The following is a 144,179-nucleotide window of genomic DNA, read 5'->3' on the forward strand; positions in this document are numbered from 1 at the left end:
CACACAGCTTGGAGAAGACGAAGGAAGCTCAAGGCACACAATAGAGAGTGTATAACTTAGTGTGCAATGGAAAGATAGATAGCCCTAGTGTGATGGGCGTATATACAATGCACGGGGGAAAAAACCTCCTAAAGAGGGAAAAAATGCCCCGACGGTCCTAATGTGTTCACACACATCACTACGACATGTATATAGTAACAGATTATGCTCCTTGGAGGTTTCCGGTTTGTGATGTGCTTATGCCGAGGGTGGACGAGCTTGTCAACGAGGATAAGTCCCGTGTCGAAGTGAACCAGGGTGAAAAAGTGGTAGCAAATGTTGAGGTTCCAGAGTGAATTAAAGAGGCAAAACTTGCTCTTGTGAAAATCTTGTATGAAAAGGTAGCAGAGTGCAATCACGTTGCAGATATCGAGGGTTCAAAGCGGATGAAGATGCAGATACAGAGTCAGTATATGGTGCCGGGGTTGAAGAAGATACAAGCTCGAGTTGCTAGGAGACAAGCAAGGAGGATAGAGCGGATGAGTCCACATCATATCGCAAGGGAACAGAGTCTAATGAACTCGAGCTGGTAAAGGTAAAGTTGCCTTATTATGTGCTTGATGATATGGTGATAGCGAATGTTCAAGAAGAGTAAGGAGCAAATCATGCCATTGTTCTTAATGAAGACCAAGTGGAGGAGTCTATTCCCACCAATGGAGGTATGCAAATAGAGAAGAGGCAGATTCTTTCCACAAGGAATGAGGTGGCCCTGTCTATGGATGATGACCAAGAGGATGCAGTGTGGGGATAATTTCTCTCTACCTTGGCAAAGCATGATGCAGCGATAGAAGAGGAGATTGAGGTGTGAGCAATTGAAGATGATGACCATGTGGAGCAGATTGACTTTGAAGAGTAGTTGGTTGCAACAGAAGGGCTTGATGATGTTGGAATTGAGTGTATTTCCACTGAAGAGAGGAGGTCATGTTGCCAAAGATGGGGGAAAATTCAGTGTAGCGGGCATGTCCAGTGGTGGATAAAGGAGAATACCAAGCAATGGCTTTACTTCCATTGAAGGTATGTGAGCTCTGGTTGATGAGTATGGTGGTAGATACTGTTGTGTGGTGGATGGTTCAACAGGTGAATGGGTCTAAAATAAGGCAACCACCTTACATGGATGGGAGGGAGGGTCAAATATGTTGTCAAGTACATTTTTTTGTGATGGTGGGTTTGATGCTGCTTGGTATGGAGTGGATGCTTGTTTTCCAATGGATGCATGGAGTACTGAAGGTAGGCCGTGGACAGTCTACAGAGATGATGGGATATTTGTTGGGGTACAACACTATGGTAAGCAGCTACAGATGGGTGGAAAGCACCAATGGTATGTTTTTAATCTAGACGGAGGCTATGTGATGCAGGGGGTGGGCAACTACTTGAGGTTTGGCAGTAGGAAGAATTGTATAAATGGTTTTGGTTTGCAGATAATGTGTGCTAGGTTTTGCAATTAGTAGTGGAATAAATCTCTTTTTTGGTTGAACATAAATGTTCAACTAGGGGGTGGGCAATGATGGTGCAACCAAAGTTGTTCGACCATAGAGGATGGCATGGGTAGGTATGTGTAGGCTAGAAGAAGCATGGCAAAGAGCAAGAGCAGCTACAAAGATCCTGGGCAGACAAGTAGGAGCGGATGTGTATGGATGATGCGGTTTATAGGCCAAGAAGGGCTCCAGAAAGGTCCAATTTGGATGGCAGACAAAGATGATTTGAAGTGCATGTTTTTTGCTTAGATATGAAGAGCTTGAGGTTCTGAATGAACTGGTCTAGACGACTCATCAAACAGAGCTCCATAGCACAAGATATTTGAGTTTGAAGGTGCAGTGCATTACAGATTTGAGACGGACACGGCATGTGGTGCTAGGTAGTCCGAGTTGGTTTCAATAGATGGATGCATAGAGCTTGATTTATGGAGCCTACTGCTCTTTTTAGATTGGCAATATGAGTCGTGGGTATTAAGATGCGGAGGCTTTGAAGTTGTGTCGGGGGCCAGGTATGTGTCAGTTTGCTCACTTTGGCAAGTGTGCCAACAGAGGTTTTTTTGGATCTGGGTGGAGTTTGCAAGGGTAATGGACAACATGTGAAGCTAGGAGCAAGTGACTGCGCATTAATAGGAGTTTAGAGCATGAAGTTCTGGCCGGTCAAAGTCAGCAATTGGCAATGAGAGCAGGGTGTCATATGATTTTTTGGCTTTTTTGCAGGCATTGTTCGAAGGCATGCCAAGGAAGAGATGCAACGGGATTCATATGGTTCATAGCTAGCAAGGAGGTATCTTGGAAGGCATTTGTGGCTCAACAACTGGAGCCTCGGATGGTAAATGGTGGAGGTTCAAAACAGGAGAAAAAAAAGGATTTTAATGCAGTTTCTTAAGTGGTTTTGGAGGCCTTTGGAGCCAAGGCCTCATGCGGTGCCACGTGGCCATTCATAAACCCCACATGGGGAGTTATAGTTGAAGAGTGGAGGGAATAAGGGCCAGATCGTGAGGCCCATTTGGAAGAGAATATGGGAGAGGGGAGCTCTCCCTTGGTGTGGATATGGTGGGTGCCACCGTCGTGCCTGTGTAGGCATTACGCTAGCGGCGGTTTTTGAGCGTGGTTGGGACGATTGGTGGTGCTCATTGGCGAAGCCTGTTGTTGACATGGAATCCCGCAAGGGTTTGGTCCTGCTCCCACCATGGGCCAAGTTTTTGAAGTATAAAGGGGATCCCCCACTAGCGACCTCTCTAGTTTTGGGGGTCGTCCTGTGATGGTGAAGCAGAGGAGTGGAAAGAGAGAGACCAAGACCCGGCCAAGAGGCGGTTCATGAGGAAATGTGGTCATGTGTCAAGCTCATGCAAAGTTTGATAAAAGTGGTAAGGCCAAGTGTATGCAACGCAAAAATTGGCTATAGTGAGCTCTTGTTGGCCAGCACGAGCTAAATACCCCATTTTTTTCTTTTTTAAGCTTTGTGAATTCCCTAGAAAAGGGAGTTCTCATGCATTTACAAGGGTTTTTTTGACCGATTGGGGGATTTTGCCGACGCGGCTAGTGGAGCGGGGATATGTTGCCGAGGATTGTATCGGCTAGGGATATGTTGTAAATGATTGTGTTGGAATGAAGGGAGGCCATCACTGCTCTAATTTTGCATCGATTCTCCCTTCCCCCTTCTCTTCTCTGCTTGTGTGCGTGTGTTTTCGAGCATGTGTCGTGCCCCCCCCCCCCCCCCCCCCCCCCGAGGTTTTGTTGTGCAAAGGGATATAGAGAGAGGTTGTGTGTATGTGGAAGGTTGCGAGTTGGGCAGAGCAAAATGATCAGGTCTGTTAAGTGCGTTGCAAAGTGTGTGCATGTATGGTCGTGTTCAAGCGAAGGTTTTCTTGAAAGAAGTGTTGAGTTTTGAAGGTGAACTCTAGTGGATTGGGGCGTTGTGTACACCCTGGGCTATAGTGAGGCATTGTGTTGTGTTCTTTGTGTGTTCCCCTTTCCCCCTCTCCAACGTCTATATTTGATACTAGTTGGTTTTTTTCGTAATCAATTTGTTTCCTTTGTAAATGCTAAGTATTTTTACAAAATATGAAGTTTGATTTTTGTACATAGAATGCTTATAATTGTATCTATGTGATAGGTTCCAGAGTATGATGTTGATAATGTTGTGTGTCTACCTTCCTAATCGTAACAACTCCTTCCTCCAACCAAGAGATACTTATTTGATTGTAACTTGATACATGTAGCATGTGCTTCCCCTTGTTATTGATGGCTGCTTAATGAGTGGTATCTGAGATGTTATCTATCATTTAGGGAAGATAGCAAGGTATGCGTATAGCTTGTAGATGTTTGTATATGTACTTTTAATAAATATTTCACACATTGTTCTTTTGTTTTTTTATAGATGTATAACGTTTAAGGAGATTAATACAATACCAATACCGCAAAAGAAAAGGGAATGCATTAAGCTCCTTTGTTTGGCAGAGAAAGAGTTACCAACATCCTTTTTCGATATCCAATTCCATGTACTCGTTCATCTCGTGGATGAGATAAAATTTTAGGTGTTGTTAGCACTCGTTGGATTTTTTGAGTCGAAAGATTTATGGGAGGGGCTTGTTTGTCAAAGAGCACAACTAGAGGGTTCAATGGCCTAGGGATGGGTGCTTAGAGAGCGCATGTATTACCTTTCAGAGTACCTTGAGTGTGTTGACATAGCTTCTCCTCGGAGATGGACAATGGAAGAGTCTCTTACATTGTTAGATGATGTGTTATGTGGCAAAGCCATTCCTCGCAAGCTCATAGTAATAGGATGCTTGAACATATCCACTTTTTTTTTTTACAACTCACGGTATATGGAAAGATTTGTCGAAAAGTACTAGGAAGCTTGCAAACCACAAAGAAGGCAAAGGACTAGCAGATCTACCAAGACTGAACCTCCATCCATTCTTTCATGGTTATGTAAACGTATCAAAAATAGAATTTTGGAGGGAGAAGACATCACTGATGAGCACAGAGAGATTGGATTTGGCTGTGATAGAGAAGTATTAATTCTTCTATGAATGTATATTTACAAACTTTTTTGAATTTCTAATATTCTTACTTGGAGTTTATGTACTACTTTTAGGTATCCGCATATAGCAGCATGTAGGCCTATGAACAACACCTTCGAGTTGAAAAAATTGATCAATGATGCATTACTCAAGACTCTTGCATTGTTTCATCTTTTAGACAACAATCACGTGCAAGTGCAAGAGATACTGTGGGACGCATGTCTAACCTCACCATCCTAGCTTATTGCAGTATTAGTGAGAACCACGATTAAATTGTCAATCCATGGGACGAAGCTGACTCGACTAGTGCATAGAGGCTACAAGAGGTTGTCAATCTCTTGAAAAACAACTAACAACTCGCATCTAACTCAAGCTACACTCAAGTGACTGAAATCACCAAAAGCCAATCGTTCGTCAACAAATAAATCACATCCGTTACAGCATCAAATGACATCCAAACGTAACGAAACTTCTAGGACATGTTTATAAGACCTAAGCACACATGATTATGGTCTCAAACCCCACTTTAGATCAAGTTCCAAAATCGTGATTATTAACAGCAGTGGATTTTTGACCTATTCGTTTTTGACCCAGAATGCATCTGAATGCTTCGCAATGATGCCCCAATACCACGCCTATGCTTAGTTTTTGATTTGAAAGTGTAAATTCCTAGTTATGATGAAATTAGGCCGCGGGTCGGCGATGCCAAAAGCTATGAAATATTGTGAACTACTTACGTCAACGCGTAGAGCTCTTACCTGCGGTTGCAATGCAACAAACACGACTGCAATGTGACAACTGGGGAGGGAGTAGGAAGGGTGAGAAGGAGAGGAGTGAGCGCCGTTAGCTCACACTATGTATTTCATTATCTAAAACTTAAGAATAACTTATAAAAATTGGCTTTTATACCTCAGCCAAGGTTTTTGGTGGTCCAAACTAATAATTTGGGAGCTCTAACTAAAGATAGGGAATGAGAGGTTGATACAATGTGGAAGCTTCTAGTCCCGACTCATTAATTACAGAGTTTATCCAAGAAAATAGGAGTTACAATATTCCCAATTTATCAAAATAATAAGTGTTTTACAATGAGAACTCCAAAAAATGGTATCCGTGTTAGCTTGCTGCTAACATTCCCCCCTCCTTGCCTGTGTCGTCCCTTGACGCAACTTTATAGGCTGAAGTAGTCTTCAAGCTGGCGGTTGGCGAGGCGGTCTTTATGCACATTCAGTGCCTTTTGGTATCTGATTTTCCTTTCTTTATATGGCACTTGCAAAAACTGCATAGTTACTCTGTTTTTCAGCTCCACTACTGAGTAGCCTACAAACCTTGATGTGAGGTTGCTGATCACTGGCGCAAATTATCTTCGTTCGCCAAGTGAAGAATCCCGTGTAGAACGCTTCCTCGAATGCCAGCATATTGTGTGAAGGTAGAAACATGCATCTAGAGTAGAAGCCATAGAGGACTTCTTCGGAAGGTTGGCCACTGAGATTATAGCACAAACCTTTATTACCCTCGAGGAATGACATCCAAGGGGCGCCTACTTGCTCTGGCTCATTGAACACTTCGATACATGTGTGCAGCATTTGGAAGATCTTATATAGCATAGCACATGACAAATCACGTAGATTTTTAAAGAATGACATGGTGCCCTTTGAGATTTTCACCATGTATTCTTCAGTCGTCGCTAGTCCCTTTTTTTGGAGCAGGCAATCTGGGGTAGTTTAGCCAAGTTGGCCGCTTCTTGAGTAGTGCCTCATGTGCTATCCAGGTCCTTACTCTTGGTACAAAACAGAAAGTCGGATCTTTTTGCAGGGCCGCATGTGCTCTCGTGAACAGAATCAAGTATCTTGGGTTTTTGTTCAGCCAGCTCAACCTCCACTTCGGGTGGTCTTTATCTGTGCCCTCGACTTGCATGTCTATGTAAAGCCTTTCTTTTACCTGTAGTAACTCAAATTTTATCAGAGGGTAGAGCAGGGACTGTTGGTGCCATTGCACATTGATTTGATTGGGAGTGAGTTGTGTAATATTGAAGGAGTGAAGAACTCTCAACTCCCAATCCATCGCTGCCTTCCACTGCTCATCTACCTCTTGTGTAATCTTTTCTTTCAATGCATCTTCTTCAGCCTTTGAGAGCTGGACCATGGGCACTGTGTCTTCTTCTGTAATGGTTACCTAAAAATCTTCCTCACCACTCAGCTCTACTGTGGATTGTGTCTCCAGTTCAACAAATGATATTGAGGGTATTTCTATTTGAGGCTGCTCCAAAGTGCCTGCCTCTTGTTGCGTTTCTGGCCTTCCCTCTCTCAATAGCTGGTTGACTCTTTTGAGTCCAGCTATCTCCTTCAGCAGTTCATCTTCTCTTTGGATCCGCATCAAGGCCAGGCCTTTGCGCTGAGATTGCTCTAACTTCAACTCCAACTAGAGGTCTTTATTATTCTTTTCTAGTGCCTTGTAGACCTCGTCTGTTCCTTTGATCGAGGTGACGGCTGGATTTTCTCGTATTTACCGCAAGAATATCGCATGATCATTGATTCTTTCTTCTGAATATTGTAGAGAGATATTAGATACATCTAGCTGTACCTGGATTTTTTGAGCTGAGAGGGTGGTAGTGAGAAGTTCATTTGTAACTTCCGTCAGCTGATCATCCTTGGCTTTACATGCATCTGACAGTTTGGTAAGTAGCTTACCCGGCTCTTCCATTTTTTTTGTTGCTTATCTCTAGCGAGCTGATGTTGTTCAGCTTCTACTCTCAAATCTTGCACTTGCATCTGAAGATTGGTGATGACATTAAATTTGTCGTCTACCTCCCCTCGGAGAGCGTCAATCACTATCTCTAACTCTTTGGCCCTTGTGCTACGGCCAAGTGCTACTGAGCAAAGTCTTTCTGTCATCTCTTGCATTTGCTTAGCATATTCATTAACCTGCAAGATGACTTTGTCATTCGATTGCCAGTCTTCATGTCGTGCCAACTGAGTTGATGTTTCTGCAGCCTCTTGTGTGTCTTTTGGCTATGTCAAGACAGTTGGTTGATGTGTAGCCGTGGCTGTTCTTTTTCTGTGGAGGTAGAGGGTGGTGCCTCGGCCTTCTCTTGCTGTGCTGCAGTAGAGGATTGTTCCTCTGCCTTTTGTTCTTTTGATTGCTCAAGCTTAGTGGTGTCCTCTTCTGTGCAGGACTTGCTGCATTTTTGGTCTCTGGCTCTTTCTTTGTTCGTTGCTCTTGAGTAGATCCATTTTCTTGTTGAGTTGTTTCCGTTGCTTCTTACTGTTCAAATTCTTGTGCAGATTCATTTGCTTTCTCTTGTTCATGCTCATTTGTTGTGTCTTTAACTACCGGTGATGGTGGTGGGCTCGGCATTAGCTGATCTTGGTGTTCAGAGATAGTAGAAGAGATGCAGGGAGACACATCACCTTGTCTATGTTGTGCTTCTCCTTGTGCAATAGTTTCCTCTGCTCTCTTTTGTTCTTCTTCTGCCTCTTTCGCTTTTTTTCTCGCCGCTTCTTCGGCTTCTTTTAGCTTTAAAGCTTTTTCTTCTTGGTACATCTTTTCCAAGGATTCCGTTGGATCTTCAAATTTCTTCCTGGCATGATGCTTTGTTCTAGGCCCTTTAAGCTCAGTAGGCACCCATTTTTCCAGGTCCTTTACTTGTGCTTGTTGGCTGCATTGGTATGCGTGTTTCTCTCTTTCAAACCGGGCTTGCTTTTGCACAGGCTCTTCTTGGTGTGCTGCCACGGCTTTTCTCTTCATTTCCTCCCTTCGTGCTCGCTTTTCTTCATTATCAGAGCTTTCACTGCTAATGGTTGAGCTAACAATATCCAAGTGTTTTGGTCTAGGGCAAGTGGTAGGTTGTCGACCATGCCGATGGCATGGTATGCCATCCTTGCCAATACCTCTGGTGCACCCAGGTAAGTAATCTTTCCTTCTTTCTTTGTGCCTTTCAAAGTGGTCAAGACATATTGTGCGTGGTCCACAGGTTGCCTGATTGTTGACTTGAGGACTTGCACGAAAGTGGTGGCAACCGCATGATTTTCCGTGGTATACCTTGGTGGCCTATTAGCCAAGAAGTGGAAGTGTTGGTGGTATAACGTGGCTGGCTCTTCCATCTGCTTGTGAATTACGTCTGCGAAGGTGGCTACTGCGGTTTCTTTGGTGAAAGTACCTACCATTTTCCTGTCCCTTTCCCTCATTGTCATTCCTTCTGTGGGCAGTGTGAGTGCTTTTGCCACTATTTCCTTGGTTATCACCACTCAACTTTATCTCCCTGAGGGTGAGAAATCTGGGCAGCTCCATCTTCTTTGATCATGGATAAAAGCTCGTAAGCTTTTTGGAAATCCACACTTCACGACTCTTGTTCATAGAAATCTCAGAGTCCTAGCTTGCAATTGGCTTCTTTGGTATCAGCTTCGCGGCGACATCATACACTTATTTTGGTAGAAGTTGCAACTCTACCTGATGTCCCTCCTCACTCTTGAATCTGCCGGTGAACACTATGGTGTGATGCTCTTCTAGTTGTTCTTTTGAAAGATAGGCTTCCTTGGCGGCTTTGACTCAATTTGGATCCAGTTGGTATGTGGGTAGCTCCTGCAACTTTTCTTTCTGGTTGAGCTTCTTCTTGGTCCTTTTTGCTGCTTGCATGGCTCCTATTCAGTGAATAGAGTGTCAAAAGTTAGCAGATTTGTCATATTTTTCTTTGAAATATCCTTGAGTCTGAAATGCTGACAATTTTGGTCCAATTTGCTTCAAATCAATTTTTGAATAAGCATAGATGCATAGAAACATGCAACGAACAAAATTGTAAAGTCTAAACAAAATTTTGCAACCAAAGTAAATAATCGCGATTATTTACAGCTGAGTATTTTTTCAACATTTTGCAAACTTGGCATCACAAGCTTGAAGTATATACCAAATACATACTCTGAGTGAAATATGGGATCATTTGGATGCATAGGGTGAAAATGGTACCAGATTTTGGCTTTAGGTCTCTCAAACATTAGATCTAATGGAAATTTGAGATTTTGAGCTCCAAATTGGTTCAAACTTGGCTAGTGGACTTAACACATCATGTACTTTGGATGTATGATGAAAAAATATCAAAATTTCCCCATTTTGGCTAGAAAGTAAATAATCGCGATTATTAATATTTCTACCAAAATCAATATTTTTTGGTACAAATTGGTTCTAGGCATTGTATAAACTCTGTCTATGTGATATGAAGTAATTTGGATCAAGAAATGTGGTCCATAACCCAAAAATTGGTTTGCAAAGACTTCTTTGCATTTTCTGGCAATTTTCCAAGTTATAGGTGCTCATTTTGGCTCATACTTGATTTTTGGTATGTAATAGGTGTATACACATGAAAGGTGAGGTGATGATACAATTATCAAGCAAAAATAGTGCAAAAGTAAATAATCGTGATTATTTATAGCAATCACAATTTTTTTACAAAACTTACAAATTTTGACCTAAACAAATTTTGTACACCTAAAACAAGTCCTAAATTGAATTTGGTCAACTTTGGTCTTGCCGGCATCACTTTGTGCTTTGTCGACTTTGAAATCACCGATTTCTGTGACTACACTGCTTGTTGAGTTGGTCGGTCAATTTTGAGGCTTTGGACTTGTCCGCAACATAGTCGTAAAGTAACTCATCCAATTCTGGCTCATTTGGAGTCAGTTTGACCCCGTATGTTGAATTTGACGCTTTGCAGTCTTCGAGCTGTTTTCTGCTTTTTGAGGGCTTTGCTTGATTGATTTCACTAAACCAATCATATACATTGTATATGAACCTCGTAGGCAAGCTGTGTGTGGAGTCAGATTGGAATTCTGGCATCTGCCAAAAACCTAGCTTTTCTATTGGGGACCCCCTCAACCCCTATCGAATGGTCAATAGATTATACCGAAAGGTTCTATTATGTTAGGGCATGCTACAGTTCAAATCCCATCTGATTTGATCAAGCTGACAGGCCGCTATGATCAGTTTTTGGTCGTAGGTCTTCGTGCACTGCTCGATTTCTAGGGTTTTTTCTAGGGGTTTAGACTAGCTACCGACCATAGAAAATGGATCATTGATGAGTAAAGAACTTACCCCTCATGTCTCGTGTGAGACAGCGCTGAAAACGGGCAACTATAGACTCCGGAAAAGACGCGCGAAAGAGGTCGAAAAGCTCTCTCTGCAAAGGTCACAAGTGGAAATGAGGTAGTTTTAGCCTACCTTGGTTATCTTTACCCGGAATTTCCGAACCAATTTTCCCCAAATTCCCTCGTTAGTCCTACTAGGCCATGAAATCTAAAACTCAAAAATTTCCTTGATCGGATTCTTGTAGCTCATTCTGCAAGAATTTTGCAAAAGTAGGTCTGGCCGCCTAATTTAGGCTTCCCACTTCCATCTTTTGATTTCATTGAAAAATTTTGTGCTTGTCCGCCTTGTCTTTCTGATCACCATCGTGTCATCCGTTTTTCCATCTGAGCTTTCTTGCTATTTATTATTAATTTTTGACCTGTTTATTGAAAAAATCAAAGAAAATAACAAAATGCTCTAAAAAAGTAAAGTGAAAATCCAATAATTAAGAAAATTCCATTGAAGAACATAGCTTTATTGTTTTTTGTTGGATTTTTTTATTTTTAAGTCTCATCATCAATAAAAATGATGAAAAATAACAAAAAAGGGCTATATTTTGATGATTTTCTGATAGTATATATGCTATTTACACTCATTGGGAAGATATTGTCAATGATTTTTCCCTTGATGATGGATTATAAGGGCATTATTAGATAATTTTGCAAAAAATCACACGTTAACATCGAAATTTTTTCTCCCTCTTCAAACATTACCCTTAATTACTTATTACTTAGTGTCCTTCCACCCCTCCTAGATGGCGTACTCCGGGACGATTGTGTGTATGGGTTGAACAATCGTGTCTATGCATAGCCGTGATTGGATCTACCATGCTTTGAAGATCAATGCAATTCAAACCACTATGCTGTGCAAGAGCTGGGTCTTGAGTAATTAATTCAAGGGTTTTTGATGTCGAGGCTTTCTGATGCTGTATTCCAAAGAGAAAATCTTGTAGCTTGTGTGCTCTTTGTTTGATTGTACCATCAGGATGCTTCAGTACGCTGATTGCTTGAGCTGTTGTTAGCACTTTTGTTTGTTGTCGAGCTTTTTCTCGTCATTGGTAGCTTGGTTTGCTTGTTGTTGTATGGTGTGGTGGAGTCTTTTGAGACTTAACTTGCCATTGCTTGATTGACCTTACAGTTTGTGGAGAAGATAAGTGCTCATTTTTCTTCCAAACCAATTTCATGCTAGGTTCCTTGCTCAGAGATGCTCGTCTCTGTGTTTTTACCCTTGTTTTTTCGGTGAAGTTTTGGACACCTAGATTTGAATCGGCTTATCCTTAAGCTGTGCTTTTCGTACCCAAATTTGCCTGACTCCTTGCATGCTACTTGTAGCATTTTCTTTTCAAGGGGATGGAGAAGATTGATTACTTCATGGTTTGGTTTGTTGATTGCTTCCTTTCCATTCCTCCTTGCTTGATGCAATTGGAACAATGAGTTACCCGCCTTTAGGTGATAGCTTGAGCTGATTTGTATCCCAATCTGGTACTGCTTTGCATGTCCGCATCCAGGGAATTCCAAGAATCATCGTCTCATTCATGTGTTCATCTGGTAAGCATACAAACTAATGAGGACATGAACATCCATGTACTATCACGTTCAAGTTGACTACTCCCAATGTTGGGGTTGGGTTCTTGTTGCATCCTTTGATTGTCACTATTCCTGCTGTCAATGCTTGACTTGTTGCCTTCTTGTACATGGAATAACTGACTGCATTTAATCTAGCTCCTGTGTCGACCAAAGCATTGGTGCTATGATTGTTGAGTTGTACTTTGATACGCAGGTCCATTTCGTATAACCAGTCATCATCTATTGAAATTGCATCTTTAGGTAATTCCCATTGTCGGTCATCTATTTCCAGAGTGTTGATGGGAATCAGTATCTGTTGATTCTTGAGAGTAGCTTTTCGTTTAAGTACTCGAAGCCGAGCTTCCTCTTGGGATTCATCAATAACCTGATGTAGTTTAATCCTCCTTAGCATGGCTGCATGCATTCTTTCTAGCAATTCATTGGTTAGCGGCAAATTGTATTTCTTTAAACGACATCAACTAATCCAATTAGCCATTAATTCACCATCTAGGGTGGACAATTTATGGCTCCACTTAGAGATACATCTTCAATGATAAATGGTCCGTTTCCCTTTTTCTTAAACTTGGGAACGTGTTTCTTAAGGGAATATACTAAAACTAAGTCCCATTTCTTGAAGATTTATGTGATTAAGTGGGAATCAAAAAACTGTTTTTGTTTCCACTTTTGTGCATAGATGTGAGCTACAGCAGTTATCCTTTGCTCATCTAGCTTTTTAAAATCTTCAAGTCTTTCTGACAATTCATGTCTAGTCCACTCAAGATTCCGTACTACCCTTAATGTCGGCAATAGAAATTTTATTGGCAGCATGGCATCAAGACCATAAACAAGGTTAATGGGTGTAGCATTTAAAGCTGTTTTGAATGAAACTCGATAAGCCCATAGAGCAGCATGGAGATTCATTTCCCAGTCTATCCTTTTTGAACTAACCACTTTAGTCAGCATCGAGCTAAGAATTTTGTTTGTATGCTCAACCTGTCCATTTTTGTGGGTGATAGGGAGCTGATTTGCTATGGATGACCATAAACTCATTAAGAAAATACTCGATTACCTCATTGAGAAAATGAGTTACTCCCTGATCACTGACAATTTCTATTGGCAGTCCATATCTTGTGAATACATACTCATATAAGAATGCTGCACTGGTTCTGGTTTCATTCTTTTGAGTTGCTTTAGCTTCGGCCCACTTGGTCAAATAGTTCGTAGCTACAATGATATATTGAGCTTGGGTTCTATAAGAACGTGGCTGTATTGGCCCAACAAAATCTATACCCCATTTCGCGAAAGCTCTAGCCCCCATCATTGGTCTTAAGGGCATCCTATCTACACGTGTTGGCATTTTTGCTCGTTGACAAGCATCACACCTTTGAACATATTCTTTGGCATCTGCAAAAAGTGTTGGCATCAAGATTGCTCTTGCAGTGGTCTCACTAGAAAAGTGACCTCCAGCTAATCCAACATGTGCTTGTTCTATAATCAGAATGTATTTGTCTTCATTTGCACAAAGACGCAAATGTTGATCTTTACCTCTCCGATCCAATTGGTTCCCAATAAGTGCATAGTCTCTTGCTTCAGTTTCAATGGCTCTTTGATGGCGTTTACTCATATCCTTAGGAAATGTTTGGCTTGATAAGTAAGTAAATAGATAGTTACTCCACTTAGGAACAGGTGACATTTGAAACAATGTTACATGAGGTATAGGTGTTTGTTTTTGACATTGAGGATAATCCTTTACAAAAGATCGAACATCACTCCTCATAGTCGGCCAAAATACTCCAAGTCTCAAGATTCGTTGCATAGTTTGGTCTTCCGCAAAGTGAAGTCCTACTATGGTAACATGTGCTTGACTCAAGTACTGTTTTTTTTCTTCAGGATTAATGCATAAGAGAAATATTCCATCTCGATTTCTTTTGTATCGCCTAATAGCTAGTAATTGATACATAGCCGATTGCTCGATTAATCCGATCGTAATAGGAAGCGATATTTGTGAATCCACTTGAGCTATTGTCATCAATGACACCATGTTTTCCGACCATCGAGGTATCATTTCCAAGGAGACCAAATAGGCATCTGGTAGATCATCGCCTACCCCTTTAGGTGATTCTCTTGAAACAATCCTTGACAAATAATATGCTTGTTGATGTGTAGTGCCCTTTTTTTACAACCATAGTGAAATCAAATTCCATAAGAATGATGAATCATCTCACTATTATTCCTGGGCTGCATGGCTTGTTGACCAAGTACAACAAAGCTTGGTGGTCCACAAAGAACACAAACTTGTTGGCTAATAGGTAACGTCTATACTTTTTAACGGCATAGATCATTCCTAATCCTTCCCTTTGAGTGGTGGTGTAATTCTTTTCCGCCATGTTCAACTGTTGGCTAGCATAAGAAATAGGAAAGTTAATTTTCCTGTCTCTTAGTTGAGCTAGTATACAAGCGATAGCAAAATTGGAAGCATCTACATGTATATGGAATATCTTATTCCAATCTGGTGCTTTCAATATTGGAGCTGAGGTGAGAGCTTTCTTAAGGTTCATGAAGGATTCTTCACATGCCTTGGTCCACTCAAAGTGTGTAATCAAGCTATACATGGGTTTTGCAATTATAGCATACATGTAGATAAACCGTCGGTAATATCCACAATGCCCCATGAAGGCTTGTACCCCCTTGACTCTTGTTGGTCTAGGCAAATCAGCAACGACATGAATTTTTTCAATTTCAGTAGCTATGCCATTTTTAGACACTATATGTCCAAGATTTTTTCCTTTTCTACCCATGAATGTGCACTTTTCAGGATTTAAGAAAATCCTATAAAGCCTACATTTTTCGAATAACTTCTTGAGGTGTTCAAAATGATCAGCCCAGATTGATGAATGTACGCATAGATTATCCATATATACTTCTAAGAATTCCTATAAAATCATGGCTCATTAACCTTTGAAATGTGGCTGGAGCATTAGTTAACCCAAACGGCATAACCCTATAAGCAAAAATGCTCCATTCTGTTGCAAAAGTAGTTTTATGGTGATCTTTGGGTCAACCAAAAGTTGATTGTATCCCAAAAAGCCATCTAAGAAGCTATAAGCTTCTTTCCCTGCAACTCGTTCCAAAACATGCTCAACGATTGGAAGAGAAAAGTTGTCTCTAATGGTAGCTGCATTCACTTTTTTGAGATTAACACACACTCATAATTTTCCATTCTTCTTGGGTACTACCACAATTGGAGACACCCAATAATGTGTTCAATTTTGTAAATGAATTCGGCTTCCTTTAGTTTTTCAATCTCTTCTTTTATCTTCTTGGAAAATGTTTCATTATACATATGTGGCGTTTGTCTACCTGGTTTCGCATCATCTCTCATGGGTATGGTATGTTGACAGATTTTTGGATCAAAACACCCTTGAGATCCTTGTAAGAACAAGCGAAGATATCTCGGTATTCTTTTAGCAAGCTCAACAAGATCTCTTCTTCTTTCTCTATTAGGTCGTTTGCAATGTAAGCAAGTCTAGGATCTTCTCCTGGTTCAGCCAGGTCTATCTTTTTAGTTTTTTCAGGACCTTCGTAGGACTCGCCCCATTTTCGTAGTTCCCTCTAACAGGTTGTTCGACTATGATTTTTCGATCTTGGAGAGTATACTTTTTGTAATGGGATGGAACACTCATTACATCCTTACCATCCTCTTCCGTGGTTTCCATTTTGGTTGTATATATCTCCTTTAGAGCTTTTTTCAACTCTTGATATTTTGTTTTCTGCTCAACTCGGGTCATGAGTGGTTTCTTATCCTGTGGGTTTGCTTGAGTATCCTTCCTTGTTTTTCTCGATGTTTTAGACATTTCTGATTTTTTTTTTGAAGGAGATCTGCCAGTGATTTTGTCCTTGACACAATCATTTGCATCTATCTGCATCAGGAATTGTGTTCCACTGGAGATTGATGGCATAGGTCGTGTTTTTGCATTTCTGGTGTCTCTTTTTCGTCTATACCATTTTTGTCTTCTTGATTTTTGGTTTGGAAAGTCAAAAAACTTTTCCTCTCCTCCTTTCAAGAGTAGCTTAGCTCTCACATGTTATTTTTCTGACCCCGAATCTTTTGAGGTAGCTGAGTGTTCCTCTAACTCATCTGTTGCATCATAGTAGAGGTCTAAAAAGACTTGTTGAGCTTTCATCAAGTCCTTGGGTTCCTCATGTTCGTCTTAAATGTTGAGGGTTGAAATCATTTAGATGGGAATTATGTCGTAGCCATCCTCATTGTAAGATTGAGTAGGCATAGATGTATTCACACATACATCCATTGTCGCTAAAATTTGAGTCCACTCGAATGGCTCAAACAAATGCTCTGGAAAGGGTTCAGGTACATAGGCTTCATCTGTGCAATATCTTTCTAGAATACATTCTTCTTGTTTTAAGCTTCCGTTTTCTGAAGCTCCACACATCCAAATAGGAGTGTCTTTGTTTAACCAGGATGGAAGCTTAGTTTCAGCTGAAGAGATTGAATCAAGCTCTTGTATGGGTGTTTTCAAGACATCTCTATAATATGATCTTTTAGATTTACTCTTGTTATAGATCCCACTTGCTTTAAGTACAGATAATTGTTTCCCCAATCTTGGATAAGCTGTACCTGTCGCATGAAAGGTCTTCCCAATATGATTTCATAATTGAGTTTTTTCCCAAAGTCTACTATGACAAAAGTATGTTGATATTTAATTCCACAGGAATTGACTATCACCTTTTAAAGCATCCCTAATGGTCTCTCAATGTGTCATCAGCAAATTGCAATTTCATTCGAGTTTGTCTAATGGCTGGTTGTCCCCAGGATTCCCATACTGCTTTCGTGGCTATGGCTATGCCTGCTCCACTATCCAGTATTGCCATGGTTTCAATGTCATTATATTTCACTAGAAGGGTGGTGTTTCCTTCTTCCCTTCGTAATATTCTCTGACTTTGTTCATTGTAACTGATCGAATCTCTTTGTTGTCCATATTGTTTTTTAATTTTCCCATTTTTTTTGAGATTAGCCTCATTATCCCCACCTTCTCTAGGGTTTTCTGTAGATCATTCCATAAATATGGTCTAAGTTTTAACAGTTCTCCCAAGGTAAAAATGATTTGGATGGGTGTAGACATGATTGAATGAATGTTGTCTACTTCTAGGGTCTGTTCAGCTCTTTTTACTTGAGTGATCTTACACACTATATATTCATCTTCGTTATCTCCCAAGTAAGAAGGTAATGTTTTCAAGGTCAATGGTTTCGATATTTCCAAAGCTTCAAATCCGCAATCCCCATACAAGGATTGTACATCCATATTCATATCAGAAGGTAGGTTATCCAACCAAACTTCCTCCATAGGAGCTGACTTTAGAGCTAGGCTCCCATCATTGATCTCTCTAACTTCATAAGTGTCCTGGCCAATCTTCCTCTACGAATGGAATTCTGTCTAAGGAATCTTCGATGTCCGCACTATAAGTTCTGGTTCTTTTGTTTCAAGGTAGGGTTCTGCCACCATATCGGGTTTTTCTTTTGTGTCTCTTACCACAAGCTCCTCAGGTTTTGCAATACTTTCAAGCTTGGGTTTTTGTTTTTCCAGCATTTCTTGCACGATTCTTACCAAATTCTGATAAGCTTCCAGCTTAGCTGCTTCCATGTCTGGAGAAGGATAGTTTTTCCATTTGTTTGCCATGTTTTGGCCTGCTTTAAGTCGTGCTTGGTAGGCTTCTAAGGCGGCATTAATAGGCTCAAAATTTTTATTAAGCAAAATGGATCCTCCAGATTTCACGGTTGTTTCCTTGATTTCACTTCTAGTTTCTTTCAACTTTTCTTGGAATAGCTCTTTTGCTTTCTCCTCAATTTCAACCCATTGTTTTTGTTTTCTCATCTCATATCTTTTGCTTTTGCTTCTTTTGATCCTTTGAGAGGAAACTATCGTATTTTTTGAATCATCAGAGGAGTTTTGTTTCTTTTTCTTGGCCTGGGCTCTAGTGATTACCTTGATTGAAACAATCGGTTCACTCTCTGACGAGCTACTAGGTATCACTTGGACTACGTGTACAATTGTTTTACTCTTGTTTAAAGGATTTTTAGGACAATCTTCCGAAAAGTGTCCTCCCTTTTTGCAACATTGTATGCAATAGGCTTCAACTGGCTTGAGGTTTTTGTCAGGCTTTGGACATTCATTCTTCCAATGATTATTTGTACCACACTTGTGACAGTTTCTCGTTCTTGGCTTAATCATGGGTCTTACCAATGGAGGTCTGACACCTTGATTAGCTACATAATACATTGGTGCGAGCTCTAGTGGAGCATAAGTCACGGTTTCTTTCATTTTTGGTGGATGTGAACTATGCCAATCTCCTTCTATCATCACTGTAGATGGACTAGGCTCCGCATAGGGTGTAACAGGTACTAATGCTTGTTCATCTATGAATCCTTCAGAGCGCATATACTTTACAGGCACTGCATTATGTCCTGGGTACGAAGGTTGTTGACCCAGCACAGGTTGAGGTCTTTCCATACCCATTGGTGGTCTTTGAGCTTGGGCCATATTAGGCTGTTATCTGTACATGGGTTGTCCTTGTGGCCTCATAGGCACGTATTGAACATTCCCATCATACTTTGGTCTGAAGTAGCACTCATGGGTCTCATGGTTGGTCCATTTACCCTCAATTGCACACCATTTTTGTGGCCTAATTGGTTGTCCCTGTTGAGGTATCCCTTATCCTGGTCCCCTCGTAGGTGCTTTTTGCATGGTGTTCATCATGTCGTTCATCCTTTTGAGCATATCTTCTATAGCTGAAAGTGGTGCTGCAATAGCCGTTCCCACTTGTGCTGGTTTAGCGGATGTTATTTTCTCACTTTAATTATCCTTAGGGACATATTCTTCATTAAAAATTCACAATTGTCTCCTAAGTCAATAGCATCTGACACACACTCTTCTAGGGTTGTATGCTTTTCACTATAGAGTATAGCATGAAGTTCTTTGTTTAGCAGTCCCTCTAGAAACAAAGATACAAGGTGTTCTTCTGTAGGTATCTCTAGCCCTGGGGATCTGGCAATGTATTGTTTCATTCGAGTTGCACCATCCCTAACATACTCATCATGTTTTTGTTTAAAGTTGTAGATTTGAGCTAATGTATTATATTTGATCCTCGTTTTAGAACAAGCAGATACAAATCCTTGAGCTAATGTGTTCAAGTCCATGATTGACCTTGGTGGAATCTTTTGGAACCATGTTAGTTCTTTTTCTTCTAATGTCATTCCAAACCCTTTCAATTGAGTATGAAAATCAAATATACGTTCTGCTCTTAGCACTTGCTTAAAGCTTGCTAAGTAGTCGTATGGATCCCTTGATCCACTGTATTTTTTGACCCATCTCTGAAAATTAGCTGGTCTGACACATCTGTTTGGTTCAACTCCCAGTCTTCTGGCAATTGGTCCTGTTCCGAGTCCTTCAAACCAGTCTGTTGGAAATAGTGACTCATGTAGCCCTGGACTCGTCTTAGTGCCACCTGGTTTTCTATGTGATGAGGTGGTTTCTAGTTTCTTAACATTACTCTCAGATGATCTCTCGTGGTGTCCATCTCTTGGAATTGTTTCTGGTCCTTGTCCCAATATCCAATCCCTTATGGAATACCCTTGGTATTTGGTTTATTTTACCTCCCCAGGAGTCATCATAACAAAGTTGTTGTTATAACAATACGTAAACAGGTAGGTTGGTAGGTCTGTTGATCCCTTATCTTTGATCTTGAAGATATAGATGATCTTCATGGCCATTAGTTATCCTGATTGGCATGCGAAGTCCACATAAGATCTTTTATGTCTCTATCCTCCCAATAATAGACTCCGATCCTAAGATTATCCGTATCAAGCTGTTTCAAAGGCTTCAAATCTACTTGATCGTATCCCTCAAATTCTAAAGCTGGTGGTCCTTCTTTTGCTGACATATCTAGGATTATGGTGTTTACTTCTAACCCCTATTTGTCTATCACATCAAGGTTTTTGACTTGTACATATTGAGTTCTATTTCTGTCCATGTACATTTTTCCTTATTTGTTTGCCCTAATCTCTTCTTTGAACTCAATACCATGGTCATCAATGCGAATAGCATACTCCTCGTTAGGGTCCAAGTAAACCTGGGCTCCATGGCAGTTAGTCTTATAAAAAGAGAGTATATGCTTATAACTCATTGTCGTTCCGGTTTTTGAGTGATTTGAGTAAGAATACATTTCATATGTTGAATCTGAAAAAGTGTCTAAGACTTCTTCAAGGATTGTGTGCAAGGAATTGCCTTGATTCACGCTGTCTTCGGTGGACACTCTACTGGAGGTTTCTCAGAGTATGCCATGATTTCCTAGTACACAACCAGATCTAAGGTTCATAAAGGCTGGTGAAGCCCTGGATAGAGTACTTACCTTTGGATTGACTTGTCGTCAATTTCCACTCGACTTGATTGCAACCTCTGCTGAATTGCTGATTCCTCGTCTGCAACCTGATTCCTGTACAAAGTTGATCAAGTTAGCTATTCTTTCTATAAAGACAGTAGAGTTTTTGCTAACTCTCGTGATTGGTCTATGTGTATCACTTTAAATCGAGCTATGGGAGTCAACAATTGACTTTCAGATTCGACTTTAGCAAAACTCAAAGGATTAATCTGCAACTTGGAAACTGAGTGAACATGTACCAATTTGGATCCGATTGAATCCAAAATTGCCCGGTGGCTTTGTATTATGCTAGCCTAACACTTTACAAGTTCAAAAGTCAAATCTGGTATCCCTGGGTAGCAGTAGTAAATAATCACGATTATTTACTTTGCTAGGTTTTTGCACTTTTTGGCTTGGTTTGGCAAGTATACAATGGACAGGTTTCAACAAGTTTGGACAAAATCTGATCAAGTTTATCAATTGTTTTGTGTCCGCCAACTCTGATTTCAAGAATCTAGCTTAAGTTTCACTTTTGTGATCCAAATTTCACCAGAATTGATTTATGGGGTCTACTTGATATGCTTGACTTTGTGGTATACTCAAATTTGTAAAACTTTCAAATTTTGAAGCAGATGTAAATAATTACGATTATTTACTCCAGCTAAATTTTTGCAAATTTTTATCCCAACTTTGACACAGATCTGTTAAGCACCTCAAGTTAAGGTGACTAGCCAAGTTTCATCAAGTTTGGACAATTTTTGGTCAAATGGTCATCAATTTTCTGTCTGCATACTAACTTTGCAAATTTGGTCACAATTTTCAATCCACTGATCCAAACCTTACCAAATTTGCTTTGTGGGATTATTACAACATGGTAAAACTAGTGGTATGCTGACTTGGTCAAAAAAGTTTAAAAATGGGACAGATGTAAATAATCCTGATTATTTAACACTAGTAACTTTTTACATCTTTTTGGTCAACTGAGCATGTACACATGTTTATCACATCAATATAAACCTATGAATTAAATTTCAACAAGTTTGGACAAAATTTTCTCCAATTTATACTCAAGTTTCAAAAAGTCAGTACAAACTTTAGTTTTTACCTAGGTTTTGAGCAGTTTGGTGATCCAAATCTTTTGTGCCTTTACAAAAGTTGTTTGTACACATGCAATGAGTCAATGGTATGAACCTTGGTCAAATCTGAGCTAAAAGTTAATAATCGTGATTATTACTTCAGGCTTGAAATGAACACTCTTTTGCAATTTTTTCAAAGACAGTTTTTACATGAGCTATTTTAAGCCTATAAATCAAGTCAAAACTTAATTTGGCCTAAAATGTCAAGAAAAAGTAAATAATTTGAGTTTTGGCCAACTCTTGAAATTTTTACCTCAAAGTGTCATTGAGCTTGCCAATTGGTTCATGCAACTTTTAAGCTTACTCTCCAGTCGGATTGAGTGGTTTCGAGTCTTTTCGTGCTATTTCTAGCCGTAGACCTAAAATTCTGCAACTTCCAATAATAACTCACAATGATTCTTTGAGAGAGAGCAATGTTCTGAATTCCACCTCGGATCCTACTTACCTACTCCTAGATTCTCATGCAATGGAGTTGTGGAAAATGTCCACAAACACTCTTTTTCTTGTCTTTTATGGTTTTCTGAGCATTGATCCTAAGACTTGTCTCGTCCACCAATCATCCTCAAAATCCTAATCTATTTTTACAATCCTACAATCTTAAAGGCACTCAGCAAGTATGATTATTTCCAAGCTACCTCTACACAGCAAAAGACAACAATCTGAGGCTATGCGGTTTCTAAAAGAAAGTTTTGAACTCTAGGCAATCCTAGAGGATGTTAAAGGATAACTTCACAAGACGCTCGTGTTTTACCCTAGTTTAGGTCTCTTCGATCCCTGGCAACGGCGCCAAATATGGGACGCATGTCTAACCTCACCATCCTATCTTATTGTAGTATTAGCAAGAACCACGATTAAATTGTCAATCCATGGGACGAAGTTGACTCAACTAGTGCATGAGGCTACAAGAGGTTGTCAATCTCTCGGAAAACAACTGACAACTCGCATCTAACTAAAGCTACATTCAAGTGACTGAAATCACTAAAAGCCAATCGCTCATCGGCACACGAATCACATCCGTTACAACATCAAATGACAAATGTAATGAAACTTCTAGGATATGTTTATAAAACCTAAGCACACATGCTTATGGTCTCAAACCGCACTTTAGGTCAAGTTCCAAAATCGCGATTATTAACAACAGTAAATTTTTGACCTAGTCGTTTTCGACCCAGAATGCATCTAAATGCTTAGCAATGATGCCCCAATATCCCACCTATGCTTAGTTTTTTATTTGAAAGTGTAAATTAATAGTTATGATGAAATTAGGCCGCGGGTCGGCGATGCCAAAAGCTATGAAATACTGTGAACTGCTTATGTCAATGCGTAGAACTGTTACCTACGGTTGCAATGCAACAAACGCATCTGCAATGTGACAACTGAGGAGGGAGTAGGAAGCGCGAGAAGGAGAGGAGTGAGTGCTGTTAGCTCATGCAGTGTATTTCATTATCGAAAACTTAAGAATAACTTACAAAAATTGGCTTTTATACCTTAGCCAAGGTTTTTGGTGGTCCAAACTAATAATTTGGGAGCTCTAACTAAAGATAGTCAATGACAGGTTCATAATATCTGGAAGCTTGTAGCCCTGGCTCATTAATTACAAAGTTTATCCGAGAAAATAGGAGTTACAAGATTCCCAATTTATCAAAATAATAAGTGTTTTACAATGATAACTCCGAAAAATGGTATCCGTGTTAGCTTGCTGCTAACAGATACAAACCCTATCGATGAAGAGCTTGGCTATGTGGGAACCGTAGTTGGTGTTTATGAACTCAACTTTCGTGTTTGCAAGCGGGTAATAAGATTCTATAGATATACAAAAAATATGGATGCTATTAACTTCAAAGTTTCTTCTAAATCATTTTGAAATATTATGTTAAAATAGATTGTATTGGAGATTGATTGGTTTCATGCTGGGTATAAAGAGTCTAGAGCCACAATGAGACAAGAGCCATTTGGTTCTTGAACAGTTGACTCTTCAAAACCATTATGGAAAACACAAGAACCATATATTTTGTCGACACATTGTGAACAGGCCTTCTTCTACGCTCTCCATATTCTCTCAGTCCATGGAGGCAAGTTGTTCCTGTCAATCCTCAAGGACGTCGGATATTTGACACCACCAACTCACATGGATTCTCAGATGATGTAACTCAATAGAACTCAATGAATAGATCAAATTGATCATTGACCTCTTCTCAAGTTTAACTAAATCCTAAAAAATAGAGTACTACATAAGAGAATGAGCACTCTAATCCATTCAAAAGAATGAGTATCCGAACCCTGAATCATTAAAAACAAACTCCCCTACTTTATTTTTTTAATCGAATAGAATTTGGTACTACATATGCTTATTTATATTATTTTTATGTGGGCTCGATGGTATGGGACACCGGCTCTTGCGGTACACGCTAGCCCACTGGCTGCATTCCCTCAGGCTTGGGAGTGAGCCCATATTGGCTCTATGTTTTGGAGGTGAGCCTGATGTTCGCCCATTACGTATCTAGAACTTTGCACACCCATACGGGTTTGGGCTCGTTGATATGGTACATTGGAACTTGCGATAGAGGCTAGCCCAGTGGCTGCAGACCCTCGAGCTCGAGGCTAAGCCCATATTGTCTCTATGGATGGGAGGTGAGCTTGATGTCTTCCCACTACATATCTAGGACTCTGCACACCCATACTGGTGTGGGCTCCTTGGTATGGGACATCGGCTCTTACGGTAGAGGCTAGCCCACTAGCTGCTGCTGCTGCAGGCCCTCCGGCTCGGGGGTGAGCCCATATTGGCTCTATGGTTGGAAGGTGAGCCTGATGTTCGACCATTACATATCTAGGACTCTGCACACTTGTTCTAGTGTAGGCTCGTTGGTATGTGACACCGACTCTTGCGATAGAGGCTAGCCCACTAGCTGCGGGCTCTCAGGTTCGGGGTGAGCCCATATTGGCTCTATGGTTGAGAGGTGAGCGTGATGTCTACCCATTACATATCTAGGACTCTGCACGCTCGTTGGTATGGGACACCAGACCTTGCGATAGAGGCTAGCCCATTAGTTGCAGGCTCGATGGTGAGCCCTTTATGATTTTTCTAATGACTATGAAAATGGTTTTTTGGTAATTTATTGTGATTTTTATGTCTTTTTGTTACTTTCTTAAAATTTTTAATAAACTTTTAGGATCTTTAATTTTTTCTATTTTTAAAGATTTTTTATGTCTTTTTGGGTGAGTTTTTCATTCTTTTATAATTTTTTGAACTTTTGAGAAATTTTCTATTTTTTGGATTTTGTACTTTTTTTGTATTTTTGAGAAATTTTCTTATTTTTATATGATTTTTTTAACCTTTTTTATATTTTGTAAATTTCTCTTTCTTTTATTTTTCTTATGATTTTTTTGGTAATTATTCCTTTTTTTGGGTTTTTATCTGGTTTTTAATATTTTTTTGATTGATTGATTGTTCATTTGATTTTATTCTTTGAAGTTTCAAGATTTTTTAATTCAATAAATCCTAAAAATAAACTTAAAAACTAATTCCAAATAAAGTTAATTCAAACAACAAACAAAAGACATACCTGTTGAATGGCAATGGCACCAACTGCAGAACTGGCACTCACAAGCTTGCAGGCAACATGAGGAGAGGGAAAGATAGAGAACACAATAGAGCGAGCGAGAGAGAGAGAGAGAGAGAGAGAGAGAGAGAGAGAGAGAGAGAGAGAGAGAGAGAGAGAGAGAGAGAGAGAGAGAGAGAGAGAGAGAGAGAGAGAGAGAGAGAGAGAGAGAGAGATAGAGAGAGAGAGATAGTGAGAGACCCGAGTTTGTGTGTGCATGAATTGCTACCCCTTGCAGTCATTGAAAAGTGGCAATGGTGCGAAGAATTGTGGGTGTGTGTGGACCTGTAGTGGATGCAGGTGGTCGTGGGGTGGAGTTTTTCCAAAGCCGACACAACAGTAGTTGTTGGGCTCATGGGCCACCCCTTGCCAGCGAGAGAAATGGGAAGAAATTGCGAGTGCGGCACACACACACACACACACAGAGAGAGAGAGAGAGAGAGAGAGAGAGAGAGAGAGAGAGAGAGAGAGAGAGAGAGAGAGAGAGAGAGAGAGAGAGAGAGAGAGAGAGAGAGAGAGAGAGAGAGAGAGAGAGAGAGGGCAGGGGGGGGGGGGGGAGACAACTCACTCACACTCTATAGAGCCACGGTCTACGAGGCTGATGTGAGAGGGAGAAAGTTGTTGATGGTGCAAATTCCGTAGAGAGAAAGACAAGGGTGTGTCGACGCACCAGTAGAGTGAGGAGAGAGAGAGAGACAGAGAGAGAGTAGGAGAAAGTAGGCCCCATTTAATAAGCGCAACTTTGTAAAATAGAGAGAAAGAAAGAAATGAATAGTGTAGATAGAGAGAGAAAGTAAGCGGTTCATTTTTCAAGAAGAAGAGAGTGTGGATGAGGTAGAGAGAGAGTGGATGAGGTAGAGAGAGAGAGTGGGGAGAAGAGAGGGTGAGAATAAGCCTACTTTCTTCCAGGGGGGTTTCTTAAATTTTTGAACCTTAATAAAAATAAGAGGGACTTCTCACCAACATGGGTCGTAGAATCCGATTTTTGTCGGAACACGAAGTTTGTCGGAGCGTGCCTTGAACCTCATGAACAATCAATCATTGACTCGCGTCGAAGCAAGTTTTCAATTTTAACTTTTAAATTTCTCAAAAATGCCAAAATTAGCCCGAAAATTAGACGAAGACTCGAAAAATCACCTAGAAATTTTTAAATAATTTTCTTAAGGGAAAATTACCAAAATACCCCTCTAATTTTGCTGAAATTCCCAAAATGCCCCTCGTATTTTCAAAATTCCCAATCTGCCCAGAAATTGCACCTAAAATTTCCCAAAATACCCTTAGAGTTGTTGAAAACTCCCAAGATACCCAAAATCCCAAATGAAGCCAAAACAAAGAGAAAGTACGACACACGCATTTTGGCTTCTCAATACAAAATGAAGCCCCCTACATCAAAGAGATGGCCCCTCACACACAATTTGGCTTTCCAATACAAAATGAAGCCAAATTGGAGAGAAAACCCCTCACACGTATTTTGGCCTCCCAATACAAAATGAAGCCAATTCTTGCCACATTAATTGCGATTGGAGCTCTGTAAGTACGCTTGTTGTGGCTTTCTAATACTAAATGAAGCCAAATTCCCACTATGTATATCAATCTGCAATTGGAGCTTTGCAAGTACGTTCGTTGTGGCCAAGACCACCACAACAAGAGCATGTGAAGACACGCTTTTCCTTGAAGCGATCCTCTGTTCTAATACAAAGTTTTTTAGGATGCCTAGGTGGCCGGCGGGTTGCAGGTGGTTTCAATTGATCATTAGCATCTTCGCTTGCATCCATATTTGGACTTATGACACCACTATAAGTATCGCAATAGGCTTGCATACTTTATGCCTTATGTGCATACGATTGAACACTCTCTCTCTTGAAGAGAATAGCTACAATAGCATGAGCACATGGAATTTCAAATGTTTGCCACTTGTTACATGAGCATGACTTTGTATGTACATCAACCACACATGTTCTCTTATTTGTCAAGATTTCAAAAATCATATCACTAGAGGGCAAGATTCGGTATTGCCGAGCAACATTTCCTACGTTGCGCAAACTTTTCTCTATGTTTGCAACCAATGTAAATTGCACTCTGTCTCCCAAAGACTCACATGCCTCCTTAACCTCCGTTCTATGTGCATAGCCTTCTTAACCTCCGTTCTACGTGCATAGAACCAAGCTATTAGTTGACGACGAATGATGTCAAGCATAGATATGATAGGCTTACATTTTGCAAAACCAATTGTCTTCATTTTCCGCATCTACTACACCAAATGCTATTGAAAACAAAGCCCCCGTAGCATCAATCCCTATGGCTATCAATAAAGCACCAAGATATTTGCTTGTCAAGTGTGCCATCCAGCCCAATAAAGTCATGGCAATGGGAAAAGCCAGTGATGCATGCTCCAAACGCAAGAAACAAGCGATAAAAATGACCTTCAATGGTTTCATTAGGGGAATTTTGAGGTCACTTTTGTGCCCTGTAAGAATATGTAGAGAGAGAATATATACTTTATTTAAAAAATAGTGAAATGTTTGTAAAAAGGTGAGTTTGCGTCCTTTTTACCTCCACCGAAACATGTCATTGTCAAATCTTTCTAGGATCTTTCGTATTCTAAAAAATACTCCCTCCAAAACTAACGAAAACGTCAGTTCTGGCCCAAAATTCAAAATTTCCAAAAGCTGAAACAAACCTTTTCTGTGTCGTCTTCTTCCTCGTATCTGCACAGCTTTTTCCTATAGTACTATCTCTGACAAATACTATTAATAGACTTCCATGAGGAAGAGAAGAAGCTTATACCATCTACACATTGAGCTAAATGAAGAATATTGTCCAGTGCGCAAGAGAAACAAATGTGCAGAGGTGTCCTCGTCCATATTTGAAGCAATGCGGCAAGATAAAAAAAATCACATTGATCTCTGGACTGATGGAAGATTGTATCCAGTGGACCCAATGACAAAGAGCACTCCCCCATTCTCAAATTGTTCATCTTTGATAAAATTTGTGGGTGATGGTCAAAGAGGGTTGCTGGGTTATACACAGAGTCTTGCGGCAGAGAGAGATATTCTTAAGTTAGAAGATCATTTGACCAAACAAATGATAAATACTCTTAAACAACAACTTGAGGAATGTAAAGAGAGCAACGAAAAGCTACAAACTCAGCTCAAACAAGCTAGAAGCAAGAATACAATGTTAGGAAACATACAAAGAGAAAAGAAGTTAAAGAACATTGAAGCCTTGAGACATGGTGGAGGAGGTTGCAGCAGGAGAATCAGAGCAGCAAGGTATTGTTATTTTATATGATTCTGCTTATGCTTATTTTATATGATTCTGCTTATGTTAGGTTGTTAATCTTTTTGTTAAGTTGTATTATGATTCTGCTCCACATTATTATGCTTATGTTATTGTTATTATGCTATTGTTCTTTATTAAATGATTAATATTCAGTTAACTTTAATTTAGTTTGTTTATTTTGTTGGTGTCATTTGGACAATAATCAGTTAATTTTGTACCTTTTGATTTAGGACTTTGCTACAACCAAACTCTGCATCAAACATGGAAATGGCAGCTAAACATTATTGTGATGTTTTACCTCTCAAGGTTGCCAAAAAGATTTTCACAGAGAAGAAGTTTAAAAAGGCAAAGGAGCAGTGCATTGAGGGATTTTTGCAGAGCTCTTGCTTGGACAAGGAGGATGTGCAATATACTATGGATAAGGTAGGCATTAGCAGAGATGGTTATAGCAAGCTGTTCAAAAATATGAAGTCAAGGTTAAAGCAATGTAAGGTCAGGTCCTCTTTGCTTCCAAAGCCATCCATTGTGCAGCAGGCAAGGAAAAAGATCAATGAGAGGATAATGGAGATGTTGGGTGAGCCTCACCACATTCATGGTACCTATCATGGTAAAAAGAGGGATCTTCAATTTGACGAGTTCAATAATATTTTCCTTGACTTGAAGACACTTCAGAAGGAAATGATCAGATTCTATGAGCTGGAGCATACAGAAGCAAATGGTGTTGTCAGTTTTGTGATAAAGCTTGATGAATGTGAGATTGTTAAGAACAGAAAAATTGAGAGGATTTCCATAACCTTAATGAATAGAGCATTGAAACCGAAGGATACCAAGTACTTCAGCGTGCAATCGGAGAAGAATGTCTGGTGGCTAGGTGCTTTTGAAGTAGAGAGTGAAGACTTTGATGTTCTGGATTGGGTTTTCCATCAAACAACAATACCCGAAGTCATTAATGCACAAGAATTAGGGGAAGAGCTTGAAGTTGAAGGGTTTGGAAGTTACAGGGTGGAATGGCACATGGGAGGAGACCTTAAAACCCTTAAATGTATGTACAATGTCTCCAAAGGAGCTATGGCAAAGAGCCCTTGTCTGTATTGTATGGCATCAGCAAAAGAATGTAATCCTGCAAATTGGAACAAAGCACCCAATAGGCATACTCAAGATCCAAACTTCAAAGCAGTTTTAAATATTCCACTTGCTAATGTCCACATATGCACTCTGCATGCTCTTTGCAGAATTGTGGAGAAAATTGTACATCTGTATGTGGGGTTTGCCTGGAAGTTACAGCCAAAAGCAGCTAGAGATGCTGCAATCAAATGTATTGAAAGGGTTTTATCAGAAATTGGCCTTCACAGTGGTAAGGTTAAGATTGAAACAGACCTGAAGAGGTCTTCAAATGGAAACAATGTGCCTAGAAAGGTATCTGTTGGTGGTGTGAAGGCCAAAGCTTTCCTAGGGTTTCATGGCAAACTAGGAAAGGTAAATGCCAAGAAGAGTTCATCCAATGTGAAGTATAACCAGTGGAAAGCTCTCCACAATGCCATCAAAGATCATGGTCTTGAAGGTACATCAAGAAACAAAAAGGCAGAGGTATGGGAATCACTAGACAAAGTATTTTCCTACTGTGATAAGACATCCTGGGGCAAAAATGATCTGCCAAATTTCAAGAAAGTGCTCAATAACTTCAGAAGTGCAATGAAAGATGCTTGGGATCAGGAATTCACACATTACATGGTAAGTTTTTTATTCCTTTTTAATATGTACATACTTTTAGTTTGGAAGCATATGATTAATCTCATACTTACTAATTATTGACACACTTTTACTTTGCCAGCATATAATTTACAATCACACTCCTTGGTTTGTAAAGAGATGGGGCTCCCTGTCCATATGGTCTACACAAGGCATGGAGAAATCCCATTATCAAGCAAGAACCAAGTTTTTCAAGCATACAAGACATGGAGGAGGTGCAGTGAAGGCAAACAGCTTGCTTGAGGTTTTCCAATGGTTCTATAGACAAATATGGCATAGAACCAGATCAAAAATGACAAAGAAAGCACTACTGAACTTAGATTTAGCAAATGCCTTACACAGGAACAAGCAGAAAAGACAAAATTCATATAATAGTTCATCTGCAAATGAAAAATTCTTACAATGGCTAGCTACAAGAGAGAGACAAGGTAGAAAGTGGGCCAAAGTACAGGTTTGAGCAAAGTCAGTCTTTTGATGAAGGTACATCAACTTCACTCCTAAACTTCAGAAACTTCTGCTTATTGTAGCCTATCATTTGTCTCTTGAGGTCCCCAGAGTGGGCAAGCACATAGGATGCCATTGTTGCAAAATAACCAGCTCTAGAACCAGTAAGGCCAGGGAAGAATCCAAAAATTCTGATGGCTTCCTCCTTTTCCACCAATATTAACTTCTCTAACCCTGGAGGAAGCTGATATGAACCAACAACCTTTGCAAGTGCTTTAATTGCAAGCATTGGCAGCAATGGTTCTCTTGTAAACTTGTTATGGAATATAATGACAGTCTCTTTGTTGAGCTTCCCAATAAAGTGTCCCAAGCTCTGGTTCCTTCCTAAATTTAAGGGTCTGGAACCCTTCCCCCTGCCAAGGAATTTGTCTGTGTCCAGTATTTCAATCTGCAAAAATATGTCTTGGTTAATTGTTCAGCACATTAATAAGACAAGGCAAAATGGTCATTAACATACCTTAGGAGACTCATTCTCCTCAAACAAGGCAGGTTCCCATATATCAATGGATCTAGTTGGCCTTACTTCATAATCTCTGGTCTTTTCCTCTCCCATATGCTCTATTTTAATCCTTTTCTGGATCTCATTGAACTCCTCTTTAGAAGGTACACCCTGTTGCTCATATCTCAGAACAATGTCCTACACATGCTTTCCAACACTTGAGTTGTCAATAAAATTTTCTGCCTCTGTGTCCAAGACTGCTAAGGGGCAAGGTGAGTAATCAATAAATCCTATGTCATTAGATCCCCACTCAGCCAAAAGTGCCAAAGCATAATCTTCCCTTAGATCAAAAAGATGTTGAATGTCATTCAGCAAAACATATTCCTTTTTGTTAACTTTGTATGTGGGAAATGTTGTTGTGCAATGCAAAGGATCAACATCTTCATCCTCAATGTCAACATTCTCCACTTTAGTGATGTTTTCTGCTTTAAATTTTGCAATGTCCAGCATCTCAGTGCTTTGTAGCTTCTCTTCCTCTTCATGGAACTCCATCTTTATCTCCTCTTTCTCCTGGTCCTCCTCAGCCTGGGAAATCTGCTTTGGAATCTCTTTGCCCTCTGGTGTTGGGAGTACACTGAAGAAAATGATAAGTCCAAGGTCATAATCTACCAATTGGCAATGCATATTACCATGAAATTTGCAAGGCTTTATGATCTTTTGCCAGTCTGGATGAAGGCTTGACCACTTCTTTGCAATACCTGTCCTTGACAAGCTACCTGCTTTGCATATATCAACAAAATGAACAAGATTGTCAAGCCTGTGATCTTTGATCAATTCTGTATATATCTCTTTCAAGTCACTAATTTGTGTAGAGAAGCCATCCACAAGTGCTTGAAGATCAAAGGCAGCATTAAAAATCTGTTTGACACTTTGAAATCTTGTAAGTTCATTAACTTTGTAAAGAAAAGACATCAACCTGTCATCATCGGTCTCTTGTATATCCTCTGTATCCATTATGACAATCCACAAATGCTCAGCTGAAAAAGAGAAAAGAGAAGTCTATCAAGACATTAACCACCCTTCTTTATATCAAGTCTACAAACAAATTAAAAGCATAAAATTGTCAAGCAAATTAAGCGCACAAATTAAGCGCAAGCAAAAAAGAATTACATAAAATTGTGACATGCTAAGTTTGTCACTTGCTATGCGAACTGTGAGGGGTTAAGAGAAACTCGGCACTCACTAACTACGCGCACGGAGTGACACTTGGTACGCGATTTCCTATTGCTAGGAAGAGGTCGACGTCTCCCAAAATCGCGCACGGGTGTCGCGGTGTGTCGCTTGGAGGGTTGGAGGCTTAATTTCGAAGCCTTGTGAATGACAATAAGCAAAAAAACGGGTTGGGTAGGTTCCTTTTATGGCCAAAAACGCCGCCTCGGGGGGTGTGCAATTCGGTGGCCGCCTCGAAGTTTGGTCCAACGGCTAGTTTTTATGCGCCTAGGGACTAGCGCCATGCACCCTATATAAACCTCCTTAGAGCCCAAACTAAGCGCATTTTGAAGGAGGTTTTACCCGGTTCTCGCACTTCCACAACCCAAAACTTCGAGCGCTTTGACCGTCACCCCGTGCGCGATATTCGTAAGTGAGAAGACTTTGCCTCCTTTGTCATTTCGCGTACGGAGTTTCAAAGCAATGTGTTCCACTATGTCCACAAGTGTGATCATGTATACGATGTGTACCGCAATGTGTGCCACTATTTTCACCATGCATACAATATGTGTCTCAAGAGGTTTAAGAGGTTTTCACCGCTTGGGACTCCCGTCACCCCGTGCGCGATATTGGTAAGTGAGAGGACTGTGCTCCCTTCGCAATTTCGCGTACGGAGTGTCACCGCCTCTGTGTACCGCTCCGTCACCCCGTGCGCGATCATCGTAAGTGTGAGGACATTGGTCCCTTTGTGATTTCGCGTACGGGGTGTCACCGCAATGTGTTCCACTTTGTATGGAAATGTGTGCCACTATGTCGAAAAGGAGGAGTTTACTTTGATAAAGTAATAATAAAAATTAAATATACATCGTTTACTTTTTTTACTAATGTTTGTTGTGTAACAATCATTCCTATCCCTTTTGAAGATGGCAAGGACCAAGAAGACTGCAAGGAAGGTTGATAAGCTTCTATCCAAAGATGAAGAAGAAGCTCAGCCTAGCAAAGCTTCAGCTGGTACTTCCAAACCAACGAAGAGCACATCTCACAGGAAGGACCCTAAACCAAGCACACCTGACCCTCAACCAAGCAAAAGAAAAACTACACATCAGAGGAAAGCTTCCAAGCCACTGCAGCTTAAGCCTCTCCTTACAAAGAGAAAGTTCAAGCAGGGGGTCAAATGTCTAAGAGAGATAAGGAAGGCCATAAAGGCCATCAATCTTGCAATTCCCAAACTGCCCTTCCAAAGACTATGCAGACAAGTTGCAGAGGAGTACAATATTGACATGAGGTGGACTAGAATTGCATTGGCATGTATCCAGGAGGCTTCTGAGGACTTTATGATTGAGATTTTCCAAGATGCCTATATCTGTGCAGCTCATGCCCATAGGGTTACTTTGATGGACAAAGACATGATCACTCTTAGGAGGCTGAGATACAGGTTTTCAAGAATGTTGGAGCCTGTCCCTATGCATGATATTAAGGCCTTTAATATTCTCAACATTCCTCCATGGAGGAAGCCCAAGGAGCCTGAAGTAGGAGTAGTTGATATTACTGAAGAAGAGGAAAAGGAAAGGAAAAAGAGAGCAAAGGAAGACAAGGAAATTGCAGAGAGAAAGGAGCTTGACCTGTTGGAACCTCAGCTAGTGCCCCTCTTGAGGTGTCAATCCTACTGGTTTTGTTGTCGCTCTATTCAGTGAGGAGGATCCTAGGGAGGATTACAATTCACTTGACTCTGAGACCTTGGAAATTCTCAAGGACTGGACTAAGGAGATGAATTCTCCACTCCTTATCACATGCCTCAGGTTGTTTTTGTTTTCCTCTGTATTTTTGTTTATAGCAAGAACTCTTTATATAACAATATCTTGTACCAGGTTAATGATGCATACATATGAGCCACACCTTCAACAAAAGGTGGAATTTTTAGACCCTTCTATCTCCCACTTTCTCAGGACAGAGACAAATATTAGAGAGCTCACAAAGTGGTTGATTCATGTGGACTTGGAAATCTGTGAAATTCTTGATTCCTTATCATGAGAGGTAAGTTTCCTACCTACACCTTGTGAAGAGAATTTACTAATTCATGTTAGAAGGCTAACTGAGGCTTGTTTTTATAGCTCACATTGGAGTTTAATTGCAATTGATATTGTGAAAAGAAAATGCTACTTTGTCAATTCTCTTGCTGGAGTACATGGTCAAGCAAAATTGTAAGTATAGTAGCAGACACATTTTGTAAACCACAAGTAGAACCTCAAGCACATACTTTTAATAAAGAATTTTGGACAGTGCTGCTACAAGATTTATAGAGACACTGGAGAATTGTCCACCCATGCCAAAGATGCTGACTGAAATCCAATTTTTAGTTGTGAAGGTTGGAATTCTTTATGCTTTGTTCACTTCAATGGATTATCCTCAAATATTTTTTCCCATAAATACATGTAATGAGTTGTAGGTTCCAATCCAGCCTGAAAGCCATTCATGTGAATGGAGGGTAGTGACAAATGCCAAGCTCCTCTTGGACTTCATATACTGCAATGACAATCAGAATATAGAAGTATAGCATATTTCATATTTGCCAGCTGTATTTTTTCTCATTTTATTGTTCCTAAAACTTGCTTTCTATTGCCTTGTATAGATCAATAGAGAGTGCTATAGTGAGAACCATGTATGGTTGACAAGAGCAAAGATTATCAAGTATATGATTGAAGCAAATGGACAACTGCAAGAGGTATTTAAAGATGATGATGTTGAAGAGAAGGGGAAAGCAAAGCTAGAAAAGGCAAAGGGGAAAGCAAAACTAGAAGAGGAAAAGGGAAGTGAAGAGGAAGAAGAGAGTGGTGAGCAGGAAAAGGCAAGTGAAGAGATGGATGATAAGAGAAAGAGGAAGCAGCCCTCAAGCCCTCCTGCCAAAGAGCCCACAAGAAAATCTCACAGGACAAAAGAGCCCACTGCAAAAGCACCAACCCCTAGGGACAGGAAAAATCCTAGCAGAAAACTATTCTAGCTTTTTGTAGCCCACTCTAATTGTAGCCCACTTGTATCAAGCTTCCCACTTGTATCCAATTGTCTATTCTATAGCCCACTTGTGTCCAATTGTCTATTCTATAGCCCACTTGTATCCAATTGTCTATGTAATTGCAAATATTTGAAATTGAATACATTTTGATCACCTTGTTTTAAGACTCTATTACAAAATCAAATCATTGAAGTAAAATCATTGATGTTTGGAAAAGTTGCATTTCAATAACAAAATAAAGATCCTTTTAGATCTTTATTTCAATAAGATCCTTGCAGGTCATGTGATACAAAACAAGATCCTTGCAGGTCATGTGATACAAAATAAGATCCTTGCAGGTCATGTGTTACAAAATTGCCTTGAAGGATGTTTAAGGCACCAAATGTACAATGCCATCCAAGATGTCCTTGCACTGTAGCCTCTTTTCATTCCTTTTTTATACCTACAAAAACAGTCCAAGTTAAATAAAGAACCAATAAGAGAACAAGAGACTTTTAGGGATAACAGTTACCTTTCCACCATTTATTTGAAAGCAGAATGTTGTGGGTAGTTCAATTTCATCATTTTGCAGGTCCAATCTCAATTGATGTAAGCTACACATGCCTCTTATCTTTACAATTGACAGATGCTCATTGTTTACCCATATATCAATGTCTTCTATTGGGCTGTCAATGAAGTCCTCCATGTCTTGATCAAGTGGAGTTAGCTGACCACCAACATAGTGCCATCTTCTGTAATAAAATGACATAATGAAGTTTTGTGTCCCTATCATGTATTTGCAAGCAATTGAGCCAGCTTGCACATTACAAGTGATTCCATTCACTGTTTTGGTGTTCCAACCCTCATCCACAAATTCAAGTACATTTGCTGAGTCTAAAGTCTTCACTGAAAACATTGTTCTAGATTTTCTGACTTCAGCATTAGAGAAGAAGTCTACAAAAACTGTAATGGGCATGAATATAGAAATTCTACTCTGTTTGCTTGCTATGTTTACTTTCAAACACTTTTGAATCTCACAAAACAGTTTGCACCTGTAGCCCTCACTTGTATTTGAGCTAGGGAGTGACCATTCTCCACTTTTGAAATCAGGCAAGTCTAGCTTGGTTGTGGCTCCAAGTTCTCCAGTCCTTCTAGGTGGAACATAATAATGGTCAAAGAAGAATATTCCATTCTCTGCCAATGAACCCTTAGTCCTTCCCTTGTATATTTCTTCACCAATTGATCCATGAAACACATCCAAAATATTTATAACACATTCTACTGGCTGCCATTCCATAATGTTTGAAGGATACAAATCTGTACAACAAATAACCTTATACAACATGCATTACAAATAAGGATTTAAGTTAAGAGACTTACAGTTTGGTCTATGTAATGGCAAAGCAGAACTCTCTGAGTCAATATGCAGATCTTTATGCATGTACACATGCTGCACCAGCACCTCTTTGATTGATTTTTTGTTGTCGCCAAAGCTAAAATCTTTAACAATACCCTTCCATCCTGCCAAGAAAGAGTTTTTGGTGGAAGACTTTATTCTCTTGTTCTGTTGCATCAGTATCCACGTTCCTTTGTGTATAGTTATTGGAATCCATTCTCCATTTTGATCAGTCGTGTTGTAAGTGACAATGGCTTCAATGGAAGTTCTTGGTCGTTTTGATCGTGATGAAGATTCCATGGTGAAAAAAGAAATGAGCAGAGAAGTTTAGCCTGAGTTCAAGAGAAGAATAAGCAGAATGTGCAAAAAACAGTTCAAATCTGGAAAAGATCATGAGATAGAATCCAAACCTTGTTTTATGATGACGACGTGCAAAATGAAAACAATATAATGTGAGAAGTACGTCTTTCTAAAAGCGACAGCTATTGAATGCCTTTGCACTTTTACTTGTTTACATTGCTATTTACCAGCTCAAAGTTGCGGTAAAGATAGAATATTTGCTTTTTTTGTGAGTTTTCAAAAATAGAGGTTCCGTAACAGAAGCTCTTCAACCATTGGTTGAGACCACTCTCTCTCTACACGCTAAAAGGCACAAAAATGACCTCAAAATTCCCCTAATGGTTGTAAATGGGCCACAGAACCTAGATTAATGGCCACAAGCTTGTCACAGTAAGATTGAAGTTTTCCATAAGATTTTGCATGATCACCATGAACGATACCCAAAGCAAGTTTCTTTGCCTTCCAAGCAACCTTGTATGAAATTGAAACTCCAGCTTCTCGACACAAATCGGCCATGAGCTCCTTCGGCCTATACATTGGGTGTTCTCAAAGTTTCTCAACATACTTTGATGCAACCCATTCGGCAGTGGCCTCCTTGTTTCCAAGCTCTGAAGCACCACCACAAGTGATCAAGAAATTCCTTCACCACACAACCAGGCCCACTAGAGATCAAAGATGCATGCAAGCACCATTTACATCCCTCTGCCTTGCATACAACGGTGTACCTAGATCGATCTAACTTCGCAAGCCTTAGATCTACATGAGACTTGATGGCATGTTCTTGAACCATTGAACTAAGCACACTAAGAGACTCAAATTGAGCACCGACTAAAAGAGTCGTAGACATGGTAGCTTCGAGTGCATTGTTCTCAACCATGTTTGCATTATTCTTAGTCATAGTTTCCCTCGTGTATTTGCTCACAAGTGCTCTTTACTACCACACTTGCATACATACAAAGGCATCTTGCTCTCAATATGTGTCATGCACTATCTTGTTGCACAACTCTAAAGCATAAGAATCTGCCCACACATCTCATAGAGTCTCCTTTGTATGCCACTGTTCTTGCACAATACATAGAAAGGAATGCCCTCACACCTGCATATAGGTTGCCCACACTATTGCATATAGGTTGGGCATTGGAGAGGGAGAATGTGCAGCTTGATTGTAACCTGAGAGAACGTGCAATCCTGTAATAAGTTGAGAGAACGCGTGGTTGCAGATTTAAGCGCTTCATTTGTGTGCAGGTTTTTGCTCGCAGGCAAAAGTATTGTGTATTTGTAAGTTTTTGGATACACTGGTCAGCTTGGGAATTTTGAAAATACGAGGGGCAGTTTGGGAATTTCAGCAAAATGGAGGGGTATTTTGGTAATTTCCCCTTTTTTAAACCTCAAAAAATTATCAACAATCGCATTCAAACACTTTTGACACATACAAGCAAGCCAAGAATATCAATTTTTAAAGAAAGCTCCTAATCATGCCATAATAATGCTTTCAAACCAGCTTATCAACATCACAAATTATCATTTATTAACAAAATTCATTGAAAATCAATGCAAAAATTACCAAAAATTATCATCTTAAGAAAAATTTCTCCACACATAAATGAATGATGCAATCAAATCAAATCACAATTAACACATTGATTCAATTGCAAATCAATTTCGCCAATAAAAATCAAAACAAGGCAATTAAAACTGAAAAAATAGGTCAAAATTTAGCATGATTAGTGTGTAAATCCCTGTTTTGAGTTCAAAAATGCATCATTTAAGGATAACACACATCAAATTTGCAATCAAACATCAAACTAATCATGCACATTAATCAACTTTTACGCGCTGAACACTCACGCACTAATAATTGGGAGTTTCTTATTACCAATTTCTAGATGCGTACACACAAGTGTTAATCATGTTGAAGTTGAAAATTAAGCACACAAATGTCTAATTGGGCATGACCATGTCACAAATCAATCATCACATTTGTCAAATCCTTAAGCACACATTGATTTTTAGGGGTACACACAAGGGAAAAATAGTGCACACACACCTAAAATTAGGCATACACACACTCAATTTGAATGCACACACACTTAATCTTAGTGCGCACAAGTGCAACTGACCATTCAAGCATGCAATAGGCAAATCAACAATGCACTTTACCATATGAAACCATCGTTTTATGCACATTCGATTATAGGAAAAATTTGGCATTAGGATGGCATGTAAATGCATAAATCAAAAGCTCAAAATCACCACATCAACAATTGCTATGCACACCGCACATGACTTGAATCCCATGGAACCATCTAATTGTTGACTAAACAATGTGTATTTCAATTTCATCGAAGCTTTAAAGCCCTAATCTTGCATTTCAAAATCAACAAATAGTCAAGTGATTAGCACAAATCAACATTGTTAGAATGCAATTTAAGGGGAATTCAAGCCTTTAATTAGGCAAATATCAAAGCATAAGCACAAAATGTTAATCCAATTAGTAGAAAAATAGTGTGTAAGTTAGTAAAAATTAATAAAATTAGCAAGGGGTTAATGGAAAATTAGAATGTGTAGACACACAATTAGCAAGATTTGGTATCTAACTAGGGAAAACTGAACACATTTCCATATGCGCATAAATCCAAAATCCACAAAAAAAAAAACAAACTTAAAGAAATTATTAAGAAAATATATTCAATTATGCCATAATTACATTAGCATAGGCCACCAATCCCCAACAACGGCGCCAAATATTGGGTGTACCATAGTAACATAGCTCCAATGACCAACACATGAATGTCAATCTGGAGTGATGAGCAACCCGGCTAGGGCATGGAAACACTCACATGATCAGTGAGTTGATCATGGCAACACAAATGATGATTCTACGAGGTGAGCTTTGCAGGCTATGGAGGAACTAAGCCAAAAACATTGGCAATCTCCACATCCACTTCTCTTCACCTCAAATCAACCCAATCACACACACTGATGATTGCAATGATGCACACATCATGAATTTCATCATGCAACACACTAATCACAAGCGTGCACACATAGTTCTATTGAGCATCCACACTTTGCACACACAAAGAATAGAGTGAAATCACGCAATATTAGAGCGGGATTAACCACTAATTAGTTAAGATCTAGCTAATCAAAGCATCATAGACAATCAATAAGGAGTGAAAGAGAATTAAGAATTAATTAGTGTTAGTCAAGTCACATGAACAAGGAGAAGCTCAAGGATTCACTAGCCACGCACCTCATGAGCTCTCACTTGGAGTGGTCTCAACAAATGAGGCTGAGAACCCTAATTTTCCATTTATACACTACATATAACCGAATATGGCTAATAACATGGATTGTAGCGGAATTAAAGTAGCAATAATGAGCATTTCCTTAAGAGGATTCTTAATGAACATAAGGGGAGTACTTGATTGAAGGTAGCAAAATAAACATTATACCTAGTTAGCTTGTCATGAACAATACTTGCAAAAGAGAGAGAGAATTAGAGAAACTGACAACATTTGAGGACCGGTTTTACTTGGAGCCGGTCCCCCATCCAAAAGGCTTTTCTATTATAGATTCTCCCTTGAAGTGAAACTTGGTACAATACATGCTTTTGTTCCTTGAGTCCTTGTTGATTTCATGAAGATGGTAAGCTTCATGCACCAATATTATGCTCGTAACTAACTTACAAAAACATTAACTTGTCCCCGGCCTCAATCCCAAGACCTCAGCTTCGCCAATCAGTGAGAGCTTTGTCTTTGGCATCACTTGCAAGAAACTGCTTCATTATGGAAGCTCTTAGGGTTTTCCATGTTTTTGGATCTTCGTCATTAGCCCGTAGGCTATCCCACCATTGTTTGTCAGACTTTTGGAAATTCATAGCTACATGGTGTAGCTTAGAGGAATCTGTGAAGCCCTCATCTCCAAAGGCCGCATCAAATCGTTGGATGAAGGTCAAAACTTTGTCCGTAGCACCAAAGGTGCCATCATAGGTGAGAAAAAAGATTCTCTTTCCTTCCTGCTTAAACTTCTTAAGCTTGTAGGACCTTTTTTAAGCAACATAGGATTTGCGATGTCATCTCCTCTTGTACTCTCTAGGAGAAAACCGGTGCTTTCATTGAAAGAGGAGGAAGATGATAAAGATGGAGAAGAGGGTGACCTCTTTCTTGCCTTTTTCTTCTTTTTATTCCTCTCTTCCTTCTCAGAATGACAAGGAGAAGGACTATATGAGGATCTTTTCCTCTTAGGAGGAGTTGGGGATCATCTTGACCGCTGTCTTTGTGGAGCCACATCTTTCAAAAAACTTGGAGATTCACTTCTTTCTCTTTCATAGGATTCTTCCTCTTCTCTCACAAAGAGAGTCTTCTTTTAAAAGTCTCTACAAGAGTCTTCCTAATCTCGCTCTCTTCTTGGAGAGTTTGGAGAATCCCATGGGTACGAAGTTGTTGGGCAACTTCGGCTTGTAAAGCAGGGTTGCTCATCCATGGCTTGTTGCAACCTAGTAGCAAGATAGTTCACAAACACTGGGGCATCATTAGTAGCACCTTCATGTGAAAAATCAAAGTCGTCAATAATCATTCTACTCTCTTTATCATTGTTAGCCATGCTAACTAAATCTAAATATATCCTACTTTGTGCTTTGGCAACCTCAAAACTTTAGTTGTTACTCTTCTTAACTTTTGAAAATTAGCTCTCAAGTAGCCAGACCCATGGTTTAGAGATTGTTGATTGCAAAGAGTAGTGGAGAGGGTCTAATAGTCCTCAATTGCAAGCCTCGAAAGACTCCAATATTAAGTCTATAGCTCCCAACGATGTACCTCAAACTTAGTTTATTCCAACCGGGACAATAAATCATGTCCCAGTTACTCTCTTGCAATGAACAAATCCATCCTTTCATGGATAACTTAAGGACCTCTCTCTTAAGAAAAAGAAGAAACCAATAGCTCTGATACCAATGTAACAGAATATGGCTAATAACATGGATTGTAGTGGAATTAAAGTAAAAATTGTGAGCATTTCCTTAAGAGGATTCTTAATGAACATAAGGGGAGTACTTGATTGAAGGTAGCAAAATAAACATTATACCTAGTTAGCTTGGCAAAAATAATACTTGCAAAAGAGAGAGAGAATTAGAGAAATTGACAAAAGTTGAGGATCAAATTTACTTGGAGCCGGTCCCCTCTTCCAAAAGGCTTTTGTATTATAGATTCTCCCTTGAAGAGAGACTTAGTAGAATAATGCTTTGTGTTCCTTGAGACCTTGTTGATTCCATGAAGATGGTAAGCTTCATGCACCAATATTATGCCCGTAGCTAACTTGCAAAAACATTAACTTATCCACGGACTCAATCCCAAGACCTCAAACACCTTCAAGCATGGAGAGAGCTAGCGGGCAATGAGGAAGATGAAGAGAAGAAGATGCATCTCTATGAGAAAGAAGTAGTTTCCTCACATATAATCACTCTTAGAGAATAGTTTACCATATTGATAATGAAGATCGAGAGATTGATAAGCATTGCTTTGATCATAACTCTTGGTTGGATTTGCATTCCATAGCCAAGGGGTGTTGGTGTAGGATCTCCACTTTTCACGCTTGGAGAAAGAGATGACTTGTGTGCACAACACACAATGGGGGAGTGTGTGTGTGGCTTGTGGAGTATATGAGAGAGAGAGAGAGAGAGAGAGAGAGAGAGAGAGAGAGAGAGGATTTAGTTTTGCTGCTTTGCTCTTGCTACAAGCCTATTAGCTCAAGCGTAGGGCTAGCCAATGAATGGCTCTAGTCATAACAAGCAAGTGGTGTAGCATTTGGACAAGTGTCCTCTTTTCCCCCTTTGAGAGAAAGATCTTAATTATTTAATTATAGCATTTGAACAAGTGTCCTCCTTCCCCCTTTGAGAGAAAGATCTTAATTATTTAATTGAATCTAAATTCTCATTGGACCTTCCCTGTTATGGCGGTTACGCCGCTAGCGGAAGCTAAATAGCGAGAACTCAACCAACAACAGAATTTGTCAGACGAGGACGGAGCTTGACCCGCAGGCGCATGGAAACAACTAGGTGGGTGTCAAATCACCTACTCGACCTTCTAATGACAATCACTACTAAGGAAATCAAATCTAAGTTCTAAAATACGCAAGTGACTGAAATCCTTACTACGAACTAATGCTATACGAAACAGGATCTAGAATCATTGAATCAATCTCAAACTCAAGGGGAAGTCTATACACTAGGTAAGAACAACACCCTAAAGACTTGAACTGCAAAATCAACCTATAACCACTCCGTGCGACAAACGCGTATGAAGACAGGCCGAAAAATACAGGTGATCGAAACTTGACCCCGATGGTACCAATGTGTAGCTCTACTCGTTGTGGTTCTATAGATATGCTGCACGCTCTATTCCGACACACGAGTTGGAAGAAAACTCACACTGAAGCTCGTAGGAACTTACCACACATAGAAGCCGATAGCGCGCACTCTTGGTATCTGTGCGTAGCTCTCGCCGTTGCTAACACAATGGCGGTGTCGCTTCTCCAATGGCGGCTTCGTAGCTCGCGTAGCAAGTAGATAAGACTCTCTCTCTCTCTCTCTCCCAGACACAGTCACGGCGCTCAAAACTCACTTTGATTAATAAACTGAATCCCCCTTAGGTTACAAAACTTTGGCTTATATACCTCAGCCTTGGAGGTGAGAACATCTCTAACTAATTACATCAGCAAGTGGAATTACTTCGGGATTACAAGCTGGAAACTCAATGGAGTCCCGTTACTTAATGAATGGCTCAATTCAAAATCAATGTCGGAAAGACATTTATTACAATCAATGGTCACAAAAATGATGAGTGTGAGCAAAAATGTGGGTGTGATCCTCTGCTGGCTCAACACTCCCCCCCTCCGCGTTCATGTCGTCCTTGACATGACTTTTATGCTTGGTCAATAAAGTCCTGTCGTCTTGAGCATCTGCAAATTTGATTCGTATCGTAAGTTTTCGATGGTCAAGGTTGGGCCGAATATTTTGCTTTCGTGGGTGAAAAAGCCGGTGTAGAAAGCTTCTTCGAATGTTTGCATGTGGAAGCTAGGCAAAAACATAATCCTCTGGTATAGGAGGTGCAACACTTTTGGAGAAGGCTGCAATGAAAGATCATACATCATATCAGTCACTGTGGCGGCTGTCGATAGTAGACTCGAGGTCGTGGCTTTATCTGGCGCGAACACTTCAATGCAAGCTAAGAGAGTCCTGCAAATTTTCTTGAGCATCTGACACGAAAGGTCAGTAGAGCCAGAAAAGAGCTTGATGGTGCCCGTTAGGGTTTTCACCATGTAGGATTTACCTATTCTCTCTCCTGCCTTTGGTCCTGGCATCCTGGGGTAATTAAGCCAATTTGGCTTCTTTTCTGCAATCCTGCCATGCTCTTTCCAGCTTCTGACTCTTGGCACCGGGCAGAAGGTTGCATCCTCCCGAATCTCCTTTGGTGCCTCTACCAAGTAGATGAGGTAGGCTGGGTATTTGTTCAGCCAACCTTTCCTCCATCTAGGCTGCGAATCTACAATCTTCTTTGATTGTTCCTCTTTTGTGATGTCGCCTTCGTAAAGAGCGACATACTGCTCCTCTTCTATTCTCTTTTTCGTTTTTATCACTTCAAACTTCATCAAAGGGAAAGGCAAGCTGGGTTGCATCCACTCTTCATGGAGCACTTTTGTGTCTAATCCCTGAAGTCTAATGGAGATTAGGAGTCTCCTCTCCCATTCCATTTCTGCCTTGGCACTCTCCTCTGTTGACTTTGCTATTTGGTCATGGAGCCTTTGTTCTTCTTCTTCAGACATTCCTGAAGTCGAGGCCACCTCGTGAACTGGGGCTGGATCTTCAATTGTGGTTGCCTCTCCAGTTTTTGGTAGCTCTATGGCTGCTCCACCTGATTCTTCTTGTGGTGTCTCTGTCTCTCTTCTTTGTTGCTCTTGTAGATCTTGGAGCTGTTTGCGGAGGGTCTCATTCTCTGTTCTTAGTGTTTGATTTTCTAAAGTGAGCCTCTCCTCTGCTGCCAATGATCCCTCTGCAATGTGCAACCTTTGAACTTGCTCTAATCTTAGCTCTCTTTGTAAGCTTCGGACCTGGTCTTCCAGAGCTGGTACAAGAGCTCCCTCTTGTTCGGTTCCTGCTCTGCTAGCTCTAGGGGTAGTCCTGAGTCTAGTGATTGTTCTTTCTTGGAGCTCGACTCTTTCCCTTAGCTCAATGAGCTCATCTTTAGCCGCCTCCAAGTCGTCTTCCATCCGCTCCCTTGCTTCCTGTGCACTTGTTACTTCTCTTGAAGCCTCGGCTAGCTAGAGTATCAAGCCGTCTCTCTCGTTTTCCGCGTCGTAGAGTGATGCTTTATGACTTTCAGATTCAGTCATAGCATCCTCTAATTTCCTCTGCAACTCGGCTTCCCTTTGTTTCGCTGTCTCAATCTCCACTTCCTTTGCCTTGGATCTTTCTTTGATCTTGTTGAGCAGTTCATGCACCATGTGCATGTCTTTTTCATCTTTATCTGTCAACTCTAAAGCTTTTTCTGCCACCACCTCCACTGGCTTCAGCTCTTCTAGTATGTTCTGCTCGTCCAGTTTCTCTTCACTCTCTTTTGTACTCTTTATTTTTTCCTCTGTCCCTCTCCGATCATCTTGTTTTTGTAGGTGGATCCCATAGACTGCCTCAAGGGCCTCTTCTTCAGTGTACCCTATCGCTACCAGATCCTCATAATCGTTTTTCTTTTGCTGAATTGGATCTATCTCCTTTTCCTTGGTCCCGGCCTCCGGCTTTTCCATACCAGCCGTGTCCATCTCTACTGTGGTCTCTTCCACAATGATTTCCGTCTTCTTCGGGCTTGGTACATCAGTAAAGGAGGGCTGATTGTCCTCAGTCATCTTGGCTTTCCCTTTGTTTGCTTGCCCGTCTTTCTCTTGAGGTTCAGTAGACTCATCTACTTTCTTCTTCCCCTTGTCGTCCTTTTTCAGCTCAGCTTTTAAAAGCTGTACTTCCTCTTCAGTGTATGGCTCGACAGGTTGCTGCTCCAGTATAGCCTCTGACTCCTCATAAGCTCTAATATATTGATCATATTGATCAACATGTGGCCTGGCTGAGCTAGTGCCGACTTTAGTGGGGTCTGGCACCCACTTTTCTTCAAAGTCCCCCTTTAGAGATCTTTCCGCTCTAAACTGCTCCACCAGTCTTTCCATTCTTGCCGCTTTCTGACTTTTGGTTTGCTTGGGAGCAACCTTCTTCTTTGCTTTCTTCATAAGCGGCTCATCCACATTCTCTTCAGGTTCTGAAACTATTTCTAGTTTCCTGCGTGCTTTTGTGGACGCCCTCTTGGATACTTCAGGCTGTTCTTCCTCCTCATCGGCTTCTCTAAGCCACTCATTCTGGGAGGGAACCTTTGGCCATTGATCTCTGGCTCCAATAGCTTCATAAGCTATTCTTGTCAAAACTTCAGCTCCTCCTATATACTTTGGCTTCTCGTTGTGCATGGCAATTACTTGCTCGTGGATGTGTTGAGTGTAATTCACCTCTTTTGGCATATTGCTCTTCAATGCCCATGTGATGGTAGTTGCAATGGCATGGGGCGGTGTCGTATACTTTTGCGGTCTTTTACTGCAAATATGGAGAAATTGGTTGTACAGTCGGCAAAGGGTTGCCGCTCTTTGGTCTGCCATATCTCCATAAGTTGCATTCTGTTTCTTGGACCCATAAACCTCTATAGCCTCCCTTCTTTCCCTGACAGAGCTCCCTTTGTTGTTCAGCTTCAATGCATCTGCAATGAGCTGTGGAGTGATCTGTACCTCTACTTTCTCTCCACCTACTGCTGTCAATGTGGCTTTCCCATCCTTCTGAATGGAAGTTGCCAACTCATACACTCTTCTTGTATCTACACCTGATGGTCTCGAGGTGAAGAATCTGTGCAAGTCTGCCCTTTCTAGGTACCTGCTGATGTTCTCTGACCTGCTATAATCCACCAATTCTTGTGGGATCATCGGTATGTCCACTGCTTGCCCTTGAGGATCTCTGAAAGTCCCCTCGTAGATCTTTATTCCCTCTTTCTCCAGTACTGCTTTCTCTACCCAAGTCTTGGTTGGCTTGAGGGTTTCTGCTGGAATGTCAAAGGGTTCTGCTTCTGCAAGAACATCTTTGATTGTCGGTCTTTTTCTCTTTGTTGCTGATGACTTGGCGGAATCCATGGATCCTTTAACTCCAAGTTCAGAAGTTAGCGTTTTTTTAGTACTGAAAGCCGAAATGAAGCTTTTAACTATTCAAATGACTTGAAAATTGAAACATGAGCTATTCAGGGCCTAAGGATGCAGGGTAGGTGAAAAAAAATATGCAAACTGCGCTTAAAATCATACTGGAGACATCATACGCGTATGATGTCTTTTGTGTCAAAATGACTTCATATTGGTTGTGCTTGTAGCTGATAGTGTATACATGATTATCATATGCTTGGATTTGAGTTTTGATACCATTTGGTCAAGTTTTGGCCAATTTAGTCCAGTTCCGGTTCTTGGCAAAATTTTGAAAGGGAATTGGATTTTATGATCCAAATTGGATAAAACTTGGTGGTTCACTTTCAAATGGCATGTAGATCACTTCTGTTTGGTGGTTGAAGCCCTGAGGTGCCAAAACCACATAGTGAGACATCATACGCGTATGATGTCTTTTAGTGTATTTTTGGACCAAATTTCTCTATAAGCTTGGATATGGCTTTAGATAGGCTTATTCAGTGGATTTATGAATTTTGGATAGATTTTGGGCTAAAAATGGCTCTGGAGACATCATACGCGTATGATGTCTTTTACATCAATTTTTCATGGGATTGGTTCTGTGGACTCCCCATGTACTAGTGAAGGACTGTCCCTACTCAAATCTTGGTTTGGACTTGAGTATGTTGAATTTGGGCTAAAATAGGCTTTGGATGAAGGATTTTCCCTCAATTGGGCTAATGGGGTGATCCACTTGACCAAATGGTTCCAAACTTCATATGTAGCATGTATTAGATATATATAATGGATGTATGATGACAAATGAGCAGTTTTGGCTCTGTAAGTGCAAATAGACATCATACGCGTATGATGTCTTTTGTGTCAAAATGATGCTTTTTGGTTCCAGAGAGCTTATAGATGTGTTAATCAACAATCCTACAAAGTTTCAATGAGTTTGGAGTTATTTTGACAAAATTAGGACCAAAAATCAATTTTATGGCCTACTTTGCGTCTTTTTGGCTTCCTTGGGTTTTCTAACTCCAATTCTCATGATACTTGGTTCATAGGATGTGATTAACATGTGGAATGAGGCTATGCACTCAAATGTTGAAATGGATGTGAAAATCATGCTGGAGACATCATACGCGTATGATGTCTTTTCTTGAAATGTTGGTCTTTTTGTGCAAAGAATGCTTTGTGCTAGTGCCCTAAGCCTTGATAACTAGTTTTCAACTTAAAAAGTCATCAGTTTAGCTAAAAAGCCCCCTTATAGGCATTTCAGTCTCCGAAGTCGTCTTTTTGCCTTGGAGTTGAATTTCTTCAACTTTTCTTCTCGAGAGTTGCATTTCCAGCTCATTGGATATGTTGTGAAGCCACCTATTTGGTTGAACTTGACTTTGGCTCCCCGTTCTCCATCTTTCTCCATTTGGTTGCTCGAAAGCGTCTTTTTCACCATCGGTAAGTGAATCAGCTTTCTTTTGGGTTTTGCTTGCAAACATAAGTCATCCATGTATATTTGAAGCTACTTGTGAAGTTTCATGTCATTTGGTCGTCAATTTTAGCCGTTATGCCAAAATGACGCTTTGTGTGTCCGCAGCCGAATCGGTTGTTCCGACCTACTTTTGGTGATCCAAACCCGGAGATACTCCATGGTTGCATTGCCCTCGATGTTGTTAAGCTTCCTGAGAAGTTTTGTGTTGTTTCGACAACTTTTTCCTGTTTGCCTCTTGTAGGCTCTGTTGACCTAGGGTTTTTCCAGTCGTTCTTTCTCGAGCTTTGAGTGTTAGAAACCCATCTTCTTTGTTAGGGTAACCCACCTCTAAGTTCTTGCAAGGTTTGGTTAGGCGGTTGTGCCCCTACCTAGCGTTCTTTCCCATTCCCCGTCTGCTCTTGTTTCTTGGTTTTGGTCAGTTTTCGCGACAAAAGTTAACGATAAGCATCAAAAGCTTATGGCAACGAGTCTACCTCTCATGTCTGGTGTCCTCTGAGCTCTCGTAGCAGTCGTAGAAGGCGGTAGAAGGTCGGATGCTCGTGTGTGCTCTTTGCTCTCTCCAAGAAGGTAATAGTGGAAATGAGCTTGAAAGTGATGTGAAAAATACTTAACTTCGGGCTTCCCGGATCACTTGTTACCAAATTTGACATGTGCTCCTATCTCGTCGTGAAATGCACTTTAGGATTTGAAATTTCTCAATTTGGACTCCGTTTGACCTATTTCTGAGAAATCTGTCCACTTTGCCAAAATTCTGTCATTTCGGGCTTTCCGCAACTTTTTCAGAATTGTACCCAATTTCTACCATGGGTTGCCCTTGTCATTAGGACCATCACCGTCTATTCTTTTCTTATTTCCGATCTCATTTCACCTGCTTTTTTATTTTTATTTTACTTTTATTAAGAAAATCATAAAAAATAAAGGAAAATAACAAATTGAAGCCAAAAAATTCTAAGCATACACGATAAATAGCTGGTAACCCTGTGTATATGAATATACACTTATTTGTGATTTCTGGACTTGGATTATCACTTTTTCCCACTTTTTAGCTCCAAACACACTCTTATTTAGTGATATTTACACGTCTAGAGACCCAAATTCATCATTTGATCTCTTCTTGTTGCAAAACAAGGTATATAAGGGCATAAATATTATCAATATCCGCAATCAAACATAAAAATTGCAAAATCATGTAAGACACTGCCCTTGTAATATAATTTTTGTTTTTCTTTGTTTTTGGCGCTTGTAGCTGCTTTGTAACTCCTGTATACCTGTATACCTCCCCCCTTCCTAGTCTGAGTCCTCCCGGACGACTATGAAGTGTCTGTGGGCGAAGCAATGTAGTTGTTTTTGTCATAAGTTCCCAGTGCAATTGTAGAGCGATGATACAACAGTCTTTCCAATAAAGCTGCTCTTTGTTTGATTGAAGGATTGGTGGTCCGGTTTTGGGTTGTTTTTGGCACTTCGGTAGTAGAATCAGTAGATGGATTCTTCTTTACTTTGTTGTTCTTTTTCACAATCCAAATTTGCTTCCGCTTCACTTGTGCTTGCCACAAACTCTTTTCGACCCAAACCTGCTTTGTTCTTTGTGTTGATTTCCTCGACTTGAAATACCTAGGAGTGTCCGTTGATTGTACTGAAGGGAGTTCCTGTTTACAAATCTTTGGGATCCAAATTTGCTTGCTATAGTTTTGTGCCGTCATGAACTTCTTTGGAATCCAGATCTGTTTCACTGTCCTTGATTGTCTGGAATCACTCTGTTGTCCGGTATTGAAGACTCTGTTTTCCACCTTTGTGTTCTCTGGCACAACCTTTTTTGGTCTCCATATCAACTTTGATTCCTTTTTTTTCCAAGGTTGAGCTGTTATATTATTGCTTGTCTTCCTTATCCAATGTTGAGAGTTCCTCGTCGAAGAGCAATCCAGTTGTGTAGAGACTTTTGGTTGCCATTGCTTCTTCTTTTTCTCTGGTTGTTGTTTGCCCTTGTTCGTGGATTCTTCCTTTGGAGTTGGCTCTGCTCCTTTGGTGAACTTAACTGATTGACTTTCACCTTCGTATTTGATAAGCACTGATTCAGAACTCCAGTCAATCATTGCATTGTATTGCTTCTGCCATGGTTGTCCTAGCAATAATGGATGTTGTGTAGCTTGGTCTTCAACCACGTAAAACATATGCGGATACACATACTGGTTAATCTGTATATGTAAAATTGTGCATCCGACAGTTTTGATTGAATTCTCGGAGTAACTCTTTAACTCTTGCTTGGCAGTTTGTAGTTTAGTGTCATTTGTCAATTGTCTATACAAACTGAGTGAAAGTAGGTTAGCTTGAGCTCCTGAATCCAATAGTGCTCTGGCTTTGATTTGGTTGGTTCCTACCTTGCATTCAATGATGGGTTCTTCTTTGTCATTATCCATTTCTGTTATACTGACTACGTTTATTCGTATTGCTCCTTCATTGCGGTGTTTCTGACGTAGTAGTCTTCTTTTCTCCATTCTTTCTTTCGCCTCGGCTTGCGCTTCCTCCAAAATCATTTTCTTTTTCTGGACACGCAGCTTTTCTTGATGTATTTTGAGAAGCATGTCTTGGGTTAGCGGCAAAAGATACTTTTTCACTTTGCATCCACTAATCCAATTGGGCATTTCTTCTCCGTCTAATGTAGCAAGCTTGATGGCTCCACTTGGTGATAGATCTTTAATCACCAGAGGTCCCATCCCTCGCTTTTTAAGCTTCTTAGCATGCTGTTTCAGAGTGTAAACTAGGACATAGTCCCCAACCTTAAACTCTTTAGTCCGCACATGCTTATCAAAAAATTCTTTTTGTCGCCTTTTTTGAGCGTAGATAGAAGCTACTGCTTTTAGGCGAAGCTCATCTAGCTTTTCCAGGTCATCTATTCTATCAGAAAGCTCGTGCCCTGTCCACTCTAGATCCTTAGCCACCCTTAAGGTTGAAATCTAGAATTCTATTGGTAAAATAGCATTTAGCCCAAAAACCATGTTATATGGGGTCGTTCCTATTGATGTTTTATATGCTACCCTATATGCCCATAATGTTGAATGCAACTTCTGGTCCCAGTCAGTTCTCGACTCAGATACAATCTTCGTAAGGACCGTACATATGGTTTTGTTTGTTGCTTCAGCTTGTCCGTTTGCTTGTGGATGATACGGGGCTGATTTCTTATGGATTACCATGAATTCATCTATAAGGATCTCTATCACTTCATTTATAAAATGTGTGCCTCGATCACTCACAATTTCTATTGGCAATCCATATCGTACAAAGACGTATTCATATAGAAACTGTGCCGTGGTCCTGGCATTTGCTTTTTGAGTTGCCTTTGCTTCGACCCACTTTGTTAGATAGTCTGTAGCCACAACGATGTATTGTGCATGAGTCTTATATGCAGGAGGTGAAATGGGTCCGACATAATCAATCCCCCATTTTGCAAAAGCTCTTGCCCCCATCATTGGTCTAAGCGGCATATCATCTCTTTTAAGTGGTACTTTGGTCCGCTGACAGTCATCGCACCGTCTAACGTATTCCTCAGCGTCCATATGTAATGTTGGCCACCATATTCCTGCGGCTAAGACAAGTTTTGCTGTCTTATCACCTGAGAAATGGCCTCCACCTACTCCTCCATGAGCTTGCTCTAGGATTATCACATACTCAGTCTCTGATGCGCAAATCCTAAGCTGGTTGTCTTTACCTCTCTTATAGAGTTGATCTCCTATTAAAGCGTAATCTCTAGCTTCTGTCTCTACAGATTTCTGACGAGCTTTTGACGTTCCTTCTGGGAAAGTTCTATTTGTGAGATATTCAACAATATACTGACTCCATTCTGGAGCGATCATTATCTGATATAATGTCGAATACTCTGCTGGCGGTTTTGATGAACATACAATACATACAGTGACATATTCATGTACGCTTTCTTTCATTCCTGGCCAATAGACTCCCAATTGTAACAAATTCCTATATGTGTTCCTTCTTGAACAATGAAATGCACATTCCTGAACATGTGCTTCGCGCAGATATATATTATATTCCTCAGGATTGATGCATAGTCATAAAACATGATCATTTCCCAATTGATACAACCTTCCTGCAACCAATTGAAGATTCTTGGATTGCTGAATAGCAATATGTTTCTGGTTGTATTCTCTTCTATCGAACTCTCCTCCATAGGGTAATAGGTTAACGACATTTTGAGACCACTTCGGTATCATTTCTATGTTGAACAAGTACGCGTCTGGCATGTTGTCATCTACTCCTATAGGGTCTTCTCCATTCGTCAATCGCGAAAGATGATCAGCTCTAAGATGTGTTTTTCCTTTCTTTACCACTACCGTGAAGTCGAATTCCAGTAAGATAATGAACCATCTCACTATTCTCCCGGTATTGCATGGTTTATTCACTAGGTAGAGCAAAGCTTGGTGATCCGTAAAAAACACAAACTTGTTGGCTAGAAGATAATGCCGAAATTTCTTCACAGCATATATCATTCCTAATCCCTCTCGCTCTGTTGTGGTGTAATTCTTCTCTGCATTGTTGAGCTGTCGACTGGCGTAACAGATAGGAAAATCCATGTTTCCTTCTTTTGGCTGAGCCAGAATGCATCCTATTGCATATGCCGAAGCATCTATATGCACATGGAATATCTTCTCCCAATCTGGTGATTTCAAGACTGGAGCAGTAATGAGTGCCTCTTTCAATTTCTTGAACGATTCCTCACACTCTTCTGTCCATTCAAAGTTCACTATTAGCCTGTAAAGTGGTTGGCCTATTATAGCGTACATGTAAATGAATCGTCTATAATATCCGCAATGTCCCATAAAGCTCTGTACTTGTTTCGCATTGGTTGGTCTAGGCATATCCACTATAACTTTTATCTTCTCTAAATCCGTGGATATTCCGTTTTGTGAGACAATATGTCCCAGAATTCTGCCCTGTCGGACCATAAACACACATTTCTCAGGATTGAGACAAATGCGATATGTCCTACATTTCTCAAATACTTTTCTTAGGTGTTCTAGATGCTCATCTCTCAGAAGAGAATGTACACATAAGTCATCCATGTATATTTCTAGAAACAACCTTAAGTATTCTTTGAAAGCATGCGTCATCAACCTCTAGAAGGTTGCGGGAGCATTGGTTAGACCAAAAGGCATAACCCGATAAGCATAAATTCCCCACTCCGTTGCAAAGGCTGTTTTATGTTGATCTTCCAGTGTTATGGCTAGCTGGTTATATCCTGAAAAACCATCAAGAAAAGAGTATGCCGTTTTCCCTGATACACGCTCTAGAACATGATCAATTATCGGCAGGGGATAATTGTCCCTGATTGTTGCAGCATTCACTTTCTTTAAGTTGACACACACTCGGAGTTTTCCGTTCTTCTTGGGTACTACCACAATCGGAGATACCCAATCGGTGTGTTCAATCTCGTATATGAATTCAGCTTCCATTAGCTTATCTATCTCTTCTTTGATTCGCTTAGCAAATGTATCATTATATGTGTATGGTCTCTGTCTGCTAGGCTTTGCGTCTTATTTCAGTGGGATTGTGTGTTGGCATATCGATGGGTCAACTCCCTTTAAGTCCTTATAAGACCATGCAAACACATCCCTATACTCTCTGAGAAGACTCAAAAGTCTCTCTTCCTCGCCTGGAGACAAATCTGTCGCTATGTACACCGGTCTAGGTGGCTCACCTGGAGCTGCTAAATCAACTTTTTTTGCATCCTCCGGTCCGTCATAAGATTCGTTCTCCTTTCTCTCTCGAATAGGTGGGGTTAATACCACCTTCCTATCCTCTATTGTGACTTTCCTATAGTGAGAGGGAACATCCATGTTTTCGTCCTCTCCACTCTCAATTTCTGTCGTCCAAACTTCTTTCAGAGTTTTCTTGAGCTCTCTGTACTTGTTTCTACGTTCTAGCTTGGACTCCGTGTGTTCTCTGTTGCACTTGTTCTTTTCTGATTTTTCTGTTTCAGTTTTCGTTCCATTCCTTTGAACTTGATTTCTTGAGCCTCTTTTGTTTTTTCGTAAGCTCTTTTGATCATTGCCTCTCATTCTTCCAGAAACCTTGTCCTTAACACAATCTTCCGCCTTTACTAGCATTAGGAATTGATTTTTTCCCCTTATTCTAGGCATCGGATTGGTTCTAACCCCCTTTGTTTTTCTCTTTGCTCTATAGCGTTTCTGGCGTTGTTTAGTTTGGTTCGGAAAATCATAAAATCGGACATCCGTTATAGTTTCTTCGTTTCCGCTTGAATTGTCCGTTGACTCGTTGTCTGCTTCATTTCCCCACTCTGGATGATCGGGAATGTCGTGAAACACCTCCTCTTCATCTTCCTTTTCCAGTGTATCGTTCTTTTCAGTTTCTTTTTCGAGTACAGTTCTCAACATGAAGTACGGAACCACGTCGTACCCGTCCTTGTCGCAAAATTTTGTTGTGGGACCATCCGGAATTGCACAAACATCTAGGGTTGCTAGAATGTGTGTCCATTCTAATGGTTCAAGCGTGTCCTCTGGAAAGGGTTCTCCTATATAAGTTTCGTCTTCGATAGCCCTTTCTAAAACACATTCTTCTCGTTTCAGACTTCCACATTTCGAAGCTCCACACATCCATAACTCCTTGGGTTTACCTAACCAAGCTGGAAATTCGGATCCCGCCAAAGTAGCTGAATCAAACTCCTCCACCGGTGTTCGGTTCACATCTTTGTAGCTATGGTCTTTCAGGTTCACACGTGTAGTGGTTTCCATATTTCTCAGGTATATGTGATCGTAGCCCCAATCTTGGACCATTTTCAACTGTCTCATGAATGGTCTTCCCAGTATGATATCATAGTTATTCTCCTTGCCAAAATCGACAATAGCAAAAGTATGTTCGTATTCAATGCCGCAAGAAGTCACTACAACTTTCTCTAATAACCCCATAGGTTTCTCCATGTGTCCATCTGCTAATTGGAGTTTCAACCTAGTCTTCCTTATTGCTGGTTTCCCCCATTTTTTCCAGATTTCTTTTGTAGCAATGGCTACCCCAGCTCCGCTGTCTAGTATTGCCATCGTGTTCACTCCTTGGAATTCAACTGGTAAGGTTGTATTCCCCTCTTCACCTTCGCAATACTCTCCGACCTTGTTTAAGGGTACAGGCTTAGCGTTCTTTTGTGGTTTACTCAGCTCTTGTATACCCTCTTGCAGTCTCGATGTTGGGTCTTTTATCCCAAATTTCTCCAAGCATTTTCCTACAGTGGTCCACATATGTGGTCTTAGCCTCAAAAGCTCAGCTAGAGTGATAGTGCATGTCACTGGTGTTGACAAGATCTCTATCAATCCTTGCGAGTCCATGACTTTTTCTGATGAGATTCTTCGTGAGGGAAGTGCTCTAATCTCGGATTTTGCTTCATACTCTCCTAAGTATGAAGGTAAGGTATTCAGTGAATGAGGTTTGCTCTCCATTGTTCTAACAGAGCCCCCATCTCCCCAGTAAGATTGCAGATCCAAGTCCACTTGAGATCCTGCCTCAAATTCCACTATGGGAGGATTCCTGATGTCCTTTTCCCAATTTGTCTGATTAGCTTGGCAACTTAGCTCGTTTGCAAAGTTTGCCTCTCTCACTTGTTTCCAAAATTCATTGTAATCCTCATCTCTTCCGTAAGACCTCTGTATGACTGGATGAAAACTCTCTATCTCCTGATCGGTTGTGTTCAACACTATGCGGTCATCCTTGTGTGTATTTTCAGGCTTTTGTGCACTGGGAGTCTTTTCAGCTACCCGTGAAACGATAGTCTCTTGCTGAATTGGGTTTTCCGTTCCACAATTCATTGTTTCTTTTGGTGGTTCTAATAAGGCTTGTGCAGTCTCGATCATTCTCTGGCACATTTCAAGTCTCTGCTTTTCCAATTCCGCGTTTGGGTATGTCATCCACCTCTGTTCTTGTGTTTGGTTGTTCTTTAACCTAGCTTCGTAAGCTCTCATCAGTGCGTCCAATGGTTCGTGTACTTTGTCGACTAGCACTGATCCCCCTGAGCTTAAGCTCGTTGTTTCTTTGATACTCTTTTGTTTCGTTCTTTCCGGGCTCATCTCTCGTTTCCCGTTTTGACTCTCAAGTTTTTCTAATCTATCTTTAGTTCGCTTTAGTTCCTCAGCTAGAATAGCGTCTTCACGTTCTTTTCTCAACTTCATGCGTGCTTTTCTAGCTTTCCATGTGTTTTCTGACTCCGCGGTCCTTGACTAACCATTCAGTCGCTAACTTTCCATTCTCAGGTTCTCTAGTGGTTTTCTTAGCTTGAGCTCTAGTAACAACTTGCGTTGGTATCAGAGTTTCATTTTCAGACCCACTGCTGGTAGGAATAGTTTCTAGCATATTCAATGTCGTCTTTTGCACTTTGTTTGGATTCTTTGAACAATCCTCAATGAAGTGAGTAACCCCACACTCAGTGCAATAAGCGTTAATTCTAATGATTTCCGTATGTGGACAAACATTCATCAGATGGTCACCTCCACACTTGTAACAGGGTCCTAGTGCTGGTCTTGGTCCCATTTGATTCGTCCTTTGTGGATAGGATGGTCTTTGTCCTGTTAACCCTCCATGAGCTATGAACATCAATGTTCTTGCGTCCAAATTGTATCTCTCTTCATCAGAAGCACTTGTAACTGTTGGTGTTCCAACATTCCCAATCATGCCCCATGGTTCTGGTTGTTTGGGTTCTTCTGGTGGGTAATACACAGTTGGAGACATGTGTGCACCAGATTCTTCATAATAGGCTTGAACAGGCACTAAGGCTTGTTCTTCCTGATTCTCTAAGGTTGGTGCATATCTAATGCCCACTGGTCTTGCTCCTGGTAAAGGTGGTTGTTGTCCCAATACCGGTTGCGGTCTTTCTATCCCCATAGGTCCTGGTACATTTCCCGTTGGGTATCGAGGTACTGGATGTACTTGAGGTGGTGCTAATTGAGCAGGAGGTGCATACTGACGCTCCCTTACATACCCTTTGTTGTAATAGCACTCCTCTGTTGGATGGTTTGTCCATTTTTGTTCAATAGCACACCATTTCAGTGTTTTTGGCAATGGTTTTTGGTATGGTGCCATCCTTTTTAGAGCATCTTCTATCATTTGCTCTACATTTGGCATGGTTGTTGTTTGAACATTCTTTTTAGTGGTAGTCTCGCTCGCTACGGAGGAGGAGCTACTGGATGCAAAATCTGTATCCGCTGACACCTCTCCATAAACCGTACAGTTATCCACTAAGTACAATGCTTCTCTCGTTACTTGCTCGAAACTTGTACAAGCTTTCAAGTGCAAGTCCTTCTTGAGAGTGTCGTTTCTCAGTCCCTCAATAAAGAGAACAGATAGTCTGTCATCTTGTGGTCGTTCACGTACTGGACATCTCTCAATGTATTGTTTGAAGCGAAGTGAAGCTTCCTTCACTTTTTCGTGTTCTCTCTGTTTAAAAGCATATATTTGTGAGACCGTATTGTGCTTAATCCCTCGTTTTGAGAATTCCTCAGCAAACTCTCTTAGCAAATGGTCAATGTCATGGAATCCCCCTATGTTCAGTGGTTGAAACCATGTCAATGCCGTACCTTCTAGAGTAAGACCAAATCCCTCGTATTGTGTATGGAAATCTGTTATCTGCTCAGCTCTTAAGACTTGCTTAAAGAGTGACACATGTGCATACGGATCTCCTGAACCACCATACTTCTTTGGCATACACTTCGCTACTTGAGATGGTCTCATACGTCTATGGTCTGCTACCAATCTCATTGCTCCTGTGTCCCGGCTAAAGCTTTCTCTAGCATCATGGACTTCATGGGTTACCCTTGTCGGTTCCCCTGCCCTGAATCTACTACTAGGAGGTAAATGTGATGGTTCCGCTTCGAACCTTGGACCTGGAGTGGTATATGTGGGGATTGGAACTGCACTACCTCGATTCGTATCCATTGACTCTCTGGAATGTAATGATCCCATTGGTCCGGGCTTCGAGTACTGAGGTTGACTGAAAGAGTCAGCAGCCTGAGTTCTTTGTCCTCCTGTCGTCATTGGGTTTTGCCTCCATTTGTTGGTGCTGGTCTTTGTGAGCTAGAAGTAACATAATACTGATGTAGTGGTCCCCCAAAGTATGTATATCCTTCTAATTCTTTCTTGCCCATTGTTGAGTATTGCCTCCCATACTTGTCGTAAGCGGCAATTTTCACTTCCGATCCCTCTGTGTAGGTAAAGACATAAAGTCTTTTTTGGTCTGTCAACTCTCCGGTGTAGGGTTCTTCACATCTATAATAGAGATCTTGCTCCCCATTATTATATTTGTATAGCCCCACATAGATGTTATCAGTGTTGATCCTTGTAGTTTCATTCTCTCTTCTTAACCTCGCATCAGGGAAGTTCATTATTGGTGCTTTCTCCTCGAGTTCTTCATCTACTTTGGCTTTGGTGCCCATCAATCCCCACTTGTCCACAATGTTAGGGTTTAGGACTACCAAGTACATGGTACCCTCGTCATCTAGATATCTATCTCCGCTATAGCTCACAGGCACTAAGTCCTTGAACTCACTAGGTCTCTCCTCTATCTTCACACAATAGCGGTCCATTCCATCCTTGTAGATCTTGGCACCTTGCTCATTGTCGTACTGGTATTTTATGAACAATAGCTTCATTGTGGCGGAAGGGTTTGATGATCCTGCTGCCATATTTTCTCTGTTGTTCTGGTTCAAGTGTTCCAAGTGTTCGGTGAAAATCTCGTAAGATCTCTCCGAAGAAGTATCAGAAAAACTTCCTTCAAAGATCGGCTCTAATGGTTGCACCCAACTTTGGTTTACACTTCCCTCGGTTGATATGACACTTGCTGGTTCCCCTTGTTTTGGTTGGTTATTCTGGAGGTTCCTGCCCGATCTCAAATTCATCAATTCCCCTAAAGGACTTTAACTTTTCCGTCTCGGCAATTTGTTTTCCTCAAGTTTTTGTGGTCAGAATTGATCCAAACTGATTGATACTTTGTCAATTGTTTAATCTTGTCAGTTGGACAACTTCTGTTTCATCAAGTGAGAATTTTGTTGCAGTTATGCTGAAAAAGACATTATATGCGTATGATGTCTTTTTTCACAGATTTAGACTATTTTGGTTATGCTCACTTTCGGTAGCCCCCTTATGCTCTGTCCACTCACAAAATTTAGTTTGAACTCTGTTTGAGCAAGTTATGGCTAATTTAGGCTTTTCTTGGCAATTTTACGCTTTTGACTTGTTTTTTTGGGTCAATTGTGATCCAAATGGGATGAAACTTGAAATATAACCTTTAGACAGCTATTACAATGGATCTGTGTTGGCAAAGTATCAAAATATGTCCAAAATTAGGTAAAAGACATCATACGCGTATGATGTCTTTTTCATCAATTTTGGATCAAGACTTGATATTTATGCTTCCTACAGTGTTTGTAACAATCTTGTCAGGTCAGATATCAAAAATAAGCAGTGGATGTGCTAAAAGACATTATACGCGTATGATGTCTTTTGTCCCAGATTTTGACTATTCTTGGGTTTAAGCCTTCTCCAATGTTTATAATTGAGTTTCAAGTGTTTTTGTCAGGTTTGAATGTAAAAACAAGATCTGAATCCAAAATTTCCTATTCTTTGCATTTCTTGGACTCCGACTTGTCTTTTTGGGTTTCTTTGAGTGTTAATGCTCTTGTTTTAAGTTGAAATTAGGGTATAACTCCCCTTTTGAACACTCTGGTAAAATCAAAATTTTTGTTTTTGTCTCTGTTTGGTCATTTAGACATCATACGCGTATGATGTCTAAAGTTGCAGATTTCCAGTTTTTTGGCACAGAATCCTTCCTAAAGCTTCCTCTAGTGCTCAGCAACTCCCAGATACACAGAAAATTTCTCTGATTTTTGTTTATTGCAAGTCTCACTACTAACTCGACGGTTTAGTGATCTAACATGCAATCAACCATATCAAGCAAATACTCCAATGATTACTAGCTCTAGATCAGGATCAAATGAAATCCTACCTAAGCTATTCCTAATCATAAAATGGGTTTGGTAATTGTGACTTTAAAGATATCCACTGTCACTCACGGACTAGCAAATTCTTTTCTATCAACAACTACTCAACACCAACAAAACAACAAACAAATCTAAGCTAAACTAAAAATACTGTCAACACGGAAGACCCAGGAATACCCCATTCCTAGTATCTCTCGAGATCTTCGGAGTCCACCACTCTAGATCTTTTCTAACTAAAGTATACAAAGTAGTTTATACGACTCACCTCGTAGGATTAGTCTAAGGTCACCTACTTAGGGCTCTCGTCCCCGGCAGCGGCGCCAAATGTTAAGGCGGTTACGCCGCTAGCGGAAGCTAAATAGCGAGAACTCAACCAACAACAGAATTTGTCAGACGAGGACGAGCTTGACCCGCAGGCGCATGGAAACAACTAGGTGGGTGTCAAATCACCTACTCGACCTTCTAATGACAATCACTACTAAGGAAATCAAATCTAAGTTCTAAAATACGCAAGTGACTGAAATCCCTACTACGAACGAATGCTATACGAAACAGGATCTAGAATCATTGAATCGATCTCAAACTCAAGGGGAAGTCTATACACTAGGTAAGAACAACACCCTAAAGACTTGAACTGCAAAATCAACCTATAACCACTCTCCGTGCGGTAAACGCGTATGAAGACAGGCCGAAAAATACAGGTGACCGAAACTTGACCCGATGGTACAATGTGTAGCTCTACTCGTTGTGGTTCTATAGATATGCTGCACGCTCTATTCCGACACACGAGTTGGAAAAAACTCACACCAAAGCTCGTAGGAACTTACCACACATAGAAGCCGATAGCGCGCACTCTTTGGTATCTGTGCGTAGCTCTCGCCGTTGCTAACACAATGGCGGTGTCGCTTCTCCAATGGCGGCTCCGTAGCTCGCGTAGCAAAAGATAAGACTCTCTCTCTCTCTCTTCTCTCTCTCCCCAGACACAGTCACGGCGCTCAAAACTCACTTTGATTAATAATTGAATCCCCCTTAGGTTACAAAACTTTGGCTTATATACCTCAGCCTTGGAGGTGAGAACATCTCTAATCTAATTACATCAGCAAGTGAAATTACTTCGGGATTACAAGCTGGAAACTCAAATGGAGTCCGTTACTTAATGAATGGCTCAATTCAAAATCAATGTCGGAAAGACATTTATTACAATCAATGGTTACAAAAATGATGGGTGTGAGCAAAAATGTGGGTGTGATCCTCTGCTGGCTCAACATTCCCATAGGTCATCCAATAGGATTTGGGCACATTATGAGGCCAATATTGCTAGGGGCCTTGTTGGGGATATCATCGTTGCATAGCTCCAATGACCAACAAAATTATCAATCCGGAGGGATGAGCTACCCGGCTAGGGCATGGAAACACCCACACAATTAGTGAGCTAATCATGGTAACAAGAATGGTGACACTACAAGGTAAGCTTCTCGACCTATGGAGAAGCTAAGCCACAATGATTGGCAATCTCCACATCCACTTCCCTTCACTCCAATCAATCCAATCACACACACTAACAATTGCATGATGCACAAAACACTAATCCTATCATGCAGCACACTAATCACAAGTGCACACACATAGATCTATCAAGCACCACACTCCAATCAAACCTACATGCACACATAAGCAAAAGAGGACAATCACACAAGACTAGAAAGGAATGAACCACTAATTAGTTAAGATCTAGCTAATCAAAACATCATGGGCAATCACACGAAGTATGAGAGAGGCATAGTGAAAGAGAATTAAGCATTGATTAGTGTTAATAAAGTCACATGAGCAAGGAGAAGCTCAAGGACTTCATAGCCACACACCTCAAGAGCTCCCACCAAAGAGATCTCTCAACAAATGAGCTTGAGAACCCTAATTTATTTTACACACTGTCTTATATATCTAGGGAAAAATATGCAATGTCTGGGTGCCCAAGGCCTTTAGGGCTCCACCACTTACTGAATCTGCAACCTAGGCACACTAACTGACCTGTTCTTTATAGCTTGGACCTCCCATTGAGCCTATAGCACATTAAAAATATTACAATGGCTTGGAATAAATCGAGAATTTACAATGCCTGACCTTTTTGGAAAAATGTGTAACTCCAATCTTTATTGCTTCTTCATGTTGATCTTCGATGTGCATCCGTAAGGCTCGGGCCTTTAGCAGCTTCTGTTAACTGATGTCGACTCAATTAACATTCCCCCCTTTCGAATTTAGTGCCCGTCTGCTCATCCTCGGGCACTGTTGAAAAGTGTTCGTGGAGGTTGTGGAAGGTTTTTGATTGGTTGTTGAAGGGCTGATTGTTTTCATTTGTCTTTGAATTTGTTGATGGGTTCAATTTGCTACAACATCTTCATTGGTCGGGATTTGTCTGATGTGCGAGATGATGTTGCATTTGTCCTTGTACTAGCATAATGATGAGGCTGTTGTTTATTTATGAAAAGTATGTACAAGGGAAATAGAATGATGAGGTGCTAAATTAGGGTCTAATACCTAGCCGACCAAAGGGAAAAACCCGAGTGGGAAAAAAGTTTTTTTGGGATACGTGCATTATTGGAGTACTTATTAGCATGGGAAATATTAATAAAGTACTCAAGGGATTATTTGTTGAGATATGGAATTAAAAAGGCAGCAAATATGAGAGGGTAGCATGATGGTACATTGGTTTTCCTTTTGTCTGCTCAAGGTGCATAGGTAGAAGCAAAAATGAGTGTCTAATGTATATGTCCAATGGTGGGACATGCTATATGCATACCTAAAAATGCATGGGAAACAATATGATGTGCAAGAAAGATTTTGAGGGATTCTTCAAAAAGATGGTGTAGCTATAAAATCATATGACATGGATTTGCAAGCTGGTACCCCTTTAAGAATGGTTTTCGATTGAGTGTTGGACTCTACGACACTCCACCAAATGTAAGTTAATAGACTTTGACTCTTATGCTCATCTCATCCAGCATGAGCGACATGACTTAGATATGCTCAACTCTTCCAACTTGAGCGTAAGCCTAATAAATAACTATGACTCTTAGCACATAGTTTAATATGACTTGAAGCTTTGGGACTAATACTTTGCTCATTTATGGCTTAGCAGTCTGACTCTGACTATGCCAAAGAGTGTTTTTTGCACCCTGGCAACTTGACTTTTTATATTCTTGTTCTTAATACAAACATTTCTTCAGGTAAAAGTAAGCTTGAATCCTCAAAAAGAGGATTAGTGAAGGACCAAGTTGGCATTGAAGGTTTCTTTTGCCATACCTGTTTTATCATCTTTAAATTTGTATTCTTGTTGGTTGGGTTGTCCTTCTTTGACTGTGAAGACTCCATTATATGTTTGATTCTCCAATTAGGCATGTTTATAGGAGTCTTTGATGTTGTTGTACACCTCTGTTCACTGTCAGCATTTGGCTTTTGACTAGGAGCATTGAAAGACTTAGGAATCCAAATCTCTTGATGACCTTTGTATCTCCTTTGTTGACTTTGTTGAGTTGTAGGTCTTGTTGAGCTCTTGAGATCTTCATGTAGGTCTGGTGTAGTTGCAGTTGACCTGTGGTTGACTAGTAGCCAAATCTTTGTATAACCTATGTGGAATCCTTGTCCAAGATGAATATTCTTTGAGATTCGTCTCTGTTTTGTATCCTCTTGAGAATAGTGGCTGATTGTAGCAGTATTTGATATTGTTCTATTGTATACCTGCTTCTTAGGTATCTTAGGATATTGTCGAGGTTGATACCTTGTGGGCCTTCTTTCCTGGGAGGGACTTGACATTACTTCATATGCTCTAACCTGTGGTTTTGGCACCCATATCTGTCTGCTACCTCCATAGTACTCCTATTTTTTTAAGCTCCATTGTGATGCTATCCATCCCATGTGTTTGTTTTTCTATGTTAATTTCATGTCTTTAATCTAAATCAGATCATTGACTTTGTCTAAACTGCTTGGAACAAACACTTGCTTGATTATCTTTTTCTTTCTTAAGTACTTTGGCTAAAGTATCTTTGCTTTTCTTGGTGTCTTCCTAGAGGTTTTAGTTGGGTCAGAAATTGACTTGAAGTTTTGAAATCTTGACTTGCTTGAAGAAGCTGATCCATGAGGGTTCTTTGATGTAGAGGCATACAATGTCACACCTTTTGCTAATTGGTGGAGGGTCCACTTTGTCCTTACCTTTGCTACAAGATTTGTATTCAATTCTTGTGACTTTTGAAACTCAGACTCTATCATTAATGGTATTTGTAATTGTTGCTTGCTACCACTTGGAAAATACAGTAGTAGTGGTGTATCTTCTTTGTAGGCCTTGGGTTGGTCTAACCATTGATGTCCAAGGATGACATCTGCATGCATGTTTTTTAAAGACTTTACCTGAAACTTTACGTGCTCTTCATGATTTTAAATAAGGGTAGCAACCATTTCTTTTTTACTTGTAGCCTTACCCATGATTTCTCTATTATCTGGCTTGCCCTAAGTAATCTCTAGAATGCTCTGAATGTTGTCTGCAACCATATTGCACTTTGCATCTTTATCCAGTAGAGCATTTCATTTGACACTTGCTCTTTTTGTACTGCTGAGAACTATAGCTATTCTCATTGTTGGCTCAATTGAAGATCTTTGTCCTGCTTTTGCCATGGTCTCATCTTGATCTAAATGTGTCTGTATGGAAGGTAGCTTGAGACTTTGTTTTCCAATCTAACTTACATTGGCTGATTCAGTTGGCAATGAGTGATTGATCTTTGGACTTCCTATTGCTTCTTGGTTGTATGCAACCTCATTCTTCTTAACTTTTGGCTTTGGTGGCATTCTCTGCTCAATAGCTTTCGTGGTTGCTTTTTGTTCTGTTTGATCTGCACTTGCTATTTCTTGATTTGCTTTAAGCTCTTCTGAAGTTCTGCTAGATGGAGATGAATCATCTTCAATAAGCTTTGCTTTGGCACCAGTCTCCATTTTAACTATGCTTGAGGACTTTGTGCTATCAGCCGTGAGTGACCAGTTTTGGTCTTCATTCTTTGTTATCTGTGATGACTGCATCTTCATTGAACTCTGTATCTCTAGGACCTTTTGGGACAATGGAATTCCCAATATGATGTTATGTGGTACATCCTTTGCTGTGATCACATGGAATTGGGTTGTGATGATCTGTGAACCTATTTGAATGGTGGTGGAGATGATTCCCCAGCATTCTGCTCGTTTGTTTCCTGATGTGCCCACAAATTCAAGAGCATCTTCCAGTTGTGGTTGGCCACATCTTTTCCAAGTGCAAAAGAACATGAGGTTCTTGTCTAGTTAAAAATCTAGCTTTACTTCTCTTGATAGCTTTTCTTCATTTTCACTGGTGATGTTGCACTTGATCTTCTTAAGATTTGTGTCTGAATTGACTGCTTTTGTTGTGGCAGTGTCCTTTGGTTAAGCTTTATCTGCATTTTCTTTGCTTTGACCACCTGCCTCAATTAAGGTTGGCTCCATTGGCTGAAATATTGCAATTGATGAGCATTGTCTACCTGCATCTGAGTAACCTTTCATCTTAAAAGATCCATTGTACTTTCTGGTAGAATCTGTCTCTTCGGAGGTGTAGCCATTAGGAAAAATATGAACCCTCTAGGGGCCCTTTGGGATTAAGGTTAATTAGAGGCCAGCCAATGAGAAGAGGGTGGTGGACACACTCTATGCCCTCAAAAATGTAGGGGGACAAAGTAGTCTTACACTTCTTAAAATGGGCTCTTACCTAGTGAGAAGGTGGGGTGGGGTGGGGGGGGTAGGGGTGGGGGGGTGGGTGGGCCATATGGAACCTCCAACTTCCCTCCTTTTTGATCCGGTTTTGAAAATCCCAAAAATTTGAAAATTTTCAAAACTCAAATTTCATTTTCTTAAAACCCCCCTAAAACTATTTTATGGTCAAAAAAGCATTTTTTAACCTCAAAAAGTCAAAACGTGCACCTAAAAACCCTAAAATTAAAAACTTTTGAAAAATATTTTTTTGCTATCCAAAGCTCCCCCAAAGGTAGTTCTTAGGCAAAAAGTGATTTTCTCTCTCTAGAACCCCCCTTTTCCAACCCCTCCTTGGTTGCAACCATCACACTCATCCTCTACTCCAACACTCTCTTTCTCTACACCATCTCCATTGCTGCAGCAAGGAAGCTCCTCTCTCCTCCCCTACCACCTTCCATTGCCACACCAAGCAAAGGTTATCCACCTTCTCCTCCCATTGCCACACCAAGCAAGGGCTATCCACCTTCTCCTCCCATTGCCACAAGGGTTATCCACCTTCTCATATCACTTTATCCTCTGTACATTGTAGCAACAAGCAAGGTCCTTCTCCTCCTCCTAGTTTTCTTTGCTCAACCATGGCCAACTCTACTTCGCAAAGGCGGCCAAAGGATGAGGTCACATCACTTACATGCCACAACACTAGAGGTGTAGATGATGAGTGGGTGCCACAAGAGTTCACCAAAGGTGCTTGGGTATACATGCAACCATCTGCTATTGGCCCTCATCGTGTGCGGAATCGTGCAAACTTGGATCTTCATTGGAAAGGAAAGCTCCTTGGCTTCAAGAACCGCAAAGACAAGGGGACCGTAGCCATTGTGCAACATGTTTTCTCAATGTCAACCATGCATTTGCAATAACCACCTCGATTTCCAACACATTGTAAGTACATGTTTTGAGAATACAAAGCTAGGTGTGAAATCACAGTGTAATGTTATTATGGATTCATACTTAAGATTTGTCATGCATTTCACTACAAGAGGCTATTCATATTAGCGACGCTCACACAGCGACGCTGAAATTTTTTTTTCCCGGCGTCGCTATGAGCGTCGCTATAAGCGTCGCTATGAGCGTCGCAAATTTACTTGTAAATTTGCGACGCTCATAGCGACGCCGGCTGGGCTAAAAAAATAACAGAGAGCGCCCAAAAACTCAGATCTCAGATCTGAGTTTTTTGGCGCCCTCAAGCAAGGAGCAGGTAACGCTCTCCCTCTCTCTCTCTCTCTCTCTCTCTCTCTCTTTCTTCTCCACACACACACACACACACACACACACACACACACACGAGGAGAGGAAGGAGAGCCAGGTATGCTCCTTCCCTCTCCTCACTCTCATGTTCCCTTCCCCTCTTTCTCTCTCCCTCTCTCTCTCTCTCTCACACACACACACACACACACACACACACACACACACACACACACACACAGTGTTTTTGAGAGAGAGAGAGAGAGAGAGAGAGAGAGAGAGAGAGAGAGAGAGAGAGAGAGAAAGAGTACAAACATAAACAAAAACACACACACACATACATAAACAAAGAATGCACACACACATTGAGAGAGGAAAAGAGAGAGAGAGCATGCATAAACAAAAAACGCACACATTGAGAGAGGAAAAGAGAGAGAGAACATGCATAAACAAAAAACCGAACATTGAGAGAGGAAAAGAGAGAGAAAACATGCATAAACAAAAAAACGCACACACATTGAGAGAGAAAGAGAGAGAAACTAATTTAACGTAGTAGGAAACTAATTAAAATTAAAAGACCTAAAGATCTAGCCGACGAGGAGTTGAACTCAAGACCTATTATTCAAGAGGGAAATGACATAACCAATCTATCATACTTGGCATGGGTGATAGAAAGGTTATCCATTTATCTCTTTTTATTGGCACACACATCCACACACGCGCACACACACAAGAAGAAGAGAGATATAACGTCGTAGGAAACTATCCTAAAAGACGTTAAAGATTAGGTTAGATGTAGACTTACGTTAAATTAGATTTAAGTTTATTTAAGTTAAATTAGATTAGATTTAGGTTTATTTTTAGTTAGATTTACGTTTATTTACGCTAGATTTAGATTTTCGTTATATTAGATTAGATTTAGGTCTCCATAGACTACGATGCCTGCATGAAGCGGGTGAAGAAAGCCCTCAATGGAATATAGGGTATTGCTGCCTTCACTCATGGTGGGTCCGTCGATCCAAAAGTACTGGTGAAATGTCTTCAGAAGATAGGGAAGAAGGTGGATCTTCAGGGCGGCAAGAGTCACTACATCCCCGACAATGACCATCTAGACAACCTCTAGTCATTCAACAGCAACTTCAAAGTTAGTAACAAGAGCAAGAACGGTCCAAAGGGCCAATTGCTGTCGTCAGATGTGGATGGAGATGAGGCAGCATCACCGCCGGAAGTTAACTCTCACATCTTTAGTGATGAGAATGCCAACTCTTGCCGAGTTATGTGAAAAATTATGTGTTAAATCAGTTTTAAGGTTCTTATAATCCCTGTTAGTTTAGTTCTTTGTTTTTAATATAACATAATTTACGTTAGATTTAGATTTATGTTATATTAGATTAGTTTTAGGTTTATTTAGGTTTACCCACACACACACACACACACACACACACACAAGAAGAAGAGAGTTTTAACGTCGTAGGAAACTATCCCAAAAGACGTTAAAGATTAGGTTAGATGTAGACTTACGTCAAATTAGATTTAGGTTTATTTTTAGTTAGATTTACGTTTATTTAAATTTACGCTTATTTATGTTAGATCGAGTCCACGCAAGAATTACTTACGGTTTAGGGTTTAGAGTTAGACGAACAGTGAAAAGATCTACTGTGAAAAGATGTTAAGATGCTGTGAAGTGCTACAGCTAGAGAAGAGGCAAAGGGGTTTTGTCCACTACATGCAGTATCATGTAGACGTGGGTCTGTAGATTTCTTGTACCCACAAATATAGGTATTGACCAATAAAGACGAGATTATAACCCGGTGGTTTTGATCTCCGTGCACCTCTAGACCGAGGTGTGCGGGGGTTGGACATGACTAGAGAATGTGAGGTAGAGAGAGAGAGAGAGAGAGAGAGAGAGAGAGAGAGAGAGAGAGAGAGAGAGAGAGAGAGAGAGAGAGAGAGAGAGAGAGAGAGACGAGGAATGCCAATAGAATATTAAATTTGTTGTCCAGGTTATAAGATTTTTATCCTCATTATGAGTAGTGACGAGGATGTGGGACCGTCCAACCAAAACACCTATCTCTCAACGAGGGTCTTATGTCCTTGTAATCAATGCAAGCATGCTGTGCGATGGACAAGACGTGTTTCTTTGCAGCACGTTCGCGAATTTGGCGAGTTCAATCCATCTATTATAGATCGAGTTGTTGCTAATTATAACTCGTCGGACTCTGACGCTGGCCAACAAGCAGCAATCTTGCAACCCAATAGACGTGTTCGCAGGCGCTTTGGTCAAGCAGCGTATGTGAGGCCACAAGATGTAGCCTCTGATAGCTCGGGGGATGATCATGCAGAGCACATTCCCAACGAGGCAATGTTTGAGCCCGAGATTGATGAAATGATGGAGACGATCATGGATTCAGAAAGGCTTATCTATGATGATATGAAAAGTGAAGCCGATACGCCATTGTATAATGGAGCACGTATGTCTAGATTGAAAGCACTCCTGGTTCTTCTCAACATGCAGGCAAAGTACGTTTGGATGGAGTGACACTAGCGTCACAACGCTTTTCAGGTGATCTATTACAATTAGTTTACTTTAATAAAACTTTAAATGTATAATGATCTGATAGATTTTTACATGACTGTATCGTATTTTTATGTTGTGTAGATTGCTTAAAGAGCACATACTGCCAGCTGACAATGTGATGCCAGATTCCCAAGATGAAGCAAGAAAGATTTTGCGAAACTTGGGAATGGATTACAATTCTATCCACGCTTGTCCTAATGACTGCATTCTTTTCAGAGGGGAATACATAGACATGGAGAAGTGTCCGAAATGTGATTCCGAAAGACATCGAGTAGATCTCCACGGGACAAAAATTCCACAAAAGGTTTTGCGACATTTTCCTCTGCTTCCTCGCATCAAGCATTTCTTCGAATGTAAGTCCATGGCCGCCCTAGCATCATGGCATGAGGAGAATAAATCTTCGGATGGTGTGCTACGAATTCCTGCAGATTGCGTAGCCTGGAAACATATAGATGGAACATGGTCGGATTTTGCCAGGGAAGCTCGAAATTTGCACTTAGGCCTGGCTATGGATGGAGTAAATCCATTTGGTCAAAGATCAACATCTTACAGTGTATGGCCCGTTGTCATCGTCAACTACAACATTCCCCCGTGGTTGACTACGAAGAAGGGGCACCTATGGCAAAGCTTGATTGTGCCAGGGCGATATAAAGTGGAGAATATGGATGTGTATCTTCGTCCACTATTGGAAGAGCTACAACAATTGTGGATTGGCATAGAGGTGGTGGATATGAGCCGGCACACAGGACGACGGAATGCTTTGATTAGAGGCATTCTAATGTGGACCATGCATGACTATCCCGGGCTAACAGAATGCTCAGGTGATCTATTGACACTCCTCACTCAGACACTGTAAATCTTGTTTTTTCCCATAGTTGATCTATTATCATGTGTATACATGCAGGGATTCAAACAAGCGGATACAGAGCATGTGTCACATGTGGACCTAGACTGAATGCACGTAGGGCGCCCTCACTGAAGAAGCAAATCTACGAAGGTCATCAAGCGTATCTTCCAGAGAATCATGTGTTATGCGATGGCTTTTTGGGAAGAGAGCCACCAAGGATGTCTGCACAAGCATGGTTAGAGCAGAAGGAGATGTGCGATGACGGATTGCCTCCAGGGATGAAGAGACTATCTCTATGGTACGAGTTACCATAATGGCCCCGACTCATGATCAATCACTTGCTCGATCCAATGCACATATTCAAGAATGTGGGTAATCTACTATGGGACCATCTGACCGGCAAGAAAGATACTTTGGGAGCCAGAGTTGACCTTAGAAATGTGGATCGTATGGAGAAATATTGGCCGCAAACAACGTCTAATGGATCGATAAAACTCCCTAAAGCACCATGGCTTTTCACAGGAGCCCAAGAACGCAAAGTAAAAGAGACCATTCGATCTTTGCGGATCCCCACTGGCGTAATGCACTCGCTCCGAACGTGTTTTACTAAAGAAGGAAAGCTTACCGGTTTGAATTCACACGATTGGCATAAAATGTGTCAGGTACGTTCATAGTGGACTTTAATATCATTGCATAAAATGTGGACTTTAATATCATTGCTGCACATACTTTACAGTTTATTTTACCGGTTGCCATTGAGGGATGTTTGTCTCTCGACATCCGTAACACAATCTACAAACTTGCAAAGCTGGTGCAATGGATCTCACAAAAGGAGATCAACGTAGACTCCATACCATTCGCCAAACTAAATGATGCGGAGCTTGTGTGCATGTTTGAGAAACATTTTCCTACTACCATGCTAACCATTCAGGTGCATCTTCTTGTTCACATAGTTGATGAGGTGGAAATAGCTGGCACAGTTCATTCCAGATGGATGTTCTTCTTAGAACGTTTCATGAAAATGCTTAAGGGAGATGTGCGTCAAAAGGCACGTCCGGAGGGTAGCATGGCAGAAGGTTGGTTGGTATCAGAGTCCCTAGTGTACATTGGAGAGTGGCTAGACGGATTTGATAAAGCCCGGGACACGCTATGGCAAACCATAGATGATGAGCGCATATCTGGGATTGTCATGTGCAATCTCGGTGTTGAGAAGAAGATGACGGAAGATCTAGAGGATAAAATCAACCGATTTTGCATGCTTCACAATCCAGTGATGCAAAAGTGGATTTCACAATATGAGGATGCAAAGCAAGAGTGACAAAGGGCACGAATCGAGTGGAGACGGGGAAGACGACCACCGATGCACTATCCGACGGGTCTGGAGAGCCTACCAACATTCATGAGCTTAAGATGGTTGCACAACCAATTGAAAAGCGCACAACAATGCGGTGACGAAGTGACTGAGGAAGAGTGGGAGTACTCTCGGGGTTGTGCGACCAAGGTAAGTTTGCAATGTACGACTAGCTAGTGACTTTATTTCTAAACGTTTGAACGGCCACTCATAATCTTTATTCGTTGTAGTATAAGTCATACACAGCAGCATGGTGTAAAGGTCGACATTTTAGGGTGGAACGGATCGACAAAAAGCGTTTTACTCAAGATTGTGGAATCATGGCAAAATTTGAACAGTCTAGTCGACGACGTTCCTCTGATGCAGATCCTGTGGTGGCGGAACTCACTTACTTCGGCACGCTACAAGAGATTTTGAGGATCGATTACAGAGGATTTTTTGTCGACTTGTTCGACGTGCAATGGTTCAAGATAATCATGGAGGGTCGCAACGCTACTGTGTGTAGAAGAGAGTCTGGTTTTCTTGAGGTGGATTCTACTAAGAAATGGATTGACCTAAGAGACACTTTCGTACCACCCGAGCATTGTGAACAAGTAAGTATGTAAATAGTTAACATCCCCCTTTTACAAGTTATGTGCTTGAAAGCTCTCATGTAAGTTATGTGGCTCTGGCAGGTAATATTTCATCCTACAAAGTCTACATCAAACTGGTGGTACGTCATAGAGGTAGCCCCTCGTAGTGCAAGGACGTATGAAGGCTACCATGTGCCAATCACAACGGCATCAATGGAGGAGATCAGAGAAGATGCTCAATCAGAAGCCGCTGCGGTGGTGCCAGACGAGCATCAAGATGCTACTACTCTATATGGGGTGCATGCAGAGGAGCTACAAAATGAAATAGAGGATATGTGTTTAAACGGAGAGCTCTATATAGATATAGGAAGTTATGTTGAGTTATGCGAGGATGAGAGAGAGATCTCTTAAAGCCACAAATATTGTATTTGAACAATTTTGCTCCGTGTTGTAAAAGCTCTGGCTCTCTAAGTACTTTCCATGGTGTATAACGCTCTTTTCTACTCGCGCTCACATCTTTTGATTGAAAATTCTGAGTTTTCGACTTGCCTCTTCTATCACTCAATTCATTGCCTCATTGTATTTATATGCGTCATTACATCATTGTATTTAATGGTCTTTGCGTCATTGTCTACTCTATTCATTCAATATTAAGTTTAAATATTCGTGTGTTTAATGCAGGTATGGATGATGAGGAGTTTCTTTCTTCTTTGTCACCGCAGCAGAGACAGTGGTACGTGGAGCGTCATCGCTCTGGCGTATCATCGCGCGTTCCTACTGCATCCGCATCTCCCTCTCTTTCGGAGCATTCGGCGCGCTCCGAAGCTTCGGCGTCGACGAGACGATCTTCACACTCGGCTAGACACCGGCGCTCTAGTGGTGGCGGTGGCGGTTGTTGTGGGGATTCCGCCGCCGATGCCTCCACACCGCCTCGTGTTCGACGAGGCTCTTTACCCTCCCCTTCCTTGCCCGCCCCCACACCAGCCACAGCATCGCCATCTACGCCAGGTTTTGCGCAGCTGACTGTTCCTAGCAGCTACACACCTCTACCTACTCCGCGAGGAGCCACCCCACTAGACACTCCTCGCGTCGAGGACCAGACGCCGGTGGAGACACCTGACGTCCGTACCCCCATCGACACGCCGCTAGAGACCCCTGCCGGGACACCCAGGTTCACGCGTCACCGGCCAGAGGGCTTGCCTTACTCCGTCGACTTCAGCGGCGGCATCATCATGGATGATGACGGCAAGAAGGTGATCTCGCGCATGCGTGGTCTTTGCTCTCAGCTGTTTAGACACTACATACTAAACAAATGGAGTGAAGTACCAAGTGATTTAAAAAACAAAGTCATCGGCATACTTCATGATGAGTTTCCCGTCCCAACACGGGATCAGCGCTTCAATGAAGACCTGATGAAGATTCAAATGCGCGGATACTGCAAACACAAGCGTTCCGAAGTGCAAAAAGCAATCAAGCATGGGTGGAACAGGCCAGATTGGCTGGCCAAAGAAGATTGGAAGAATGCGAAGAAAGCAGTGCGCGAGAATCCCGACAAGTGGAAGCAACAAAAGGATGCAGCCAGAGCGCGAGTAGAGGCAGGGGGCTCGCACCACTTGGGGAGCGGTGGATGGGCATCATTTGAGGCCGATTTTGTAAGTGTTTTCGCATTGCTCTTTATGTTTGATAGTTTAGGGTTTATGAGTTTTTTAATTCTAACATAATGAAATCTTTGTATGTTTTGACAGTGGTCGATGATAGGACGTGATCCCACACCGTACGAGCGCGAGTACACAGGCAGGAAGGGCTTAAACGCCCTGATGGACATTCTCAGTTCTCGCGACGGCATGGTTAGTATTAGGGTTTACTCTTTTCTATTTTTTGTATTGTTTTATAAATGTCGTTATATGTTTATACTTACTGAAAGCTGTCTTATTGTCTTTTTTTGCAGAATCCGACAGATACGCCGCTTGGACGCGATGAGACGTCTGACTAGACGACGTCAGTTTAGCCGTAGCTAGATAGCATTAGTTTAGGGTTTCTCATAGCTTATGTATCATGAGACGGATTTTATACGTCTTTTTGAACCATGTATATTATTACATTTGTCACCGCAGTTCATTTTGCCAATCAATTCTTTATGCCTATGATGTTGTACAATTGTCATTATTACATTTTCCAATCAATTCATTTTGCCTATGATGTGTACAATTGTCAATTTTACGCTTGTCAATTTTGCAAACAATGCGTCTTGTGGGTGACTATTTTGGGTCTATTATCTACCCTTGCACTTTTTTTTAAAAAGTGAATCAAGTACAATATGGTTGATGGGTGGCAAGGCATTCAATGCCCTGTCACCAAAAAAAAATTCTCTCGGGCGTCGCTATAACCGTCGCTATTTATGGCTCTGTAGCGTTGCTATGAGCGTCGCTATAGACTTCTGTGTAAACGTCGCTATGAGCGTCGCTATGAGTGTCTCTATATAGCGACGCATATAGCGATGCCTATAGCGTCTTATATAGCGACGCTCTCGTAGCGACGGTTTTAGCGACGCCGGGGGTTATAAAAACCCAGTGTATTTCCGTCGCTAACAGCGTCACAAGAGCACACAACCTCTTGTAGTGTTTATAGTCATATTTCCATCCACGTTGGTGGAAGAGCAACCACTACATAGTCTCTCCGGCACATTCAATGCTATACATGCGGATATTGGAGCAATAATGTTCCCACATCTTTGCCCAACCAAACTGGTTCAAAGAAGGATTTTCTTCTATTCTCACTCCTATATTGTCCCTACTTCTACACAAGCGTTTGGAACGCTTGAACACATCAAAGTAACTTCCTTATTAAGTATGGAGTGGCCGGTGCCAGATTTGTGGTCGGTAGCATCTTTCAAGCAAAAGATGATAATGGATGTCCAAAACTCTTTGAAATACTCTAAAGCTTCTAGGTCTGTGGGCTTGAGTTGGTGTTTGCCTATTCATTGTTTTGTGCACATTTTTAAAGAGTTTGGATTTGTGGAGACTACCACAATGCTTGTATGTAAAGATGCGCATTACGAGGAATTAGGAAGGCTTTTAGAAGAGGACTGGGGTTTTGTGGAGGGCATGCACAACGGGGACCGGTACCGTTGTAAGGTTGGAGCTTCAGGTATTGGAATGCGCTATTTGAAATCCCGCACTTCCTTGTACATACGATTTCACTATGATCGTTGGATGTGCAAGCTTGGAGTGTGGACTCCCTTACAGAGTGTAGATGGCGCTATTGCAAGATTTGACATTGCAGTGAAGATGCCCAACGATGCTTTGGAGGCAGTCCAAGTGAACAAGCATTGGACTCTCAGTAATGTTCGAGAACATTTGGTTATTATGGGTTTTGAGGCCCTTCAACAAGCACAATTTCGTTTACAAGGTCACAAGGTGAGAATCCTTCCGCCACATTTTCAATACATCATGGTTTGTCGATCATTGGATGCTTATTGTAATGAATGTCCGCAGATTGGGAAGAGAATGGAAGAGAAACTGAAGGTCGAGGAGGACTGGGGGATGGATGGAACTATGCTATCGATCTTATAACTTTGTAACTCTTGCAATTTTCAAACTGATCCCCACTGTAATCAACATGATTTGCTTCGGCAAATCATGCCTTTGAATATAAATTTTTGCATTGGGATGAGAAATCATTTTTGATGAAAGTGCCTTTTTTTAAAATGTCTTACAAAAAGGGTCCATTATAAAAGGGGGGCCACCTAACTCATTCACTATTTTCACTTTTGCAACTCTTGAGCTCCTCCACTCTCTGTCTACACCCCAGGCTAGACATGGATGCTTCCACAACCTCTGCATCTGCAGCCACATCCACCCCTTTGTCATGCTTCATCCTCTTCCTCGAGGACACCAAATACAAAGGGAAGTTGGACCTCCACACCTTTTTTACTCGTCTCCCTGACCTTGGTGCCACAGTTGCCCTTCACATGGATGCATTTGCCGAGATTTTTGCGTTCATGGAGGAGCACATCATAAAATATTCTGTATCTATCCCCCCACATGTAGGGATCTGGGTGCTTTGCGATCTTTTGGCGCTATATACACAAAGGTGATCGCCCATTCTCCAAGCGGTTGCAACGATTTCAAGAAATTGCAACCGATGCAGGCCATTACTTGGACGAGCAAGCCCCAGGGGTGTCAGCGCTCAAGAAGTGCAAGTTGGGGGTGGAGTAACTTTCTCGGCTCGCAACATTTATCTTCTTGGTGAGCAAGGAACCGGATATGGAGGAGCTTCGCTTACCACACCTTCAGGTTGAGTCCTTTATCAAGGACACCAAGGAGCAGCAGGTTATCCCCATGAACCCTGCAGCGGAAGGAAAGGCACACCGGCTCGAGTACCCTAGGGGTCTTGAGCAACTGGTTGAGAAATCCATAGTTACGGTTGGCCCTAGTGACACTCCAGTGCCACTACCACTGACGGATGTGGCTATCCCAGAGGTAGAAATCAGCCGCTTCTCCTCAGTGTTAGTGGATGGGGAGGAGTTTGTGTTCCTGCATGATATGGAGAAAGCATTTGGCCTGCGCATGGATGAATGCTTGAGCGTGCTATGCAACAGCACCAAATGTCCCTTAGACAATACGCCAGATGCCCTAGAAAGCAAGCTCTTGCCAGATGGAGAGTCTGTTGCTGACACTATTGCAGTTGTATGTGCGGAGGTCCTCGCAGCAGAGCAGTTGCACGTGGCTGATGAAGAATTCCAAGCCACACAAGCCAAGATTGAGGCTGCTAGGATGCCTATGCCATTATGCAACCTCCCATCTGATGATCCAAAAGTTGTATCTGTGGTGCATGGGAGCATTGACTTGGATGCAAAGGGCAACAGGGAGGAGGACGACAAGGAGCAGGAGGTAAACTGTATCCTAAATTTCATGTTACTATTTTATCCTTCATTGTCTTTTTTCTCAACCTTCATCGGTTTATGACAGGATGTCGTGGAGGTTGATGATTTTGCTGCAAGGACGGGTGGCAAGCGGACGGACTTTGGACCTCAAGCTTCCCTTGCGCATTACCTAGGACAACTCCCCCCTGGCGATGTGGCCATTATCCATAATGAATTTACTCCCCAAGCCCATTGTATGACTTGGTCATTAAAAGCTTTGAGCAAGTTTTTGTGTTTGAGCACCATTGCTCAAACTGCGCATCAAGTGTTCCTAGTGCGTAGATCCCTTGTATGCACAACGTTTGGCACTGGCTTTCGTGGTAAAGTGCTTGCCCAGATAGGGATACATGCTTCCATTGGCTCAACTGACCCAAAGGTCATAGCGCACTCCCTCTTGACTGGGGAGTTGCCTTACTCTCAAAATAGGCGCCAGGAAATGGTCAAAAAAATTATGAACTCCTCAGATACATGATGTAAAATCACCGTTTTGGAAGTAATAAAAAATATTTGAAATTGTCTCTCTATCTTGCAAATTCTTTTGAATGTGATTTGTCAATCTTGAAAATTGTTTCAATTGGTGATATGAAAATTGTTTTGATAAGTGACTTTGTAATTTCAAGTTCTGTATGTAGTTTCAGCCAATTTCAGTAAATTTAGGTATTTTATGTTCCCTAGGGGGTAGATATGCCTACCAAGGGCCAAAAAAAGCCTGGCCACAAGGGTGCGCAAATGGCCCATCCATCAGTTGTGGATGGGCCATTTGTGTGCCCTTGTGGCTAGGCTTTTTTTTTGCCCCTTTCAGGCTTATCTACCCCCTAGGATACTTACAAAGCACAAATTTATTGAAATGAATTGGTTTTGAATCATTAATTTAGATGCACACTGCACCCTTTCTATGGCAATTCCAGCATATATTCACACTCAAGGACACTAGAAAAGGTGAAATCAATTATGAAATGAAGTTTCCAACACACTATCACCTGCTTTAGCTCTACCTAGTACACCCCTGCACCAAAAAGTCCAATTACATTGGACATTTGAAAAATCCAAATTAATGTTGCATAGACACTTGGTTTCACAATATGTTATTTTTTTTAATATCCTATAGGGAATTCAAAGTTTGAAATGGCCAAAAAAGGGTGTCCACAAGGATCCATGTAAAATAATGTTGCAAAACCAATAGGTTTTAGTAAAGTTGTGCTTTTTAAGTACCCTTGGGGGTAGATAAGCCTACAAGGGGCAAAAAAAATACTGGCCACAAGGGCGCGCAAATGGCCCATCCAAAACTGATGGATGGGCCATTTGCGCGCCCTTGTGGACAGGCTTTTTATTGCCCCTTGTAGGCTTATCTACCCCCAAGGGTGCTTAAAAAGCACAAATTTACTGAAATTGACTGAAATTACATACAAAACTTGAAATTACAAAGTCATTTCATTACAAAGATAGTAGACACAGTAGACACAACTGTTGATCATATTGTCATTGGAAAGTTCAATCATTACAAAGATAAGGGTGTGCAATACAAAAAGAGGGGTAACTTCGGCTAATGCTCGAAGTCTCGTCGCAGTAGACGTGCAAGCTGCATATCTTTTGGCTGTATTGTCACTTGCTTTGCATGTATGGCGCATAGGTTGGTATCTTCCAACACCGAAATGATGTGGGCCTCTGCAGCTTCTTGAATAGCCTCTAGTGCTATTTCTTGCATTCTATACTGATTTCCATAGCTTTGAAGCACCTCCTTCACAGTGTGAGCAAAGGGGGCGTGTCGAATCAAAAGCTCCGTCGTCTTCTGGTAGTGGCGGATTTCTACAAATGCCCTTGCTATTTTTCGGCGCCGCTGCGGTTGTCTTGGGGGCACTTGCACATTTCTTGGCGGGCGGCGTTTAGGCTTCTTGAAAAACTTAGACTTGTGCCTGTTTACATGCTTAGGGGCTGGTTCTGCAGCCTCTTCTGATTCTTCCTCTTCCCTTGGCTGCCGATCTTGTTGTGTGGGGAGAGCTCCCTGGCCTCCAAGCAATGTCTTCCCCCCAACGGCCACCCGGTGTGTGCGCGGTATTTTTTCTCGCAACCATGGTGGCTCACTCTCTGATTCAGTGTCTGTATGGACCACCCGAGTCCTGGATGGTCCTGCTTGTGATTGGTGGCGCGACGGTTGCTCCCTATCGGACTCTGTTGTTTGTTGGCCCTCTTCCTCTCTCCAGCGCTGGGCACGTTGCTTCATTCTCCTTCTAGGTGTTATATCTTGAGGAGGTGGAGATTGAACAGTCCTCGATGACTCTCGTGCCCTACCACCATGCCCACTACCAGATGAGTTCCTGGAACGGGCAGGCGTTCGTGGCCATTTTCTTGTGCCTTTAAGCCATGACGGCTTCTCATATCCTTGGAGGGTGTTTTTGTTGGCAGGCGGATGCTCTTTCGCGGTTTTTTTGGTGCGCGCCATTTTGTTGGTAAGAGCTCACCTGTTCTTAAGAAATGAGTGGTTTATGAGAGCATGCAATATTTATAAGGGCCCATTTAAAAAGGGCCCTGTTCACACTAATTTTTTTAAAAAAAGTATTATTTTTTAAATAAACATGTCGCTAAGAGTTGGACCCTGCATTCACATTTAGTGACTCGCGCAGTATCCACTTTGATCCTTGTTGCACTCTGGATCGCCGCCATGTAGCATGCTTGGTGGGACCTTGCGACATTTGCCACTTGTTGCTATGCTCTTGACGACTCCATTTCCGTACTTCAATAGCAATCTTGGATTGTCGCGCACGCTCCATTGTGAGCTTACGAGCAAATGTTGTGCGAAAAAACCAATTGAACAGCTCCTCCAAATAATTGGATTGCACCATTCCACCACCATGTCGAGTATTTTTGAAGTACAATCCCCTTGCTCGATAATGGGACTTCTCCATGCCTTGAGTGCTAAAAATTTCAAACGATCCATACTTGTGCATAAAAAATGCACCATGCGTAAACAATATATGCTGTTCACATGAGTAAACGATCCACATTATTAAATAAAAACAATCCCTTGTAATGAATACACCATTTAAAATGACTTACCATGTAATGTGTGATGTTATTTTCACCCCAAGAAAGGGTGAAGACCTTGGTAAAATCCGCCAAGGCTTCTTGAAATGATTGGCGTTGTTCTTCTGTTGTGCTGTTAAGGCCCATAAGCTTGACCATTTTATCAAAATGTTCCCAAACTTGCTTGCGCTTGTTTGCAAGCTCGCCATTTGAATCATTGTCGGTAGTAGCTTTGCATAACTCCTTCCAAAGCTCCCAAAGGTTACCTGCCTACTGGTTGGAGCTGTTTTGAGCATCATATCGACTTGGCTTTCCTTGGAAAACTTTCTTCAAAAAGTGTCTAGCTTTTTGTCCACTCATTGACACTTGTTGAGCAATTTCATGGGCCTCCCCTGTGTTCTTTGCAGCAACGATAGACACATTTCCACCGTGACAGCCAATGGAATTCAAGAGTACCTCCACTCTTTCGATCGCTTCCTGGGACTTTTTCAACGGTTTCATCGTGAAAGCATAGTCAATGTAGAGCTTCAATAGCCTATCAAAAATGCGCAGGAATGCGTGTAATGTACAAAATGTACATTTGATAGAGGAAATCGAAAGATTGGATTCCAAGCATGGTCCTTTTGATCACGGTCTAGGGCATTGAGCATGGGACATCTCAGAATAGACGCTTCCCATTCTTTACCTTCATCTCCATGCCCTTGCCATGGAAGCATGGATCCGGCCTTTGTAGTGCTCTTATGTGATTGTTTTCCATTAGGTTTGTACCCTCGAGTGCAAAATGAACAAGGCATGAGAGAAGAAGCCCCTTGTTTGCAGCCAAGCAAACACTTTATGGTCTTCAAATCCCCACCTAAGTGCCACTCCACATCATAACTACCAAAACCCTCAATCTCCAACTTCTGACCTGCAATTTGGGAGTGTATTACTTCTGCGATCCATGGAGTTCTCTCAAAAATCCATGAAAGTACTCCATTGGTCTCCTTGGGCACCTCAATAGCACCCAACCACCAAATGTCTTTCTCTGATTGCACGCTAAAAGATGGGGTGGGAGATGGCTCGACTGAATCCCTTCGCTTGGTTTGCAGAAGGGCCTCGTTCATTAGAGTGACACTTAGCCTCTCTAACCTTTGGCCTTTCACTATTTGACACTCATCGAGTTTCAACACAAAAGCGACTTTTGTGCCAAGCACTACAAAATAAATAGTGCTAAGCCCTTAAACTTCAGAGTCTATGATAAGAATAATACCAAAGAAAAAAGTAAAGTGTGTCACCTTCTTCAGGTAACTCGTAAAATCTACGCATGGCTTCTTGAAGCCTTCTAAGATCCACAAAAATATTGTTCCACATTGTGTAAGGAAAGCCCTTCTCCGAAGGTCTTATGGATTGTTTCTTATCTTTTCCCCTTGTCTTTGTTGCGCACGAAGCATAAAGGGAAGTTGGCATTGTGTCCTCAATGTGTAGGTATGTCCCAATGCGGGAGAACACATCTTCGTTTGTGGCCTTCTTTACGAGCTTGACCTTGTGAGGAACGGGAAATAGGTTTTCCACAATGCCATGTTCTTTGAGGGCATCCTTTAGGAGTTGGAAAATAGCCTGATATGCTTTGGTGCTGATTCCAGCCTCATCACAAGCTTGTTGAACGTCATCATCACTAACCACATTTCTTAATTTACGTATAAGGTCCTTGGTGACTGCATCCTTAATGTGCTTACCTCCAGGTGATTGTAAGATAGAAATCACGTCCTGGGTATTGAGACAACTAGTGAGAAGGTTGACTCGATCATCTTGGCTTGTTCCACCGCATGCCTCCTAGATGAAGTTTCTAGCAACAAATAAACATAAATGTTAGAAAATAGTGTGAAGTAAGAATGCATCATGCAAGTAAAGACAAAATCACCTTGTGGCTGTAACTCGCATCGTTTGCGTGCTCCTCCCGAATGTGCAAGAGTTTCAATGGATGAATACGTGCATTTGCGTTCCCTTGCACCAAGGGCTGTTTCTTTCAAGTATGTGATGGTGTTGGTAAGCTTCTGGATGTGGGACTCCTTTTCTTGCATTTGTTGTTCAAGAGTTTTAACTACCCTCTCCGAAGAGGCAACACTCTCTTCTAATGCCGTCGTCTTGAGGTGAAGAGCTTGACATTCATGCATCCACATATGCAAAGAAGCACCTGCACCCATACACAACCGCTTGCAATAGCCTAACAAACCTGCTTCTCCCCTCCCAAGAAATTGAAGAAATGTGGAAAGGCTATTAAACGGTGGATGGAAGCGGCTTATAGGATCGTAAGGGTACAAATGGACATCCACCCAAATGTCAACATTGGTCTCACAAGCGGTGCGACGTTCCTGTGATGACCTTTGATCACCTTCACTAGTCGTCTTCGGTGCAAATGCCGTGGGTAAGCGAATATGTATGCTTTTGGTGTGCGGAGTACGTGGTGGTGGAAGCAAACCATTTGTGATGTCCGTGAGCACCATGGAAGCTGTTGCGTGAGGAAGCAAATGATGAAAAGATAGAGCGGGAAGGGTAGAGAGGTTGAGGAAGATGGGAGGAGAGAAGGAGGGAGGTGGGGGAGGGAGAGATTGGGGAGGAGGAGGAAGGTAGGGGGAGGGAGGGAGAGGAGAGGGAGAGAGAGAGGAGGGAGGAGGGAGGAGGAGGAGAGAACAAAATTTTTATTACTTTTTGGGGGAAAAGAGTTTTGAAAAAATGAACTTTCTAAGCTTGTGGGTTAAAAAATGGGTCAAAAAATGATTTTTGGATATGTATATATGTTGGGAGGGAGTTTTAAGTTAGAAACAAGTAAAAATGAATTTTTTTTAAAAAAGTCAAATTTTGTCTCTTTGTGACCTACGTTTTTGCTGATGTGGACACACCCCTATGCTTCCTTCACTTTAAAAAAAGCTAGAGAGAGAAAGTAAACCCTTTAGGTCCACATCCTACATTTGTCTAAAAAAAAGGCTAGAAAAGCCTACTCAAAACTACCTTCTTCAATGTCCTTGCCCCCTAAACCCTAGACAACATTAGCCTTAATCCCTAAAAATTAGGATTCCTTACAAGGCCCATGCAAGGTTCATATTTCTCCTAATGGCTTTCTGGACTTTAGCTTTCATTGATTTTGAATTTTTTGTCACCTGTTCTGGCATCTTGAGGCTTTGCATCATCTTCAAATAGTCTTTGACTTCAGTCTTACCATCCATAGGGGTTTGTACAAGGTCATGAACCTATTGGTATTCGTTGCCATTTGCATCTAGATATGCATATGTGAGCTTGGTCAAATGTAATTGTTTAAACACTATTGGATTTGTCGGCTTTTGACTTTGATTTGTGGAGATGAGCTGAAACTTCTGTCCTTGATGATCTTCATAGAGGCATTTATCCGTAGACTTTGATGGAATATGGGTCAATTGGAAACTTCCAACAACCATATGATCTTTCAATGATTTCTGCTTTGAAGGGGTCTGTTGGTTAGAGGCTCTAGGGCTTCTAACTGACATTGCGGTTCCTGGTACAAGAGCTCAGCTTGATGGATTTGGAGCTTCCCCCTTCCTAGGGTGATCACTATAGCTCACTTCATTATGTGAGTTCAAAATTGTTTGTCTTTAGTTAAGTCTCACCTTTTGGGACCGTGAAGATACACTTTGGGTAGCATCGTTGATGTTTGGAAGCTGTGAATCTTCTGCATAGTTTCCTATGTATCTCCATGAAACATGATAAATAATTCCCCAAGTCAAGCTGTAGATAGCATTATATGTGCCCTGATATTGCCGATCCCATGGGTCTCCTAGGATATGAGCTTTTGTGGTTTCACGACCCAAGTCATCATAGATCTTAGACTCTCATCTATATCTACGACTGTTTTGGTCAAAGTATATGCTTGTTTGGTTACAACGTCGAAGCTTGATTTTCAATGGAGGAGAGTTTGGCTCTGAATATATTTATGGGTTCACTCGGGTAATATCCTTCAGCTCTAGAGAGGATGGGATATAATAGATTCTTTCCTTTGAAATGAACCATCATTTTGAATATATCATTGGACACACTTCTATGAGCTGGTAAGTGGGCCGTTCAAACATCGGTTGATCCTTTTTGTACATTTGCCCTTTTTAGTCTACATAGTGTGCATATGGATTATGGGTGTTATACAATGCTAACAGTATTCTGTTTGATGCATCCCTTAGACTCGTGAATGATTGCACACTTGTGGCAGCGGATGCAGAATTATTTACAAACCTAATAGTCTTTTCAACATTCGGTGAAATCTGGACACCTTGACCAAATTCATGCAAAAATTAGTTGTTCAAAGAATCAATTTGAAGCTTTTCAGATGCCTGTGCATCTTTATGCTAACTTGCAGTGTTTTTACTGGTGCTTCTAGTGGTAATGCACAATCATCTGATTGCATTAAAAGTGACAAGTTAGATGCACTTACATCGAGATTCACATTTCCCATTTTCTCAGTGCCCTGAATTGGTAGTTGATGTGTGCATGTTGTCTGGATTTCTTGGACAATCTTCAGAAAAATGTCCACCTTTTCATCCACAATCTGAGCAATACGCCATGACTGGTGGTATTTAAGCTAGCTCTGTCATGTCAAGCTCTTGTAGAGAAGCTTTTGTTTATGTGGTTACCAAGTTATCGGCATCTTCTTTCAGAACACTAAGCATCAAGTTGTAGACTGTTGCTCCATCTTTAACTTTGTATTGTCTTTGACTCGGTTCTCCGATTAGACTGGCTTCTATTGGTTGATTTTTTGGATCTTCCATTTTTGGTTCTCGACTATAGATCTGACCCCTGTAATCCATCTACAATGACCCTGATTGCATATGCACCAACTGTATGTTTTGCTGACTTGTGTAGATTTTTGGATAACCACTTGGGTTAATCTTTTGCACTTCATCTTTCAGCTTGCAATACCTGGCTCCACTGAAGTCTGTGAACATTTGGGAGTTCTTTGAATCTGGCTTCACTCTGATCAATAATATTGTGGCTCTCGTGTTGCTTTTGTTGCTCATAAGATACGTATGATCTTTTGAATCTGCATATAAAAATTTATCTCCATTGTAGCCATATAGTTGTAGAAGCTGCTCTTTTGCACTTGTGCCGATGTTGACACTGCTACTAGCTTGCTCTGTTGACTTGAGTCCATGTTGGCTCAATCTATAAAAATTGTCTCCTAGCAGATCCTGGTATTGATTAGCAGAATTACTCATGCTCGAGATTGATAAAAATGCTTGAGTCAAAGCAATTTTATGAGTTTATTTTATTTATTGTGATTTTTTAAAATCAATTTATGATTTTTGGTGAGTTTTTATAAAATTTTTTATATTTTTGTGAATTTTTTACATTTTTTTATAAGTTTTTTGGTGAGTTTTTTTATTTATTTTATTTTTTAAAGTCTTTTTTTTAATTTTTTGAATTTTTACGTGATTTTTTTTAAAAATGTATGAAATTTAAGACCCTCTTTTTTTGGAATTTAAATGTATTTTCCTATTTTATTTTCTTGACACTAAAAATAAAATTTTAAAAAGTCAAAAAATGTTTTAAAGCTTAAGAAACCAAAAATCACCTCATCACGTAGAAAACCGGGTGACAGTAAGGCTAGTCCAGGGCTACATGAGTCACTATTTCCAACATACTAGTTTGAAGGACTCGAAACATGACCAACTGCCAGGAGATCGGGAGTTGAACCAAACAGACGTGTTAGACCAGTTGATTTTCAAAAATGGGTCAGAAAATACAGTGGATCAGGGGATCCATACGACCACTAAGCAAGCTTTAAGCAAGTGCTAAGAGCATAACGTATATTCGATTTCCATACTGAATTCGAGGGGTTTGGAATGACATTAGAAGGAAAAGCATTGACATGGTTTCAAAACATTCCACCAAGGTCAATCATGGACTTTAACTCATTAGCTCAAGGATTAGTAGCTGCTTGTTCAAAAACAGGGATCACTGCAAGGGTCGACCTACTTCAGTAGGATTGACCTAAAAAGTGGCTACCATCAAATAAGGATAGTTGATCAAGACATTGTAAAGACCACATTTCGCACTACGTTTGGTATTTACGAATACATTGTCATGCCTTTTGGCTTGACCAATGCACCAGCCACATTTAACCGCTTAATGGAGAAGCTATTCAGACCTCACCAGACCTTTACTGGAGTGTTCTTTGATGATATAATCATCTACTCTAATTCACTAGACAAACACAAGCAACATCTCCAGGTAATATTTCAAGTCTTACAAGAGAAGAAACTCTATAATAATCGAAAGAAAAGTGAGATTTTCTTACAAGAGATTCAGTATTTAGGTCACATTATCTATCAAGATGGCATCCAAACGGATTCATCAAAGTTAGAGGTAATAAAAGGATGGCCTAATCCAAGAAATCTACATGAACTAAGAAGCTTTATAGGTATGTGTACATACTATAGATGCTTCATAGAAAAGTTCTCAAAAATCGCGGGACCATTACATGACCTAACAAAGAAAAACGTGAGGTATACATGGTCTACCAAGGAGAAAAATGCTTTTGAAAATCTTATCTCTCAACCTATGCTTACACTGCTGGATATGTCAAAGGCATTTGAGGTCCAATGTGACACTTGTGGTGATTGCCTTGGAGCTGTTTTGCTCCAAGAAGGGCATGCCATAGCCTATGAAAGTCAAAGGCTCGACCCTGTTGAGCAAGCTCTAGGCATATATGAAAAGGAACTCCTGGCATGCCTAGACTCGTGGAAGCACTATTTATTGGGGACTCCTTTCATTCTGCAGACGGATCACCAAAGCCTTAAGTACTTCATGACACAGACCAAGCTCTCCGACATACAAATGAGGTGGGCAATTTTCCTTTTGCAATTTCATTTTCATATTGTCACATTGATGGCAAGCATAATCAAGTAGCCGATGCACTCTCAAGACAGCCGAGAGTGAATGCGGTTTCCATAGCAACTCACAATGATCTATCTTCTATGATAGATGAGTACGCTATTGATCTTGATTTTAGAGATGTGATTTCAGCCCTTGCACTAGGGAAGAAAGAGGAACCAATTACCTTACAAGATGGTTATCTTGTGTATGGAAATAGACTATGTGTTACTAACTCACTACGTGATAAAGTAATGTATGAATCTCATGCTCCTCCTTATGCAGGGCATAGAGGGATTCAGTGTATCCTAAAAGGGATAGAAACATATTTCTATTGGCCTGCCATGAAAGAAAACATACAAGAGTATGTTTCTAAATGTGTGGTATACCAAAAGACAAAGTTTGATAGAGGGAAGCAACCTGGATTGCTTCAACCTTTGCCAATCCCTAATTCACCATGGGAGAGCATATCTTTGGATTGCCTAAGTCTATCCATGGGAATACGGGAATATGGACGATAGTAGACAAGTGCAGCAAACAAGTTCATTTTATACCTATCAAAAAGACTATCAAAGTCAATCAATCAAATGGCAACCCTCTTCATAGTGACAAATCTTCAAGTACCATGGCTTGCCAATGTCCATAGTGTCGGATAGAGATCCTAGGATGATCGGTAATTTCTGTAAGGGTCTCTTTGAGAATTATGGGACAAGGCTAAATTTCTCTTCGGCCTATTACCCTCAAACGGATGGCCAAAGTGAAATAGCTAACCCAACAATTATTGATCTACTAAAAGCCTACGTAATGGAAGTAGATCAAAGGTCCCAATGGGAGAAGTACTTACTATCATAGTCAAGGACAACTAATTTCAAGAGAGGTAATGTCATAATAACTAATATCTAATTCTCCTAAATGATTTTCTCATGTTAAATTGATCATTTAATATGGGGAAGTACTAGGGGAGCAAAAGCTAGAATATTGGTTAGGCTGGCAGACCGGTCACAGTAGGGATCCAAAGGAGGGGAAATAGGGATCCAAACGGGGCCATCTGCAAAAGAGCAATGTGCATCAATAAGCTTCAAAGACCCTAAGGTTCAGCCCATTAAGACTTCCAATATGCTAAGGTTACAAAATTCAAAGGTAATGTCCAATGGCCAAAGTGTGGGGGAATTGGATGGTCATGGGAAAGACTAAAAGTCTTCCCACATCTCTATCTAGGAAGGGGCGAGCCTTATATGTAGGGGATGAGAGAGAAACACACACACACACTCTTGCAAGCTCCCATTACACAAAGGGCATAGTGGACACATGTCAACTCCCTAGCCCAATTGCCCCCAAGGTGCATTCAAATCCTATTGGATGGCCATAGAGGTGGACCAATGAGAATTAGGCTAAAATAAATTTAGATTAATTCATTTAAAAACACTTGATAAAAGAACCAATAGAAATTAAGCTCTCTAGAAGACTATTGGACATTTTCTGAAGAGGGGTCCAATGAGCATTCAGCAGCCCAATGGCTTTCCTGATTCCGATTGGCCAGAAGAATAAGAGGTCCAATGAGAGATTAATTGAATTATTTAAATACCTAAATCTCTCAAGAAAGGGGAAAGGGGGACACATGTCATAAGGCTAGCATTTATGCTTCTAACTTCCTATTGGCTAAGGCTGGCATGAGCCAATGAGGGGCCAACAAGAGGAATTAGCAAGAGGGGTCGACCAAGAGAGAGAGGGGGCTGATTTTTGCAAGGCATTATCACACACACACTCACACAAACTCATGTGTGAAGAAAAGAAGACTATCTCCTTCTCAAGCTTTAATGGAAAGCTCATAATCTACTCCAAGCTTGTGAGAAGGGAGGCCTACACCAACTCTTGGCTTTGTGATGCAAATCCAACCAAGAGCCAAGATCCAATGCATGCTCATGTCCTCTACCATGCTAATTACTAAGCTATGCTAAGCTATTAAGAGTGATTATGTGAGGAGAAATACGTCTTGCTCGTAAGAATACTTCTTATTCCTCTCGATCGACTCTCATACCCCACTAGCTCTCACCATCTTCGAAGGTGTGTGAGGTCTTGGGTCTGAGACCGTGAGGGAATTGATGTTGTGTTTTCAAGTATAAGCTTGGTGCTTGAATATTCCATGTTCATTGCACCAGCAAGTTATTGAAGGAACACAAAGTATTGTATTGTAAAATGTCTCCCTTAATGGGGGAAACCTATAATACAAAGCCTTTTGGAGGGGGCACTGGCTCCATGTAAATCCAATCCTCAACTGTTGTCAATAGCTTAATCTCTCTCTCTTTTTGAAGTATTTTTCATGCCAATCTAGCTAGGTGTTATGCTTTTGTTTCTCTCTCCATCCAAGCACTCTTGCTATTTTTCCACTACACACAAGTTACTAGACCATTAAATGTTACAACTTTATGCCTCACGAGCATAATATAAACTTTGAGGAAAGCATTAAATATCCCAAGCCTCAATTCCAAGACCTCAAACACCTTCGAAGGTGGAGAGAGCTAGCAGGGAATGAGGGTAGGGAAGAGGAGAAGAAACATTTCATTGGAGAAAGAATCAGTTCCTTACTTATCATCACTCTTCTTGCTAGCATACATAATAGCATAGTGATGAAGATGGAGAATATGGCAAGCTTAAGCATTGAAGCTTGGATCTTGGTTGGATTTGCATTCCATAGCTAAGAGTGTTGGTGTAGGCTCTCAACCTCTCTACTTTCTTGGATAAGGAGAGGGAGCTCTTGCACTTTGCACTTCACACAATGAGAGTGTGTGTGCGTGTGTGTGGGAGAGTATACCCCCTAAGCAGGCCCCTAGATTCCTTGGTCGACCCCCCCTTGTAAGTCATGCTTGAATCTCATTGGACCCCTCCAAGCCTAGACAATCACAAGCAGGAGGTAAAGCAAGTAACAAGGGTAGCCTTGGGACAAGTGTCCCCCTTTCCCCTTTGGGAGAGAGGACTTGATAAATGCAAAGACAATTAATTAAATCTTCTAAATTATCATTGGACCCCTTGGATGGCCAACCAATAGGCATCAGGCACACCATGAGGGCAACATGAGGAGGAACTTGACAAGTGTCCCTTTTTCTTTCTTTGTACCAAGCATGCCTTGTGTGAGTGTGTGTGTGTGTGTATGTTCTCTCATCCCGCCTCTTGTAGGGCTCGCCCCCTCCTTGTAGGGATTGAATATTGATTTTTTGGCACACCTTATCTCAAGCACCTTAGTCAGCAAGCATGACAAAGCACCTCAAGCTTGGGTGGTGTTTCCACAAGCACCTCAAGCACCTTAGTCGGCAAGCACGACAAGCATCTCAAGCACCTTTGTCAGCAAGCACGACAAGCATCTCAAGCACCTTTGTCAGCAGGCATGACAAGCACCTCAAGCACCTTAAGCTTGGGCCGGGTTCCCACGTCAAGCTCAACCCTAGCTTACCTAAGGTCAAAGGACTTTTACACTAACTATTGGAGGTCTTCAATGAAGCTAACCCTAAGGTCTTTATGCTCCATTGGTTAGCCTTGCTCTTTGATAGACCATCTCTCATTTGGGCCCCTTTACCATTAGCCCCGTGTTGAGATAGATCTACAAGCACATGTCTATATCTTAACCCTTGGTCCCGTTTATTCTCCCACATTAAATGATCAGTTTAATACGAGAAAATCATTTGGGTTGGTTAGATATTAGATTTTATGACATTACCTCTCTCTTGAAATCACAGTCATCCTCAACTATGAGGTAGAACAGATAAAGCCTTAGACATTAGTCAATCTTACTTAGTGGGTAGAGGATCTCTTTGTACCCCACGACATCTTTCCAAGATGGTTGACTAATCCATTTGGTGCTTGGGAGACATAGCTGCCGCAAGCATGTCTGCTCTTTAGTCCATTTCATTCTCCCAAAGTAGAGGACAAATTATACTTGGTGTTTGAGACACATCGTCATCACAAACATGATTGTAAGCATGCATACTATTTAAATTTGTGCACAATTAAAAAGAGAACTAGTCTTATAAGACAAAAACATGGGTCATTTAAAAGAAATTTGTACATTTTCTTACTCTAATGTAGCATTGTAAGCATTGATAAGGTTCATGCTATCCTTAAGCTGTATTCCTTGCATCCATCTAGCATCTTCAAAATGATAATTTATGAACTTAATAAGATACCGTCGGATAATCTTACCATGCCGTAGTACCTTGTCTTCATGCCGAAGGATAGCTTCGAATTGTAGCACCTCTTCTTGGCCTTCAACTTCGGGAGGGTCTTCAATAATTGGTTCACTTGGTGGCTCTCCTTTGTAGGGCTTGCGTAGGCTCACATAAAAAGCATTGTGTATGAGCCAATGGTTGGGCAACTTGAGTTGGTAGGCCGCCTCATTGATAGGCTTCAAGATTTGGAAAGGACCATAGTATCTTTTTGCTAGCTTAGCATAATACTTTTGATGGCCTATAGGATTTTTGCCTGTCGTTTGCCTTAATCGAGCCTTAGGAAACTTAAGTAAGACCCATTCATTTTTGTTGAACATTAAGACACTTGTAGGTCACGGCTATACTCATCGGCAACGAAGATCTTCCCATGTACCTTAAGTATGTACAGTATTATTGTATGCATACTCTACAAGAGGTAAGTACTTTTCCTATTGTGAGCATTGATCTACTTCTGTAACATAAGTCTTTAGTAGATCGAGTATTGTAAGATTGACTATCTCACTTTGGCCATCCGTTTGTGGGTGATAGGCCGAAAATTCAATCTTGTTCCTAGATTTTCAAAGAGACCTTTCCAAAAGTTACTGGTCATTCTAAGATCTCTATTTGACACGATGGATGTTGGTAATCCATGGTGTTTGAAAATATGCGATATGAAGAGAGTTTCCATTTGGTGTGCCTTAATAGTCTTTTTGACAAGAATAAAGTGTGCCTGCTTGCTAAACGTGTCGACTATTGTCTATATTCTCGTATTCCCATGGATAGACTTGGGCAATCCAAAGATGAAATCCATGGATATACTCTCCCATGGTGAATTTGGGATAGGTGTTAAGGCGGTTACGCCGCTAGCGGAAGCTAAATAGCGAGAACTCAACCAACAACAGAATTTGTCAGACGAGGACGGAGCTTGACCCGCAGGCGCATGGAAACAACTAGGTGGGTGTCAAATCACCTACTCGACCTTCTAATGACAATCACTACCAAGGAAATCAAATCTAAGTTCTAAAATACGCAAGTGACTGAAATCCGTACTACGAACGAATGCTATACGAAACAGGATCTAGAATCATCGAATCGATCTCAAACTCAAGGGGAAGTCTATACACTAGGTAAGAACAACACCCTAAAGACTTGAACTGCAAAATCAACCTATAACCACTCCGTGCGGTAAACGCGTATGAAGACAGGCCGAAAATTACAGGTGACTGAAACTTGACCCCGATGGTACCAATGTGTAGCTCTACTCGTTGTGGTTCTATAGATATGCTGCACGCTCTATTCCGACACACGAGTTGGAAGAAAACTCACACCGAAGCTCGTAGGAACTTACCACACATAGAAGCCGATAGCGCGCACTCTTGGTATCTGTGCGTAGCTCTCGCCGTTGCTAACACAATGGCGGTGTCGCTTCTCCAATGGCGGCTCCGTAGCTCGCGTAGCAAGGAGATAAGACTCTCTCTCTCTCTCACTCTCTCAGACACAGTCACGGCGCTCAAAAACTCACCTTGATTAATAATTGAATCTCCTTTAGGTTACAAAACTTTGGCTTATATACCTCAGCCTTGGAGGTGAGAACATCTCTAATTATTTACATAAGCAGGTGAAATTACGTCGGGATTACAAGCTGGAAACTCAATTGAGTCCCGTTACTTAATGAATGGCTCAAATCAAAATTAATGTCGGAAAGACATTTATTACAATCAATGGTTACAAAATGATGGGCGTGAGCAAAAATGCGGGTGTGATCCTCTGCTGGCTCAACACTCCCCCCCTCCGCGTTCATGTCGTCCCTGACATGACTTTTGGCTTGGTCAATAGAGTCCTGTCGTCTTGAGCATCTGCAAATGTGATTCGTAGCGTAGGTTGCCGATGGTCAAGGTTGGGCCGAATATTTTGCTTTCGTGAGTGAAAAAGCCGGTGTAGAAAGCTTCTTCGAATGTTTGCATGTGGAAGCTAGGCAAAAACATAATTCTTTGGTATAAGAGATGTAACACCTTTGGTGAGGGCTGCAATGAAAGATCATACATCATATCCGTCACTGTGTCGGCCGTCGATAGTAGACTTGAGGTCGTAGCTTTATCTGGCGCGAACACTTCAATGCATGCTAAGAGAGTCTTGCAGATTTTCTTTAGCATCTGACACGAAAGGTCAGGAGAGCCAGTAAAGAGTTTGATGGTGCCCGTTAGGGTTTTCACCATGTAGGCTTTACCTATTCTCTCTCCTTCCTTTGGTCCTGGCATCCTTGGGTAATTAAGCCAATTTGGCTTCTTTTCTGCAATCCTGCCATGCTCTTTCCAGCTTCTGACTCTTGGCACCGGGCAGAAGGTTGCATCCTCCCGAATCTCCTTTGGAGCCTCTACCAAGTAGATGAGGTAGGCTTGGTATTTGTTCAGCCAACCTTTCCTCCATCTAGGTTGAGAATCTACAATCTTCTTTGATTGTTCATCCTTTGTGATGTCGCCTTCGTAAAGAGCGACATACTGCTCCTCCTCTATTCTCTTTTTCGTCTTTATCACTTCAAATTTCATCAGAGGGAAAGGCAGGCTTGGTTGCATCCACTCTTCATGGAGCACTTTTGTGTCTAAACCTTGAAGTCTAATGGAGATGAGGAGTCTCCTTTCCCATTCCATTTCCGCCTTGGCACTTTCCTCTGTTGACTTTTCTATTTGGTCCTGGAGCTTTTGTTCTTCTTCTTCAGAGATTCCTGAAGTTGAGGCCACTTCTTGAACTGGGGCTGGATCTTCAATTGTGGTTGCCTCTCCAGTTTCTGGTAGCTCTATGGCTGCTCTCCCTGCTTCTTCTTGTGGTGTCTCTGTTTCTCTTCTTTGTTGCTCTTGGAGGTCTTGGAGCTGTTTGCGGAGGGCCTCATTTTCTGTCCTTAGTGTTTGGTTTTCTGATGTGAGCCTCTCCTCTGCAGCCAATGATCCCTCCGCCATGTGCAATCTTTGTACTTGCTCTAACCTCAGCTCTCTTTGCAAACTTCTGACCTGCTCTTCCAGAGCTGGTACGAGGGCTCCCTCTTGTTCTGTTCCTGCTCTGCCAGCTCTAGGGGTGGTCCTGAGTCTCATGATTGTCCTTCTTGAAGTTCGACTCTTTCCCTTAGCTCAATGAGCTCATCCTTGGCTGCCTCCAGCTCATCTTCTATTCGCTCCTTTGCTTCCTGTGAACTTGTTACCTCTCTTGAAGCTTCGGCTAGTTGGAGTATCAAGCCGTCTCTCTCGTTTTCTGCGTCGTAGAGTGATGCTTTATGACTTTCAGATTCAGTCATAGCATTCTCTAACTGCTTCTGCAAATCTGCTTCCTTTTGTTTTGCTGTCTCAAGTGCTACTTCTTTGCTCTGGATCTTTCTTTAATCTTGCTGAGCAGTTCATGCACCATGTGCATGTCTTTTTCATCTTCATCTGTCAACTTGACAGCTCTTTCTGCCACCACCTCCAATGGCTTCGGCTCGTCCATTTTTTCTTCACTCTCCATTGTACCCTTTGTCTTTTCTTTCGTCCCTTTCCGATCATCTTGCTTCCGTAGGGATATCCCATAAACTGCCTCCAGGGCCTCTTCTTCACTGTATCCGATAGCGACCAGATCCTCATAATCATCTTTCTTTTGCTTAACTGGATCTATCTCCTTTTCCTTGGTCCCGGCCTCCGGCTTTTCCATAACTTCTGTTTCTATTTCTATTGGGGTTTCCTCCACAATAATTTCCATCTTCTTCGGGCTTGGTACAACAGTAAAAGAGGGCTGATTGTCCTCAGTCATCTTGGCTTTCCCTTTGTTTGCTTGCCCGTCTTTCTCTTGAGGTTCAGTAGACTCATCTACTTTTTTCTTCCCCTTGTCGTCCTTTTGCAGCTCAGCTTTTAAAAGCTGTACTTCCTCTTCAGTATAAGGCTCGACAGGATTCTGCTCCAATATGGCCTCGGACTCCTCATAAGCTCTAATATATTGATCATATTGATCAACATGTGGCCTGGCTGAGCTGGTTCCGACTTTACTGGGGTCTGGCACCCACATTTCTTCGAAGTCCCCCTTTAGAGCTCTTTCCGCTCTAAACTGCTCTACCAGCCTTTCCATTCTTGCGGCTTTTTGACTTTTGGTTTGCTTGGGATCGGCCTTCTTCTTCACTTTCTTCTTGAGCGGCTCGTCCACAGCCTCTTCAGGTTCTGAAACTATTTCTAGTTTTCGGCGTGCTCTTGTGGACGCCCTCTTGGATACTTCTTGCTGTTCTTCCTCCTCATCGGCTTCTCTAAGCCACTCATTCTGGGAGGGAATTTGTGGCCCTTGATCCCTAGCTCCAATAGCTTCATAAACGATTCTTGTTAGGATTTCTCCTCCTCCTATGTACTTTGGTTTCTGGTTGTGCATGGCGATTACTTGCTCGTGGATGTATTGAGCATAATACACCTCTTTTGGCATGTTGCTTTTCAATGCCCATGTGATGGTTGTCGCAATGGCATGGGGTGGTGTAGTATACTTCTGCGGTCTTTTGCTGCACACATGGAAAAACTGGTTGTATAATCGGCAAAGGGTTGCCGCTCGTTGATCTGCCATATCTCCGTAGGTTGTATTTTGTTTCTTTGATCCATAGACCTCTATGGCCTCCCTTCTTTCTCTGACAGAACTCCCTTTGTTGTGCAGCTTCAATGCATCTGCAATGAGCTGTGGAGTGATCTGTACTTCAACTGTTTCTCCATCCATGGCTGTCAACGTGGCTTTCCCATCCTTCTGAATGGATGTTGCCAACTCATACACTCTTCTTGTGTCTACACCTGATGGTCTCGAGGTGAAGAACCTGTGTAAGTCAGCCTTTTCCAGGTATCTGTTGATGTTCTCTGTTCTGCTATAATCCACTAATTCTCGTGGTATCATAGGTACATCGACCGATTGCCCTTGAGGATCTCTGAAAGTCCCCTGGTAGATCTTTATTCCCTCTTTTTCTAGTACTGCTTCCTCCACCCAAGTCTTGGTTGGCTTGAGGGTTTCTGTTGGAATATCAAAAGGTTCTGCTTCTGCAAGAGCATCCTTGATGGTTGGTCTTTTTCTCTTAGTTGCCGATGACTTAGCGGAATCCATGGATCCTGTAACTCCAATTTCAGAAGTTAGCGTCTTTTTAGTACTGAAAGCCGAAATGAAGCTTTTAACTATTCAAATGACTTGAAAATTGAAACATGAGCTATTCAGGGCCTAAGGATGCAATGTAGGTGAAAAAATATGCAAACTGGGCTCAAAAACATGCTTGAGACATCATACGCGTATGATGTCTTTTGTGTCAGAATGACTTCATATTGGTTGTGCTTGTAGCTGATAGTGTTACATGAGTGTCATATGCTTGGATTTGAGTTTGGATCCCATTTGGTCAAGTTTTGGCCAGTTTAGTCCAGTTCAGGCTCTTGGCAAAATTTTGAAAGGGAAATGGATTTTATGATCCAAATTGGGTAAAACTTGGTGGATTACTTTCAAATGGCATGTAGAACACTTCTGTTTGGTGGTTGAAGCCCTGAGGTGCCAAAATCACATAGTGAGACATCATACGCGTATGATGTCTTTTAGTGCATTTTTGGACCAATTTTCTCTATAAGCTTGGATTTGGCTTTAGATAGGCTTATTCAGTGGATTTATGAAGTTTGGATAGAATTTGGGCTAAAAATGGCTCTGGAGACATCATACGCGTATGATGTCTTTTTCATCAATTTTTCATGGGATTGGTTCTGTGGACTCTCCATGTGCTAGTGAAGGACTGTTTATACTCAAATCTTGGTTTGGACTTGAATATGTTGGATTTGGGACAAAAATAGGCTTTGTATGAAGGATTTTCTCTTAATTGGGCTAATGGGGTGATCCACTTGACCAAATGGTTCCAAACTTCATATGTAGCATGTATTAGATATATATAATGGATGTATGATGACAAATGAGCATTTTTGGCTCTGTAAGTGCAAATAGACATCATACGCGTATGATGTCTTTTGTGTCAAAATGGTGCTTTTTGGTTCCAGATAGCTTGTAGATGTGTTAATCAACAATCCTACAAAGTTTCAATGAGTTTGGAGTTATTTTGACAAAATTAGGACCAAAAATCAATTTTATGGCCTACTTTGCGTCTTTTTGGTTTTCCTTGGGTTTTCTAACTCCAATTCTCATGATACTTGGTTCATAGGATGTGATTAACATGTGGAATGAGGCTATGCACTCAAATGTTGAAATGGATGTGAAAATCATGCTGTGAGACATCATACGCGTATGATGTCTTTTCTTGAAATGTTGGTCTTTTTGTGCAAAGAATGCTTTGTGCTAGTGCCCTAAGCCCTGCTAACTAGTTTTCAACTTAAAAAGTCATCAGTTTAGCTAAAAAGCCCCCTTATAGGCATTTCAGTCTCCGAAGTCGTCTTTTTGCCTTGGAGTTGAATTTCTTCAACTTTTCTTCTTGAGAGTTGCATTTCCAGCTCATTGGATATGTTGTGAAGCCACCTATTTGGTTGAACTTGACTTTGGCTCCCCGTTCTCCATCTTTCTCCATTTGGTTGCCCGAAAGCGTCTTTTTCACCATCGGTAAGTGAATCAGCTTTCTTTTGGGTTTTGCTTGCAAACATAAGTCATCCATGTATATTTGAAGCTGCTTGTGAAGTTTCATGTCATTTGGTCGTCAATTTTAGCCGTTATGCCAAAATGACGCTTTGTGTGTCCGCAGCCGAATCGGTTGTTCCGACCTACTTTTGGTGGTCCAAACCTGGAGATACTCCATGGTTGCATTGCCCTCGATGTTGTTAAGCTTCCTGAGAAGTTTTGTGTCGTTCCGACAACTTTTTTCTGTTTGCCTCTTGCAGGCTCTGTTGACCTAGGGTTTTTCCAGTCGTTCTTTCTCGAGCTTTGAGTGCTAGAAACTCATCTCCTATACTAGGGTAACCCACCTCTAAGTTCTTGCAAGGTTTGGTTAGGCGGTTGTGCCCCTACCTAGCGTTCTTCCCCATTCCCCGTCTGCTCTTGTTTCTTGGTTTTGGTGAGTTTTCGCGACAAAAGTTAACGATAAGCATCAAAAGCTTATGGCAACGAGTCTACCTCTCATGTCTGGTGTCCTCTGAGCTCTCGTAGCAGTCGTAGAAGGCGGTAGAAGGTCGGATGCTCCTGTGTGCTCTTTGCTCTCTCCAAGAAGGTAATAGTGGAAATGAGCTTGATAGTGAAGTGAAAAATACTTAACTTCGGGCTTCCCGGATCACTTGTTACCAAATTTGACATGTGCTCCTATCTCGTCGTGAAATGCACTTTAGGATTTGAAATTTCTCAATTTGGACTCCATTTGACCTGTTTCTGAGAAATCTGTCCACTTTGCCAAAATTCTGTCATTTCGGGCTTTCCGCAACTTTTTCAGAATTGTACCCAATTTTTACCATGGGTTGCCCTTGTCATTAGGATCATCACCGTCTATTCTTTTCTTTTTTCCGATCTCATTTCACCTGCTTTTTTATTTTTCTTTTATTTTTATTAAGAAAATCATAAAAAATAAAGGAAAATAGCAAATTGAAGCCAAAAAATTCCAAACATACACGATAAATAGCTGGTAACCCTGTGTATATGAATATACACTTCTTTGTGATTTTTGGACTTGGATTACCACTTTTTCCACTTTTTAGCTCCAAAAACACTCTTATTTAGTGATATTTACACATCTAGAGACCCAAATTCATCATTTGATCTCTTCTTGTTGCAAAACAAGGTATATAAGGGCATAAATATTATCAATATCCGCAATCAAACATAAAAATTGCAAAATCATGTAAGACACTGCCCTTGTAATATAATTTTTGTTTTTCTTTGTTTTTTTTTTTTTTTTTTTTTCCACTTGTAGCTGCTTTGTAGCTCCTGTATACCTCCCCCCCTCCTAGTCTGAGTCCTCCCGGACGACTATGAAGTGTCTGTGGGTGAAGCATTGTAGTTGTTTTGGTCATAAGTTTCCAATGCAATTGTAGAGCGACGATACAACATTCTTTCCAATAAAGCTGCTCTTTGTTTGATTGAAGGATTGGTGGTCGGGTTTTGGGTTGGTTTTGGCACTTCGGTAGTAGAATCAGTAGATGGATTCTTCGTTACCTTGTTGTCTTTTTTCACAATCCAAATCTGCTTCCGCTTTGCTTGTGCTTGCCACAAACTCTTTGCGACCCAAACCTGCTTTGTTCTGTGTGTTGATTTCCTCGCCTTGAAATACCTAGGAGTTTCCGTTGATTGTATGAAGGGAGTTCCTTTTACAAATCTTTGGGATCCAAATTTGCTTGCTGTAGCTTTGTGCCGTCATGAACTTCTTTGGAATCCAGATCTGTTTCACTGTCCTTGATTGTCGGGGATCACTCTGTTGTCTGGTATTGAAGACTCTGTTTTCCACCTTTTTGTTCTCTGGCACAGCCTTTTTTGGTCTCCATACCAACTTTGACTCCTTTTTTTCCAAGGTTGAGCTGTTATATTATTGCTTGTCTTCCTTATCCACTGTTGAGAATTCCTCGTCGAAGAGTAATCCGGTTGTATAGAAACTTTTGGTTGCCATTGCTTCTTCTTTTTCTCTGTTTGTTGTTTGCCTTGTCCGTGGATTCTTCCTTTGGAGTTGGCTCTGCTCCTTTGGTGAACTTAACTGATTGACTTTCACCTTCGTATTTGATAAGCACTGATTTAGAACTCCAGTCAATCATTGCATTGTATTGCTTCTGCCATGGTTGTCCTAGCAATAATGGATGTTGTGTAGCTTGGTCTTCAACCACGTAAAACATATGAGGATACACATATTGGTTAATCTGTATATGTAAAACTGTGCATCCGACAGTTTTGATTGAATTCTCAGAGTAACTTTTTAACTCTTGCTTGGCAGTTTGTAGTTTAGTGTCATTTGTCAATTGTCTATACAAACTGAGTGAAAGTAGGTTAGCTTGAGCTCCTGAATCCAATAGTGCTCTGGCTTTGATTTGGTTGGTCCCTACTTTGCATTCAATGATGGGTTCTTCTTTGTCATTCCCCATTTCTGTTATACTACTGCGTTTATTCGTATTGCTCCTTCATTGCGCTGTTTCTGACGCAGTAGTCTTCTTTTCTCCATTCTTTCCTTCGCCTCGGCTTGCGCTTCCTCTACAATCTTTTTCTTTTTTGGACACGCAGCTTTTCTTGATGTATTTTGAGAAGCATGTCTTGTGTTAGCGGCAACAGATACTTTTTCACTCTGCATCCACTAATCCAATTGGGCATTTCTTCTCCGTCTAATGTAGCAAGCTTGACGGCTCCACTTGGTGATAGATCTTTAATCACCAGAGGTCCCATCCCTCGCTTTTTAAGCTTTTTAGCATGCTGTTTCAGAGTGTAAACTAGGACATAGTCCCCAACTTTAAACTCTTTAGTCCGCACATGCTTATCAAAAAATTCCTTTTGTCGCCTTTTTTGAGCGTAGATGGAAGCTACTGCTTTTAGGCGAAGCTCATCTAGCTTTTCCAGGTCATCTATTCTATCAGAGAGCTCGTGCCCTGTCCACTCTAGATCCTTAGCCACCCTTAAGGTTGAAATCAAGAATTCTATTGGTAAGATAGCATTTAGCCCAAAAACCATGTTATATGGGGTCGTTCCTATTGATGTTTTATATGCTACCCTATATGCCCATAATGTTGAATGCAACTTCTGGTCCCAGTCAGTTCTCGACTCAGATACAATCTTCGTAAGGACCGTGCATATGGTTTTGTTTGTTGCTTCAGCTTGTCCGTTTGCTTGTGGATGATACGGGGCTGATTTCCTATGGATTACCATGAATTCATCTAGAAGGATCTCTATCACTTCATTTATGAAATGTGTGCCTCGATCACTCACAATTTCTATTGGCAATCCATATCGTACAAAGACGTATTCATATAGAAATTGTGCCGTGGTCCTGGCATCTGCTTTTTGAGTTGCCTTTGCTTCGACCCACTTTGTTAGATAGTCTGTAGCCACAATGATGTATTGTGCATGAGTCTTATATGCAGGAGGTGAAATGGGTCCGACATAATCAATCCCCCATTTTGCAAAAGCTCTTGCCCCCATCATTGGTCTAAGCGGCATATCATCTCTTTTAAGTGGTACTTTGGTCCGCTGACAGTCATCACACCTTTTAACGTATTCCTCAGCGTCCATATGTAATGTTGGCCACCATATTCCTGCGGCTAAGACAAGTTTTGCTGTCTTATCACCTGAGAAATGGCCTCCACCTACTCCTCCATGAGCTTGCTCCAGGATTATCACATACTCAGACTCTGATGCGCAAATCCTAAGCTGGTTGTCTTTACCTCTCTTATAGAGTTGATCTCCTATTAAAGCGTAATCTCTAGCTTCTGTCTCTACAGATTTCTGACGAGCTTTTGACGTTCCTTCTGGGAAAGTTCTATTTGTGAGATATTCAACAATATACTGACTCCATTCTGGAGCGATCATTATCTGATATAATGTCGAATACTCGGCTGGCGGTTTTGATGAACATACAATACATACAGTGACATATTCATGTACGCTTTCTTTCATTCCTGGCCAATAGACTCCCAATTGTAACAAATTCCTATATGTGTTCCTTCTTGAACAATGAAATGCACATTCCTGAACATGTGCTTCGAGCAGATATATACTATATTCCTCAGGATTGATGCATAGTCGTAAAACATGATCATTTCCCAATTGATACAACCTTCCTGCAATCAATTGAAGATTCTTGGATTGCTGAATAGCAATATGTTTCAGGTTGTATTCTCTTCTATCGAACTCTCCTCCATAGGTTAATAGGTTAACGACATTTTGAGACCACCTCGGTATCATTTCTATGTTGAACAAGTACGCGTCTGGCATGTCGTCATCTACTCCTATAGGGTCTTCTCCATTCGTCAATCGCGAAAGATGATCAGCTCTAAGATGTGTTTTTCCTTTCTTTACTACTACCGTGAAGTCGAATTCCAGTAAGATAATGAACCATCTCACTATTCTCCCGGTATTGCATGGTTTATTCACTAGGTAGAGCAAGGCTTGGTGATCCGTAAAAAACACAAACTTGTTGGCTAGAAGATAATGCCGAAATTTCTTCACAGCATATATCATTCCTAATCCTTCTCGCTCTGTTGTGGTGTAATTCTTCTCTGCATGGTTGAGCTGTCGACTGGCGTAACAGATAGGAAAATCCATGTTTCCTTCTTCTGGCTGAGCCAGAATGCATCCTATTGCATATGCAGAAGCATCTATATGCACATGGAATATCTTCTCCCAATCTGGTGATTTCAAGACTGGAGCAGTAATGAGTGCCTCTTTCAATTTCTTGAACGATTCCTCACACTCCTCTGTCCATTCAAAGTTCACTATTAGCCTGTAAAGTGGTTGGCCTATTATAGCGTACATGTAAATGAATCGTCTATAATATCCACAATGTCCCATAAAGCTCTGTACTTGTTTCGCATTGGTTGGTCTAGGCATATCCACTATAACTTTTATCTTCTCTAAATCCGTGGATATTCCGTTTTGTGAGACAATATGTCCCAGAATTCTGCCCTGTCGGACCATAAACACACATTTCTCAGGATTGAGACAAATGCGATATGTCCTACATTTCTCAAATACTTTTCTTAGGTGTTCTAGATGCTCATCTCTCAAAGAGAATGTACACATAAGTCATCCATGTAGATTTCTAGAAACAGCCTTAAGTATTCTTTGAAAGCATGCGTCATCAGCCTCTGGAAGGTTGCGGGAGCATTGGTTAGACCAAAAGGCATAACCCGATAAGCATAAATTCCCCACTCCGTTGCAAAAGCTGTTTTATGTTGATCTTCTGGTGCTATGGCTAGCTGGTTATATCCTGAAAAACCATCAAGAAAGGAGTATGCTGTTTTCCCTGATACACGCTCTAGAACATGATCAGTTATCGGCAGGGGATAATTGTCCCTGATTGTTGCAGCATTCACTTTCTTTAAGTTGACACACACTCGGAGTTTTCCGTTCTTCTTAGGTACTACCACAATCGGAGATACCCAATCAGTGTGTTCAATCTCGTATATGAATTCAGCTTCCATTAGCTTATCTATCTCTTCCTTGATTCGCTTAGCAAAAGTATCATTATATGTGTATGGTCTCTGTCTGCTAGGCTTTGCGTCTTGTTTCAGTGGGATTGAGTGTTGGCATATCGATGGGTCAACTCCCTTTAAGTCCTTATAAGACCATGCAAACACATCCCTATACTCTCTGAGAAGACTCAAAAGTCTCTCTTCCTCGCCTGGAGACAAATCTGTGGCTATGTACACCGGTCTAGGTGGCTCACCTGGAGCTGCTAAATCAACTTTTTTTGCATCCTCCGGTCCGTCATAAGATTCGTTCTCCTTTCTCTCTCGAATAGGTTGGGTTAATACCACCTTCCTATCCTCTATTGTGAATTTCCTATAGTGAGAGGGAACATCCATGTTTTCCTTGATTTTGGCGTTTTCGTCCTCTCCACTCTCAATTTCTGTTGTCCAAACTTCTTTCAGAGTTTTCTTGAGCTCTCTGTACTTGTTTCTACGTTCTAACTTGGACTCCGTGTATTCTCTGTTGCGCTTGTTCTTTTCTGATTTTTCTGTTTCAGTTTTCGTTCCATTCTTTTGAACTTGATTTCTTGAGCCTCTTTTGTCTTTTCGTAAGCTCTTTTGATCGTTGCCTCTCATTCTTCCAGAAATCTTATCCTTAACACAATCTTCAGCCTTTACTAGCATTAGGAATTGATTTTTTCCTCTTATTCTAGGCATCGGATTGGTTCTAACCCCTTTTGTTTTTTTCTTTGCTCTATAGTGTTTCTGGCGTTGTTTAGTTTGGTTCGGAAAATCATAAAATCGGACATCCGTTATAGTTTCTTCGTTTCCGCTTGAATTGTCCGTTGACTCGTTGTCTGCTTCATTTCCCCACTCAGGATGATCGGGAATGTCGTGAAACACCTCTTCTTCATCTTCCTTTTCCAGTGTATCGTTCTTTTCAGTTTCTTTTTTGAGTACAGTTCTCAACATGAAATACGGAACCACGTCGTACCCGTCCTTGTCGCAAAATTTCGTTGTGGGACCATCTGGAATTGCACAAACATCTAGGGTTGCTAGAATGTGTGTCCATTCTAATGGTTCAAACGTGTCCTCTGGAAAGGGTTCTCTTACATAAGTTTCGTCTTCGATAGCCCTTTCTAAAACACATTCTTCTCGTTTCAGACTTCCACATTTCGAAGCTCCACACATCCATAACTCCTTGGGTTTACCTAACCAAGCTGGAAATTCGGATCCCGCCAAAGTAGCTGAATCAAACTCCTCTACCGGTGTTCGGTTCACATCTTTGTAGCTATGGTCTTTCAGGTTCACACGTGTAGTGGTTTCCATATTTCTCAGGTATATGTGATCGTAGCCCCAATCCTGGACCATTTTCAACTGTCTCATGAATGGTCTTCCCAGTATGATATCATAGTTATTCTCCTTGCCAAAATCGACAATAGCAAAGTATGTTCGTATTCAATGCCGCAAGAAGTCACTACAACTTTCTCTAATAACCCCATAGGTTTCTCCATGTGTCCATCTGCTAATTGGAGTTTCAACCTAGTCTTCCTTATTGCTGGTTTCCCCCATTTTTTCCAGATTTCTTTTGTAGCTATGGCTACCCCAGCTCCGCTGTCTAGTATTGCCATTGTGTTCACTCCTTGGAATTCAACTGGTAAGGTTGTATTCCCCTCTTCACCTTCGCAATACTCTCCGACCTTGTTTAAAGGTACAGGCTTAGCGTTCTTTTGTGGCTTGCTCAGCTCCTCTATGCTCTCTTGCAATCTCGATGTTGGATCTTTTATCCCGAATTTCTCCAAGCATTTTCCTACAGTGGTCCACATATGTGGTCTTAGCCTCAAAAGCTCAGCTAGAGTGATAGTGCATGTCACTGGTGTTGACAAGATCTCTATCAATCCTTGTGAGTCCATGACTTTTTCTGATGAGATTTTCGTGAGGGAAGTGCTCTAATCTCGGATTTTGCTTCATACTCTCCTAAGTATGAAGGTAAGGTTTTCAGTGAATGAGGTTTGCTCTCCATTGTTCTAACAGAGCCCCCATCTCCCCAGTAAGATTGCAGATCCAAGTCCACTTGAGATCCTGCCTCAAATTCCACTATGGGAGGATTCCTGATGTCCTTTTCCCAATTTGTCTGATTAGCTTGGCAACTTAGCTCGTTTGCAAAGTTTGCCTCTCTCACTTGTTTCCAAAATTCATTGTAATCCTCATCTTTTCCGTAAGACCTCTGTATGACTGGATGAAAACTCTCTATCTCCTGATCGGTTGTGTTCAACACTATGCGGTCATCCTTTTGTGTATTTCAGGCTTTTGTGCACTGGGAGTCTTTTCAGCTACCCGTGAAACAATAGTCTCTTGCTGAATTGGGTTTTCCTTTCCACAATTCATTGTTTCTTTTGGTGGTTCTAATAAGGCTTGTGCAGTCTCGATCATTCTCTGGCACATTTCAAGTCTCTGCTTTTCCAATTCCGCGTTTGGGTATGTCATCCACCTCTGTTCTTGTGTTTGGTTGTTCTTTAACCTAGCTTCGTAAGCTCTCATCAGTGCGTCCAATGGTTCGTGTACTTTGTCGACTAGCACTGATCCCCCGAGCTTAAGCTCGTTGTTTCTTTGATACTCTTTTGTTTCGTCTTTCCGGGCTCATCTCTCGTTTCCCGTTTTGACTCTCAAGTTTTTCTAATCTAGCTTTAGTTTGCTTTAGTTCCTCAGCTAGAATAGCGTCTTCACGTTCTTTTCTCAACTTCATGCGTGCTTTTCTAGCTTTCCATGTGTTTTTCTGACTCCGCGGTCCTTGACTAACCACTTCAGTCGCTAACTTTCCATTCTCAGGTTCTCTAGTGGTTTTCTTAGCTTGAGCTCTAGTAACAACTTGCGTTGGTATCAGAGTTTCATTTTCAGACCCACTGCTGGTAGGAATAGTTTCTAACATATTCAATGTCGTCTGTTGCACTTTGTTTGGATTCTTTGAACAATCCTCAATGAAGTGAGTAACCCCACACTCAGTGCAATAAGCGTTAATTCTAATGATTTCCGTATGTGGGCAAACATTCATCAGATGGTCACCTCCACACTTGTAACAGGGTCCTAGTGCTGGTCTTGGTCCCCCTTGATTCGTCCTTTGTGGATATGATGGTCTTTGTCCTGTTAACCCTCCATGAGCTATGAACATCAAGGTTCTTGCGTCCAAATTGTATCTCTCTTCATCAGAAGCACTTGTAACTGTTGGTGTTCCAACATTCCCCATCATGCCCCATGGTTCTGGTTGTTTTGGTTCTTCTGGTGGGTAATACACTGTCGGAGACATGTGTGCACCCGATTCTTCGTAATAGGATTGAACAGGCACTAAGGCTTGTTCTTCCTGATTCTCTAAGGTTGGTGCATATCTAATGCCCACTGGTCTTGCTCCTGGTAAAGGTGGTTGTTGTCCCAATACCGGTTGAGGTCTTTCTATCCCCATAGGTCCAGGTACATTTCCCGTTGGGTATCGAGGTACTGGATGTACTTGAGGTGGTGCTAATTGAGCAGGAGGTGCGTACTGGCGCTCCCTTACATACCCTTTGTTGTAATAGCACTCCTCTGTTGGATGATTTGTCCATTTTTGTTCAATAGCACACCATTTCAGTGTTTTTGGCAATGGTTTTTGGTATGGTGCCATCCTTTTTAGAGCATCTTCTATCATTTGCTCTACATTTGGCATGGTTGTTGTTTGAACATTCTTTTTAGTGGTAGTCTTGCTCGCTACGGAGGAGGAGCTACTGGATGCAAAATCTGTATCCGCTGACACCTCTCCATAAACCGTACAGTTATCCACTAAGTACAATGCCTCTCTTGTTACTTGCTCGAAACTTGTACAAGCTTTCAAGTGCAAGTCTTTCTTGAGAGTGTCGTTCCTCAGTCCCTCAATAAAGAGAACAGATAGTCTGTCATCTTGTGGTCGTTCACGTACTGGACATCTCTCAATGTATTGTTTGAAGCGAAGTGAAGCTTCCTTCACTTTTTCGTGTTCTCTCTGTTTAAAAGCATATATTTGTGAGACCGTATTGTGCTTAATCCCTCGTTTTGAGAATTCCTCAGCAAACTCTCTTAGCAAATGGTCAATGTCATGGAATCCCCCTATGTTCATTGGTTGAAACCATGTCAATGCGGTACCTTCTAGAGTAAGACCAAATCCCTCGTATTGTGTATGGAAATCGTTATCTGCTCAGCTCTTAAGACTTGCTTAAAGAGTGACACATGTGCATACGGATCTCCTGAACCACCATACTTCTTTTGCACACACTTGGCTACTTGAGATGGTCTCATACGTCTATGATCTGCTACCAATCTCATTGCTCCTGTGTCTCGGCTAAAGCTTTCTCTAGCATCATGGACTTCATGGGTTACCCTTGTCGGTTCCTCTGCCCTGAATCTACTACTGGGAGGTAAATGTGATGGTTCCGCTTCAAACCTTGGACCTGGCGTGGTATAGGTGGGGATTGGAACTGCACTACCTCGATTCGTCTCCATTGACTCTCTGGAATGTAATGATCCCATTGGTCCGAGCTTCGAGTCCCAAGGTTGACTGAAAGAGTCAGCAACCTGAGTTCTTTGTCCTCCTGTTGTCATTGAGTTTTGCACTCCAGTTGTTGGTGCTGGTCTATGTGAGCTAGAAGTAACATAATACTGATGTAGTGGTCCCCCAAAGTATGTATATCCTTCTAATTCTTTCTTGCCCATTGTTGAGTATTGCCTGCCATACTTATCGTAAGCGGCAATTTTCACTTCCGATCCCTCTGTGTAGGTAAAGACATAGAGTCTTTTTTTGTCTGTCAACTCTCCGGTGTAGGGTTCTTCACATCTATAATAGAGATCTTGCTCCCCATTATTATATTTGTACAGCCCCACATAGATGTTATCAGTGTTGATCCTTGTAGTTTCATTCTCTCTTCTTAACCTCGCATTAGGGAAGTTCATTATTGGTGCTTTCTCCTCGAGTTCTTCATCTATTTTGGCTTTGGTGCCCATCAATCCCCACTTGTCCACAATGTTAGGATTTAGGACTACCAAGTACATGGTACCCTCGTCATCTAGATATCTATCTCCGCTATAGCTCACAGGCACTAAGTCCTTGAACTCACTAGGTCTATCTTCTATCTTTACACAATAGCGGTCCATTCCATCTTTGTAGATCTTGGCACCTTGCTCATTGTCGTACTGGTATTTTATGAACAATAGCTTCATGGTGGCGGAAGGGTTTGATGATCCTGCTGCCATATTTTCTCTGTTGTTCCTGTTCGAGTGTTCGGTGAAAATCTCGTAAGACCTCTCCGAAGAAGTATCAGAAACACTTCCTTCAAGGATAGGCTCTAATGGTTGCACCCAACTTTGGTTTACACTTCCCTCGGTTGATATGACACTTGCTGGTTCCCCTTGTTTTGGTTGATTATTCCGTAGATTCCTGCCCGATCTCAAATTCATCAATTCCCCTAAAGGACTGTAGCTTTTCCGTCTCGGCAATTTGTTTTCCCCAAGTTTTTGTGGTCAGAATTGATCCAAACTGACTGATACTTGGTCAACTGTTTAATTTTGTCAGTTGGACAACTTCTGTTTCATCAAGTGAGAATTTTGTTGCAGTTATGCTGAAAAAGACATTATACGCGTATGATGTCTTTTTTCACAGATTTTGACTATTTTGGTTATGCTCACTCTCAATGGCCCCTTTATGCTCTGTTCACTCACAAAATTCAGTTTGAACTCTGTTTGAGCAAGTTATGGCTAGTTCAGGCTTTTCTTGGCAATTTTCCGCTTTTGACTTGTTTTCTGGGTCAATTGTGATCCAAATGGGATGAAACTTGAAATATAACCTCTAGACAGCTATTACAATGGATCTGTGTTGGCAAAGTATCAAAATATGTCCAAAATTAGGTCAAAGACATCATACGCGTATGATGTCTTTTTCATCAATTTGGGTCCAAACTTGATATTTATGCTTTCTACAGTGTTTGTAACAATCTTGTCAGGTCAGATTTCAAAAATAAGCAATGGAAGTGCAAAAAGACATTATACGCGTATGATGTCTTTTTTCCCAGATTTTGACTATTTTTGGTTTTAAGCCTTCTCCAATGTTTATAATTGAGTTTCAGGTGTTTTTGTCAGGTTTGAATGTAAAAACAAGATCTGAATCCAAAATTTCCTATTCTTTGCGTTTCTTGGACTCCGACTTGTCTTTTCGGGTTTCTTTGAGTGTTAATGCTCTTGTTTTAAGTTGACCTTAGGGTAAAACCCCCCTTCTAAACACTCTGGCAATGTCAAATTTTCAATTTTAGTCTCTGTTTAGGTCCTAAGACATCATACGCGTATGATGTCTAAAGTTGCAGATTTTCAGTTTTTCAGCACAGAACTCTTCCAATAGCTCTTTTAAGTGCTCAGCAACAATCAGTTACACAGAAAATTTTTCTGAACTTTGTTTATTGCATATTTCACTACCAAAGAGACTTTTTCAGTGATCTAACATGCAATCAAACACATCAAGCAAATAGAACACCAATCGATAGCTCTAGATCAGGATCAAATCAGGCCCTACCTAAGCTACTTCTAATCATAAAATGGAATTTTTGCAATTGAAAATATAAAGAGATTTACTACCACACAAGGAGTAGCAAATGCTTTTTATGTCAACAACCACTTAAACACCATCAAAAAACAATCTAATCTAAGCTAGACTAAAAATACTGTCAACGCGGAAGACCCAGGAATACCCCACTTCCTAGTATCTCTCGAGATCTTCGGAGTCCACCACTCCTAGATCTTTTCTAACTAAAGTATACAAAGTAGTTTATACGACTCACCTCGTAGGATTAGTCTAAGGTCACCTACTTAGGGCTCTCGTCCCCGGCAGCGGCGCCAAATGTTAAGGCGGTTACGCCGCTAGCGGAAGCTAAATAGCGAGAACTCAACCAACAACAGAATTTGTCAGACGAGGACGGAGCTTGACCCGCAGGCGCATGGAAACAACTAGGTGGGTGTCAAATCACCTACTCGACCTTCTAATGACAATCACTACCAAGGAAATCAAATCTAAGTTCTAAAATACGCAAGTGACTGAAATCCGTACTACGAACGAATGCTATACGAAACAGGATCTAGAATCATCGAATCGATCTCAAACTCAAGGGGAAGTCTATACACTAGGTAAGAACAACACCCTAAAGACTTGAACTGCAAAATCAACCTATAACCACTCCGTGCGGTAAACGCGTATGAAGACAGGCCGAAAATTACAGGTGACTGAAACTTGACCCCGATGGTACCAATGTGTAGCTCTACTCGTTGTGGTTCTATAGATATGCTGCACGCTCTATTCCGACACACGAGTTGGAAGAAAACTCACACCGAAGCTCGTAGGAACTTACCACACATAGAAGCCGATAGCGCGCACTCTTGGTATCTGTGCGTAGCTCTCGCCGTTGCTAACACAATGGCGGTGTCGCTTCTCCAATGGCGGCTCCGTAGCTCGCGTAGCAAGGAGATAAGACTCTCTCTCTCTCTCACTCTCTCAGACACAGTCACGGCGCTCAAAAACTCACCTTGATTAATAATTGAATCTCCTTTAGGTTACAAAACTTTGGCTTATATACCTCAGCCTTGGAGGTGAGAACATCTCTAATTATTTACATAAGCAGGTGAAATTACGTCGGGATTACAAGCTGGAAACTCAATTGAGTCCCGTTACTTAATGAATGGCTCAAATCAAAATTAATGTCGGAAAGACATTTATTACAATCAATGGTTACAAAATGATGGGCGTGAGCAAAAATGCGGGTGTGATCCTCTGCTGGCTCAACAATAGGAAATGGCTGGAGTAATCCAGGTTGCTTCCCTCTATCATACTTGGTCTTTTGGCATACTACACATTTTGAAACATACTCTTGTATGTCCACTTTCATGGTAGGCCAATAGAAATACGTCTCTACTCCTTGGAGATTAGGTTGAAAGCCTCTATGCCCCACATAGGGAGGAGCATGGGTGTCATAATAACTAATATCTAATTCTCCTAAATTATTTTCACATGTTAAACTGATCATTTAATATGGGGAAGTACTAGGGGAGAAAAAGCTAGAATATTGGTTAGGCTGGCAGACCAATCACAACAAGGATCCAAAGGAGGGAAAATAGAGATCCAAAGGAGGGGCCATCTGCAAAAGTGCAATGTGCATCAATGGGCTTCAAAGACCCTAAGTTTCAGCCCATTAAGACTTCCAAAATGCTAAGATTCCAAAATTAAATGAAACCTTCAATGGTCAAACCTTAGGGAAAATTGGATTCTTGTGGGAAGACTCAAAAGTCTTCCCACATCCCTATCTAGAAGGGGGCAAGCCATTTTTGTAGGGGATAAGAGAGAAACACACACATTCTTCCAAGATCCCTTTACACAAAGGGCATAGTGGACACACGTTAGCTTCCTAGCCCAGTTGCCCCCAAGGTGCATTCAAATCCTATTGGATGGCCATAGAGGTGGACCAATGAGAATTAGGCTAGAGTAAATTTAGTTTAATTCATTTAAAAACACTTGATAAAAGAACTAATAAAAATTAAGCTCTCTAGAAGACTATTAGACAGTCTCCCAAGGGGTCCAATGAGCATTCAACAGCCCAATGGATTGCCTGATTCCTATTGGTCAGAAGACTAAGAGGTCCAATGAGAGATTAATTGAATTATTTAAATACCTAAATCTCTCAAAAAGGGGAAAGGGAGACACATGTCACAAGGCTAGAAATTATGCTTCTATTTCCTATTGGCTAAGCCTGGCATGAGCCAATGAGGGGCCAACAAGAGGAGTTAGCAATTATGCTTCTAATTTCCTATTGGCTAAGCCTGCCATGAGCCAATGAGGGGCCAACAAGAGGAGTTAGCAAGAGGGATTGACCAAGAGAGAGAGGGGGACTTATTTTTGCAAGGCAATATCACACACACACTCACACAAACTCATGTGTGAAGAAAAGAAGACTATCTCCTTCTCAAGTTTTAATGGAAAGCTCATAATCTACTCCAAGCTTGTGAGAAGGCAGGCCTACACCAACAACTCTTGGCTTTGTGATGCAAATCCAACCAAGAGCCAAACTCCAATGCATGCTCATCTCCTCTACCATGCTAATTACTAAGCTATGCTAAGCTATTAAGAGTGATTATGTGAGGAGACATACTTCTTTCTCGTAAGAATACTTCTTCTTCCTCTCGATCTACTCTCATACCCCGCTAGCTCTCACCATCTTGGAAGGTGTGTGAGGTCTTGGGTCTGAGACCGGGTCTTAGACCGTGAGGGAATTGATGTTGTGTTTTCAAGTGTAAGCTTGGTGCTTGAAGCTTCCATCTTCTTTGCACCAGCAAGTTATTGAAGGAACACAAAGTATTGTATTGTAAAACTTCTCCCTTGATGGGGGAAACCTATAATACAAAGCCTTTTGGAGGGGGGACTGGCTCCATGTAAATCCGGTCCTCAACTGTTGTCAATAGCTTAATTTCTCTCTCTTTTTGAATTATTGTTCATGCCAATCTAACTAAGTGTTATGATTTTGTTGCTCTCTCCATCCAAGAACTCTTGCTTTTCTAATTAGGAATCTATTCCTAATGAAATGCTCACTATGTCTATGTTGTTTTCTGCTACACACAAGTTACTAGACCATTAAATGTTACATCGGTATCAGAGCACAAGGTTTCTCTTTTATTGCTCAAGAGGAGAGGAAGAAGAAGAGCATCCCTACAAAGGGCTCAAAAATCTACTACTTGACGATGCATCTCCTTCCCAAAGGAGAACTCAAGTTTCAATGGTAGAGCCCTCACTGAAAGAACAAGAAAGAAGTGAGTCTCCTGCCACCTTGGCGGAGATGACTCCACGAAGTCGGCGGGCGGAATGCTCTCCAACACCCCCTAACCGGAGACGACCATCGCGCACTTCTACACCATAATTAGAAGAGGGACGAGAGAAAACAAAAGTAGAAAAATGTGAGAAAGAGGTGACCCTCTTCTCCCTCTTCTTCATACTCTTCCTCTTATGAAGAAAGTGATGGTGCAGACAAGGAGAAACAAGGGAAGAAAAACGCGAGAAAGAGGTCACCCTCTTCTCCATCCTCCTCAAATTCTTCCTCTTTTTAAGACAGCGATGGTGTAGCTTTTGAACCATCAAAAATAAGAGACCACACAAAATCGTATGCCACGTGGAAGAGGTCGTCCAATCTCAAAAAGTTCAAAGAGGGAGGAAAGAACATATCTTTTCTTACCTACAATGGCACATTTGGTGCTATAGACAAAGTCTTGACCTTTATCCAACAATTCGATGCAGCGTTTGGAGATGAGGGCTACATGAAGTCCTCTAAGCTACACCATGTAGCTATGTGTTTTCAAAAGTCCGCGAGGCAATGGTGGTCTAGCCTACGGGAAAAACGGTGAAGCTCCACAAACATGGAAAGCTTTAAGAGCTTCCATCATGAAGCAGTCTTTGGCTACCGATACCAAAGACAAAGTACTCACCAAATGGTGAAGCTTGAAGCTCTCTCCCTACAAATCTATCCAACAAATATGTAGACAAGTTTTGGGACTTACATCTCAAAGCCACTGTCTTCAAAAAGATGGATTTTGGAGAGCAAAAACAACAATTTTTTTGTGCGGGTTTAACTGAAGATATGTCAGAGTATGTCAACTCCCAAAGGCCATGCACCATATCTGCAATCATACACCATACCATGGTGGCTTCACGAATCAATTTCCAACAAGGGCCTAAGAGAAATCTTAAGCCCATGGAAAACAAGGACCGTAATAATAACGAGCCTAAGGGGAAGGACCATGTCCAAAAGTCTCCCAAAGGCAACACCAACAACAACAAAGCTAAGGAGAAGGGAGTTTATAAGCGCAAAAATAAACTCTCTCACAAAGAGCTTGAGCGTTATTGTAAAGATAAATGATGTTTCAAGTGCGTGGAGCAAGGGCATGCTTATCGTGCTTGTCCCCACAAGAATACATGAAATGAGCCTCCTAGAGCTACCTGGGTCGAGGATGCTCACCACAAAGGATCTCCTCTATGCCATGCTTGGGGAAAGGTAAGAGAACATGATGATTTTATTCTCTTTGACCGTGGTTCTACTCACAATTTCATATCCACAGAGTTGGCCACCAAGATAGGCATCCAAGCCTATGAGATGGGAGATGTCCTACCTGTGTAGATGGTGCTTTCAAGGGGCAAGAAGCCTCAGTCATTCCCTTAATTGGGAAATTGAGGCTCCATGTCCAAAGCTATGTGGACAAGGAGTACTTCTTTATCTCTCCTTTCAAGCACATGATGTAATCCTAGGGGCACCATGGTTTGATCGCATGGCTGCCAATATTAAATTCCCTGAAAGGAAAATCAACTTTAGGTTCAGGAAAAAAAATGTACATAGATACTAAGGAGTTGGGTAACACCATACCCATTGTACATACGCAAGCTTTCAATAAGTTAATAAAGAGCTCTATTTTTCGTGTACATGATTTTTTTTAAAGATTCACAAAATGAACCTAATGTTATAGAAAAAGAAAATATAAACAATCAGAGTGAATTAGAGTTATCCAATTTTCTCAAGGAATTTCAAGATGTTTTAATTGACGACATCCCTTATGAACTACCTCCTAAACGAGGCAATGATGACCATGCAATTGAACTTCTTCCAGGAAGTTCACTGCTAATAAACCTCCTTATAGAGTTTCTCAAGCTCAACAAGAGGAGATTATGCGGCAAGTGCATGCGTTAATTGAGAAGGGCATGGTTAGGCCTAGCTCATCATCTCCATTTTGTTCACCCGTGTTATTAGTGCAAAAGAAAGACGTTACATATCGTACGTGTGTCGACCTTAGAGCACTAAATAGAATCACTATCAAAAATAGGTTTCCTGTTCCATGGGTAGAAGACCTATTTGATAAGCTACAAGGGTCGACCTACTTCAGTAGGATTGTTTTAAAAAGTGGCTACCATCAAATAAGGATAGCCTGATCAAGACATTGTAAAGATCACATTTTACACTACATTTGGTCTTTACGAGTACATTGTCATGCCTTTTGGCTTGACCAATGCGCCAGCCACATTTAACCACTTGATAGAGAAGCTATTTAGGCCTCATCGAAACTTTACTGGAGTGTTCTTTGATGATATAATCATCTACTCTAACTCAATAGACGAACACAAGCAACACCTCCTGGTAATATTTCAAGTTTTATGAGAGAAATAAACTTTATATTACTTGAAAGAAAAGTGAGTTTTTCTTACAAGAGATTCAGTATTTAGGTCACATTATCTCTCAAGATGGCATCCAAATGCATCCATCAAAGTTAGAGGTAATAAAAGGATGGCCTAATCCAAGGTATCTACATGAACTAAGAAGCTTTATAGGTATGTGTGTACATTATAGACGCTTCATAGAAAAATTCTCACAAGTCGCGGGACCATTACATGACCTAACAAAGAAAAACGTTAGGTATACATTGTATGCCAAGGAGAAAAATGCTTTCGAAAAGCTTATCTCTCAAACTGTGCTTACACTGCCGGATCTGTCAAAGCCATTTGAGGTCCAATGTGATGCTTGTGGTGATTGCCTTGGAGTTGTTTTGCTCCAAGAAGGGCACGCCATAGCCTATGAAAGTCGAAGGCTCGACCCTGTTGAGCAAGCTCTAGGTATATATGAAAAGTAACTCCTCACATTTCTACATGCCTTCGACTCGTGCAAGCACTATTTATTGGTGACTCCTTTCATTTTGCGGACGGATCACCAAAGCCTTAAGTACTTCATGACGTAGACCAAGCTCTCCGACAAACAAATGAGGTGGGCAAATTTTCTTTCACAATTTCATTCTCATACTACTCACATTGTTGGCAAGCATAATCAAGTAGCCGATGCACTCTCAATACGACCGAGAGTAAATGCGGTTTCTATAGAAACTCACAATGATCTATCTTCTATGATAGTAAATGCGGTTTCTAAAGAAACTCACAATGATCTATCATCTATGATAGATGATTTAAGGCTGATTTGAATGCTACTTTCAAGATGAAAGATTTGGGGCTATTGCATCATTACTTGAGCATACAGTTTAAGCAGTGTGATGGTGGTATTGCCTTGTGTCAGAAAAGTTACATAGAGACATTCCTATGTAAGTTTGGACTTGAGGATTGCAAACCTATTGCCACTCCCATTGAAACAGGTTTGAAATTGAGTCTTCATGATGCTGGTGATCTTGCAGAGTGTCATTCTTTACCAAACTGCTGTTGGATGCCTCATTTTTGTATGCAACACGAGGCCGGATATTCAGTTTGTAGTCTCATAAGTCAAAACATTTATGCATAGCCCAGGGTCTAAGCATTGGTAGGCTATCAAGAGGATTTTCCACTACCTTAGTGGCACTTTACATCTTGGCTTGTTTATCCCAAGGGAGGATCATTTCCGCCAGACTTACATGCTTTTTCAGACTAGATTGGGTTGGTTGTTTTGACACACAAGTGTCCACAAGTGGTTTTTGTTTCATGCTTGGCAGTTCATGTATATCATGGTTGAGCAAGAAGCAACCTACTATGGCCACTTCTAGTTGTGAGGCTAGGTACAGGGCAGTCTTCACAACTACGGTTGACTGTGTATGGCTCTAACGCCTTATGGCTGATTTGGGTGTTGGACAAGACACTATCAACAGTATCTACATTGACAGTCAGAGCACATTGGCAGTTTTGCAAGGAACCCAGTTTTTCATGCTCACACAAAGCACATTGAGGTGCATTACCACTATGTCAGGGAGAGGGCTCTCAGCAAGAGAGGTCAGCTTGGATTGTGTGCCAACACAGGACAACCTTGCAGATGTTTTCACAAAGGCATTGTCTCGTGAGAAGCTAGAAGCTTTCCGCAAAGCTTTGGGCTTACTCCCCTTTGTGGACTGATCATGTCCTCAGGGCATGGCACTTCCCTTTACTCATTTGCCAGCTCTCGTTCACCGCATCACTCCAGGGGGGATTTGTTACCATATACATGTGGTAGTGATGTGTGTGAACACACTAGGACCGCCATGACATTTTTTCTCTCTTTAGGAGGTTTTTTCCCCCGTGCATTGTATATACGCCCATCACTCTAGGGCTATCCATCTTTCCATTGCACACTAAGTAAAACACTCTCAGTTGTGTGCCTTGAGCTTCCTTCATCTTCTCATGTGGTAGTGATGTGTGTGAACACACTAGGACCGCCGAGGCATTTTTTCCCTCTTTAGGAGGTTTTTTCCCCCGTGCATTGTATATACACCCATCACTCTAGGGCTATCCATCTTTCCATTGCACACAAAGTAACACTGTCCCAATTGTGTGCCTTGATCTTCCTTTGTCTTCTTCAAGCTGTGTATGTTTTCCTGCAACCCTAATTCCAACATTGATGTTGTGTTTTCAAGTGTAAGCTTGGTGCTTGAAGCTTCCATCTTCATTGCACTAGCAAGTTATTGAAGGAACACAAAGTATTGTATTGTAAAATGTCTCCCTTGATGGGGGAAACCTATAATTCAAAGTCTTTTTGAGGGGGGACCGGCTCCATGTAAATCCTGTCCTCAAATGTTGTCAAGAGCTTAATTTTTCTCTCTTTTTGAAGTATTGTTCATGCCTATCTAACTAGGTGTTATGCTTTTGTTTCTCTCTCCATCCAAGCACTCTTGCTATGCTCATTAGAAATCTATTCTTAATGAAATTCTCACTATGTCTATGTTATTTTCCGCTACACACAAGTTACTAGAACATTAAATGTTACATGGGATTCATACATAACTCTCTCAGTAAGGGAATGGGTAACACATAGCCATTGCCGTGGAGAAGATAACCATCCTGCAAGGTGAATGGTTCCTCTTTCTTCCCCAAAGCAAGGGCTGACATTATGTCTCTAAAGTGAGGGTCAATAGCATACTCATCTATCATAGAGGATAGATCATTGTGAGTAGCTATAGACACCGCATTAACTTTTGGTCGTCGTGAAAGTGCATTGGCCACTTGATTTTGCTTACCAGAAAAGTGAGCAATATGGAAATTAAATTGCAAAATAAAATTTTCCCACCTCATTTGTTTGTTGGAAAGCTTTCTTTGCGTCATGAAATACTTGAGACTTTGATGGTTGGTTCGTAGAATAAATGGAGTCCCCAATAAATAGTGCTTTCATGTGTCTAAAGCATGTAGAATAGCTAAAAGCTCTTTCTAATAAATGCCCAAGAGTCATTCATCGGTATTGATCCTTTGGCTCTCATATGCTATGGCATGCCCTTCTTGAAGCAAAACTGCTCCAAGGAAATCACCACAAGCATCGTATTGGACCTCAAATGGCTTTGAGAGATGTGGAATCATGAGGACTGGTTGGAAGGTAAGCTTTTCTTTGAGCATATCAAAATTATTTTGCTCCTTAATAGTGCATACATACTTAACATTCTTCTTAGTCAAGTCATGTAGTGGTCGTGCTATTTGAGAGAATTTTGCTATGAAGCGTCTATAGTATGCACACATACCAATAAAGCTTCCTAGATCATGTAGATTCCTTGGATTAGGCCATGATTTTATTACCTCTAACTTTGATGGATCCACACAGACACCATCTTGAGAGATAATATGACCTAGATATTTAATCTCTTGAAGGAAAAATTCACTTTTCTTTTGGTTGAGAAAAAGCTTATTCACCCTCAATGCTTAAAGAATCACTTGGAGATGTTGCTTATGTTCCTCCAAAGACTTGGAGTAGATGATGATATCATCAAAGAACACTCCAGTGAATTTGTGGTAAGGTCTAAAAATTTTCTCCATTAGATGTTTGAACATAGCTGGTGCATTAGTTAAGCCAAAAGGCATGACTAAGTATTCATAAAGACCAAACATTGTGCAAAATGTGGTCTTTAGGATATCTTCATCGACTATCCTTATTTGATGAGAGCCACTTTTAAGGTCAATCTTACTGAAGTAGGTAGAGCCTTGTAGCTTATCAAACATCTCTTCTACCCAAGGCATGGAAATCTGTTTTTGATAGTGATATGTGTTTAGTGCTAGATAGTCCACACACATACAATATGTACCATCTTTCTTTTGCCCTAAAAGGGTTGGAGAAAAAAAGGGAGACGAACTAGGCCTCACCATCCCTTTGTCTACCAATTCTTGTACTTGCCTCATGATTTCTTCTTGTTGAGCTTGAGAGACTCGATAAGGAAGCTTGTTAGGCGGTGAGCTTCCTGGAAGGAGCTGAATGCGATGGTCATCATCCCCTCATTTTGGAGTTAAATCCATAGGGATATCATCGATAACACATCTTGGAATCCTTTTAGAAAATTAGACAAAGTCTAACTCTTATTGATTCCTACCATTTACATTTGATGAAAGATTAGGATCTTTTAGAGTCTTTGACCAAAACCATGTATGCAGAAACTGAGCTCTTCATTGATTTATCAAGAGCAGGAGGATTTACAAGTGGAATAGTGCGACCATGCTCACTAGCATCTATGTACATGTTCTTTCCCCTGTAGTTGAAGTAGATTCTCCTTTCAGGGAACTTCATATTGGCAGCCATGTGATCAAACCATGGCACAAGTGGAATAGTGCGATCATGCTCACTAGCATCTATGTACATGTTCTTTCCCCTGTAGGTGAAGTAGATTCTCCTTTCAGGGAACTTCATATTGGCAGCCATGCGATCAAACCATGGCACCCCTAGGATAGCATCCTCATGTTGGAGAGGACAGATGAAAAAGTCTTCTTTGTTGACATAGATTTGGACAAGAAGCCTCAACTTCTCAATCAACGGAGTAACGGAGGCTTGTTGTCCCTTGAAATTTGTGTCAACTGTTACCATATCTTCCATCTTGAAAGCTTGAAATGTCCAACTTGGTGGCCAACTCCATTGATATGAAGTTGTGAGTAGAGCCAGGGTCAAACAAGATGAGCATCATGCTCTCTTACCTTTCCCCAAGCATAGGAAAGTGATGATCCTTTGCAATGAACATCCTCTTTTGGAGCTTTGATGGTGGAAGCCTTAGGAGTCTCATTGTGAGCATTCTTCTTGGGGCAAGAATGATAGCCATGTCCTTGCTCCTCACACTTGAAACACTTATGGTCCTTGCAAAAAGCTTCAAGCTCTTCAGGAGAGAGTTTTTTTTTGCCTTTGTAAACTCCCTTCTCCTTGGATCGATTGTTGTTGCTGTTGTTGGAAGTGCCTTGGGAATAATTTTGAGCATTGGTTTTTCCCTTTGCATCATTTTTATCTTTGCTTTCCATGGGCTTGACATTCCGTCTAGCCCCTGGTTGGAAATTGATGCGTGAAGCAACCATGGTGTGATGGATCACTTCGGTGATAGAACGAGGCCGTTGAGAGTTGACGTATTCGGCCATCTCTTCAGGTAATCCTGCACAAAATTGTTGCTTTTGCTCGGCGAAGTCTATCTTTTGGAAGACTGTAGCCTTGAGATGTAAATCCCAAGACTTGTCTACATACTTGTAGACTCATGAGAGAGAAGCTTCAAGCTGCGCCATTCGGTAAGCACTTTGTCCTTTGCATCGCTTGCAAGAAGGAATTGCTTCATGATGGAAACTTGTAGAGTTTTCCATGTCTTTGGGGCAGGTTGCATGAAGGCTAGCCCACCATTGATGAGCTGATTTTTGGAAGTGCACAGATACATGGCATAACTTGGAGGACTTTGTGAAGCCCTTGTCTCCAAAGGCCACATCAAATTGCTGGATGAAGGCCAACACTTTGTCAAGAGCACCAAAGGTGCCATCATAGGTGAGAAAATAGATACTCTTTCCTCCCTCCTTGAAATTTTTTAACTTTTGTGACCTTCGCCATGCAGGGTATGATTTGCAATGTCCTCCCTTCCTATATTCTCTAGGAGAATAGCCATAGATATCTTCGAAAGAGGAGGAAGGTGAAGAAGAAGGAGACGAGGGTAACCTCTTTCTAGCCCTTTTCTTCCTTTGTTTCCTCTCTTCCCTTTTGGAATGACGAGGAGAAGAATTGTGTGTTGATCTTTTCCTCTTGGGAAGAGTGGGTGATCGTCTAGACTGCCGTCTTTGTGGAGCCACATCTTTGGAGGAACTTAAATTTTCACTACTTTATTGCTCTTTGGATTCCTCCTCTCGTATGGGAGAGAGTCTTCTTTTGGGGGTCTCTTCAAGAGGCCTCCTAAGCTCTCTCTCGTCTTGGAGAGGAAGGGAAATTCCATAAGCACAAAGTTGTTGAGTAACTTCGCCTTGCAAATCAGGGTTGCCCATAGCTTATTGCAACCTAGTAAACGAGATAATTGACAAACATGGGGGCATCATCATCAGCACCTTCATGTGAAAAATCAAAGCTGTCAATGTTCATTCTACTCTCTTGGTTATTGTCAGCCATGTTAACAAAATTTGTGTACGTACTTAGTGTATGCTTTGGCAATTCAAAACCTTAGTTGCCACTCCTCTTAGCCTTTGAAAATCGGCTCTTAAGTATCCATACCTACGGCTCATAGTGGTTAAAAATAGAGAGTAGTGGAGTAGGTCTAACATAGCAGAGCTGCCGAGGGCTAGCTCATTTTAGACTTCTTATGGCTCAATAATGGTAAAGTTGTAAGCAAGTCTAAAAAGAATCCATTATTAAGTCCAAAGCTCCCAAGGTGTGCACCATATCTCAGGTAGTGGGCTCAACAAAATCGATAATAGATCCCAGTTCCACTTACCCTAATATAATGAACAACATCAACCATTTATAGGCTACTTAAGGACCTCTCTTCTTAAGCAAGAAAAGAGAAACCAAATGCTCTGATACCAATGTAATGAAATTGTCCTATTAACTTGCGAGTAGCAAAAATTAGAGAGAGTACTTTTACGAAATTACTTTGTGAGCATAGCGGGTGAACATAATTAATGGTAGAAACATAAACATAGCATTTAGTTAAATTGGCATGAACAATACTTTTGCAAGAGAGAGAATTTAGAGAACATGACAACAGTTGAGGACCGGATTTATGTGGAGCCAGTCCCCCCTCCAATAGGCATTTGTATTATGATTTCTCCCATTAAGAGAGACTTGTTACAATACAATCTTTGTGTTCCTTGTGACCTAGGTGATGCAATGATGATGGAAAGCTTCATGCATCACGAGCATAACATAAACTTTGATGAAAGCATTAACTATCCCAAGCCTCATTCCCAAGACCTCAAACACCTTTGAAGGTGGAGAGAGCTAGCAGGGAATGAGGGTAGGGAAGAGTAAGAAGATACATTTCATAGGAGAAATAATTAGTTCCTCACTTATCATCACTCTTCTTGCTAGCATACATAATAGCATAGTAATGAAGATGGAGAAGATGGCAAGCTTAAGCATTGAAGCATGGCTCTTGGTTGGATTTGCATTCCATAGCCAAGAGTGTTGGTGTAGGCTCTCAACCTCTCTACTTGCTTGGAGAAGGAGAGGGAGCTCTTGCATTTTGCACTTCACACAATGAGAGTGTGTGTGCGTGTGTGTGGGAGAGTATACCTCCTAAGCAGGCCCCTAGCTTCCTTGGTCGACCCCCCCTTGTAGCTCACGCTTGAAGCTCATTGGACCCCTCTAGGCCTAGACAATCACAAGCATGAGGTAAATCAAGTAACTAGGGTAGCCTTGGGACAAGTGTCCCCCTTTCCCCTTTGAGAGAGAGGACTTGATAAATGCAAAGACAATTAAATAAATCTTCTAAATTATCATTGGACCCCTTGGATGGCCAACCAATAGGCATCAGACACACCATGAGGGCAACATGAGGAGGAACTTGACAAGTGTCCCTTTTGGTTTCTTTGTACCAAGCATGCCTTGTGTGAGTGTGTGTGTGTGTGTGTGTGTTTTCTCTCTCATCCCCCCTCTTGTAGGGCTCGATCCCTCCTTGTAGGGATTGAATATCGACTTTTTGGCACACCTTATCTCAAGCACCTTAGTCAACAAAAGCATGACAAAGCACCTCAATCTTGGGTGGTTTTCCCACAAGCACCTCAAGCACCTTAATTGGCAAGCACGACAAGCACCTCAAGCACCTTATTCATCAAGCACAACAAGCACCTCAAGAACCTTAGCCATCAAGCACGACAAGCACCTTAAGAACCTTAAGCTTGGGCCGGGTTCCCACCTCAAGCTCAACCCTAGCTTATCTAACCCTAAGATCTTTATGCTCCATTCGTTAGCCTTGCTCGTTGACATACCATCTCTCATTTGGGCCCCTTTACCATTGGCCCCGTGTTGAGATAGAGCTACAAGCACATGTCTATATCTTAACCCTTCGTCCCGTTTATTCTCCCACATTAAATGATCAGTTCAATATGAGGAAATCATTAGGGTTGGTTAGATATTAGATTTTATGACACATAAAAAAAGTTTGATTTGGCTCTAGAATCCAAGATTCAAACTTCAATTAAGTAGTGAAGTGGGACTTCAAGTTACCTACCACATCTGATGCTCAAAAGAACTTTGAAATGAGGTCTTCATAGGTGATGGAACTCAAGTCCAACCAGCCACCCACTGATGAAGACACTATTGGGCACAAGATGGATATTCTTAGCCATCTTTGGGCCATCCCACAACACCAATCACCTCAAAAATAATGAAAAAAAGAAGAAATGAATCCCCTTTTCACATTGTATGCTCATGAGTGTTGGCTGAAAAAAGGGTTTGGTGGTACCAAAAGGGGTGTCCTTGACACCCCTTGGATTAAGGGATCTTGTATGAAATTGTACCTATTTCCAAGTGAGATTGTAAAGTTATTGATGGCCATTTTTTTGAAAGTCTCTTTTTGGACAAGTTTCAAAAACTAAAACATGGACCCTAGGTGGAGTTAGTTGATTGACTGTGTGGTGGTGCCTACTACAAGGCTCCATAGCCGCCCTCACTTACTCTCTCTCTCTCTCTGTCTCTCTCTCTCTCATGCATTGTGGAGTGTGCTATGTCCTCCACAAACCAAATCTCTCTCTCTATTGTGTGTGTGTGTGTGTATAGGTATGGCAAGCCATGCAAGCTCATCCCACCATGTTGAATCAAAGCCACCATATACATTGGATGCCATGGAAATTGATGCTCCTATTTTTATTGACGAAGCTATCACTAATCAAGCTTATATCCACAGTTATTGGGTGGCAAGAAAGTGTAAATAGAGAAGCAAGAAAAGGAGTCATGATATTCGAGATGGATTGCCAAAAAACAAGTTAAAGAAAAAATACATTGGGATGTGGCTTAGCATTGGCACAAGCAGGGCTCCCAACAATAAATAAAGAAAAGGAGACATTTTGGCAGCTCATGCACAACCAAACATTCTCCAAGCTTCATAATTCAATTGTCTAATTGACTCTTGTATCTGGTGTTGATAACACATTGACTCAAGTCAAGGTCCCCCACTTAGCAAGGAATTTTGTCAAGAGAACCTCTTCAATGATAATATTGAATAATATTAATAGCACAACATCAATAAATTGAGCTATAATTGCTACTGTCTTAGGTGTTCATGGAAGGAATAGAGGGGTAGCACATTCTCGGTTGGAGATGAAAGATGAGGATGAAGTGTTGCAAATAGGTGCTTGTCAGAGACAATTGTGTAACATTTAATGGCCTAAAATCTTTTGTGTAGCGGAATTTAGCATGAACATAGTGGGCATTTCATTAGAGTTGATTCCTAATGAGATTTACAAGAGTGCTTGGGTGGAGAGAGCAACAAAAAGCATAACACCTAGTTAGATAGCATCGACAATACTTTCAAAAGAGAGAGCAATTAAGCTATTGACAACAGTTGAGGACCGGATTTGCATGGAGCCGGTCCCCCCTCCAAAAGGCTTTGTATTATGGTTTCTCCCATCAAGAGAGACATTGTACAATACAATTCTTTGTGTTCCTTCAAGACTAGCTAGTGCAATGAAGATGGAAGCTTCATACACCAAGCAAAACACTTAATCAAACACAACTTGAATTATCCCCGTTCTCAGACCCAAGACCTCACACACCTTCGAAGATGGTGAGAGCTAGCAGGGTATGAGAGTAGATTGAGAGGAAAAAGAAGTATCTTACGAGAAAGAAGTACATCTCCTCACATAATCACTCATATTAGCATAGCTTAGCTTAGTAATTAGCTTGGTAGAGAAGATGAGCATGCATTGAAGCTTGGCTCTTGGTTGGATTTGCATCCACATGCCAAGAGAGTGTTGATGTAGGCTTCTATCTCACAAGCTTGGAGTAGGTGATGAGCTCTCCATTAAAGCTTGGGAGGAGATAGAGTATTTTCCCTTCACACATGGTCAAGTGTGAGAGTGTGTGTGTCAATGCCAAGCAAAAATCAGCCCCCCCCCTCTCTTGGGCGAGCCCTAGCTGCTAAATAAGTCTGGCTTTTGCCTCATTGGACCTCCCCAGGTCAAGCCAATAGGGATTAAGCAGCATAAGTGATAGCCTTCTGACATGTGTCCCCCTTTCCCCTTTTGTGAGAGCTTTAGGTAATTAAATAATTAAACTAAACTCTCATTGGACCCCTTTGCCTCCTGGCCAATAGGAATCAGGCAAGCCATGGGGCTCCTGAATGCTCATTGGACCCCTTGGGAGACTGCCCAATAGTCTTCTAGGACACTTAATTCTTATTGGTTTCTTTTATTAAATGTTTTTAAATTAATTAAACTAGATTTACTCTAGCTTAATTCTCATTGGTCCACTTCAAGGGTCTTCCAATAGGAATTGGGCACACCTTGTGGGCATCTGGCCTAGGGAGCTGACATGTGTCCCTCATTCCCTTTGTGTAAAGGGGGCCTGTGTGTGTGTGTGTGGCTTTCTCTCTCATCCCCTAGCTTTGGGGCTCGCCCCCTCCCATGTAGGGATATGCAAAGACTTTTAGGGCACACACTAAGCATCCAATTTTCCCTAGGGTTGACCTTTGGACACAACCTTTGAATTTTGGAACCTTAGCATTTTGGAAGTCTTAATGGGCTGAACCTTAGGGTCTTTTTGGCCCATTGTTTCACATGGCTCTTTTGCAGATGGCCCCCCCTTTGGATCCCTATTTTCCCTCCTTTGGATCCCTACTGTGGCCGGTCTGCTAACTTAACCAATATTCTAGCTTTTTCTCCCTTGGCACTTCCCCACATTAAATGATCAGTTTAATATGAGAAAATCATTTAGGAGAATTAGATATTGATTATTATGACATTACCTCTCTCTTGAAATCATAGTCGTCCTCGACTATGGTGTAGAGAAGATAAAGCATATGCATGAGTCCTTTTCTTAGCGGGTAGAGGATCCCTATGTTACCCTACGACATCATTCCATAATGGATGACTAGTCCATTTGGCGCTTGAGAGCCTGAGACTGCCGCAAGCATGTCTGCACATTAGTCCTATCAGTCTTCCATAGTAGAGTGACAAGCTCTACTTGGTGTTTGGGAGACGTCGTCTCCGCAAACTTGATCTAAGCATGCATACTACTTCATTTTTGTGCACAAATAAAGAAAAAGGGAGTCTTATAAGACAAAAATTTTTGTTCATTTTTAACATTTTGTACATTTGCTTACTCTTGGGAAGCATTGTAAGCATTGACAAGGTTTAGGTTATCCTTTAATTGTATGCCTTGCATCCATCTAGCATCTTCAAAAGGATAATTCTTAAACTTAATAAGATATCGTCTGATAGTCTTACCGCCTCTTAATACCTTGTCTTCATGTCGGAGAATGGACTCGGGCTGCAGCACCTCCTCGTGGTCCTCGATCTCCGGTGGGTCTTCAATAGTTGGTTCTTGAGGTGGCTCTCCTTTGTAAGGCTTTAAGAGGCTCACATGAAAAGCATTGTGTATGAGCCAATGATTGGGCAACTTAAGTTGATAGGCCATCTCATTGATTGGCCTAAGAATCTGGAAGGGACCATAGTACCTTTTTGCTAGTTTAGCATAGTACTTTTGGTGGCCCGTAGGATTCTTGCCCGTAGTGTGCCTTAATCGAGCCTTGGGAAACTTTAACAAGACCCAATCGTTTTCTTTAAAGGCTTGGGCTCTTCTGTGCTTGTCAGCAGCAGCCTTTTGCCTTTGCTGTGAGATAGAGATAGCATCCTTAATCTTTTGGAAAGATTCTTGTAGGTCTCGGCTATACTCATCTGCAGCGAAGATCTTCCCATGTACCTTAAGTAGCAAGGGACTTTTTGATCTTCCCTCAATTACCTCGAAAGGTGCTTTTCCTGTAGAAGTATGTACAGTGTTATTGTAAGCATACTCTACTAAGGGTAAGTACTTCTCCCATTGGGATCTTTGATCTACTTCCGTTACATAGGCTTTTAGTAGATCGAGAATAGTTAGGTTAGCTATTTCACTTTGGCCATCAGTTTGTGGATGATAGGCCGAAGAGAAGTTTAGCCTTGTTCCTAAATTCTCAAAGAGACCCTTCCAGAAATTACTGGTCATTCTAGGATCTCTATCCGACACTATGGACATTGGCAAGCCATGGTACTTGAAAATTTGTGAAATGAAGAGGGTTGCCATTTGATGGGCTTTGAAAGTCTTTTTGACAGGTATAAAATGAGCTTGTTTACTGAACCTGTCTACTATCGTCCATATTCCCGTATTCCCATGGATAGACTTAGGCAATCCAAAGATAAAATCCATGGATATGCTCTCCCACGGTGAATTAGGGATTGGCAAGGGTTGAAGCAATCCAAGTTGCTTCCCTCTATCAAATTTTGTCTTTTGACATACCACACATTTGGAAACATACTCATGTATGTTCACTTTCATGGTAGGCCAATAGAAATATGTTTCAATCCCTTTAGTGGTAGATACTGAATCCCCTCTAAGCCACGCATATGGGGGAGCTGAGATTCATACCTTACTTTCTCACGTAGTGAGTTAGTAACGCATAGTCTATTGCCATAGAGAAGATAACCATCTTGTTAAAGTAAATGGTCTTCTTTCTTTCCCTATATGCAAGGGCTGAAATCACATCTCTAAAATCGGGATCTTAATTATGTATTGCATACTCATCTATCATTAAAGATAGATCATTGTGAGTTGCTATGGAAACCGCATTCACTCTCGGTCGTCTTGAGAGTGCATCGGCTACTTGATTATGCTTGCCAGCAATGTGAGCAATATGAAAATGAAATTGCGAAAGGAAATTTGCCCACCTCATTTGTTTGTCGGAGAGCTTGGTCTGCGTCATGAAGTACTTAAGACTTTGGTGATCCGTTCGCAGAATGAAAGGAGTCCCCAATAAATAGTGCTTCCATGAGTCTAAGGCATGTAGAACTGCAGGAGTTCTTTTTCGTATATGCCTAGAGCTTGCTCAACAGGGTCGAGCCTTCGACTCTCATAGCCTATGGCGTGCCCTTCTTGGAGCAGAACAGCCCCAAGGCAATCACCACAAGCATCACATTGGACCTCAAATGGTTTTGAGAGATCCGGTAGTGTAAGCACAGGTTGAGAGATAAGCTTTTCTTTAAGCTTTTTCGAAAGCATTGTTCTCCTTAGCAGACCACGTATACCTAACATTTTTGTTTGTCATGTAAGGTTAGGGTCTCCCGCAATTTGTGAGAACTTTTCTATGAAGCGTCTATAGTATGCACACATACCTATAAAGCTTCTTAGTTCATGAAGATTCCTTGGTTTAGGCCATCCTTTTATTACCTCTAACTTGGATGGATCCATTTGGATTCCATCTTGAGAGATAATGTGACCTAAATATTGAATCTCTTGCAAGAAAAATTCACTTTTCTTTCGATTAACATAAAGTTTATTCTCTCTTAAAACTTGAAATATTACCTGGAGGTGTTGCTTGTGTTCCTCTAATGAATTAGAGTAGATGATTAATATCATCAAAGAACACTCCAGTGAAGGTTCGATGAGGTCTGAACAGCTTCTCCATCAAGCGGTTAAATGTGGCTGGTGCATTAGTCAAGCCAAAAGGCATGACAATGTATTCGTAAAGACCAAATGTAGTACGAAATGCGGTCTTTACAATGTCTTGATCAACTATCCTTATTTGATGATAGCCACTTTTTAGGTCAATCCTACTGAAGTAGGTCGATCCTTGTAGCTTATCAAATAGGTCTTCTACCCGTGGAACGGGGAAACTATTCTTGATAGTGATCCTATTTAGTGCTCTATAGTCGACACACATACGATATGTGCCGTCTTTCTTTTGCACTAATAGCACAGGTGAGCAAAATGGAGATGAGCTAGGCCTAACCATGCCCTTCTCAATTAACTCATGCACTTGCCGCATAATCTCCTCTTGTTGAGCTTGAGAACTCTATAAGGAGGTTTGTTAGGCGGTGAACTTCCTGGAAGAAGTTCAATTGCATGGTCGTCATTACCTCGTTTAGGAGGTAGCTCACAAGGGATGTCGTCAATAAAGACATCTTGAAACCCCTTGAGAAAATTTGGATAACTCTAATTCCTTTTGGTTGCTTTTATTTTCTTTTGCTAAAGCATTAGGTTCATTTTGAGAATCTTTAACAAAAATCATGTACACGGAAATAGAGCTCTTTATTGACTTGTTGAAAGCTGGTGTATGTACAATGGGGATGGTGTTACCTATCTCCCTAGCATCTATATACATGTCCTTTTCCTGAACTTAAAGGAGATTCTCCTTTCAGGAAATTTAACATGGGGAGCCAGACGGTCAAACCATGGTGCCCCTAGGATTACATCCTCATGCTTGAGAGGAGAGATAAAGAAGTCCTCTTTGTCCACATAGCCTTGGACATGAAGCCTCAATTTCCCGATTAAGGGAGTGACTGAAGCTTCTTGCCCCTTGAAGGCACTGTCTGCGGGTAGGATATCTCCCATCTCGTAGGATTGTATGCCTAGCTTGGTGGCTAACTCCATAGATATAAATTGTGAGTAGAACCAGGGTCAAAGAGAATAAAAGCATCATGTTCTCTTACCTTTCCCCAAGCATGGCATAGAGGAGATCCTTTGTGGTGAGTTTAGTGAATCTCCTCCTCTTGGATTTCAACCAAAGAAGCTCTAGGAGGATCTTGGCGGTTGTTCTTTTGGGGACAAGCGCGGTACGCATGCCCTTGTTCGCCGCACTTGAAAACACGGTTATCTTTACGATAACGCTCAAGCTCTTCAGGAGAGAGTTTATTCTTTCCTTTGTAAACTCCCTTCTCTTTAGCTTTGTTGGAATTGCCCTTAGGAGACTTTTGGACATTGTCCTTCCCCTTAGGCTCATTGGAACCTTGTTTTCCGGGGGCTTATTATTTCTTTTCCCCCCGTTTGGAAATTGATTCGCGAGGCCACCATAGTATGGTGTATTACCGCCGATATGGTACGTGGCCTTTGGGAGTTGACATACTCCGCCATTTCTTCGGTTAAGCCCGCACAAAATTGTTGCTTTTGCTCTCCAAATCCAACTTTTGAAGACAGTGGCTTTGAGTTGTAGGTCCCAAAACTTGTCTACATATTTGTGGATGGATTCATTGGGAGAGAGCTTTAAGCTTCGCCATTCGGTGAGTACTTTGTCTTTGGCATCGGTGGCCAAAAACTGCTTCATAATGGAAGCTCTTAAAGCCTTCCATGTTCGTGGAGCTTCACCGTTGGCTCGTAGGCTAGACCACCATTGTCTGGCGGACTTTTGAAAGTGCATAGCTACATGGCGTAGCTTAGAGGACTCCGTGAAGCCCTCATCTCCAAACGCCGCATCGAATTGCTGGATAAAGGCCAAAACTTTGTCTGTAGCACCGAAGGTGCCATCATAGGTAGGGAAAGAGATGCTCTTCCCTCCCTCTTTGAATTTCTTCAGCTTGGACGACCTCTTCCATGCGGCATAGGATTTTCTATGGCCTCTTCTTTTTGATGGTTCAAAAGTTGCACCATCACTTTCTTCAGAAGATGAAGAATTTGAAGAAGGTGGAGAAGAGGGTGACCTCTTTCTCGCCTTTTTCTTGTCTTGATCTTTGTCGTCTTCACCATAGCTTTCATAAGAGGAAGAGGATGAAGAAGATGGAGAAGAGGGTGTCCTCTTTCTCGCCTTTTTCTTCTCTTGCTTTTTTATCATCCTCTTTGAATTATGGCGTGGAGAAGAGTGTGATGGTCTTCTCCGCTTTGGTGGTGATGGAGAGCGTTTAGCCCGCCGTCTTCGTGGAGCCATCTCCGCCGAGGTGGCGGGAGACTCGCTTCTTTCTCGTTCCTTCGGTGGAGGCTCTTGAGTTCTCCTTTGGGAAGGAGATGCATCATCAAGAAGTAAGTTCTTGAGCCCTTCATATGGATTCTCTTCTTCTTCCCGAATCGGAGAGAGACCTCTTTTGGTAGTCTCACAAGGAGGCTTCCTAGGTGTTCTCTCCGTGGTGATGAGATGGCTTGGAGAATCCCGTGAGCACGGAGCTGCCGTTGCACTTCACTTTGGAGAGATGGATTGCCCATGGCTTGTTGAAGCCTAGAAACAAGATAATTAACAAGCATTGAAGCATCATTAGTAGCTTGCTCATGAGCAAAATCAAAGTTATCAACATTAATTTCACTCTCTTTAATATTGTCAGCCATTCTAACAACTTTTAGGTGTAAACTTTTTAGGTGTACTTTGGCACTTCAAGCCCTAGTTTCTACTCCTCTTTACCCCTTTAGAAAAAGCACTCAAGCTACTGTACCCGCGGCTCGAATACCATTAATTGCAAGGAATAGAAGAGAGGGTCTTTCGACACCAAAACAGCACCGGCTCCTGTCAAGCTTCTAATAGCTCAATAGTGGTTAAGCCGTAGGCAAGCCCCGTAGGACTCCACTATTAAGACCATAGCTCTCGACGGTGATGCCCCGTTAACTGCACAAAGGCAGGCGCACTGCAAGGCTGAAAAATCCCTATTCTACTTACTCACAGGCAATTAATAATACCAACCATTTGTAGCTAGCTTGAGGACCTCCCTTCTTGACCAAGAAAAGAGAAACCTTGAGCTCTGATACCAATGTAACATTTAATGGCCTAAAATCTTTTGTGTAGCGGAATTTAGCATGAACATAGTGGGCATTTCATTAGAGTTGATTCCTAATGAGATTTACAAGAGTGCTTGGGTGGAGAGAGCAACAAAAAGCATAACACCTAGTTAGATAGCATCGACAATACTTTCAAAAGAGAGAGCAATTAAGCTATTGACAACAGTTGAGGACCGGATTTGCATGGAGCCGGTCCCCCTCCAAAAGGCTTTGTATTATGGTTTCTCCCATCAAGAGAGACATTGTACAATACAATTCTTTGTGTTCCTTCAAGACTAGCTAGTGCAATGAAGATGGAAGCTTCATACACCAAGCAAAACACTTAATCAAACACAACTTGAATTATCCCCGTTCTCAGACCCAAGACCTCCACACACTTCGAAGATGGTGAGAGCTAGCAGGGTATGAGAGTAGATTGAGAGGAAAAAGAAGTATCTTACGAGAAAGAAGTACATCTCCTCACATAATCACTCATATTAGCATAGCTTAGCTTAGTAATTAGCTTGGTAGAGAAGATGAGAATGCATTGAAGCTTGGCTCTTGGTTGGATTTGCATCCACATGCCAAGAGAGTGTTGATGTAGGCTTCTATCTCACAAGCTTGGAGTACGTGATGAGCTCTCCATTAAAGCTTGGGAGGAGATAGAGTATTTTCCCTTCACACATGGTCAAGTGTGAGAGTGTGTGTGTCAATGCCAAGCAAAAATCAGCCCCCCCCCTCTCTTGGGCGAGCCCTAGCTGCTAAATAAGTCTGGCTTTTGCCTCATTGGACCTCCCCAGGTCAAGCCAATAGGGATTAAGCAGCATAAGTGATAGCCTTCTGACATGTGTCCCCCTTTCCCCTTTTGTGAGAGCTTTAGGTAATTAAATAATTAAACTAAACTCTCATTGGACCCCTTTGCCTCCTGGCCAATAGGAATCAGGCAAGCCATGGGGCTCCTGAATGCTCATTGGACCCTTGGGAGACTGCCCAATAGTCTTCTAGGACACTTAATTCTTATTGGTTTCTTTTATTAAATGTTTTTAAATTAATTAAACTAGATTTACTCTAGCTTAATTCTCATTGGTCCACTTCAAGGGTCTTCCAATAGGAATTGGGCACACTTGTGGGCATCTGGCCTAGGGAGCTGACATGTGTCCCTCATTCCCTTTGTGTAAAGGGGGCCTGTGTGTGTGTGTGTGGCTTTCTCTCTCATCCCCTAGCTTTGGGGCTCGCCCCCTCCCATGTAGGGATATGCAAAGACTTTTAGGGCACACACTAAGCATCCAATTTTCCCTAGGGTTGACCTTTGGACACAACCTTTGAATTTTGGAACCTTAGCATTTTGGAAGTCTTAATGGGCTGAACCTTAGGGTCTTTTTGGCCCATTGTTTCACATGGCTCTTTTGCAGATGGCCCCCCCTTTGGATCCCTATTTTCCCTCCTTTGGATCCCTACTGTGGCCGGTCTGCTAACTTAACCAATATTCTAGCTTTTTCTCCCTTGGCACTTCCCCACATTAAATGATCAGTTTAATATGAGAAAATCATTTAGGAGAATTAGATATTGATTATTATGACAATTGCCTTGATGTACCAATATCACAGGTGAGATTAGAGTTTTGGTCAATGTCTTTTGGACGTCTAATTTTAAAAAATTAAGAAGATTAGGAACTAAAGTTTTCAAGTTGCCAAAGAAGAAAGTAGTATATATATAAATTGAGTTAGCATGGCTCACAATAATAAAGAGACGACTTTGATTTTGCACATGAAGGTGCTACTAATGATGCCTCCATGTTTGTGAATTATCTTCTCACTAAGTTGCAACAAGCTATGGCCAACCCTGCTTTGCAAGTCAAAGTTAACAAACAACTTTGTACCCATGGGATTCTCCAAACTCCCCAAGAAGAGAAATATCTTAGGAGGCCTCTTGTTCAGACTTCCAAAAGAAGTCTTTCTCCGATAAGAGAAGAGGACAAATCCTATGAAAGAGAAAGAAGTGAATCGCAATTTTTTTGGAAGATCCATAGATTTTAGACTCTCATCTATATCTACAATTGTTTAAGTCAAAGTATATGTTGGTCTTGTCACAACGTCAAAGCTTGATTTTCGATGAGGAAGAATTTGGCTCTGAATAGATTTTTGGGTTTACTCGGGTAATGTCATTCAACTCTAGAGAGGATGGGATATAATAGATTTCTTTCTTCTGAGATAAACCATCCTTCCTGATCCATTACTGGGCACAATTCTATGAGCTAGTATGTGGGTCCTTCAAACACTGGTCGATCCTTTTTGTACACGTGCCCTTCTCGGTTTACATAGTGTGCATATGAATTATGGGTTCCATACAATGCTAATAGCATTAGGTTTGGTGTGTCCCTTAGACTCATGAATGATTGCACACTAATGGTAGTGAATTCAGAATCATTTACAAACCTATCATTCTTCTCAACCTTCGGTGATAACTGGACGCTTTGACAAAATTCACACAAGAATTTGTTGTTCAAAAGATCAATCTTAAGCTTTTAAGGTGTCTGTGTATCTTTATGCTAATTTTGAACTTGTTGTGCTTTTATTCGTGCTTCTAATGGTAATGCAAAATCATTTGATTGTACCAAAATTGACAAGCTAGATGCACTTACATTGGGATTTGCAGTTTCAGCTTGCTCCATGCTTTGCGTTGTAGTTGCTATGTCCTTGTTGTCTGGATTTCTTGGACAACCTTGAGGAAAATGTCCATCTCTTCTTCCACAATCTAAGAAATACACCATGACTAGTGGTATTTCAATTGGCTCTTTTATCTCAAGTTCTTGCTGAGGAGATTCTGCTTCTGTACTTGCCAAGTTGTTGATATCCTTTTTCAAAACACTGAGCATTAGGCTATAGATTGCTCTGTCTTGACCTTTGTACTGTCTTTGACTCGGTTCTCCAATTAGACTGGCTTCTATTGGTTGATCTGTTAGACCTTCCAATTCTTGCTCTTGACTATAAATTCGATCACTATAATCCATGTACAACGATCCTGATTGTATATGCACCAATTGGATGGTTATTGGCATGCGTAGATGTCTGGATAAACACTCGGGTCAAATTTTTGTACTTCTATCTGCACTTTATCTTTGAGATTTGCAATACTTGGCTCCATAGAAATCTGTAACAACTGACAGTTCTCTAGATCTGGCTTCACTGTGATCAATAAGATCTTAGATTTTGTGTTGATTTTTTTGCTCATTAGGTACCTATGGCCTTCTGAATCTGCATGTAGTGCTTTATTTCCACTGTAGCTATATAGCTGTAAAATCTACTCTGTTGCACTTGTGACTATGTTTCCACTGCTACTTGCTAGCTCTGATGTACTTGAACTCTTGGCTTGACTCAAGTCCATGTTGGCTTGTTCTGTAAAAATTGTCTCCTAGCAGATGCCGATGTTGCACCATCAAATTTCTCTTACTTCGGCTTGACAAGACTACTTTTGCCAAAGCTATTTTGCAGTTGACTGCTCTTTAGACTCCAAGAGTTGATGGATTCTAACTTGAATGTGTTAGACTTGACCGCGGTCTTTGAAACAATGAAAAATTTGTGCTTGTAATAGATCAATCTGCAATGCAATTGCTTGCACTCACCAGTTTGTGGCATGCACAATGACTTCTAGCCTTTGGCGTTCCTTGACTAAACTATGGGATACCAAAGATGGGCTAGAACAATGATATTCTTGGCTAAAATGATTAGGTCCCAGTTCCCAAGGGTTTTCCTTGATTATAGGTCAAATTCTAGGCTTTGGCGAGACTTACAAATCAAGTTTTTCCAGTCTTACCAAAGTCTCCTAGTCTCAGTGCCAATTCGCAATTTTGGTGCGTGAGCAATGCCGTAACGGCTGGATTAACCTGAAAACTTAGTTTCAAACTGAGCTTTGTGTGAACGTTTCCTAACTGATCAGCTTTCGATGAAAATCTAATTTCTTGATTTTGCTTGGTTTTACTTTTTCTCTTTTTTGACAATTTCAAAATTTTACCTGGCTCAAGGCTTAGTTTCGCTCGCTTTTTACTGGCATTTTTTGTCTCTTGTGACTTTCTTGCTCGACTGGCTCGTTTCATCTCAGTTTCTTGCCTTGTGATTTTCTTGGTGGCTTTTTGTTACTTTTTTTTTTCCTTTTTTGAAACCTCCCCTCATTTTTATTACTTGTTTTTTGAAATTTTTGGTTTTTTGGCATTTTTGTGATTTTTAACAATTTTCTTGGAAAATTTTGTGATTTTGAAGGATTTTTTAATAAATTTTATGGAATTTTTGAGGATTTTACGATTTTTATTTATTTATTTGTGACGTTTTTTATTTTTTGGTGGCTTTTTTTAAATTTTTGATGAATTTTATGAGTTTTTTTTTTGGGACTTTTTATTAATTTTTTGTGAATTTTAGAATTTTTGTGTGATTTCCTTTCCATTTTTTCTTATTTTTTTTTAATGAAATTTTTGTGTCTTTTACTTTTTAATTTATTTTTTGTACATTTTTTTTATTTTTATGTAAATTTTAATGGGGGTTTTATTAAATAAAATAAATAAAAAATAAAAGACTAAAAATTAAACTAACTAACTAAACTAATCTATTATTGGGTACTAACCCGGCTTACCTGGGAGCCTGACGACGAAGGTGTTGACAACATCAAATGGTGTTAATGGTGGGCAACACATGAAAGAGGCAGAGAGTGTGAAGGGCGTTGCTGTGCAGCAGTGTACAACGCGCTGCAACAAAAGAGAGAGGGAGAGAATGACGCTGTTGGCGAGCTCTCGACGTGAGGCTAAGAGAGAGAAAGCCCACATGGCGGGGCCCGACTGTCATTAGAGGCCAAAGAGAGAGGGACTGGATAACACTGCCCGCGGGCGTGCAGTAGAGGGAGGTTGGAAACGACATGGCACCTGCAGCACGTAGGTAGAGAGAGAACAAGAGAGCATGCCTCGGACGGCGGTGCAATGGTGTAGACTATAAGACAAATACATAGAGAAAGTGATGAGACAAAGAGAGTAGGAGAGAGAGTGAGGTCGTACGCGAGCAACAAGTTGGAGCAAGAGAGTGAGAATAAGCATGACATGCTCATCGCTGCCAACGAGAGAAGAGGGAGAGGGTGTCGTGTGTGTGTGTAGGGTGGGACCTTGAGCAGAGTGGCACAAAGAATACGACAAAGAGAGAAAGAGAAAAAGAAGGCCTCTATTGGGTAGTGGGAGAAGAGAGAGAAAGAAAGAGTAAGAGAGAGACTATCTTAGGCGTTTGGACCAAGGGGAGAGAGAGAGAGAGAGAGAGAGAGAGAGAGAGAGAGAGAGTGAGGTGCAATGAGAGAGAAAGTCCAAGGGAGGAGAAAAAGCATCTTAGGCGCGCCTAAGATGGCTAGGGGAGGGGTCTTTTTTTTTTATAAAAATCTATTTAACCCATAATCACCGCAAGGGAGGATTCTCACCGAAGCTATCTGTCGATGTCAACTTTTTGCGTCGAAGCCCAAAATTTTACAGCGGAGTCCGCATGACCGCCAAAAACTTGTCGGAGCGTACACCAAATCTTGTGATCAACCGCTGGCGCCTATTGAAACCAAATTTTTTAATTTTTATTTTTCAAATACCCAAAAAAGCCAAAATTAGCTTGAAATCTAGCCGAAGATGCTAAAAATCATCCAAAAAATTCTATAAATCTCAAAAAATCATTGGTTATCACAATCAAACACTTTTGACAGGCACAAACATACCAAAAATAGCAAATTTTTTCAAAAAATTCCAATTACGACAAAGTCAACTACCTAGTCCCCAAAAATAACAAAACGCACAAAACCCAACAAATGAGGACACAAAAGCGCTCAAAATGATGCCGTAAATATGCACACAAAATAGCTTGTCAAGATCACAAGATATATAATTTTTATGGAATTGATAAAAAATTATTGCAAAAATTAACAAAAAATTGCAAAAAATATCCAATTTCTAAATAAAAATTATGCACATATAGGGGCTAAGTGCAGCCAAATAAAAAATCAATTAGCACATTGATTCAATTGCCAATTAATTTTGTCAATAAAATCCAAAAATAGGCAATCAAACCGGCAATTTTAGGTAAAAAATTAACACAATCCAAGTGTGTAAATCCCTTATTTGAGCTAAAAAATGCATCAATAAACCATTATACATATCAAATTTGCAATAAAAATTTGAATTAATCATGCACACTAATCAATTTTTATGTGCACACACACACACACACACACACAAAAATAATTGCAGTTTTTTTCAGCTTTTAGGTGGTGTAGGGAGCTGTTCTGTATAGCCTGTAACGTGTACCCTATTTGGATGTGCAAGAGAGAGTAGGAGAGCTCTCAAGGAGGCTTGGCTATGGCACTGGTAGGCGCTACAGGCATCCGACATGGAAGCCATGTCGAGTGTTGGAGGTGGTTTTGTTGACGACAATGGCATTGCAATGGCGACAAAAAATGTCGACGATGACTTCGGTGTAGTGTGGTGATGTGGCATGCACCCGCTAAGGGTCGGGTTCCCATGGGCCGACGGCCTCTCACTCATTGAGAGCAAGGAGCAAAGCCCCACCGCACAAGCGACATCACTAGTGTTGAGGGGAGGGAGAGGTAAAGTTATGAGAAAGAGATGAGGGATAAGGCGAGCTGGATCAAAGCATGCAAAGGAGAGGAGGCTGGATGGTGGGCTCCAAGCGGCAGTTCAAAGGGCCGGTCAAAGCCAAGATGGTCAAAAGGGAAAATTCAAAGTTGGAAAAAGAGAGAGAGGAGGAGGAAATAAAATAAAATAAATTGAAATGTACCAAGGGCACTAGCGACATCGCTAGTGCCCTCCCCGCAGAAGCCAAGAGGAGCAGCTAAAGATCAAGCAAGAGCAAGCAACAGACCCCCCAAGGCCTTCCAAATTGAGGCACTAGATGGCCCAATCAAAGGGTAGTTTCCCAAATTGAAGGAGCCTCCCTATAAAAATCATTTTTTAATAATTTCTGAGGGCATCTTTGAGCCTTTGAAGCCTATAATAGAGTGGACTTTTTTGATAGAGGAGTAGGCTTGTCAAACCCCTTGGTATTGTTTTCACGAGGATTTCCATAGTGATAGCCCTTGAAGCTTTGTAAATGCTCTCTTGAAGCATAATCAAGCCACTGTTGCCCAATTTTTGTGTCGTTTCCCCTTTCCCCCTTCTCTTTCTTCTGCTTTTGTGTTATCTTGCAATGCTGACATTGCAGATGTGTACCCCCCCCCCCTCCCAGACCGGTGGTGCTTGGTGTAAGAGAGTGATATTGAGCAGTTGTGTGCATGTGTGAGGGTTGAGACGGACTGTGGTAGTGGGTGTGAGTTGTGTTGTAGTCTTGAAGAGTGTGTGAGAATTTGGGAAGTGTGCAGATGTTGGTCTGCCAATACAAATTGTATCTTTTGAAGGTATTTCTGAGAGGATAGGGGTGTTGTGAATGCCTTGAGATATAGAGTAGCCTTGTACGGTTGTGTGTTGGATGTGTTCCACCATTCCCCCTCTCCATCTTCTGGTGCCCCCACGAAGGAGCGCACTAATTTGTCCTAAGTTGACTAGAAGGCGCTATTTTTTGCAATGGAAATCATGGCGATGAGAAGCTATGGACCAATTTTCATAGGTGAAGGGAATCCCGACGAATGGATGTTGGGTTTTGAGCTGTATATGCTATCACTGCGTATGCCGAACGAGCATAAAAAAATGAAAACATTTCCTTTGGTGATGCAGGGAAAAGCTAAAGTATCGTATGAAGCTTTGGAAGACGAGGCGAGGCACGCATGGTGTCAACAATATGGGCGAGGTTTTTGCACGACTTTCCCAAGGAGGCATCCCCAGTCAAGATGGATGCGAAGCTTAAATCTCTAAACAAGATGTAAGTGAAGATTTCAATTTTGTTTTGAATCATTTTGAAGCATGTTGGGAAAAATTAGTGGCAGCCATGCAATTGGCTAATGGGGATTATTTCAAGCTGGATAAATTCATGGTGTGTCTACATCCAAACGTGAGGAAAAATGTCAATTTTGAAAGCCTAGAGAATTACAATAGTTCTATGGTGATTGCATGGTTGAAGAGCACGAAGATAAAGAAGAAGATTGAGCAGGGCATGTTGGGTTACAAGACGGTGGTTCCCCCCAAAGTGCAGAGTCCAAGAGAGGATGTTCATAAGGAGAACCATGGGAATCAAGGTGTAGCCATTGTGCCAAATAATTAGGTGCAAACCGTACAAGATTTGTCTGATTACATACATGAATTTTGGTTAAGCATGATGGATAGAGGACAACCAAGAGGCACAAGAGGATGAGTGAGGCCGCTTCCAGGTAGGTGTTGCAATTGTGGAGAAGAGGATCATTATGCACCGAATTGCCCCGAGCCATCGAGAGAGAGGTGGTATATACCCATTGTTTGGTAGAGGTAGAGGTCAATGTAAATGCAATGGCCACAGGGAGTAGGAAGTTGAGAATCTGGTGCAGCCAACTCTGCCAAATGGTGGTGAAGTATCAAGGGTGAATATTATCGGGGTAGTTAAGCAAGATGTTGAAGTTTTGGCCAATAAAAGGGTGAGAGCCAAAAGGGAAATAGAGATCGAGCAGGAAACTAGAGCTCACAAGGGTAAAGAGAAGGTATACAAAGGTAGAGAGAAACTTGAGACCAACAAGAGAAGGAGACACTACAAGATCAAGCAAGCGGATTTAAAATTGGGGCGTGGCTACCCCAAGTATGACATGATAAGTGATGTGCAATGTCAAGAAGCTAACATTACTTTGGTCAATTTGCTAGATTTGAATCCAAATTTGAGGAGACAGTGGTCCACAAATGTTAGTACAAGGTTGCCAAGAGCCAAGGGCAATGTGAATACGGTGTAGAATATGGCCTTAAGGGTGGGAAATCCTGTAGATGTTCTTTCCCTTGTGGATGTGGTTATTGAAAATAGGATACAAGTATAGGCCTACAAAGAAGGTGGAGCACATGTATGTGTTATGACGGAGGCAACCATGAGGGAGACAAGTGTCAAGGTGGTAGCCAAGTCAAACGTGCACATGAGGATGCCAAAGCAAGGTGTTTGGGTGTGGCCCAACCTGTAAGGGTGAAGGTCATGGCATAGAGTTCTTGATAGACTTTTTTGTGATAAAATTAGGTAATAATGCTTATCCAATCATCTTGGGTAGGCCGTGGTTGCTAGAAATAAGTGCTAAGCTGGATTGGGAGAGTTGGGTGTTTACCTTGCTTGACAAAGAGAAAGGGAGACAGATAGTGCTGGATTTGAAGACCAAGGAGAGCAGTTCCCATTCTATGGTGGCAGAAAAAGATGAAGATGATACAACAAGCTACAAGTATGAGATTGGGATGGCCTACGATGAAGGCTATACAAATACAGAGGAAGAGGAGAGTGAAGATGACATGCTAAAGATAGATGCTGATCTGTTGGTAGTCACCATACCTGACTCCCATACAAAAGAAGATATGTAGCCTTGAGTTAACTATAAAAGAGTCATTTAGCATGCCGAGTGAGAATCTGACCAAGCAAGAGAAGGAGAGTCAAGTTCATTTGTGTGCCTCTTATCCAAACCTATTTGTGATGGTGTACAAAGATCTGTGAGGAGCAGAAGGGGTAGAGCACAAGACTGTTCTCAAGGAGGGGTACAAGCCTAAAGCACAGAAGTTAAGGAGATTAAAAAAAAATCCCTTTGGCAAGAGATCAATAAACTAATGGATGCATGTATCATACACCTTGTGAAGGAGTCACAACGGGTTTCCCTAGTGGTTATCACCTCAAAGAAGAATGGAAAGTGGCGAGTGTGTTTTGACTACAAGCCACTGAATGTGGATACCAAGAGAAACCATTATCCCTTGCCGCTTCAAGAAGAGATCCTAAACCAAGTAGCTGGCCATGGAAGGTACTCAATTATGGATGGGTTTTTAGGATACTTTCAGATAGGGATCATGCTTGAAGACCAGCTAAAGACTACATTCATCTCTCCATGGGGTTTTTTTTCCAACCGCAGGATTCCATTTGGGTTGGTGAATGCGTATGCTACTTTTCAAGATTGGATGAACAAGGTATTTGGTCCCTACTTGGGCCGGTCTATAAAAGTGTTCATGGATGATATTGGGTGCTATAGTTCTAGAGTTGAGCACTTATTGAAGCTCCAATTATGTTTTTAAAAGCTAGACAAAGAAGGAGGCACGTTGAATCTGAAGAAGTCCAAGTTGGCACAACACAATTGTTGGGTCATGTGGTGTTGCAAAATGGGATAGAAGCTGATCTAAAGAAGGTGGAAGCATTAGCGTTGATGGAGCTACCATCAAATGCTCAAGGTTTGGCTTTGTTTGTGCATACGCTAAAGTATCTATCACGCTTTTTTTGATGTTGTCCTAGTATGTGTATCCTCTTCAAAAGGGGGCTCAATAGGTGCATGGTTTTGAATGGGATGAAGAAGTGCAATAAGCTTTTGACAGGGTGAAGGAAATCTTGTGTCACTGCCATCGGTTTGCCCTCCAAATTGAGAAGATGGCTTCTATGTTTCTATGATAGTAGGTACTGTTGCTATTGAAGCAGTGTTGTTGTAGAAGGCAGGGAGAAGCGATAAGTCTATCTATTTTGAAAGCAAGGTGATAATCCTAGGAGAGACAACCTATACCAAGGAGGAGTAGTGGGTGATGGATTTAGTTTTTGCATGCAAGAAGCTCATAGTGCATTTGATTGTGCACAAGTTTTTTGTGTTGACTTCTAACAATCTATTGCCAGATGTGGTGCTATATTTGAAGCCAGGGAAGAGGATTATGAAGTGGGTGTTAGAGCTGCAAGCGTTCAAGTTTGAGTTCAAGATTGACCACACTAGTCAGTCTCACTTG

Source organism: Adiantum capillus-veneris, chromosome 26, assembly GCF_014529385.1.
Source record: "Adiantum capillus-veneris isolate H3 chromosome 26, ASM1452938v2, whole genome shotgun sequence".
NCBI lineage: Eukaryota > Viridiplantae > Streptophyta > Polypodiopsida > Polypodiales > Pteridaceae > Adiantum > Adiantum capillus-veneris.